At 34.4% G+C, this 144179-nt stretch overlaps 1 protein-coding gene across 1 annotated transcript; it reads right to left on the bottom strand.

The window, feature by feature from the left end:
- Positions 1 to 58477: 58477 nt before the first annotated feature.
- LOC107887712 (uncharacterized) lies at positions 58478 to 61902 on the bottom strand. Its single transcript, XM_041095501.1, has 8 exons — positions 61524 to 61902; positions 61234 to 61421; positions 60561 to 61169; positions 59908 to 60492; positions 59444 to 59781; positions 59053 to 59188; positions 58691 to 58881; positions 58478 to 58532 (listed from the first exon to the last, which is right to left on the bottom strand). The coding sequence occupies exons 1-8, from the start codon at positions 61900 to 61902 to the stop codon at positions 58478 to 58480; spliced, it is 2481 nt and encodes an 826-aa protein (XP_040951435.1).
- Between the last annotated feature and the right edge of the window lie 82277 nt (positions 61903 to 144179).

Genomic DNA, 144179 nt, shown 5'->3' with positions numbered 1-144179 from the left:
TAAGTGTTTTAAGTGATTAATATTAAAGGTTAATATTGTAAATGATAATTAAAATGATAATTAAAATAAAACAAAACAATTTCTTCTTCATTCATCTCTTCTAGCTGATTTTAACAAGAAGAAAAACATTCATGGATGCTATTTAGGGTTCTGTAATTGCATGACTAAATTGATAAGTGATTTTGACTTAGTTTTTTTTATGTTTTTTTTATTTCTATGTTTTTGTGATCGTTGCATCTAGTACTAGCTAGTCCAGGGACTATTTTGCAAAAATGTTAAAGATTTTGAAATTTTCCATTAATGAATATGATTGAGTCTTGCTGTTTGATGGTGGATTATGAATATTTATTATGAATTATGCAAGTTTAGTAAAGTGATTTTTAGTGAAAATGTAAAATAGGGATTAAATTGAGAAATGTACACAGTTAGTGGATAAAATGTGAAATAAATAAACATTATGGGCTGATAGGGGCATTATGGTAATTTGGCTAGCATGGGTATAATTGGAATTTTATTAATTTGTGATTTTATGAAATAAAGATTAAACTGTGAAAAATCTGAAATATGTGGGGCAAAAGTGTAAATGTGTTTTAAAGTATGTTTTGGACTAAATTGAATGAATAGATTATTGAATAAGTCAATTTTGAATATATTTAGATCAAGAAAGGAGAAATACGGATTTGGATCAGGGAAAAGATAAAGTTATCGACTAATCGACTCGATTCGCTGTTTTAATATCTGAGGTAAGTTCGTATGTAATAAGCATTGTTATAATTATACTTTAAATGCTTTGATATTGCATAAATTGTGTATACGAGACTACAGTTATATTTAATGACAATTCGGCTATGTATGGCACTTAGTGTGCGATTTGAGATAGCTTCGGCTATGTATTGCACTTAGTGTGCGACTCAAGATAGCTACGGCTATGTATGGCACTTAGTGTGCGATTTGAGATAGCTTCGGCTATGTATGGCACTTAGTGTGCAAGATTAAAATAGCTCCGGCTCTGTATTGGCACTTAGTGTGCGAGAATTCGAGTTTTGGCATTTGTCTGTTTGGGTATGAGTTTATTATGGATTGGTTCAGGTATGTATATGAATCATACGAGATTTAAATTGAAGAAGTTATGAAGTTTGCATATAAGTATATGATTAAACATGCGAAAGGTTTGTTAGTATTTATGAATTACGAATTAACAAGTTCAAATTGATGAATTGTGTATTTATGATTAGTTGAGTTTATTTTATATGAGCTTACTAAGCTATAAAACTTACTTTGTTTATTTTTTTCTCATGTTTTATAGTGATTTCAAAGCTAGCTCAGATTCGGGGATTGTCGGAGATACGTCACACTATCCAACCATCACTTTGGTACTTTTGAGCTTATGGTTTGGTCATATGGCATGTATAGGATTATGATCATTTTGATATGTATCTTGGTAGTGAGTTTTGCATTTGAGATGGATTATGAATGGTTATGTTATGGTTTGTTCATATAGCCATAAGACTTGGCTTAATTTGGCTAGTTTGGTTATGTATATATAAGTCTGCATATGGTTTATATTAAGTGATTGAAGTTAGTTTGAAATGTTATTGATAATTGGTATTATAGATGTCAAATGGTTGATAATTGAGAAGCTATGCGCTAGTGAATTGATGTATGATGATGCACGTTTGGAAAATGTTTTATTAGATGAATTGAATATGTAAAGTTGGTATGATTTGAATGAGTAAAACATGAGATAGTAAGCATGCTAGTTGTTGGAGTTGAAATGGTATGTTTTAGTTTTGATTTTGGTTAAATTGGATGACCATTTATGCTATGAGTGAGTACCATTTGAATTATGTAGGTATGCACAAAAATTGGGTGGCAAATTGGCTTGGTAAATAGCCTATTTTTGTCTACACAGGCGTGTGTCTCAGTCGTATGTGACACATGGTCTTGTTACACGGCCGTGTGTCTTAACCGTGTGTGACACACAGTCTTGTTACACGGCCGTGTGTCCCTTAGTGTTGAAATTTAAATCAAGTCAGTATGCTCCATACAGCTTCACACACGGGCGTGTGATTTGGCCGTGTGGCATAAGTCAGTATACCCTACAGGTTTGGCACGGCCTGGCGCACGGGCGTGTATGGCCATTCTTAGGGCACACGGGCTAGCCACACGGGCGTGTGTGTTGGCCGTGTGACCCAAGTTAGTAGGACACGAGCTGGGTCACGGCTATGTACTCCTATTTCGAATGTCCACACGGCCTGCGACACGAGCATATCTGGTGGCCATGTGAGACACACAGCCTGGCCACATGGGCGTGTGTCCCTTGTTTTGAGAAAAATTTTCTATGTGTTCCAAATGTTTTAAAAGTTATTAGTTTAGTCCCGAACCAATCCCAATGCATGTTTAAGGCCTTGTAGGCTCGTATTAGGGACAAATTGATTGAGTTTGAATGATGAATGTATGAAATGATATTATGTATATGAAAAGTTTATGTAATTGTGTTGTAAGTCCTGTAATGCTCCGTAACCCTATTCCGGCATTGAATATGGGTGAGTAGTGTTACAAAAAATGTCACAAATTGTACATTTTTAAACACTCTAACCGTATCAAATTGTACCTATATTGATGTGCCACGAAACTAACTAAAAATTTGACTAAGGCAAGTGCACTTATCGATTAATAGTATAGCTATGATGAGTAAATATATCGTTCCCACGAAGATTAAAAGTACTAGTAATTACCGTATTTTTATTATTTAACCTAATAAATCGAATGATTAGTTAAAAACTAAAATTTACTAAATTAATTAACTAAAGAACACGACAAAAAACAAATCATGTCCCCACCTATATTATGGTGTGCAAAAGAGTTACTGAAAATAAACATTGAGGATACAATGAAGCCTAATAATTGTCTACATTTTGCACTGACAAAAACAATCCATTGAGTACTGAGCGGAGCATAGAAAGTATATCAATTTCTATGAAGAATTTTAGGTTTAAGTTCAATTATATTTGAGTTTTTTTTCTAGATTTAATCTATGTTAAAAATTATTAATTTTATATAAAAGTTATAAAAGGACAAAAATATCTTCATAATAATATTTGTTATTTTGTAAAAAGAATCGATACAACTCAGACAAGGATTTAACAACAATACTAGATTATGTGACACTTATGCTGAAGGAAAAAATAAGTAATTTTTTTTATAAAAGATCTAGTTATAAATTGAATGATAGGTGGAGTGATAAATAACTTATATACAAAATTTCTCCAATATCGAGTTTAATCCTTATACATTTTATTTATTTCAAGTAGCGGTTTTAGTTATTGTATTAAAAATTTTATGTAAAAATATTAAAAGATAAAATTATCTTTATTGTTATAAATATTTTATTATTATAAAGTGAATGTTTATTAGGATAAGAAATTTGATATACTTTAGAATTCTAATGTTCATTAGGAGTAGAGTTTTATATAATTTATACTTCTTTTTTTGACAGAATATACTTCTTAATTTTATAAATATTGGCTTTAGAGAAGTATTCTAAATATTCTATTGTTATCCTATTTCTTCTTCTTTTACTTTCTTAATTCTTTATTTTATAACTTGTTGTCAACACGATACTTGATTTTTCTCACAATTCTCTTCTAGTTTCCTTCTTAAAAGAAATCTAGGCAAAATTGCAATGAAAAAATTTCAAGAAATTGTTCTCTCTAGAAGATACTCAAGTTTTTTTTTTCTTTCACATTAAAATCTGATTAAATTTGAATTTGAGTTATATCAGATGTCTAAACAATAGATAAAACGAAATTTAAAAAAAAAACCCGATGGCCTTATGTGACAAGAAACTTGCAAAGTAGTCGAGTAGTCGCGCTAGTGGTATACGCACACTCTTGGATTTGAGCCGACCATCTAGATATTGGAAAAATTCAGTTTGGAAAACAATTTTATAGCACATCAAAAAATTATTATTTTTTCTAAAATCGAGGCGGTTGTGTTATTTATAGTAATAAACTCTTTATGAAATTCATGCTTGTGTTTTGGAATAGGTGGAACAAGTCGTTTCTAGGCTTTTGACCAACATGATCTTCTCCACTATTCTTGAACATCGGCTTGCTTAGAGTGTGGACTCTAACTCACAAACCAATGATCACAATAAAAACTAAAGTGATATTCTAGTGGGGAAGATCAATATCTCTCTAGGCTAGATACCGAAAAGTAAATACTCTTAAATTTAGAATTTATTTGAAAAATAAATCTCACTTAATTTTGACTGAGTGTCGATGCTTAGTATGATATATTTTCAACCTAACCCATGATTTCTATTTATAGAGAAAAACACAAGTCTTAGTTGAATAAGAAAAAGTAAAATAATAATATTTTAATGAAAAATATAAATCCCACTAGGTATGATATGGGTGGGCGGTGGCACACTCCCTTTGGGAACCTTGTATCCAGCCCATTCTATCACATCAATTCAAATTCAAACTATTAAGGTTATACCGAGCTAGTAGAGGAACCAATTGAACATATATATTTAGGGCTCAAATAATTTGTAATTAACTTTCGACTCATCATCTATTAATTACAACATTATTTAGTCATGAAGTCATTCCACTAAAGTATCAAGAAAATGTTCGCCCAATAATTTTCTCATAAGTGTGTTATCCTCACAGGATATCATTTACCCTATATCAAGCTATGAATTCCAATATTGTAAGTGAAGATATATCATGCAGAAGTTGTATATCTAATGTACCATCTTTCAGCTCTATTATCAATTGAATTCAAGCTTTAAATATATTAAAGTATACGAGTCACACACACCTAGTCCGTCACTTATTCAATATTGAGGTAAGTCACACTATAAACATCACAAGTGAATAAATCTATAAATGAATATAAGATTCATTTTACTTGGGTATCTAGTGTATTGTTAGTCTAGACAATCACACCTATGTTTCTATTTTTTAAGAGTCATCCATTTCGACACCTATGATAATGTATAAATTAACATAATTTTTATTTCTTTTAAAAACATAATTTTTATTATTTTCAATTAAAATATATAAAATAAATCACATTTATTAGATGAAACATAGCATTTTTTAAGAATGTACGTTTTTCGAAAAATAGGTTATCCACATAGAATAATTTTTGTCTTGGCTAGAGCTTTTGATTTTAAATATTATATATATAAAAAAAGCTAACGATTTACTTTTGTTGTTGTATCTCTAGTGAGTTTGTTGTTATAACAAGAAATGCAACAATACTATTGAGGAAATAAGTAAGGAAACAAAGAATAAGAAGATATTATTAAGTTTGTTAACGTAATTTAGATTCAACAGTTTGATTTTTGTAAAGTTTAATTTAAAGAATGAATTCATTTAATAATTAACTTTGTACAACTATAAATTTAAACTTAATTTACCTTTACTCTAATGGACAAAATTGTCCCCAATTGTTATATTCATTTTCCCTAAAATCATTTCTTTACTTGTAGTATATCCCTCCAGGAAAATGCCTAAGCAAAACAAAAAGTGTTGTTTTACAAATGCACAGATTATGAAAGGCTCCAAAATAATTGAAGCTACTCGAAAATGAGATAAGTCAAATTCAAATTTCAACCAAGGCAGGTTGGATTGTCTCTAAATATTATCCCTATATTTTCAAAATAATTTGACTGTTTCAATAATTCTAATTAGCTTAAAGTTTTTAAAAATAAGATCCCAAACAATTTTAAACTCTCCCACTTCCTTAAAAATTGCCAACCAATTCCATTAAAATCTTGCTTTTGCTTCTTAACAACACATTTACTTAAAAAAAGTAATTATATATAAGTCAAAGTTGTTAATTCATCAAACTACTTTAACTGTTATAGAATATTGTGTTCGATGTAATAATAAGAAATTCAACAATGACATCAACAATCATAAATTCTAATAATCTCTCCTTTGACATTTTGACAAAAATGATAACACCCATAACTTAATACAAATTCAATAAATAAAGGAAATTAAATTAATACACCTATAAAGATGCATTATCAATTTTCTTAGATTAGCAAAAAAAAAAAAATTGCTTGGAACAAGAATATAACTCCCCTATCAAAGTCATTCATCAAATTCTATGCATGTTCATTAATTATGAACTAAGCATAGAAGGTATGCAACACGTATCTCAAACTATCGGTGTCGAAATCTTTTTTATTCTGAAAAACGGAGATCGACTTTAAAACAAAATATGGAGCCGCCATCAATCTTTTTTGTTTAGGTATGATTAGATCACATCATAAAATATTTTGTTTTATTAAAATATTAATTTTGGCCTACGATATTAAAACGGGTTCGGGAGTCGGTTACGTACGAGGAAGGATTAGCACCCTCGTCACGCTCAATGTTGGTACCAGTTTGATTAACTAATGTCCTAATGTCGAAAGTTTGAAAAATTTTAAAATACAATTCTTTTTAAAGAGTGTTTGAATAACTCAAGTTGAAATTTAAGACTCACTCGTTTCGAAGGAACAAAATACTACATCCAATACGTTAGGATACGGCATTTTAAGCCCTCAAAACTGAGACCATCTCATGATTTCCAAAGCGTGCAATTAAAAGGATATTTAGTTATTTGGTCAAATGAAAAATCGAAGCCCAACACTTTAGGGCACGATTTCTCGAATTTCCAAACACGGAATATTGCCTTTACTTGAAAAATCATTTTTTATGAGTTTGGGTAAAAAAAAATTTAAAAGATAAAATCAATGTAACATTTAAAATAGAAAATCAGTTAAAACACGAAAATGGTCATACTTGGCGAATAATGATAATACAAATACCATAATAATAACGAATAACATAAACTTGCAGGTATATAAAGACATAAATAAATAAATGAATAGGTTCATAATAGGATAAGATAATAATAATGGGGACAAGAATAAAATAAAAATGAAATAAATAAAATAATTAATGAAATAATAAAGGAAATTCTAGCGAGAATTTAATTTAAATTGAAAGTGAACAAATAAACATATGAATTAGCAAAATATTGGGTGAAATGGTTTTAAAAAAAATAATGATAATAAAAACAATAGTAATAACAATACTAACAATACTATAATAATAATAATAATAGTGGTAATAATAATAATAACAATACTAATAAAATTAGTAGTAACAGTAATAACATAAATAATAATACTAAAAAAATAAATAAATATAATAATAATGAATATAAAACTCAAATTAATTAATTTAACAATAAAATAGTCAAAATAGTCAAAAAGGAACTAAATTGAATTGAAAATAGAAGTTTTGGGGCCAAAGAGAGGAGAACAACCGAAGTAAAACACGCGTAAAACAGGGAGAGACCAAAAAACAAATATCCCTTCTCCCAAAATGCACTGTTGGCAGGGGGACCAAATTGAAACCGCAGTAGAACCGTGGAGTAAATTTAAAAAATAAAAATAAATTTAATTGTAAAATCATAAAAAGCGGAGGGGCTAAAAGCAATCGGAAGAATTTAGAAAAAAACAAAGGAATTGAAATGAAATGGACAAAATTCCCACGTCAAATTGAAAGAGAAGAAAAAAAAATTCAATTCCAGTGGAAGTAGGAAAAGAGAAAATAATCTAATTCCAAATTGAAGTAGGAATACAAGAGTAATTGACCCTTTTCAAATAACAAAATACCCCTACTTATATACATGGGGTTTACTCAAAATAGTCTAACTAATTTAATAAAATAAAATAAAATAAATAAAAATAAAATAATATCTTCCTATTTTTGGCTTTACAAAGTCAACAAAATTTAATAACTCCTTGGCTTTCTCCATCTTTTTGATTTGTCCCCAATTTAATGATTGTCTTTCAATTTCGCCTTTTTTGGCTTGTTTTTGACCGATTGTATCATTTGACTTTATTTATTCGATTGTTATTTTTTTCGGGCCTAAGCCAAAATTGGCCTATTACAGCTGCTCGTATTTTCTCATTGTTGTGTAACGAGAATGGAGCAAAGACTATAAAAGGGCTAATTTTGCCTAGAGTTGCTGAGTTTCGGTGCTTCTTTTCTTCCTTTTCAAATAACCTTGTTCCAATCCACTGTATCTTTAGAGGCATAGGAATTGGTGCTTCGATCTGCTCCAATGCAATATCAGGGAAAAGAGATTTGTAGCTTCGATCTACTCTGCTGGAACTTTAAGGAGGTAAGAGTTGATAATTTCAACTTGCTCTATTGCAACTTCAGGGAGATAAGGTTTGTGGTCTTCAGTTTGCTCCACTGTAACTTCAGGGAGATAAGACTTGCTACTTCAACCTGCTCTACTACAACTTCAAAGAGATAAGGTTTGCTATCTTCGATCTATTCCGCTGCAACTTTAGGGAGATAAAATCTTCTATTTTCAGTCTACCACTATAACTTCAAGGAGATAAGACCTGCTATCTTCAGTCTGCTCCGCTGCAACTTTAAGAAAATAAGACTGGTGACTTAAATCTGTTCCATTGCCGCTACATCGAGACAAGATTCACCATCTTCAATCTGCTCCACTGCTACTTCAAGGAGATATGATATACAATCTTCAACCTACTCCTTTGCTACCTCAAGGAGATAAGGCTTGTGGCTTAAATCTACTCCCCTGCTACCTCGGGAAGATAAGATTTATCGTCTTTGATATGCTCCACTGCTATCTCAGGGAGATAAGATCTACAATCTTTAGCCTACTCCTTTGCTACCTCAAGGAGATAAGGCTGGTGACTTAAATCTGCTCCCCTGCTACTTTGGGAAGATAAGATTTGTCGTCTTTGATCTGCTCCACTTCTATCTCAGGGAGATAAAATCTACAATATTCAGTTTGTTTCCTTGCTACCTTAGGAAGCTAAGAATACAATCTTCGGCCTGCTCCCTTGCTACCTCAAGGAGATAAGGCTAGTGGCTAAAATTTTCTCCCCTGTTACCTCAGGGAGATAAGATTCTTCATCTTCGATCTGCTCCACTACTATCTCAGAGAGATAAGATCTGTGAATTCACTGATGTTGTTACATCGTCCTTTAAGGACATGATCTGTATAATCGGTTTCATGTACTTATGCTTATGCCAAATGATTAGGATGCTATGATCGAAATGAATCAAATGCTCCTAATTAGATGTGTTATGAATGATATATGAATGCAGAAATGAGAATGATCCTTTTTAAATGCTTAAGGTATTATCGCTTGTTGTCCATCAGGGCATTATCATTGATGTATTATGCTGCCATCTTGTTTGGCTGGTATTCTTGACAGAAAACCAAAAGAAACAATCACATTCTCGGAGTTTGTACCTCCCACTGCAACTTCAGAGGAATAACATTTGGTTTCTTCTATCCATCCTGCTGCAACTCAGAGGTATAGGATTTGTATCATCTTCAATCAATTTGATCTGTTACACCATTCCCTAGGTGTAATGACCAGATGTATATGTTTGATATTTACATGAATACATAGTATCATTTTTCTTTTTCCCGAGAATGATCCCTTTTTACTCTTAGGTTGACATTGCTCGTTATTTGTCGAGGTTGTATCACCGACGAAATGTCTTGTCTTTTTGTTCAACCAATAAAAAGTCCAAAGAGAAAATCATCTTTCTCCAATATTTCCAACCCTTAGGCTTGGTGAGTTCTAAACAATAGTCCTGTTTCAGGTTCTTGTATTATTTAGAAACTTCTAGAGTAATATGCGAAACTTCTTTTATGAAAGTATTATTAGTCCACTAATCATTATTTCAATGCAAAATGCTTGAAAAAGATCATAACAATGGACAAGAAGGAAATTAATGGAGAGCATAGCTCGAAAAAAATAAGTTAATTAAGGATAGAAAATGCAATTAAAAAAGAAATTTATTGGAAGCGTATTTTGAAACGAATAAAGTAGTCAAAGGATAGCAAAATCAAAATGGGTAAGATGAAAACTAGGTGCCCTAGATATAGCATCCTGAGCTTCTCTGTACAAACTTCTTGAGGACCATTTTAAGCTCAATATGTGTTTAGAGGATCCAAAGTACTTCGTCGATGCCCCAAGATGTAGCATACTTTCTCTTCATTAATTCAAGTATAGCAAGACTACCACATGCCTCATCTTTGACTGAAGTTTGAATTGCCTTTCCGAGTTTTCAATTCAAAACCCTTTGGTCTTAAGGTGCCCTTTGCGGGTTTTCACCTCGGCCTCTCCCCCCTTTTTTTGTACCTTTTGCGGGTTTTCATCTTAACCTCTTCTTTTAAGTGAAGTAACTTTTAACTAAATCCGAATTTACTGGATTAGGCAGGCTCTTACCATCTATCTTAGTTAATATCAACGCTCCTCCAGAAAAAGCCTTCTTTACCACATAAGGTCCTTCCCAGTTTGGCATCCATTTTCTTCTGAAATCTTTTTGCATAGGGGGATATTTTTCAATACTAAGTCCCCCTCATGGAGTACTCTAAGGTGAACCATTTTGTTGTAAGCTCGCATCATTCGCTTCTGGTACATTTGACCATAACGGATAGCTTTTAACCTCTTTTCTTTAGCCAAGTTTAGCTGATCATACTGGGATTGGATCCATTCTGCTTCGTCCAGCTTCAAATCTGATAAAACCTGGAGAGAAGGAATTTCGACTTCAATGAGCAAAACCGCCTCCATCCCATAAACCAATGAGTAAGGTATTGCCCCGGTAGAAGTTTTGACAGATGTTCGATAGGCATAGAGAGCAAATGGTAACTTTTCATGCCAATCCTTGTAGGTGTCAGACATTTTCTTTACGATCTTCTTGATATTTTTATTAGCCACCTCAACTGCATCATTCATTTTCAGACGATATGATGATGAGTTGTGGTGCTTAATTTTGAACTGACTGTAGACCTCCACTATCACGCTATTATTCAAATTTAACGCGTTGTCAGATATGATCCTTTCTCACATGCCATATTGACATATGATCTCTTTTTTCAAGAACTTGCTGACCGCTGACTTTGTGACATTGGCGTATGAAGTAGCCTCTACCCACTTGGTGAAGTAATCGATGACCACAAAGATGAATCAATGTCCATTGAAAGCTTTCGACGAAATCGATCCAATGACGTCCATGCCCCACATTGAGAAAGGCCATGGAGAAGTCATAACATGAAGAGGTGAATGAGGCACATGGATCTTGTCTCTATAAATACGGCATAAGTGATACAATCCCCTTCCATAGTGGATCAACAGTACCCGAACCTTATGATTAGCATGGCTACCGTGAAACCATTAATATGTGTCCTTCTGACACCCGTATAGACATTTTTTAATGTCCACAGGTCTTAGTATCCCAGGTATATCTTGACATGATTATGTGAAAACATCTTTAAATTCTTGGAATAACTCAATGATGATTCATTTTGTCTTTGTGGTAATGCAGGTTCCGATCTTTGCCTCTTGCTCACAATGTCCACTGGCCCTTTGTAGGGTAGGATCTACCATTCTTAACAAATCAGGAGATAAATTAAAATCTCTGTCATTTTCAAAGTCCTAAGTTCCCCCTAAACATATCTCACCCAAAAGAAGACTCTGAGCCAGTGACAGCGTCGCTCACGTCATTGATATCCGAGGACCTGTTGTAGGTATGAAGGCAGATTCTAAAGAATAAATGATTCTAAGGATGATTATTTGTATGGTATGATCATGAATGAAGAATAAAAGCATATTTAAAAGAGAGTCTAAAGAACAAAAGAATATATAAAGAATAAAAGAATATTTTCTCAAAAAGATGCATTTTATTAAAATAAAGATTTTGAACACAAGCCTATTTCACAAAAGGATTCTTATTGCCTCTAGGTTTAAAACAACAAGTGTGTTCTAAAAATTACTCATAAATTAGCTCTAAAAATACAGGGATCTCTTCCACAGTCCCATTGTTCAAAACACTCCCAAGTATGTAAGGGCAGAAGCTTGGAAAAGGCTATTCCCCGGTTTCCTCTTTGGATATGTCGTTAATGTTTAGATTCCCCAATATTCCCAACGGGCCTTCGATATCTCCATAAAATTTGATTTTTTATTGTCCATCCTGTCTTGCACCAGAGCCCCAAATGCGATGCATTCTTGGATTTCATGCCCCTCTTCATTGTGGAACTCTTGCTTCATTGGGCGCGAATGAGTCGTCAAACTTCACAATCCCTATTTTAATAAATCTTTCAATTAGATTTTTGAACATGGTGCAATTTTCAATTGAATGCCCAATGATTCCAGCATGGTATTTGCACTGAGCATTTGCGTCATACCATTTGGGAAAATGAGGTTACATCGGTTCTAGGTAGAAAGGGGACACCATGTGTGCATCAAATAGCTTTTGATACAACTCTCCATATGTCATGGGTATAGGTGTGAACTGTAATTTTTCTACTTGTCTCGGAGGGGCCTGATAATTGGTGGTTACTATCTTCGGCTAGCCTACAGTGATTGATTTGGAATACCCTTTGCTCATATTATTCACTTCATTTTCATTTCTCTTTTAGGTTGACCCCTTGGCACTTTTTTTCGCGTCTACCTTCCCACTCCTTATTGTTTTTTCAATCATTTCGCCGGTCATCACTATATCTGAGAAGCTTTTAGTGGCACTCCCCAACATATGAGTGATGAACGGAGCCTTTAAGGTATTGATGAATAGCGTGGTGGTCTCTTTTTCTAGGAAAGGTATTGTCAGAAACTCTCATTCGTTTTCTTTTTCATGTATTGTAAAGTGATCCTATCAGGAGTCATATACGTCACGTGACTATACTACTTCATGTAAGCTTATGCTAGATCATTCCATGAATTGATCTGGGTACGGCTCAATTGGTTGTACCATTTGGATATTGCCCAACTAGACTTTCTTGGATACAGTGAATCAATAATTGGTCATTATTGACATAGCCTACCATTCGTCTGTAGAACATGGTGATGTGAGCTTCGGGACAGCTAGTCCCATTGTACTTCTCAAACTCTGGAGTTTTGAATTTGGGTGGAAGCACTAAGTCCGGAACTAAGCTCAAATCCTTAGCATCGATTCCACAGTGATAGTCAACACTTTCTATTGATTTGAACTTTTCCTCTAACCACTTGCATCAATATTCCAATTGTTTCGAGAGCGCCACCCTTGTCTTTTCTGTTTATTCATCAAGATTAGGGAAAACAAGATTAATTGAGTTATTCCTCAGATTAGAACCTAAGCTGGCTTGGTAATTCATAGGCACTGAATCACCGGCCTAAAACTATTGGGGCCTGATTGTAACAGATTGCCTTCGTGTGTACACCTTGGGTTGTGTCTGAACATTTGTTGGGGTAAAACCCGAGGGGTAGAGAGGATCTTCATTATCATTCCCAGTATTGACCATAGAGCTTTTTCCTTTTTCTTGCCCCCGAGTCAACAACAGTGTCAATTGGTTCATCATGCTATTTTGGGATTCTAATATTTAGTCCCTCATATCCTGTTGGATCTTAGCCAGTTGTTCTTGCATTTGTGCTTGCATCTGTTCTTGTATTTCCTTTTGCATCTGTTTCGACCTTTCCAGTCTTTCATCCATCATTTTAGTTTTTCTTCGTGTACCGTAAGGATGCGTACTTGGTAGGTTTTTACCGGTTTCTAAATTAACTGAAATAGTTTTTAACTAATTATGGCCCTTTTGTGACATTCAATGCATATGATGAAATGCAATGTAGATGCATGAAATGAATGCAAAAGGAGACGTTGATTCTAGTTCAATTCTGCTAGAACAACTTTTCTAAATAACAAATCTCTTTACATAAAGCAGAAACATGTACGGCCTTGCCCGTATACTCCAGGCGAAGACATCAATCTTTTTCTTCATATTCGGACGCTAAAATCAAATATTACGAACTCTTAAAAAGATGTCTCTATTATCTCCTTTTTGCTTGATCTGGGCTGCGACTCTTTGCTCGCTTTTCCTTGTGATGCTCGTCAGCTTCTTTAAGTAAGTCAGAACGTTGACGGCTCCAGAATAATCTTTGTTGGTTTGAATCTTGAAACCAAGTCATGTGCTCCTCTACGAACTCTCATCCTTCTCTCGTGTTTACTCGGACCATATTCGGACGACCGTATTGTATTCCACTTTATCAAGAAATTCATTTTCCATGACAAGCTCTCTATTTAGCAATTGAACGTGAATCAACACCTCTTTTCTATGATGAAAATGCAATGCAATCGTAACCAAAACAAAAGAAAACACGTCAGTACAAATACATAAATAGCAAATAGAGCACCTACTTGGGTAACCACTAGGGTTTGGAGTGGCTCTACCTAGGGTGGGCTCTTAAGGCTCGCTATGTGCGGTTTGGTTCTAAAGACAGGGTACCTGAACCAGCAGATTCCTTAATCCTCACCCATTATAGGCTCATGTGGATCGAGTCCAGTTCAGGGGAATACATTTCTCTATGGCTATGCAGAGGTGAAAACCTCATGAAGACATAGGTACGGATGTATCCGGAAGCAGTTCACTAGCCCATGCAGAGGTGAAAACCTCACGAAGGCATAGTTTCTCACTCCCACTTAAAAGGTGTGACCACAACGGTCATGCAATATGATGTAGGAATATCCTACGAAACTCAAATCACAACAAACATATGACATGACACAAACAAATGAGACAAAAGAACCATGATTTTTCAAATCAAATTTTCAATTTTCAACAAAAGGACAGAAAATAATCAGTTTTACGGTCTGACTCTCTTATTCGTCCCCAACAGAGTCGCCAAGCTGTCGAAATTTTTTTTATTCAGAAAAACGGGGATCGACTTTAAAACAAAATATGGAGTCGCCACCAATCTTTTTGTTTAGGTGTGATTGGATCACCTCATAAAACATTTTGTTTTATTAAAATATTAATTTTGGCTTATGATATTAAAACGGGTTCGGGACTCAATTACGTACGAGGAAGGATTAACACTCTCGTCACGCCCAAGGTTGGTACCAGATTGATTAACTAATGTTCTAATGTCGAAAGTTTGAAAATTTTTAAAATACAATCCTTTTTAAAGAGTATTTGAATAACTCGAGATGGAATTTAAGACTCACTCGTTTCGAAGGAATAAAATACTACATCCAATACGTTAGGATATGGCATTTTAAGCCCTCAAAACTGAGACCATCTCATGATTTCCAAAGTGTGCAATTAAAATGATATTTAGTTATTTGGTCAAACGAAAAACCGAAGCCCAGCACGTTATGACACGATTTCTCGAATTTTCAAACACGGAATATTGCCTTTATGTGAAAAATCCTTTTTTATGAGTTTGGGTAAAAAATAAAAAATTAAAAGATAATCAATGTAACATTTAAAATAGAAAATCAGTTAAAACGCGAAAATGGTCATACTTGACGAATAATGATAATACAAATACCATAATAATAACGAATAATATAAAATTGCAAGTATATAAAGACATAAATAAATAAATGAATAGGTACATAATAGGATAATATATAATAAGATAATAATAATGAAGACAAGAATAAAATAAAAATGAAATAAATAAAATAATTAATGAAATAATAAAGGAAATTCTAGCGAGAATTTAATTTAAATTGAAAGTGAAAAAATAAACATATGAATTAGCGATATATTGGGTGAAATGGTTTTAAAAAAAAATAATGATAATAAAAATAGTAGTAATAATAATACTAATAATACTAATAATACTAGAATAATAATGACAGTAGTGATAAAATAATAATAGTGGTAATAATAATAATAAGAACAATACTAATAAAAATAGTAGTAACAGTAATAACAGAAATAATAATGCTAAAAAAAATAAATATAATAATAATGAATATTAAACTCAAATTAATTAATTTAACAATAAAATAGCCAAAATAGTCGAAAAGGAACTAAATTGAATTGAAAATAGAAGTTTTGGGGCCAAAGAGAGGAGAACAACTGAATTAAAACACGCACAAAACAGGGAGGGACCAAAAAACAAATATCCCTTCTCCCAAAATGTGCCGTTGCTAGGGGGACCAAATTGAAACCGCAGTAGAACTGTGGGGCAAATTTAGAAATAAAAATAACTTTAATTGTAAAATCATAAAAAGTGGAGGGGCTAAAAGCAATCAGGCGAATTTAGAAAAAACAAAGGAATTGAAATGAAATGGACAAAATTCCCACGTCAAATTGAAAGAGAAGAAAAAAAAATTCAATTCCAATGGAAGTAGGAAAAGAGAGAATAATCCAATTCCAAATTGAAGTAGGAATACAAGAGTAATTGACCCTTTTCAAAGAACAAAATACCTCTATTTATATACATGGGGTTTACTAAAAATAGCCTAACTAATTTAATAAAATAAAATAAATAAAAAATAAATAAAAACAAAAATAAAATAAAATAATATCTTCTAAAAGAGAGAATAATCCAATTCCAAATTGAAGTAGGAAAAGAGAGAATAATCCAATTCCAAATTGAAGTAGGAATACAAGAGTAATTGACCCTTTTCAAAGAACAAAATACCTCTATTTATATACATGGGGTTTACTAAAAATAGCCTAACTAACTTAATAAAATAAAATAAATAATAAATAAATAAAAACAAAAATAAAATAAAATAATATCTTCTTATTTTTGGCTTTTTACAAAGTCAACAAAATTTGATAACTCCTTGGCTTTCTCCATCTTTTTGATTTGGCCCCAATTTAATGATTGTCTTTCAATTTGGCCTTTTTTGGCTTGTTTCCGACCGATTGCATCATTTGGCTGTATTTATTTGATTATTATTTTTTTTGGGCCAAGGCCAAAATTGGCCTATTACAATCGACATTAAAAAAAATCATCCATGGTAGTACCAAGTTTGAAAGAAAACCATGCAAGATCAACACCATATTCGATTAAGTAGCTACAAAGTTTAAAATAAGATGCAAATAAAAATAAATGAATGGAAACTCATCAGCCATCATTATTCAACTCAACGACCATCATCAATCAACAACTCACTATGACCAAAACTCATTTGTTGTGTAACGCCCAGAATTTTGGGCCTAGAAGTTCTAGGTTTTGAGTGTAGGGATAGTGGGAAGGTTGCACACATGTGTGTGGATGTGCAGTTTAGTGTCAGAATGGGTCTGCTGGTCTGGTGGGTTGGTGGGTGTTTTAGTGAACCTTTAGGTTCTGGGTTCGAGTCGCTGTGTTTAAACTTAAGGAGCCTTTTTATTTTTGCTCAGTTTAAGTGAGTAATTATTTTGTTATTGGTTATATTTATTTTTTTATTGTTATTTTATTTCATTCTGGGTTTTTTTTTCACGTTCTCTTATTTATCTGGCTCTTCCGTTCTTCCTTCTGCTTCTTTTTTCTTTTGCTAATAACACTCAAGTTTCAGTTTGACTTGTTGGCTTCGGGAATTCTGCTCCTCTGTCGTCTTCTCCGATTGCAAACAGGTGTGGGATTCGAATTTTGACTACTTTTCTATTTTTTTAAATAATTGTTTTGGCTTTTCTTGGCTTTATGTTAAGCTGTTGATTTTGAGTTGCTTGTTGATGGAAGTGGTGAAAAATCACCACTTCCTGATGTATTGTTGATAGGGAAAGGATTAGGGTGGCTCCGGTGGCTTAGATAGTGGTTTCGGGCTATTTTGGAAGTGGTTTCGTGACCTCCCGTGTGGATTTGGGAAATTAGGGTTTTGGCTAATTTTAGTGCGACACGGCCGTGTGCTGTTTTGGGGATTTTTGTCAAAAATCACATGACCGTGTCTCTCGGTCCACACGAGTGTGTGAGTTTAGGAATTAGGGATTGAAATTTGGGGTCACACAGCCTGGCCACACGACCGTGTGACTGATTTAGGAATTAGGGATTCCACACGGGCGTGTGAGACCCTCACACAGCCGTGTCTACTCGACAGTTGAATTTAGTGATATTGGACAGTGTCTTACATGGCCTGATCACACGGCTGTGCCTCAGCACCACACAGGCGTATGCCTATGTCACTTGGCCGTGTGCTACCCTTCACATAGGCGTATGGACCCCCACACGACCTGCCTTGCTCCAAACGACCAGGACACACGGACGTGTGGCCCTATCTTGCCAAGTTTTGAATTTAGTCAATTTGAGTGTAATCATGACCTTTGTATGAATCAACCCTTGTCTAAGCTTTAGTAAGGGTAACTGTGACTCTGATCTGGCTTAGGTTTATATGTGTTATTTGCAAATGAATGTGTGACTTGGTTGATACTGAATTCGAACTATGAGTGTGCACATGTCTGATTCTGTACTGTCTGACTGAATGTGAATGGGTGTTTTTGATTGAATGATTGGAACTGGTTTTTTGAGTTGATGCATCCGCATATATACATTTTCATACATTCATTTGCATACAAAGCTTTTGGGTGGAATGTTGAAGAGAAGGGAGATTTACGATTTGGCAGTTTATTTGCATTCTGAAAGCCCTTAATAATACCCAAAGGGTCATGGGCAGTCTCAATACCCTGAGGATCGTGGAAATTACTGATAACGGTATAGCGGGTTACTGTCTTGCACTGTACCGCATATATGTTAGCTACGCTACGTACCATCATCTGATCTGGCAGTTATACTGCACGTCTGTACCGCGGTTTACCACATTGCACAATACAGCTAATACGCTAGCTTTGCTGCGTAATATATCTGATCTGGCAGTTTATACTGCATACTTGTACCACAGTCTTCCGCATGGCACTGTACAGCTTTTTGATAGCCCCTAATACCCAGAGGGTCATGGGTGGTCCCAATTCTCTGAGGGTCGAGGACAATATTGATGATCATCGTTGCTGGGCAACCCGGGATGATGTTCTGTAGAGTATAAGGTTGGATGGGATTTTCGAGGTCCTGTTCGGAGTGCAGGCATGGATGGGTTGATTAAATCCCCACAGGATGTGTCGGGTTGGACGGAGATGGTGTGTTGGTTGGATGGGTGGGTTATTTTATAATTCATTTGCACTCATATGCATCTGTGTGATTCTGCAACTGCAGTATATGTTTGACTGTTTGACTAAAATATTTAACTGTCTGATTGACTGAGAAGTCGGATTGTACTATTTGACTGAAAGGCACTCATGTCTAAGGGAACCATGTGTGAAGGGCTAAGGCCCAATCGATTCTGATTCTGGGAAAGGGCTTAGGCCAGTTTGTGACTACTGGAAATTTTCGATATTGTGTCTAACAGAGCTATATGACTGTAAAGTTACATATAGTCTGTTTTGTTATAGTCACTCTGTAAGTATGTTCCACTGCTGAACTATTTTCAGGTTTACTGTATCTGTTTCTGCTTCGGTAGCTAGATAGGTTGATCTCATACTAAGCTCGTGTAGCTTACCCCCTCTTCTGTTTCCCCTTTCAGGTACATTTCGGGATTTTGGATGCTGGACTTGGTATGCGGAGGAATCAGGAAGTTTTGAGGCAAAAAAATTATTAGCTTATGATTTTAGACTTTTATTTGTTATTTAGTTTCGAATGTAAGGTTTGTAAACACTGTGGTATGATGTTATTTTGCGATTTAATCGTTTTATTATTATGATTTTAAATACGTGATATTAATGCTTTTGAAAATTGAATAAAAGATGATTTTATAATATTTTCTAGAGGTCATTTCGGTGATCAATGTAGCATTCTGAGTTCGGTCTAAACTTCTAGGCCGGGTTTGGGGTGTTACATGTTGCTACCAATCTTTTTCCTTTTCTAACAACAATGCCAAAGACCTCCCTTCACCCCCCCAAAAAAACCATGCTGACTTCTCCAAATCACAAATCAACTCAGTAAACCTTGCTTTCCCCACCAATTTCTGAATCTTAACATTGATAAAGTTAAATTCAGCCCTTAAGAGATCCAATACCTGAGCCATCTAGGTAGCTACAATAGGTTGTAACGAAACTATTGCATTTTCAATTATAACAATAGGGGGAATATTGATGAGTGCTCATCATTACTATATTTTAAGTCTCTTTTTATTTAGTTTTAGTTTGTTTCATCAATGAAATTTCATGCAAGTAGAGTATTTTAGTGTGATTTGTAACTGATGCATACATTTTACATTATTTGCATTTTTATTAGTTTTTCTCTATATTCTATATGTTTTTAGGTATTTAGAATTGAATTATTGTTTTATGACTTTTGCTTTAAGTTAAACTGAGTTCTAAACGAAGATTTGAGAGTGCATAAAGGTGAAATGAGGAAGAAAGTGAATGAAAATCATACTGTGGAGCATAACGTGAGCGCTGCAACGCTCGGCTTGGCAAGACGGTGGATTTCAACCCCATTTCACTTCTTTTCGACTTAGGCTCCATTTATTTGCCAGTAAAATATTTTTCAGAAACTGATTTACGTTTCTGGAAAAAAGTTAATATTTCTGGTGTTTGGATGAATATGTGGAAAATATTTTATATTGTTTGACAGATTTCCTGAAAATGTTTCATAAAGACTGTTTTAAATTAAGCAAACATACATTTGAGAATTTATTATCTTTTTATTGTTTAATTGAGTTTATTTTGTATCTATTAATAAATTTATATTTTATATTATTTTTACATATATTGCAATGAGTTATTTATAAATAAATAAATCAAGTTAAATATATAATAATACTCTATTATTAAGCTAGAATATTAACAATCATAAATTGAAAATAACCAAAGCGAATAGATGATTCCTAATTGTGTTATAAAAAAAATAAAAAAAAAGATTGAATAATAATAAATTAACTTTCAAACCACAATTAATACTACAAATTAATAATATTATCCAAGTGCATAATTAGTAGTACACTACATGATAACTACAGCATTGTCCAAGTGCATAACTAATATTACACCACATTAAAGCATCAATATCTTTAACCTTGAGAAAATTTTTGAAGCCAAAATTTTCTATGCTTTGTACTTTAGCTATGAAAGCTTTGGCCTCGGATTCATAACCCACAAGATAATCAAACACACTACAAAGGAAGTTATCATCAAATCCTTCTACCTCCATCGACATCACTTCTTCTTAAAGATGTGGTGTCTTACTCGCAATAAATTGTTCCAATGCATTAGCAATCTTACCAAATTATTCACCCATAAATTTAATTTGCTCATCAATAACACTTTCTTGAGCATTTTTTCTTTTACGTTTAGATGTGCCAAATGAAAATACTTTTATTTTTACCTCCTCAACCTCCTCATTGTCGCAGTCTATAAACACTGGATCTTGGTTACCATCATCCAAGCCTATGTCAGCAAATGTTCTGGCAAAACTCCCTGTTGCCATATCTTTACCAACAACCAAAGCCATTTCATCATAATGATCAATGTTTTTATTCAAAAATGGTTCATACTTCTTGTGTGCCTGTTGGATATTATACACAATTAGAATAACAAGTAAAAAATATTTGAAATATACTTAACATATATGTACATATATTACCATCACTGCTACATCATATCCCATCCAAAATTACTTTCAACCCGAATTGTGCATATAATTTACCATTGGTTTTTTACAGTCCTCATATGATTTTTCACATGCTTATCATCACATTGAACTTGCAATCTTTCAGAAATAGCTATGGCAACCTGATTAATAGAAACTACTTTGAAAGTGTTAGAAGGCTTATTTCCTTTATGGGCTTCCTTTGCTAGAATTTTGAGAAAAAGATGTTCCATTGGTTTTGTCCACCTGAATTGCTTGGTTGTCCCTTTTTTGTTTCCCTTACCTATTCTACATTAATAATTGCCATTATCAATCATTTCAATATCCAACAAGCTTAAAACATAATAAATTCAATATCTAACAACTTTAAAACATAATAATTTTAAAATCTAACAAACTAATTTCAATATCAATATCTAACCAACATTAAAAAAAATAACAATTTTAATACTAAAACATACATAACATAGAAGCATTAACACTAAGCCCTACACCTAACTAATATTTCTAGCCATATAATCAATCCACATGGTTTGTGCAATTTCTTCTCTCTTAGCAAACCATTCTCTTGCTTCTTCTCTTTCTTCTCCCTCTGTAAGAGTTGGTATTATCAAATCAGACTCAGACTCCTCATATAATCCTTGGTTAATTAAATCACTCAAATCAACTCCAATTATATAATTATGAATGATACAATAAGCCAAAACTATATCTACTTGAGTTTGAAATTTCTAAAATGGTTCAGCATCTAACACACAAATCTATTTCTTCAAAATCCCAAAAACACGTTCAATAGAAATTCGCAATGATGAATGACAAAGACTAAATATTTCCTTTGCATTTTTCAGCCCTTGATCACTAAACTCTTTTAAATGATATCAGACACCACAATATGGAGTAATATGTCTATTTCAGATGACATATCCAATATCAGCAAGATAATATTTACCTACAATTTTACAAGACATAATTATTACTAATAAATTATGAGCTTACTTGAACTATTTGTTACTTAATGTTAATTTTTACCTTCCAGAATTCGTAGTCCTCTTAGGCATGAAAGTGCATCACTTAAAATACGAGAATCATGTGCACTACCTTCCCAACTAGCTAGAATATAGGAATATTTCAAATCAAATGCAATGACATCTAATACATCTTGTGTCGTTTCCCCTTTACAACTATACAATTTTCCTTGAATGCTGAGTGGAATGGAATCACGAACATGAGTTCCATCTAATGTTCCAATACAATCTTTAAAATAAGTATAAAACCTTGGATTGTTTTTGATTTCACTAGGAGTTGACTCATTAGGTAATCTAATAACTAGTTTATACAATTTCAAAATAGCTCTCAATACAACCCTAAAGAAACGGTGAATTGTCTCAATTGATCTATAATATCTAGATCCAATCACTCGAAACTTTACATTATGACCAATTATATATAAAAATATAACTACTTGCTCTCCAATATTCACCGATTTAGTTGATTGTAACAAATTGTTCCTACTAAGAATGTCATACAAATTAAATAAAGACAATTGGTCTCATCCTTATCACATCAATACAATGCTGGTCACATTTATATAAAATACTATTAATAGAATTTTCTCTTTCATAATCTCGATTCACAAGAGGGTGAGAAGCGATTTCCTTCCTAGTTTTAATTTTTTAATCTAAAGAGTCCCAAAAGCTAAAACTGAAGCCACGGCCCTAATAATTGCATTATGATCTTGATTACATTCCATCTACACAAAATAATGCCACAAATATTTGATCACTACAAAAAAAAAATGTAAGCTTGCCATAAGATTTACAAATCAATATGCAATTATTATAGCATTGCACTAAACATGTAATACTATAGGTATACTTATGCCAATAAACCAATGTTTAGAACTTTTGTATTAAGCCATAAAAGCTAATATGTGCTTCACTTAATAGGTATGGAATAGGATTAATTGAAACGCAAAACACTTTTAGATCATATATGCATACATACACATATATATTGTTTATCTTAATTCAAATAATATAAATTTCTAAAAATTATTATACAAAGAATTCATTTTCATAAATTTAATGATAAAAAAATCAAATAATTATTGATAAAGAATTATAAACTCATGAAACTTAATATAAATATTTAAAAATTAAATAAAATTAATAACATTTTACTTTTACAAGACAAAAATTTTAAAATTCCAAAATATCATTTAACAGTTAACATTAGACACATAGAAGTTTAAGGGCTTATTTGAGTACCAATTAAAAGTTTAAAGGCTTATTTGGGTGTAACAAAAGTACAAGCTCATCTAAATAAAGTGACAAAGTTCAAGGGTTTATTTAGTACATTAACCTTACAAATATTTGTCATGTTTCAATTGATTAAGGTAAGCAAACATATTTTTAAGTTTGTAAGTTTTCAAATAAAGCAAAAAGCAAATTTAACAAAATGTTTCCAATTGTCAAAAAATTAAAAATAAATGAAAAGGAAATATCTGAAACAGAAAACAAACCCATAGCTGCCTTATACCAACATCGAAGTCAAACAAAAGCATCACTAGTATACTTGATAATTCCACTTTTGGAAATCATTACTTGATAATTCCAACTTTGATTTTACATTAGATATAGTTTTGTTTTACTGTTTGGATTTCTATTTAATATCTCTACAGCAATGCATCGAAGTGATATCAGAGTGAACTTATGTTGCGAGATGACCGTTCATGCAAAGCTGGCGAACACTTCAACTTTGGTGAACTAAAAATATGAATAGGATTTAAAGAGATTGCTTGCAAGTCAAGTTAAACAAAATATATTTTTTTTCTAGAAAATTTAGTATTTATTAGTATAATACATTTAGCATTTATTAGCATAAAATCTTAATTATTTCTTTCCATATTAAGCAGGTTTGTCTTGTTATAAATACCCTTGTTAGATTGTTCACAATAGATAAGTCAAAAATATTAAAACCCTTAGTAGACAATTTTGTTATTAAATTTCTCGTTTCTTCTCTACAATTCTTTTTTTCTTAGTATCAAAATTTCAACAACTTATACTAATGTTGAAATAGTTGTTTTGATTATAAACATTAACTACTTGCAATAGAGGGCGTGGAAGAGGACACCAACCCAGCAAACAAAATTAGCTGAGTCAAGGACTATGAGCAGAGCAAACTTTACAATGACATGTGTAATAGCCCAAATTTAACCGGGCCTCAAAACCAAATGAAATAAATAAATAAATAAATGATTGTTTATTTAACAGTCCATATAAAGTCCAGTTTACAAGAACCCAAACACAGGCCCAAATACCTCAGACCTGTTATACCCAAACAGACCGGCTACATCCCAATAGCCTAGACTACCCGTGTACCCAAATATACCCGTAGCCCAACTTAAACTAGATAGACCCAGGACTAAAGTGGCCCAACTGGCCCAAACCATTACACCAAGGCAGGAAACCCTAGGGTTTCTGCCTTCTTTCTCCTCGAGTCGTCACCGCTTCTTTCTCCTCCAGCTCCCAAATCGAGGCCACCGTTCAAGGCGCTGTCTCAGGGTCTGTCAGCGTCCCATCAGTGCCTCACCGTCTCCACGAATCCTCATCACCAGACTTTATGCCTCCATCAACGCCAGCAGCCCTTGAATCACCGAGATCTTCGTGGTCACCTACAAGAAAAGGAAAGAAATCAAAGCAAAACTACAACAAGTAGATTAGAACAGGGTAAGGAAAGAAATCGAAAGATTTCTTTCCAAAATAGGCAGTAGATCAAGGCTATAAAGCCTTTTCTCAAATCTGTAAGAAGAGGCTAACACATAGACATAGGAGCACAGAAGAATCAAAAAATACACACAGAGATAGAAAAAACAGACCACGAAAGCATTGTACACCAAACATTTGCAATAATATTTCAGAAGGTGATTATTTTTCATACTTTGTTTTCCTTTCTCTTTTACGAACATATGAATCGTTTTTTTAAAAAAAACAACAGTAACGTTTTAAAGAGAGGGAGTCACCTGTGGAAGGACGAGGGTTTTTTAACCCTCAGACCACCGTGTACGACGGCGCGTGTGGCGCGTGTGGCGCGTGTGCAGGTACTGCACCATAGTCGGAGACCAAAGGCCGGACTCTCCCTTTTCTCTCCTTTTCAGAGAGTTTTCAACTTTTTTAAAAAAAAAAAACCGAGTGTAAAATGAATGTTAGGCTTAAGTCTTGGCTTATATAGCCTAAAAGGAACGGTGCCATTTTGGTTTAAGTTAATAAGCCTAAAAACGACATCGTTTTAAGGCCCCAGGATCCGCGCGTTGACCGGATTACCCGGGAAGGATCCGCGTGTTTTTTAAGATTGGGTTAATTACCCAATTAGTCCTTCCACTTTTTTTTGTATTTACAATTATATTTTGTTTTATTTATGATTTAGCCCTAATATTTTGTTGCAGTTTTGATTTAGTCCCTACAATAGCTATTTTAAGTCCAGAATTAAAACACTGCCGTTTTGGGAATAGGACGTTTTGCCCAATGAGTCCCTTTCGTTTTACGCGTGTTTTAATTAGGACCTTAATTCAGCTTTATTTTTTTTAAATTCACCCCTATAATTTTATTGAACTTCAAATCTAACCCTATATATTTATTTATATTATTATTATATATATAAATTTTTTTATTTGTTATTTGTTTTATTTTTAACCTTATTTTTATATTATATATTATATAATTACTTTATATATTATTTATGTTATTATTATTTATTATATATTATTTTTCACAAATTATTATTATTTTACATCATTATTTATATATTATTATTATATTTTTACTTGTATTATATATTTATTAATTATTTATATATATTATGTATTATTTTTACATATATATTTTCATATTATATATTATAATTATTTTATATTATTATGTCATTTTTTATACTATTATATTTTTTATCTATATATTATTATCATTTAAGTTTTAACTTGTATTATATACTTATTTTTATTTATATGTTAATAATTACTTTGCTTATATTCTATTATTACACATTTTGAAGATATTATAATATTATAACTTGTATAATACGTATATTTCATCATTAATTACTTGTTTCATATTATTCTAAACTTATATTTATATGTATATTATATAATTATTTTATTATAAATATGAATTCTTTTACATACTTGATATTTTATACATTATTTTTCTAAACCAATATATTTTATATAATTATTATTCTTATAAATATATTTTTATTATATATTATATTTTAAATCTATTATTAAATATCACATTCTTATATATGCTCATTATATTTATCAATTTTTTATATTATACATATATTTTAAAAAAACTTATGTTTTTATTACACAATATTTGCTTTTAATTTAGAATTAATGTATTATCGCTATGTTATGTATTTTATATGTTATGTAATATCTTAGACTTTTATAATTTATTTTCAAATGCATATTTTTCATATATATATATGTGTCAAAATTGTATATCATGCATCATTTATATGTTTAAATATATGTTGAATTACATGTTTATGGTTTTTACCTATTCTTCTTAAATATATATTGCATTGTATGTATATTTTTCTTATTTAAAATTTGTCATGTTTTATTTCTTATAAATGTTAGTTAATATATGACATTTTTTCTATTGTGTTTTTATTTACCTATTATTATAACATGTTATCTCGTATGTTATGTTAATATGCTCCTTCATGCATCGATTCTAAAAACAAGACTCTAAAGTTTTCAAAAATAAAGGTAATGCTTGATGTTGGGAAATTTCGAGAGAAGTAGTGCCCTAACTTATTGGGTTGCAATTTTTCTCGTTGAGTTCGAATAGTCAAGCACCCTTCTAAGTTTTTTTAGGTTTTCATAGTGCAAGCGACTGTCTCGGAATTTCAAGGCGATGTGTCCTAACTTACTGGATATGGCGTTTTGTTGTTCCGAGATGGGGATTTCCAAAAAAGGCTAACTTAGTGTCAATATTTTGATACAAGTGAACCCCAATTTTCAAAATCAAAATATTTTAAAGAGGAATGCATCTTAAAAATTTTAAATTTCCGACCTTAAAGACATTTGATAATTAATTAGGTACCAATTTTTGGGCGTTACGAGGGTGCTAATCCTTCTTCGTACGTAACCGACTCCCGACCCCGTTCTTTTATTTCGTAGACCAAAACCAATGATTTATTGGTGATCCAATCACACCTAAAAAAGATTGGTGGCGACTCCCATTTTCGTTTTTTAAAGTCGATTCCCATTTTCAAAAACTCGATTTAAAAATGGCTTCGACAACATAAATGAATGAGAATGGTAAAAACTCCAAAATGCAACCATGATATTTGGAATAACCAAAAAGTGGTCTTTTGATGATGATACCAGATATGGATTGCAAGCAAATAAATCTTTTCAAGATGCTAGACCAACAAATCCTGCTGTCCATGTGAACTGGAATAAAGTTATTTATTCTGGGTAATAACTTCTAGGAAAATATGCATGTAAGGGAATGTAACAACTTGCCAAGAGAACAATCCACAAGTTCCTTAGAGTACTGCACTAAACATGTAATACTACAGGTATGCTTATGCCATTGAACGAATATTCAAAAATTTTGTACTAAGCCATATAAGCTAATATGTGTTTTACTGTAAGTGTAGAATAAACTTCCATTCAACAATCCAATTAATGACTTTCATCATGCCATAGTTCAAGCAAACCTTAAAACTTCATGAGCAAAAATAAGAAAGAAAGGTTTATTGGATTAATGACAATTAGGAAAATTTTCAATCAAGCTTTATCACTCTGGAAGTGGTGTAACAATGTCGACATTGCCATTGCTAAAGCCCTCAATAGTGATGTGAACAATATAACAACTGATTTTGGTTGCAAATAACAATATAACACAAAATAATAGCGATACCATTCCACTATTTTCACTAAACCAATGCCTTTTATGATATGAAACATTGTAACAAATAGAAAGACAAAAAATGAAAAATCAAATACAACAGAGTAATGCAGAGGTAGGAAGTAGACAACTTAAACTGAACCATGACTAAAAAATCTCATTACTTAATACTCAAGTAGAAACTTAAAAATTTAAGACCAAAAATAAGAAAGAAAAATGCATCATGTTAATGACAACTAGGAAAATTTTCAATCACTATAGAACCAAGACTAAAAATCCAGTCAATGTGAAGGAAACCTTTGTCATCTGCTTAAATATCCCGATCAATCCTCTTTGACCAAAAAAATAAATGGATTAATTTTTATTATTTTTCTAAAATTCAGTAAATTCACTTAAAAATTAAACAGACCCATTTCAGATGAAGCAACCTTGATAAAAAGAAGATAGTGATATACCTTGATAGGATTGGAAAGACAAAATTTTAGGGTTTCTTCAAAATGCAGACTTGGTAAGGACGACGGTCGACTGATAAAGATGACGAGGTAAGGCCAACGAATAGAGATGAGGAGGAGAGGCGGAGGCTGACGGACAGAAAGGAAGGGAGAATGACTATGATAAGAGTGAAGAGAAGGGAAAATGTCTTACAGGAATAAAATCGATAAGACATTTTCCATAAGAAAGCATTTGGTTTACCTGTGTTTTGGAGAATGGTTTCCTATAGGAATTCATTTACCACCAAACAAACACTATAAAATAAGGAAAATGTTTTATGAAAGATATTTTACTGATAAACAAATGGAGCCCTAGTTTGGCCCTTCAACACTTAATTTGATTTGTAATCCTAAAAAGTTTGTAATCCTAAGAAGCCATGTAAGCACACATAAATGGCACATATTAAGTTTTAAGTTGGGTTAAAGAGAGAACGACACACATAAATGACAAATATTAAGTTAGGTTAAAGAGAGAAAGAGAGTGCCATTAAGCTTTTAGAATAGTTTTTGTCGTTCTAGACATTTGTTTGAGTTTTTATCTCACTTTTCTTAAGAGTGGTAGGTTGGACATTGCTTGTGGATTTCAAATAACTCTTTGAAGAGATTTTTGCTTTAGTCTAATAATATATATTTTTTTAGATTTTTCTTTAATATTTTCCTTTATGATTATGTTTTTTTTTACGTGATATGTTGATTTGAATTTCACTGTAAGCTAATCTTTCGAACTGTAGAGAAATGGTCGGTTAATAGATTAATAGTTAAAATAGATTAAAGATGGATTTAGATCGTAATCAAATTAATTGTCCAATTCGTTGTTGTTAGTTAACTTAATTGATAGAAAAGTTATTGAAAATACTAGGGAAAATCACAACGAAATGTTGGCTCAATTTTTACAAACTAATTGGATACTTACTCGACTTATAAAGATATTACCTATAAACTATGTAACATTAGAAAGCCACGTTATTATACTTTAACAAAACCAAATTTTTGGGATTAACGTGAAAAAAATAAAATTGAAGTGAATAAAATTAGTAAATTTAAAGAATAAATGTTGCTTTATTTAAAAAAAATATTAAGAATTAAAAAAAGTAAGAAAATATATATGTAAAGTCGTACAACAGCTTTAAACATTCTCTCTCAATTGTAATTTGCTTGAACTAACACAGGCTATAGGGTTAGGGGTATAGGCATCTGCTTCCGCTGCCCTCATTTGCTCTGTGTTGGCTTCGTCTCTTATATTTCAATATTGACAGGTAGATGAAACTTTTTTAGTGTAGTTTCAGCTCTATACATTCAAACGCTTACAGTCCCGCCAACATTTGTTGTGTCATATGCAAATTTCAGCTCTTCTAAATAAGAAACAAAATAGGAGTTTAGAATTTTTTCTTTTTCTGATTTGGACTCCGACTTAATTTTAGTATGGTTATCAAATAACAAAGATTTTTCGGCTGTTAAACATAAAAAAGAAGAAGAAAAGCTTACAGTTCCTTAAAAAAAGGGAAAAGCCTACAGTCTCATAAATCCATGTTATTGCCCATCTCTCTCTCTCTCTCTCTGGTGCAATCCCGAGATATATTCGAGAAAAGTACGGAGTGAAGGGTTTGAAGCAGATCCCCTGCATGCGGGGCTCTCAGAGAGGTAGAACAGGACCTAAAAAGTCCTTTCTTTTGGATTAGTATTTGAGTTTCTTTGGTTCACCACTAAGGATACAACTTCTTGGAGAATGAGCCAAAACAATGATTCCTAGAGAAATATAAATATATTTTTGTTATCTAAAATATCCTTTAGGTTTGTTTAGGGTTTTTTACCCATATATTAAAAAAATAAAAATTTTCGAAAATAGTATCCCACCACTATTAATTACGAAAATGGTACGTTAATGGCGATGGAGGGTGATGAAGAGGCGATATCATCACCCTTGTTTGACAACTTTCAGTAACTAATTAAACAAAAAAAAATTATTTTTTTTATGATGGAGGTTGGCTGATAGGCAGCTTCGAAATTAAATAAGGGTTTAAATATTGACTTGAATTCAACCCGAATACAAAAAAATTAGGGAAAACCGAAAAAGGCATCTGATGGTAAAGCTTGCCTAACAAGCGGCACCATTAGTGAAGCCTTCCTGACAGGCAACACTAGTGTCAACCTTGACTCCACTGCTGCTAGGTGATGGTCCCCTAATGTGAAAAAAAAAATAGATTACAGAAGAGAAGAGAAGAGAAGGATAAAGTAAAAAAGAAAAAAGATTAGTAAAGAAGATAGAAGAGAAAGAAAGAAGGAAAATAGAACGAAAAAAAAATAGTGGGTTAGAGAACAGAAATGAAAAGTTGAAAAAAAAATAGAGGTTGTGTTAGGGATTTGGGGTCTGAACAAAATCAAAAGAGGATTTTGTTTAGGGTTTGAATAAAAAAGGTATTAAAAGGTTTGTTTAGGGTTTAAACAAAAAAAAGATTAGATGACTTTGTTTAAGGTTTAAATAAAAAAGAAGGTTAAAAAAGATTTGTAACGCCCCAAAAAAATTTTGATAATTATTTTCGTATGTTTGTGTTACACAAATGAGTGTTTATTTTAGTGGTTAGGTGTTTTGGGGAGTGTCTGAGAAGTCTTGGGTTCAAGCCTTGGCTTATGCAAAAGTTTTTGTTTTTATGAATAAACCTTGTCTCTAGTCAGTAGGCTTTTAAATTAATGTGGGTATTTTATGTCAACAAAGGGCTTGCTAGCCTGGGGTATAAGTGGCGTATTGTGGTTGCCTGTGGTTTGAGGTTCAAGTATTGGTAGGCAGATTGAGGTGTTTTATTTTGCTGTTAGTAAGTGGGAGTGTTCTAGCTTGGCCGAAACTCTAAAGAGTTTGAGGGGTTCAAATTGGATGGTTGAGAGATTGGGGGAGAGTTTTGAGGAGTAGATCAAGGGATTGGGGGAGTAATGGTGGCGGAATTGGACTCTTTCTCAAAAATTCAGCTTGACTTTTGTTTCCCTGAACATTCGGTCATCTATTTTTCCATTTTGCCGAATTCTCCTGCTGTCTTCTCCAATTTTTTTCCCTTCTTCTCCTATTTTCTTTTCCTCAAGCCCTCTATTTTTTTTCGATTGTGCTACTAGTTTGGTTTCTGTCCCCTAGCTGTATATTAGTTGCTTCCTTCTCTTCTTGGTCTATTTTACTGTTGCCATTATCATCAAGTTGCAGTCCCATTACTGTTTTTCGTTCCCTGCTCTTATTGCCGTATATTAAGCCTTTGCTATTATCCTAATTGTTGTTTCCTGACTTCGCCTCCTCGGTGAGTTTCCATAGATTTCTTCTCCGTTTCACTGCTGATTTTGTTGTTTCTCTCATTGGCCGAACACTCATTTTATTTTCGTTTCCCCTTTATTTCTTTTTGCCGAATCTGTTCTTTCTCTTGCGCACAACCCCTAATTTTTGTTTAGTTCGGTAAGTATTTTGGTAGGAGGCGAGAGTGTTTGCTTCATTTATTTGGGGATGGTTTCTATTGTTAAATTGCGATAAGTTTCTGACTCTCTGTTGTGTCAAACTTTGTTTGGCAGTATCAAATCGCAACGAACTTGGTCTATCGATAGATTTGTAGGCTTCATCTATTAGGAGCAGTGGGAGTAAGCAACATTAATGTTTTCGTTTGGTGTTGTTTTTGTATTTCTAGTTCCAATCATAAACTAATGTTGATCTTGGGTTGTTGATCTTTTAAGTGTGTGGTCACTTGGGAGAGTTGTGTACCAAGAATCGTAACTAGGTGTGAAAACACTACTCTAGAAAACTAAAATCGGCAAAAAGCCGAAAAGTGAGACTGTCGATACCACACGGGCGTATGTTTGATGTGGCCGACCATGTTCGAATTCATAGGTTGGGTGTGCCCCACGAGCATGTGGGCCCCACATGGATAAACCACACGGACGTGTGAAATTATTGGGCCAGGCTGTGTGATACACACAGCCAAGGCCATTATGGGCCATGTTGGCCACACGGGCGCGTGGGCACACATGGGCAGTGGGCCCATTTTCACTATTTGACTGTTAATGTTTCATAGGTCATCCGAGACGACTGTGGACCTACTGTTGGGTTGGTAAGTTTACCTAGACCCCCAATTGATAAAATGACTGTTATACCCCTATGTGATAAAATGACTGTTATGCCCCTATGTGATGTATGATTGTGTTTATCATGTCATTTTTAGACGTATTGAGTACATGTATGATATTATAACATGACATGACATGACATGATGCATGATATGTTTCATAGGGTTGGGTTTTATTATGATTGGAGGAAGTGTATTGTATTGGTAGCTCTATTGCAAATACTGTTTAGTGCTGCAACCGATACTTTTTTTAGTGTAGGGATGGTGGGTCGATTATATCCCCACATCGAGTGCAGGGTTAGACGAAGATGGAGTGTAGAGGCTGGCTGGGTAGGATCTCTTGATTGCATATCTATACTGTTACTGTCACTGAGATGGGCACAAGCCTAAACTGATACTGATACTGTAATGGGCTAAAGCCCTAACTGAGACTGAACCATATGGAATTGGGCTTAGGCCCAGACTGTATATGCTCACCAAATGGGATTACACACTGATTTTTCATAACTCACCCATCTGTTTATCTGTACAGGTAATCCCCAATCTTAGGCGGATCGGTGCTGCGAGGGACTCAAAAGTGGCCACACAACTGCACATACTTTCTTATTTGAATTTTAAATTATAAGTAATTTTATTTTGGGTATTTTATTGTAATAAGGCCTCTTTGGATTTTATTTTGGGATTTTTATTTACTTTGATTTATAACTATTAGCTGTAGGAAAAGACGCGGGTTTTCAAAAGGATAAATGTTTTTCAAAAATACCATGAATACACAACCTGTTTTAAGAGCTTCTGCAAGAAATTGCGTTTTGGAAATTAATGACGATTTAATATGATTATCTTCTAGACAAATGACTTATATTTTGAAAATGAATGAGACATCCTAAAATCATCTTTAAGATCGCGAAGAGGTTAAATATAAAACGAGTTTTTCAATGATATTCACTTTACAAAAACACCTAATACGACTTGATATCTGCTTTGGTCGAGCGGTGGCTGTCGGAGACCTACACATTTCATTTTTCATGTAGGGAGTGCACCATCACTCTGGAGGATGTTGCACTGTAACTCGGGCTCCCAATCGATGGGAGTGCAGTTTCGGGCATAAGTATGATCTTTAAGTCTGTTGCCCTTTGCTATGACTTATTGGAGTCTCGCCTAGTGATGCTAAGTCAAAATTTACGGGTTTAAGGTTTTCATAGCTGAAGGCCAATTTCAAGCATTTACCAGGTACTGCCATTGAGCGGGACGTGATGTGCGCCATTCGAGCATACATTATGCACATTAAAAAAGGTGTACTCATGCCGGAGGCAAACAAAAACAAGGTCCAGTTGATGTACTTGCCCTTATTAATTGATTTACATAACATCTGTTCGTATAGTTGGGTTCAAGAGTACTAGTTATGTTGTATTTCGAGCTTTATCAGGCGACAAAGTCTTATGCCGTGGACATAGGCGGCTACCTCATACTGCTACAAACTTGGGCGCTTTATCGGATGCCTTTTTTGGCATCAGTTAGTCACAAAGCATATGTACTTCCACTCATGAATAGGTGATAAAATTTAAGCATTATAACAATTATTTGACATTTTTTTTAAAAAAAATTTGTTCTAATAAGTTTTTTTTTTCATAGATGGAGCACTTATCCGAGTATCTGGAGATCATACACAGTTCCAATATACCTTCAGATGATTGAGACACATGCCAGGAAGGGGGTAAGTTATTCGTGCCATGCAATTACTTTATTTATCTTGTTTGACCCGTGTTTTATAACCATGTTGTAACAGTTCTTTTTTTCAATGGCGTCGAAAATAGTGGTTTTGAGACCATAAATCCGATGAGTAAGTTGTGTAATTGGTATTTAAATTATATGAGTTAATAGTAATTTTTATATTTAATTTTGATTCGATGATTTTAAACAATTGAAGTAAAAGTTAGTGTAAGTGATTTGGTTTAAAAGTCAAGTGGTTATTGAAAACAAGGTATTAGGACCTCGTTTCTATAATATAAAGCCATAAATATTTTTATTAAATATTTACAAAGTCGTATTATATGTGAATTGAAGTTAGGTCTGGTAATTTTGATGATTTATTGCTTAATTAAAGTAAAAGGATTAAATTGCAAAAAAGGTAAAAGTTAATTACTAAAGATTTAAAATAGTAAAAGGACCAAAATGGTAATTAAACCATGGTAAAAAAGTCCAAGTGGTGGCATGATTAAATCTAGTAACTTTTGGGATATTTTCTCATTTAGTCTTAATTAGTTTAAGATTAAATTGAAAATAAGCTTGTTTAGTTAAATTTTAAAATAATTGAAGGACCAATTCTGCAATTAAACCCTTTTTAATTTGGAAATTATACCGTTTGAGTAGATAATGGACGGTTTTGGGTTTTTAATTGATGAATTTTAAATGAATTAATAAAGGATAAAATTGTAATTAGATAAATAATAGTCTTTAACTAAAATTAAGTAAGAAAACATGAGAAAAGTCTTCATCTTTTTCATTTTCTAAACTAAAAATACTAGAAGCCCTAGGAGAAGCTACGGTTTGCTTTGAGTTTTGATTTGGTAAGTGAAATCTTGCCCGTTTTTAGTAAGTTTTTATGTTTTGAGCTCGTATTAGCTTAGTCTAGCTAACTTGGGGATTAATTCGTAAAACTGTCAAATGTTTTGGATTATACCGTTGATGAAATTGAGTTATTCTTGAAGTTTTACGGTAGAATGTTAAGTTTGGTTGCTAGATAGGACTATTTTGTAAAGTAAATTTTGGTAATATTAATGTTTGAGGACTAAATCGTTAAAGTGATAAAATTACAAGGAATTTTTGCGTAATAAAAAAATTATGGGTTGTAGAGAGGCCTTATACAGTTCGGCTAAACTTTATTTTATTTGAAATTCGTTAAATTGCATGTTTTGGGCTTTGGGACTAAATTATATGAAAGTAAAATATTGGGTGCAATTTTGTAAAAATGTCAAAAAGGACTTAAGCACATAAAATGAATTAATTTTTCTATTAGAATCAGTGAATTGAATGAAATTATTATTTTAGATCCTATACGAGTGGGAAACCGAGGAAAAGAGGAAATTACCACATAGCCCTGTACTTTGTTGTTGTTGTAGTTTAGTCCAGTAAGTTCGTACAGTTTAATTTTAGTACATTTTTAAATAGATTATAGGAACCTAATTGCATAATATTAGATTATATTGATGTGTGTAACGCCCCAATTTTCGAGAATTCTGTGAATGTTGGCAAAATTTCATGCTTTAATTTTGTCATTTGTGAGTGAAATTATGAAATATGACCTATGTGAAAATGTTTGAAAATGCTATAGGCTAAATTGAAGTGGCCAAATAAATAGGAGTGCAAAATAGGAGGATTTGCATGACAAACCTCCCATTTTACATGAAGTGGCCAGCCATCATGTTGTTGTAGACAAAATGTGCACTTGATATCCATAATTTATGGTACAAATTGATACAAATTGATAATAGGTTAGGTAAATGTTCCATGATAATGGGTTAGGTAAATGTTTCATGATAAGAATTTCATGTCTTTTGTATTAAAGAATTAAATGGATGAAATATGAAGTTTTATTAAAAGAAAAAGGGGTGAAAAGAACAAAGTTTTGTCCATCTTTGTTCATCATAGCTGAAAGTTAGAGAAGAGAAAGGAGAGGAGAAAGCTCTTGAGTATTCGATCATTAGGAGGAGGAAAATTGAAGGTAAGTTCTTGGTACCTTGCTTCTATTTTGAGGTTCATGAGTTCTTCTTGATTCTACCTTAACTCTTGAAGCATATTTTGGTTTTTAGTTGTGTTGTGAGCATTTAGTCATGAATTAAAATGAAGGAAATGGTTGTTGTTTCATGTTCTTTTGATGAAAAAAATGGAAGATAGGTGAAGTTGGGTCAAACAAATGAGCATGCATGTGCCTTAGATGTTAAAGGGAAAAATCAGCTAAACTGTTGTGCTTTAAAATGATGAAATGGAGATTATACTTAAGTAAAATCATAGATATGTGATGATTGATTGGTGATATACATGTTTAAATAACAAGCATGCAAGATAGGTGTATGAAAGAGTGATTTGGTAATAAATCTGCTTGGGACAGCAGCAGTAACGTGATTTTGGAAAATCACCATAAATTGTGGGAGATGAATTAGAAGCTGAATAAATTATGTAATTAAATCTTATTGATTCTAGTTTCTAATGAAATAAACGAGAACATATTTTGAATTCTGTACAATGAGAAATTTGATTTGTAATGAAGAGTGGTTAGATTAGTCAAACAGTGAAACATGGGAAACTTTTAGAAAAATCTGGTCTTGATTGGCTACACCAAAAATTCTGAAAATTTTATGGATACAAGATATATGAGTTTATTTTCAGGGAAAATTAACGGAACTTGATTTGGAGTTTCGTAGCTCCAGTTATAAATAATTTAGTGACTATTGCTCAGGAAGACAGCTTGCAGTGAAATTATGATTATGTGGTAAACATTGACAAAAATTTGTTAATGAGTTGCTTATTGATTTCTTATAAGCTTACTATGATCTGTAGGTGTGGTTGGCCGGATATTGTAAGGGGTTAATACGTAGTTTGTATTTGAATAGTTAGATTAACGTGTTAGTAATCCAATTGTAGGCGGTTCATGTGTGGATCTCGTCAGCATATCGTCACAAACAGGTGTGTAACTAACACCCTCTTTCTTAGTCTAGATCGGCAAAAGCCGAAAAGCCGAAATGCTGAAAACCGGTATTTTGTAGATTTACGAGTGTGCGAATGCTCGTGAGGTAAATCGATTAATGTTTTTGGTAAGCTGCAATGTTTGGACTGCAAAGTGCATGATTTCTGTGCCCTCGATATTTTTGGGCTTAATGGGCCAAAATTGGAATGATGGGCCAACGGGCCCAATTCGTTAATAACCCTCGGTACGTGATTCTATTAGTACGTGAAAGGTAGGAATATGCATGAAAAACCCTAAAATAGATAAATTACTGAAATACCTTTAAAAGTGGAAAATTTACAGTTTTACCCCTAGGAGATAAATTACCGAAATACCCCTAGGGTTAAATTGACCTAAATGCATGTTTGACTATTGTTATTTACTGCATGCCATGTTGTTATTATCTGATGCATGGGACTGGGATATTGACGGAGGAAGTACTGAAAGTGGCTTGTCCACGTACTGGAGGCTTTGCCTCAATTTACTGTTAACTGAGCAGCAAGGCTGCAACTGTGGAGTGTTGGGCTGGGTGGGTTGAGCTATCCCCACATGGAGTGTATGGCTGGTACGGGTGGAGTGTAGTGGTTGGTGGGTTGAGTAGTCTCCCCAAATGGGCTTGCATATGTTTACTAATGTTGCATGTATTTTGAAATGGGCCTATGGGCCATACTGTTATCTGAATAAGGGGCTAAGGCCCAGTTTATTGTAATCTGAAAAGGGCTCTGGCCCAGTACCACTGTTACCTGAATGGGATTAGGCCCAATGAGCTTGAGCTGACTTGGGATTTGAATGGGTTTTCCTTACACACTGAGTTTCCCCAAACTCACCCCTTTTATTTTCATCCACGCAGGAAATCCCTAACCATAGTGGGCTTGGAGCTGAGAGGGAATTCGGAGTGGCCACCCGTTCTGAAAGTTTGGTTTTCTTCTAGTGAACTGGACATCCTATTATTTACGTTGAGGTTTGGGTTTTTAAATGTAATAAGGCCGCTTAATTATTTTTGATGGTTTTAATATGTATTACTAAGATATGTATTACTTATTTTAACTGTTGAAATTGGATAGCTTTAGGGCGCGTTTTCAAAAAAAAAAACAACAATTGATTTCAAAATAAGACGACAACAAGCAAAGCTTCCGCAATGAAAGTATTTTCTAAAATTAATCACTTTTCCTAAAAATGACTTAATCAAATCGGTTTCCTAGAAATATACATGACGTTAAGGTGTGGCAATGGCGGTGTGCATGTCTAGGATTCGATCCGAAGGGAGCTTGGTACTTAAGTAGTCCGATAGACTCACCTCCTTTTTTCCGATTTCCTACCTGGTGCACAGCTTCCATTCACTTTAACCTATAATGAAATTATCTTTTAAAACACTAAGTAGGTTTTTCTAGATCAACAATATAAAATGTTTTGAACGCTTCGATGTGGCATGTCGGATCCGGCCATAACGTCTGGGCCGGGTTTAGGGGTGCTACAATGTGTGTAATTGAAAATGGAAATAATGAATTGAAATGGCATTGATCACTGATTGAGATACTATGAGTCATTACTATAAATCAATCTTGTAAGTTCATGCATTTATTTATGCTTGTAATAATCCTTGAACTCTTTGTTAATATACTATTATTGAATTTTATATTATATACCGAATGAGATTAGCAAGCATTACCCACTGGTATACTGACTGGTGCTTAGACGAGCCAAACTTAGTGAATCTATTGAAACGTATGTGCTTTCGAGCCATACCTAGTGAATCTACTGAAACATATGCACTTTCAAGCCATACCTAGTGAATCTATTGAAACATATGCGCTTTCGAGCCATGCCTAATGAATCTACTAAAACGTATGCGCTTTCAAGCCAGACCTACTGAATCTATTGAAAGAATGCTCTATCGATTATACATTGTTTAAAACATTTTAAAAATAATTTTAAAAATTCAAGCCATTTTTAAAGTGGAATCTACTTGCTTTTTAGTCTTTATGATTTTTAAAACATTTATATGCCATTTAATCCATTTTAAGCTACTTGATACGTTGTATTTGATGCATCATCTACTGTGTATAATTTATAAGCTTAAATATGCCAGGTCCTTATACTCTTTTAAATATTAAAATTTAGTTATTATACTTTTAATTTTGAGACATTGAATCATTATACATTGTTTATTTAGAAATCTTGTCCCTCCATCTTTTTTTGTCGTTAAAGTGAATGCTGTCAAAGGTAAAATATCTTTTTAGCCATCAAAATTTACAATTTATTTTCAATTTAGTCTTCACCCTTTTAAAGTACATAAAAAGTTTTAATAAGTTTTAAAAATTAATTTTCATATTTCTGTAATGCCCCAAAACCCAACCTAGAAGTTTAGACCGAATTTTGGAAGTCACATTGATCACCAAAGTGATCGTAGGAAATTTTAGTTTAACAACCAGAGAAACATTACAGTATTTTAAAGTAGAACTTATAGTCCAAAATCGTTTACATAAAAATCAGATTTATAGAAAACACTTTATTAACCAGTTTTAAAATCGTGATGCTTCTAAGACCTCCGCATACCAAGTCCAGCATGAGAACATGTGAATTTACCTGACAGGGGAAAACGCTAGAGGGGGTGAGCTACACGAGCTTAGTGTGAGTTCGACACGTGACTAATAACAGAATTACATAACTTAATTTAATAACGAAACATACTTACAGATATACACAAAATCAGAAAGTAAGCTTGGAACCAACGTCCCAACAGAACGTAACAATTCAAACACACTATGTCACACGCAGACACTCAGTCACAAGTGTTATTCAGTCAGACAGAATACAGTCAGATAATCTTGCATCCAGAACACTCAAATAGATGCGTATGAATGCAATCAAGTGATAAAAAAAACCATTCATCCAGCCAAAACACCTCTCCGTCCCCCAATCACACCCCAAAAGAGCTATTTAAGCTCATCCAACGAAATACACCACTAGAGCCTTGGAAGGCCCATCCAACCCCACACACCATGTATGTGGACTAAGCCACTCAGATAATAATACGCAGCAAGGCTAGCGTATATGCAGTACAGTGCAATGTGGTAAACCACTGTACAAATATGTTGCAGTTTAAACTACCAGATCAAATAATAATACGCAGTAAACCTGACATATATGCGTTACAGTGTGGTAAACCACTATACAGATATGTCGCGGTTCAAACTGCCAGATTAGAATAGTCTTCCTTCTCTTCACAACGAAACCCCTAAAGTTTTATGCAAATGTATGTATGCAGACATGCATAAATAATCAAAATACAAAATTTCCAGACAATCATTCAGACACAGAAACTCACATCCAATCAATCAATTATAGAATTCCTGTGCAGTCACAGAATGGGCACCACACACCAACACTCAGAACCAGAAATGCATACATTCATTTACCCGAATTGAGAATCAATTACATAGTAACCTCAAGTAACAATCAAACAATCTTCTTAAATAAAAGTTATATCTATATATAAACACACCAGTCTAGGCTGAATCATAGTCTTGGTCACACTTGCTAAGACTTAGTAGGAGTTAGAACATTTAATCACAATCAAGCTTTAATTTGACATAGAACAAAATTTGGCGAGGTTAGGCCACACAGCCGTGTGCTTTGACCGTGTGGAAATGCCTAGGCCGTGTGGGGGGTCAACACTCCCATGCGCAAGGCCGCACGCCCGTGTCGAAGGAGGCACACGTCTGTGTGACCTAGGGATATGGCCGTGTGATTTGGCCATGTAACTATCTGTTCGTTTGAGCTAAAATAGAGTGCAAGGCAGATACGGCCGTGTGAGGGTCTCACATGCTCGATTGCCCACCAGACACGACCGTGTATCCAAAACACATGCCTGTGTAGGATCCATAAATCCCAAAATTAGCCACACAGCCGTGTGGCACCAAAACACTAAATCCTTAACTCCCAAACATACACGACAGTGTGCCCAGGGGACACGACCGTGTGAAAATCGACTAATTTCTCCAAATTAGCCATACAGCCATGTGGCCAGGTCATGTGGCACCCAGATTAGCTCAAAAACCCTAAATACCAAATGCACGCAGCCATGTGAACAACCCGTGTGGGGGCACACGTCCGTGTGGCCACCTGTGTGGTCACGAAACCACACCAAAATTGACTAAAAGTCTTGTTTTCTGATCACTAAAACGACCCTTAATCAAAGTATTTCAGAAACACACCACATTAAACTGAATTCATACTATTTAAAGCCAAAAACCTCAATTGCTCAACTACCAAATCAAACGAAAAGGGTTGCTAGAAACACGAAAATATACACACTTTTTCATACCCTTTTTAACTCAAATTCATATAGTTTCAGTAAAATTATTGTCAAAAAATATATAAATATTATAAAATAATTATTTTTTACTTAAAATATTAACATAATGAATTTTAATTAATTTTATAATAAATTTTGATTAATTTTGGTCATTTTCAACAGATTTGCACAAAGGGTGAAAATTGGCTCGACAGTCACTACTAGAAACACAAAACCAAGAAACGATTTTTGAAGCATCAAGACGAATGAATTTTCCAGTTAAAGACGGTCCAAATTATTTGTATTAATTCATAATATAATTAATTTTAAATTTAATCTAATTTAATTTGGGTTAACTAAATTATTATTAATTAATTATGAAATGTGGCCCAGTTGAGCTGAACCGAGAGAATCGAACCAACCAAGCTTTGGGCAGCCCAAAACTGTCCAGCATGCTGACCCAATTAGATTACTTGGTAGATTAATTGGCTTGCAAAAAGGCCTTTGAAGACTTCGTCAAACTGCAAATAAACCCCTCCTCTTTTAGTGCCTTTCTAGATTTGCCCCAGCCTTAATATAACAAGTTTGAAAGCTTCAAACTTGCCACATGTATGGCCGGCCATGGGAGGGCTCTTTGGCATATTATTTTAGCTATTTTTAGCAGCCCTCTAACCCTATAAACCCCCCCTTTTCTACTCATTTCAACACACGAAAACATTCTCATCCATTCTCTCCTCTCTCAACTTTCTCTCTTTATTTTCCCATCCATTTTCCTTTGTCCTCTTGCCAATTTCACCTTTTGAAAAAGATTCGTTCATCCATCATTTGGAGCATCATTCAAGTGTTCATAGAAACCTTGGTTAGACAGACCAAGTGAAGAAGGAATAGTGGAGCAACTCAGCCAAGCCACGGAGAAACACCGAATTTGCTTCTTGTTCCCTATGTTTTTAAATTCTGTTGTTGTTATGTTGAACATGTCTATGAATATTTTTGTTGATATGAGTTTTTTAATTAATATGACTTAAATTTAATTCGTGTTAGGTTGATTGCATTTTGTCTTCTTAATTTATTAAAATTGTGTTTGTGTTGTTATAGGCTACAGTAAGATGTTTGATTAAGTAAAACCATGACTAAGTTATTCTTGCGTTACAATTGTAAGGTAACTAATGAACTAATTATTTAAACAGGTTAAAATTGTAATTAATTGACATGATACTTAGTCAGTGCATGTTTAATCATCTAAGGTACTTGAGGGCTAAATTAGCAACAATATTGAGCAATACAATTGTGTTGCATAACTTGCAATATTATTGTGATTAAACTGTTTCAAGGTAGAAATAAATTGTCACCTCACGTAATCTTTTATGTGCTTATGTGATTAAATTGATTGTTTGAATTGACATAAGGATAAATACAAGAAATTATTTTAATTTCATAAGTATGTATGTGCAATAACACATTTGCCTATTAAAGTTCGTTTAATCGGTTGAATTGACATATGAATGGATTTTTGTAGGTGAGTATGTTCATAAGTTACCAAATTACCGAGTTTCCGTGAATTTATTTGTAACAACATAAACATGATTTTAGTACTTCTAAGTTAAGAAATGTAATTAATCTAACACAATTATGTTATCTTGATTAAAATCAGCTTCTGAAATCGTGCATAAGAACTTTATTTTATTTTATTTATTTTACTTTGTTTTATATTTTTTAATCACTAGTCAAATCAAAATATTTTCTCCACTAAAGTATTTTAAATTGCATTCATAAATAATTATTTTCACAGTCCCTATGGGTACGATAACTCGACATTTACTTGTCACTTTATTCCTTGTTGCGATTGTGTATACTTGCACATTTCTGTCGTTCTAGTTGCCGAATTTCAAAGCAATTTAGTACCGAGTTATACAGTTCAGAATACACTCATTATGTCGAATTACCTAGAACCAAATCAGTATTTCAATAACGGAAAAGAAGAGTTTAGAACCCATACCTTAATTCGCAATCAAAATGCCCAGAACGATCTATGCCTCAAAACCCGCAAATTTTGATTCACAACTGACGACTTAGTGAATAATTTCTCTAACAAAAACGCTTGGAGATTCGAAACAAAAGATCAAGGCACAAGAAAAGTAAACAACAGAACAAAATTGGGAAAAGAGAGAAAAAAATGAAAATAAAAAAACTGAAGAAGAAATAGAGAATTGTGGGAACGTGTAAAACAAATTAGGGTCCCCCTTTTTCTCTCTCCCACAACTAAAATAAAAATAAACTAGAAATAAAATAATAATAAAAATCTTCTATACTTAAAAGCAATACTCAAGCAAAATTGTTTCCCAAGAATGTACACAAAAGGACTCAAACTATGGACCTAGAGACAAACCAACACACAACCAACCACCAGACTAGTAGGCCCATTCTAAAATTAAAACGTGAAAACACACATAATTGGTCGAGCTATGTGCAGACCCTAATTACAAATCTCAAAACTTCCAACTCAAAAATCCGGGGCGTTACAATTTAAAATATTAAAAACATAATATTTTAAAAATAATATTTTAAGAAAATTATAAAATTAAACTCTTTAGAATTCAAAAAAAAAAGAAATGATTTTAAAAATATAAAAAATTTAAAATTTTGACATGACAAGCTATCGAGAATCTTATTTGGAATGTTGATTGTCGATTTAGGATTACGAGGATTCCATGTCTCTTTCATGCATAAACATTGCCTCGTAGTCACCCTAAGTCGTCAATTGCCATGTTGATTTGGGATTCCCATGCACGGTTCATATTATTTCGGTAAATATTTTTTTGTATTATTCCAAAAAAAAGCCATATGTTTGTTTTATAACAGTGGCAAATCCAAAAAAAAAATAGGGGTATGAATTGAATTATAATTTTTTTAAGAGGTATTATTTTTTACAAGAGCTATTACTTGTAACACCCTAACCCATTTCTATTGTCGGATTAAGGTTATAGGATATTACGACAGTAAACAAGACTGATGATACAGTGACAATTCAAGGATTAATTTAAACATCATAAATTAATAAACAATCATCATTCATAGCATACATTTGAAAACGAGACTTAAATTGAGCCTACTGAACCCTAAAATTAGTTTAGAAACAAGTATGGACTAATCTAAAATAAAATAGAAAGGTATGGTAAAAACTAAAAACAGGGATCACATGACCGTGTGACAGGGCCCAGACCGTGTGGCTCAAAGACATGGACATGTGGCCAAACCATGTAACAACCTGAGCCCGTGTAGCTTAAGGTTACACGGACGTGTCGCCAGGCTGTGTAACTCTTTGAGACCATCTAGACAAACTTACACCAAAAATCAAATAGGCCACATGGTCGTGTCATGCAACTGTGTGGGATAGATGGCCATGTCGCAGATCGTGTCACAGACCGTGTGTGTCAAAAATACCTTCAAACACAAGCCAATTCATCTACTATAACACCCCGAAATTGGGGCTAGAGATATTAAGGTTTGTTGGTTAGGTCAGTGCTTTGGAGGGGCTGTTAAGTTAGTTTTTGTGTTTTAGGAATAGAATGAGCCTATTGGTTCAATGGTTATGAGTCTGTTTTTCCTTAGGTCTCGTGTTTGAATCCTCGTGTACGTTAAGTGGAAACTATTTTATATTTGGTTGCAATTTTTTTAAAAAAAGCTCATAGGTTAATTTTTTTAAATTTTATCTTATTATTCTTATTTTTATTAATTTTTGAAAAAGAATAGAATAAAAAGTGCCACATTTTTTTCTCACATTTTTTCTTTTCTCTCTCCTTCACATCAGTTTCTTTCATTTTTCCAAATTTCAGATTTGTGCTATTCTTTGGCTACTGCATCCTTTTGCTATTATTTTGTTTCTTTCAATTCATTCTTATTCTTTAATTTTTCCTTTGTCCACTTTCAATATACTTCAATTTTACTATTTTTTGTCACCTCTTAATTTCCTTCTCAAGTGTTTATTAGTTTTCTTGTTCTTCGTTCAATCAAGTGTCAATCCAAATGGGTGTAAGTGTCGCTTCCTTTTTGTTTTATATAAGTTTCTTCAATTCTTTTATATATGGTTTCAATTAAACTTCTTATAGATTTAGCATGTTGCAAAATTGAGTTTTCAAATCGATTTAATTTAGGGGTGTCGGTTGATTGTTGTGCATTAGAATCGTCTTTTAGGTGTGTGTTCTTAAAAATTTGTAATTGAGGTCGATTTAATGCTAACATTCGTGTTCTGTTTCAGATTTGGTGTGGTTTTTGGTCCACACAGGCGTGCGCCGCACACTGGCGATCTACATTGCCATGTGCCGCTTTAGAAGTTAGGTTGATTTTCTTGTCATACGGCCTGCAGTGGGTCACATACGTTGGCCACACGACCGTGTAACCCTTGTTAGGAAAGTTTGTCTATCACACACGGGCATGTGCCTCAGTCACTTGGGTGTATCTTTCTGCCATATGGTCGTGTCTCCCCTACTTCCAGAATTGTGTAATTTTGTCACATGGGCACAGACAGTTCATGGTCTAGCCACACGGCTGTGTATCTCAGTCACACAGGCATGTCTCTCAGCCGCATATTCATGTACGCCTGTCACATGGTCTGGATCGTCCCACACGACAGTGTAGTTCTATTTTTGCATATTTTTCGCACTTTTTACAAATTGTTTCATTTTTGTTCCCGAGGGATCCCTTGCTCATTTAAGTTTCTGAAAGAATGTTTTGGACATGAATTTTGGTTGTTGGTTGACTGATGGATATGTTATACATTTGTATAAATATGAATAATTTTGATTATTTCTACAAATGGTTATTATGATCTGTTAAATTAGTTTGTGTTATAAGATTGATTGGATGTGTAAATTTGAAATTTTTCATATTGTAGATTCTGTTAACCTGTATTGATCATGAGTATCATAAACTAAAATATGAATGTGTCTGATTTGAATTATTTGTACAGTCCATGTAACTTGAATATGCATTATGTCTGGGATACGATTATGAAGAGAAGGAAGATTGATTTGGCAGTTTTAATTGCATTATTAAAATATGGCGATAAAATTGCAATCATATTAGCAGCTTGACTACTTAATAACTCAAGTGGCAAATGACCATAATAAGGTTTTTTCGGTTGGATGGGTCCACCATAACCCAAGCATTGGTGTGTAGAGGTTGGAAAAGGTTTAGTATACCCTATTTGGTTTGTGATGGATGGTTGAAGATGGTGTGTATATGCTAGATAGGTGGGGTTTTGAGTTATATTGCATATGATTAAAATTTGCATGTTTGTTACTTTTGGCGCTCTACTCTAACATGATATCTAATTAAGAAATGATCTCGGTTATTATGTGATTGAGCAGTTTCACATGCATACATTTTGCATGTTTGTTAAGTGATATAATAATTTAATGTGCCAATCTGATATGATCTCTGTTAATGATTTGATTAAGGTAATGCTAAATTTTAGTTAACTGGTCGACTTTATTTAACTACGATTTTTTAATACTCACATCGAACTTTCGTAGCTCACTTCCTTAGTTTTTTTCCCTTTTCAGGTAATTCACGAGGATAGGTGTCGGACTTAGCAAAATAGATGTCTCTGAAATTCTCATTTTAGTTTGGGTTTTTAAATAATATTCATGAAGTTTGGTAATGTGTTTTAGTTGGATTTGTAATAACTTTTATAAGGACTGTGGTATGAGTTTTTGGTTTTGGGCTCGTAAAGTTTTGGGTTCTGGTTTTGGAATATTTTATGATCTTGTGCATGGATATTTGTTTTCGAGTGGGTTTTGATTTTGATCTAAATTTGTGATTCCATGCATGGGTTTTTAATAACTATCTATGGTTTTCATTCAAGGTAAAAGTTCAATATTTTACATTGCAAAATTTCAATTGAAACTTCAATTATCAAAACTTCCAAATTTGTTTTGGTTACAAATTCAATTCATGAGTTGCTAATCAGGTTTTAAACTAGTATTTGGAAAATTGGAAGATAAGTTGTTATTGAATTATGTTAAACATGACCAACAATGGAATTGAAAAAGTTTTTGTAAAAATTAAATAGTTTTTGTGTTCTTAGCCATTGTGGTGACCAATGTGACCTCATGAATGCAGTCGAAACTTCTAGGTCAGGTTTTGGGGTTTACACCTACAATTTCTTAGGCATCAAGCTATACATTTACCATCACATTAACCTATTCAAAGTCACATTCAACCTATGTGCCTAATCAATATACCCTTATTGGCATCACATTTCGACATAAACAACAACCATGAAAAACAAGACATAATCAGCATATTAACCTTCTTCAATCATCCAATAATTTCAAACTAACATATGCTATAATCAACTATTTATGTAACACCCCTAACTCGTATCCGTCACCGAATAAGGTTACAAGGCATTACCGGACGAAACATAACTCAGCACGTTCATATAATACATTTACAAGTACAAAAATATATATCAGTTTATTTCCAAAAATTTTAAAACTCGAATAGCAATCATTAGTTCAATCATATAAATCAAAATTTTCACATATTAATTACGTAACCAACCAAAACTAGTCATGTTTCACTAGCCACTTCACATATAGGTAAATCATACTGCATAACACAACCTTTTCGAAATCAATAATCTAATCCCAAAATTTGAACCAATTAACATGCATTAAGTGAATATTATACATGCTTTATAATAACAACATTCGATCCATACATCACAAATTTATAACATTCATTCATGTGTACTACTTAACCAACTAACCAAAAATATTTTACTATTATAAAACATCATATCATAATACGCATACATTATATTTTCATTAGCCGAATCTTATGGCTATATAGTAAAGCATTTGGACACCTATTTAATCATCAATCATATGTCACTTTTATATACTCAATTTACAACAATACATCCATTAACATCCATTATAAAACTTACCCACCTGTGCATATTTAAACCACAACTAGCTCTATCAAATCATAAAATTAACTAATATCAATATATGTTATTTATGAGCTTTGTACATGCACATATTAGCTTAAGTTGAATTATACCCCACAAAAAAAATGGGAAAAAATTATACAAGTACATACAAATATTTCCAAAAGACTGAAACTTAATTGCAAATGTAACCAATTCAACCTACCTATTTCATATGCTAAATAACAAATTAAAATTTCACAAATATACAACAAAATCATTACTCATCCATACGGCTATCAAAATAACCTATGATTTTACCCATTCCTCCTTAGTAAACTTTATCATTAAATTACAAAAGACAAATCAAACTTACCTAATTTGCATGCAACCATCATATTTTAACATTACATAATTCAATATTCGGTGCAACACCCCAAACTCGGCCTAGATGTTATGGCCGAATCTGGCGTGTTGCATCAAAGCGTCGTTCAAGAATCGAGTTATCGATTAAAACCTTTTGTACGGGGTTAGCAAATCATCTCGTCACAAACATTTGCCAAACTATTTTCCTTTGGAATATTAATTCAACTTAAACGGCGGAAGCATTTTGAAAACCGTGAATGTTTTGAAAACTCAAGTTTTCCTGGACTAGCAGTTTAATATAAGAAATGAAAAGCCCAATTAAAAATTTAATCCCTCAATGGCCTTATTACAGAATTAAAACCTCAAAATATAAAATTTAAATAAAAAGTCTACAACAGAGCATCAGCGGTCGTGCGGCCACCTCCGAGTCCCTCGCGGCTCCAAATCGCCTAAGGTTGGGGATTACCTGTACAGTTAGACAGAAGGGTGAGTTTGCGAAAACTCTGTGTGTAATCCCTTATAATACAAACGTCAGATATACGGTATGCAGAAACAGACTGGGCCTGAGCTCATCACAGAAACAGTATCAGGTGGCCCTAAGCCCAACACAGAATTAGTATCAGATGCAGATATGCAGATAGATTTCCAGCCCAGTCCAACCAACACACCACCCGTACCAACCAACACACCATATGGGGATAAAATCGATCCACCCAGCCCACACACCAAGCTTAGCACCGGTTGCGGCATTAAGTCAACAGAACGGCTCAACGCCGTAGATAGAACAGCTAAAGGCCGTAAATATCACAGCAACGCTGCCAGTTAACAGAACGGCTATAAGCCATAAGTATCACAGAAAGGTTGAAAGCCTTGTACAGAACGGCTACACGCCGTACACTTCCTCCGTCCATAATAACCCAACCCCATGCAATATTTCATGTTATAAATATTACGTGCATGCAAAGTCATACTCAGTACAATAAAATATGTAATTATAGGCACATTAGTGATACGAAACATAAGGCATAATCGTCATTCTACCATACAGGGGCATTACCGTCATTTTACACTACAAGGATATTTCAGTGATTTTACAAACCGGGGTCTTAACAACCCAACAGAAGGTCCACCGTCGCCTCGAGTGACTTAAGTAACCTAAACAGACATAACCGTGCAAATGGGCCTAAGGCCTATTACTCGACCCAAGTGGGCCCACACCCTCGTGTGGCCTATTTAGACCAAATTTAGATACGACTATGTGACTTACATAGTCCAGTCCAATAATTATCACAAATTGCAGATTTAATCCGTATGGGGCCCACACGGCCCAGAACTACCTAAGTCGTGTGCGCGACATGACACCTTTGTGAGAACGCGTTGAAGTCCACGATCACCAACCTTGGTTAAGTAGGTATGAAATAATCCCTCCTAAAACTAGTGATCACTAACTCATCTTGTTCGCTCTATTTAAAGCCAGTTTCTCTCCAATTCTCATGTTAGCTTCCCTATGTAGGATTACTTTCAACCATTAGGAAAATTCCTTATTTTTTTATGACCACTTCAACCATAAAGTTCCATTCCAAATAGATACTCCATTGCGCATCCCAATACTTGAACCTTAAACCTCACAGTTACAGAACACGCCACCTTGTCACTCCACCACATGCTCTTTCTGTCACCATTTTAGCCTCAATTAATTACAAGGTCTATAGGCCAAAGTCCAGGTTCCTTTAAAAGAAAAACCAAAATAAATTGCAAGAGCCAAGAGTTGAACCCAGGCTCCCTTGCAACCTTAATGACACCACCACCACTAGACCACATGCTTCCTTATGTCATTTGTCGAAACCTCTTTTTAAAAAGGGAGGTTTTCTTTAAAAAACGAGAGTCACCACCAACCTTTTTAGGTGTGGTTGGATCACCTTTATAAAACATTTTAGTCTACGAAAAATGCGAGAAAACAGGTTCGGGAGTCGGTTACGCACGAAGAAGGATTAACACCCTCGCAACGCCCAATATTGGTACCAAATTGAATAGTTTTCTGTCTTAATGTCAAAAGTTTGAAAGAATTTAACAAAAGGATCATTTTAAAAAAAAAAACTGGAATAATTTGAGCTGAAAATCGAGATTCTTTCGTTTCAAAAGAGTGCAAACATCACATCCAGCATGATTGGACACGATATTCTTAAACTTTAGTAACTAAAATCATCTTGTGATTTACAAAATCTATTTAAAAGGATATTTTGACAAACGGGAAATCGCAACCCAGCATGTTAGGGCACTACTTGCCGAATTCCTAAATACAAAAGATATTGCCTTGTTTTTTAAAATTCCTTTGGATTAAATGAAATATAAAACTTTAAAAGCGATGATGCATTTAACCTATTAAAAAGATCAATATTAAACTAATTAAACTACATACATTAACATTTCATGCAAATATAATATAGAAAATGATAAATACGACATAAATTACAGAATATACATTAACATTTCATGCATATATAATAACATAAATATACACACATTATTATTTCATGCAAAATACAAAATAGCAAAATAATGAATATAACAACACAAATTACACATATATAATAGTATTTCATGCGAATATAATCTTAAAATAACGACATAAATAATCAATTTTCATACGAATATATAACAATAACAAAATAACATAAAGATAACAAATATCCCATGAGATAAAATTAACATATTAAAACAATACCAAATAAATACAAAAAGGATAAAAACAAACAAATTAAAAAAACAATTTGAAAAATAAATGAGGGAAAAAATATTTAAAGCAATATATAATTAATAAAAGAGTAATTTTAAAAAGTACAAATATATTTTATGATATAATAGCTTAATATATATTTATATAAATAATACTATATTAAATATGTGCAAAACTTTATAATAAATTTTAGAATTTTTCATAATATGCTAAATAATTAACAATGATATATATATTATTTAATAATAGTATGCAAATTTTTAAAATTATACATAATAATAAATATTGAAGTAATATAAAATATAATAAAAATAATATATATAGTAAAATGATATAATATATTATAAAATATATAAATAAAACTTAGATAAATAATAATAATAAACAGCGCATAAGTAAAAATAATATATATAATAAATCATTTATATATATACATAATATTTATAGTAAAATAAATAATATATAAATTATTTAAAATAAATTATATATGAAAAAAATAGAAAGGAAAAAAGTTAAATGGAAACAAAGCTCTAGGGTAAAATTTAAAAAAATAAAAAATCCTAAATGAAACACGCTATAAAGCTTAAGGGACTCACTGGGTAATTTGACCCTAATCCCAAAACGGTGTCGTTTCCCAAAATAAGTTTTATAATTGCAGCTAGGACCAAATTGCAACAAAAATAAAAGGTCAAGGCCAAATTAAAATAAAATAAAATGAAATTAAAAATGCGGAAGGATTAATTGGGCAATTTGCCCTTTAAACAAAAATGCGCAGATCCTAGCTTTGAAACGACGCCGTTTTGAATCTTATCGTTTCAAGCAAAACGACGACGTTTCTATGAGGCTATAAAAGTCAACTTTCAGCCTAAAAATCATTTTAAACCCGTCTTTAAAAAAAACCAAAAAAAAACTCTGAAAGAGGATTGAGGGCCAACCCTCTCAGAGCTTCGTCGAGCCTCCGTCCCTGGGCTCCCACGCGCCTACGCGCCGCCGTCAACTCCGCCACATACGGCGACTGGAAGCTGGAAAGCTTCATTTTTTGACGGGAATCCGGAAGTAAGTCTTTTTCGTTTTATTTTACGATATTTGTATATATTTATAACGAGAAAAAAAATGAAATAATCACATCTGTTTCTTTAATCCACTACTGGTCTTTTATTGTATATATGTGTATATAAAAAAACCGTAGTCTTACATCGTTCTTGATTCGGGCTTTTATAGCCACTGAAAAAATATATTTACAATCTTGATTTTGTTTCTTGCTATATTTGTTTCGTCTCTGCTGTTTCTTTCCTTTTTTGCAGGTAACAGCGAGAAATCCGATGGTGAATACGCTGGCGTCGATTCGTGCGCTGATTACGGTGTTATATGGAGCCGGAGTCATGGCATCGATGAAGCCCACTGGAATGGCGCGAGACGAAAGGGCGTGACGCTTGGGGTACTTGCGGTGTGAAGTTTTTGGAAACCCTAGGGTTTCCAGATTCGGTTTAGGCATTGGGCCTTGCTAGTTTGGGTCTGGTTTAGGTATTTGGGCTGTTGGGTTTTAGGTGTAACTGGGTATAGGGTTAATGGGTCCTTTGGGCTATGTAAATGGGCTAACAATTTTGGCTTTGTAAATGGATTGTAAAACTTTTATTAATTTATCTAATTTTTGTTTCTCCTTTTATTTATTTATTTTATGGGCCCAGGCAAATTTGGGCTATTACAGCTGCCCCCTCTTTGCTCATTACTGTGTAATAGGAATAGAGCAAAGATTATAAAAGGACCAAATTTGTCCGGCCTGGCCTAGTCTCGAAATCTTGATCCTTATCTTCCTCAAAGGTATTCTGATAGCTTCAAACTTGCTTCATCGTAACTCAGGAATGTCAAATCTGCCATCTTCAACCTGCTCCTTGCAAACTCAGGAACACCAAGATGAAATCTTTGATCTACTCCTTGCCTAATACGGAGAAGCCAAATCTGTCATCTTCGATCTGTCCTCTGTCAATACAGAGACACCAAATATGTTATCTTCGATCTGTTCTCTGTTAATACAGAGATGCCAAACCTGTCATCTTCAATCTGCCCTCTGTCAATATAGAAACGCTAAATCTGTTATCTTCGATCTGCTCTTTGTCAATACAGGACAACAAATATGTTATCTTCGATCTACTCTTTGTCAATACAGAGACGACAAATCTGTTATCTTCGATCTGCTTTTTGTCAATACAGAGACACCAAATCTGCTATCTTCGATCTGCTCTCTGCCAATACAGAGACGCCAAATCTGCTATCTTTGATCTGCTCTCTGTCAATACAGAAATGCCAAATCTGCTATCTTTGATCTGCTCTCTGACAATACAGAGACACCAAATCTGCTATCTTCGATCTGCTCTCTGCCAATACAGAAATGCCAAATCTGTTATCTTTGATCTGCTCTCTGACAATACAGAGACGCCAAATCTACTATCTTCGATCTGCTCTCTGACAATACAGAGATGTCAAATCGGCTATCTTTGATCTACTTTCTGAAATATAAAGACGCCAAATCTGTCATCTTCAATCTGCTCTCTATCAATACAGAGATGCCAAATCTGTCATCTTCGATCTGCTCTCTGTCAATATAGAGACACCAAATTTGTTATTTTCAATCTGCTCTCTATCAATATAGAGACGCCAAACCTGTTATCATCGATTTGCTCTCTGACAATACAGAGACGCCAAATCTGCTATCGGTTTGCTTTTTGTTAATATAGAGACGCCAAATTTGTTATTTTCGATCTGCTCTCTGCCAATACAGAGACGCCAAACCTATTATCTTCGATCTACTTTCTGATAATATAGAGACGCCAAATCTGCTATCGGTGATCTATATTTCCCTTTAAAGGGCGTAACCTGTAGAATGCATATGTGCTCATGCCCGATGATTAAGGTGACATGATCGAAATGAGTCAAATGCTCCTAGACATATTATGATGCAAAATGTTATGAAAATGATTCCTATTTCGGACGTCTTTACTCGTTCATCCATCAAAGTTCCACCTTTATTTTTCTCAAAGTATCAATCATACTCCGCTCATGTGTTTTGAATTAAATTGGTCCTATTGTACCATTCTCCGAACGTTACGACCTACTGAAGACGATCTTCTCCTACGATTGAATCGTTTGAATTGTCCAATTATCCTTTGAACTAAAGAAATTTTCTTGAATACCTCCGACCCTTATGGGAATTCTTCAAACAATTGTTCTGTTTTAGTTTCTTGTATTCTCTAGAAATTTCCAGAGTAATATGCAAAACTTCGTTTGTAAAAATATTTAGTTCATCAATCATTATTTCAATGCAACACACTTTATAATGGAAGACAAATAATTTAATCTTGAGAATAGTTAGATAAATCATCAAAATACAATAGGAAATTAATCTGAAAAAATATCTTTAAGAAGAAAAAGAATCCAAAGATAGTAAACAGGACAAAAATCAGACGTCCAACATATCACAGCTTGGGCTTCTATATACAAATTCCATGAAGACTGTTTTGAGTTTATCATCTGTTTAGAAGATCCAAAGTATTTTGTTGATGACCCGGTATGTAACATACTCCATTTCTTGTCAAATATGGTATAGCCAGGTCACTGCATGCTTTTCGAAATTTGAGCAGCCTTTTCGGGTTTTCAACTCAAAACCCCTTTGGTCTCAGGGCGCCCTTTACGGGTTTTCACCTTGGCCTCTCCATTTTTTTTAGAAGTTTTTAGAAGTATCAAAGTGCCCTTTGTGGGTTTTCACCTTGACTTCCCTTTTCTTTAGACAAAGTACTTCTTGACTCAGTCTGAATTCACTAGATTGGGTAAACTTTTCCCATCCATTTCTGTCAAAATCAGTGCACCACCAGAGAAAGCCTTATTCACAACATACAACCCTTCCCAATTTCGCACCTATTTTCCTATAAAGTCCTTCTGTATGGGAAGAATCTTCTTCAGTACAAAGTCCCCTTCTTGAAATTCTCTTGGACAAACTTTCTTGTCATAAGCTCGCATCATCCCCTTCTGATACATCTGACCATGACGAATAGCCCTTAACCTCTTTTCCTCAATCAAATTCAATTGATCATGCCGCAATTGAATCCATTCTATTTCATCCAGCTTTATCTCTGATAAAATACGAAGAGAATGTATTTCCACTTTAATAGGTAACATTGCCTCCATCCCATAAACCAACGAGAAAGGAGTTGCCCCAGTAGAGGTTCTGACAGATGTTCGATAGGCCAAAAGTGCAAATGGTAATTTCTCATACCAATCTCTATAGGTCTCGGTCATTTTCCCCCACTATCTTCTTGATGTTTTTGTTGGCAGCTTCCACTGCCCCATTCATTTTTGGGCGATATAGAGATGAATTATGATGTTTGATCTTGAATTGGCTGCAAACTTCCGCAATCATGCTGTTATTCAAGTTCAATTCATTATCTGATATAATCCTCTCAAGCATTCCATACCGACAAATAATCTCCTTTTTCGAGAATCGACTTACTGCCGACTTGGTAACATTAGCATATGAAGCTGCCTCTACCCATTTCATGAAGTAGTTGATGGCTACGAAAATGAAACGATGCCCATTTGAAGCTTTTGGTGATATTGGCCCAATGACATCCATCCTCTACATGGAAAAGGGCCATGGAGAAGTCATAACATGTAAGGGTGAAGGTGGCACATGAATCTTATCCCCATATATCTGACATTTATGACATTTCTTGGCATAGTTGATACAATCTCCTTCCTTAGTAGACCAATAGTATCCAAACCTCATGATTTGCCTTGCCATTGTAAAGCCATTAGCATGTGTCCTACAAACGCCTTCATGTACTTCTTCCAAGATTTGTCTAGCTTCCACAGCATTGACACATCTCAAAAGTACTTGATCTTTCCTTCTTTTATAAAGGATATCCCCATCTAGTACATATTCGCAGGCTAACCTCTTTAAAGTTCTTTTATCATTCTCAGTTTCCTGCTCAGGATATTCGCGATTTCTCACATATCGTAATATATCTTGATACTAAGGATGGTCATCCTTTTCCTCTTCTTCGATGTTACAGCAATGAGCTGGAACCTCAGAAATACTTACCTGAATTGGTCTAACATCCTCTTTTTTATTTGCTTTAATCATGGAAGCCAGTGTTGCTAAAGCATCTGCCATCTGATTTTCGTCTCGTGGGAGATAATTGAAGGTTATATTATCAAACTCCTCAAGTAACTCCAAAACTACCTTTCGATAATGAATCAAGTTGGGGTCCCTTGTCTTCCATTCACCCCAAAGCTGATAAATTACAAACGTAGAGTCTCCATATACTTCCAGGGTTCTAATTTCCACTCTTTGGCCGCTCGAATCCCCATGATGCATGCTTCATACTCGGCCATATTGTTCGTGCAGTCAAAATCCAATTTACATGTAAATGGATAATGATCACCATTTTGGGATACCAAGACTGCCCCAATTCCATTTCTTACCACGTTGGATGTGCCGTCAAAGTTCAGCTTCCATGGATGTTCTTCAATAGTTGCCACATACATCAACTCCTCATTAGGGAAATCAAAGCTTAATGGTTCATAATCTTCTAGAGCTCTGCTAGCCAGAAATTCTGCTGTCGCACTCCTTTTTTATAGCTTTTTGACTCACATAGACTATATCAAACTCTAAAAGCAGTACTTGCCACCTTGCCATTCTTCCATTTAGGGCTGCTGACTCCATCATGTACATTAATGGATCAAGCTTCGAAATTAGCCAAGTCGTGTGATATAGCATATATTGCCTCAACCTTCAAGTCGTCCAGATTAAAGCACAACACAACTTCTCAATTGGCGAATATCTCGCTCACACTCTGTGAATTTCTTACTGAGGTAATATATCGCCTTCTCTTTTCTTCCTGACTCTTCATATTGGCCAAGCACACATCCCATAGAATTACTAAACACTGATAAGTACAGAATTAATGGTCTATTTGGACTAGGCAGAGATAACACTGGAGCGTTTAACAAGTATTGCTTAACCTTATCAAAGGCATTCTGGCGTTCCTCATCCCAAGTACCTTGGTTGTGTTTTCTAAGGAGGCGAAATATAGGATCACGTTTCTCGGTTAATTGTGAAATAAACTGAGCGATATAATTCAATCTTCCAAGAAAACCCCGAACTTCTTTCTGAGTACGTGGTGGAGGCAACTCTCGTATATCTCTAACTTTGTCTGAGTCAACTTCTATTCCCTTTTCGCTAACCACAAAGCCCAATAACTTTCCCGACCTAGCTCCGAAGATGCACTTTGCCGGATTAAGCTTCAACTGAAACTTCCTCAATCTCAAGAACAACTTCCTCAAGACTTCAATATGCTCTGTCTCTATTCGAGATTTGGCAATCATGTCATCAACATACACCTCAATCTCCTTGTGCATCATATCGTGAAATAAGGTCACCATAGCCCTTTGGTATGTTACCCCTGCATTCTTTAGCCCGAAGGGCATTACCTTGTAACAAAAGGTGCCCCACAATGTTATAATGGTGGTTTTATCCTTGTCTCCGGGATGCATTTTTTATCTGGTTGTACCCTGAGAAGCCATCCATAAAAGAAAACAATGAATATCCCGTTGTATTGTCCACCAAAGTGTCGATGTACGGTAAAGGAAAGCTGTCTTTTGGGCTAGCTTTGTTCAAATCTCTGTAATCAACACACATTCGTACCTTCCCATCCTTCTTAGGGACAGACACAATGTTAGCCACCCATTCTGAATACTTAACCTCTTGTCGGAATCCAGCATCAAACTGCTTCTTGACTTCATCTTTTATTTTCAGCACAATATCAGGCCTTATCCTTTGCAATTTTTGTTGGACTGGCCTACAATCTTGTCTTATGGGAAGACTATGTACCACGATATCAGTATTCAAACTCGGCATATCCTCATATGACCATGCAAAGATATCTTTGAATTCAAGTACTAGCTCAACAAGACCTTGTCTCGTTTCCTTTGCAATATGTGTCCCTATTTTCACCTCTTTTCCTTCCTCCAAGACTACATTCTCTATTGCCTCTTTCTCACGGGGTAGGATTTGTTTCTCCTCTTGTTTCACCATTCTCAACAGATCTGGAGACACATCACAATTCCTGTCATCTTCAAAATCCTGAGGTTCTTCTACACACATGTCTTTCCCAAAAGAGAATTCAGGATTTGTAGTATCAGTGCTCATGTCATTGATATCTAGGGACCTGCGGGGTACGAAACAATGTACAAATAATGAATAAATTTTAAGAATGTTTATTTATGTGTTATGTATGGAATGAAAAATTTGAGAGAATTTAAAATGGTCAAAAGAATATTAATTGGTATAAAAGAATATTCACTTGGATTGATAACAAAAGTCATGTTTTATTGAAATACAAATATCTGAACATGAGCCTATTTTACAAACGAAACCTTATTACTCCTAGGTTCTAGAGCAACAAGAGTGTTCTAAAAATTACTCTGAAAGGTCTTCAAAAACTACAGTAAGTTCTTCTACAATCCAATTGTTTAAAGAGCTTCTTGGTTCGTAAGGGCGCATGCCCTCAAGGTTTTTTCGTCCAGACTCTTCATTATGTATAGCATTAATGTGATAACTTCCTTTTTCGAGCAACCCTCTCTCAGGGTAAATTATCCCTCTTGATATAAAGGTTTGGGATATATGAGGGAATGCCATTAGTTCCCACTCTACTTCTCTTCCACTTAAACGCGCCCTTATTCTTTCTTGACGCTTCTCTATTTCCTTCCTCCTTTGCTTATGATCTAGCCTGAAACCCAAACCAAAACGGTCTCTCTTCTCCTTTAGTTCTGGAACTTGAATCCCTCATTGGAGATATCTTCCCAATCTTTTTCCTGGCAAGGCTCCTTTTCCCACTGTCATCTATAAACCCATTCTTGTGGTTCTAGATATCCTGGGCACCAGTACCTCTTTCCCCTCTGAAATGAATGTTGCATTAACGAATTCTAATGAACGAAAAGAGCCCTCAAGAGCCTCCTTGTTTGATTCTACATAGGGTGTGTCACTGGTAACTGTCGATATAATGTCTTCCTCCGCATTTATGGTGACCAGCCGTCCATCTACTACTAACTTCAATTTCTGGTGCAAAGATGAGGGCACCGCTCTTGCGGAATGTATCCAAGGCCTCCCCAACAAGCAATTATAAGATGGCTTGATGTCTATCACTAAAAAGTCCACCTTATAAGAGTTTGGCCCAATCATCAAAGGAATATCAATTCTTCCCATGACCTTTCTCTCCGTACCAACGAATGCTCTCACTACATTATGGCATGTTTTCATGTGAGAATTGTCTATGGGTAATCTGTTCAATGTGGATAATGGTAAGACATTTAAGGCTGATCCATTATCAATAAGCACACTCGGCAATGTATAGCCCTTACAGCGAGTGGTGATGTGTAAATCTTTAGCTGATCCCATGCCACCAGGTGGGATTTCATCATCATTGAAATAGATGAAATTGTCAGCACTTATGTTACTAACCAAATGATCCAACTTATTGACGGATATATCATTAGTAACGTAAGTCTCGTTGAGCACTTCATTAATGCTTCCCGATGTACCTCTGAACTCAGAAGCAAAGCCAACACTGATATGCAAGTGGGTTGTTTGCGCAATTGTTCAACCACGCTGTACTCACTATGTTTTAAGAATTTTAGAAATTCTTTGGCTTCTTCTTCCTTCACTGGCTCATTAACCGGTGTTTCAGTCTCTTTTCCTTTGTTAAAGGCTTTTGCTTTCGCGGGCTCAACTCTGACGCCTTCTACATCATAACACTTCCCACTACGTGTGTAAGAACCCTCATCTTGAACCTCTTTAGAAGCACTAGCTATATCCTCCTTCTCCGGTATTGTTACATTGCAGTCATAATTCCAGGGTGCCCTCTTGTTATCCTTATAAGGAAAGGAAACGGGTTTGTGAATAATGACTTTTGGTACTGTTTGTGTTTCAACTTCATTATTCCTTGGTAGAGAAATAATGATCCTTGGTCGGTTGACTCTTTGATTCTTTGGTCCACCCTCTAATCTGTATATATGTCCCTCATCTGAGCCAGCTTCATAGAATTCCAGCTCCTTATTATCCATAAGGCTTTGTATCAAAGCCTTAAACTCCTCACATTCCTGGATCTCGTGTCCCTTTTCTGCATGGAACTCACAGTAGTTTATTTCCCTCTTCAAAGATTATCATTTCTCTTTTCACCATTTCTTCCCATATTACTTTCATTGGCATTCTTACCTCAGCCACGTCCTCTTTAATCCTCTTCATGCCAGTATCACCAATTGCGTTTACCCCTTGATCGCCATGATTTGGCAACGGGTTCTCATCACTAGGGGTATCGTCAAATTTTACAACCCCCATCTTGATAAGTCTTTCCACTACTTTTTTAAAGCCAGTGTAATTTTTGATCAAATGCCCCGATATCCCTGCATGGTATTCACATTTGGCTTTTGCATCATACCATTTGGGATATAGAGGTTGTAGTGGTTTCAAATGAAAAGGAGCTATTGCATACGCATTAAATAAACTTTGATAAAGATCCCGATACGTCACCGGGATAGGCGTAAATGAGACCTTCTCGAAATTTTGTCTCAAACCAGATCCCTGCTTATGAGAATCCTGTTGCCCAACTGTAGTTTCTCTGGGCTGACTAGCCGTAATCGTTTTTGAATTATAACTATTCGTATTGTTCACCTCATTATCTTTCCTTCTTGTGGCTGATATTTTAGCCGTTTCCCCCTCTATTTTGCCACCCTTTATGGCGTTTTCAATCATTTCTCCTGCCATAACTATATCAGCAAAGCTTTTGGTGGTACTTTCGATCATATGAGTAATGAATGGGGCCTTCAAGGTGTTAATGAACAGCATGGTAGTCTCTTTCTCCAAAAGCGGTGGTTGAACTTGCATGGCAACCTCCCTCCATCTTTGTGCATATTGCCTAAAGCTCTCATTAGGCTTCTTTTCTATGTTCTGCAAGGTGATTCTATCAGGAGTCATGTAGGTCACATAATTATATTGTTGCATAAAGGCTTGTGCTAAATCTCTCCAGGAACTGATCTTTACACGACTCAATTGATTGTACCACCTAGTCACTGCCCCAACCAAACTGTCTTGAAAACAATGGATCAATAATTGATCATTGTTTACATAGCCAGTCACCCGCCTACAGAGTATGGTGATATGGGCCTCAGGGCAAGTAGTTCCATTGTACTTCTCAAATTCTGGCATCTTGAATTTATGAGGGAGCACCAAATCTGGGACCAAACTCAAGTCCTTAGCATCAATGCCTTGACGATTATCAGCATTTTCTAATGTCTTAAATTTCTCCTCTAACCATCTGCAACGTTCCTCTAATTGTCTTGATAATTCGAGTCTCATATCTTCCTTCTCAGCTACATTTAAATCAGGGATGACTGGATTGGTAGGATTATCTCCTTGGTTAAATCCTGAGTTAGTTTGAAAATTCATGGGTATTCCAGCATCGACTTGCCCATGTTGGGACCTTATTGTGATGGACGGCCTTCGAGGATATGCCTCAGGTTGAGTTTGCATATGAGGTCAAGTAAAACCCGGAGGATGATCCTTGTTATCCTCTTCAGTGATAGTCATAGGGGCCTTTCCTTTATCCGTTGCCCCTTTCAGCAACTGAGCCATTTTAGCCATCATATTCCTTTGGGCCTCCAACATTTGATCCTTCATTTCTTGTTGGATTTTTTCCAATTGTTCCTGCAATTGTTCTTGTATTTCTTTCTGGATCTGCTCAAGTCTTTGATCCATATTCTTTGTCTTAGCGCGTGTACCGTAAGGATGTGTTGCTTCCAAATTTTTCTTCTCTTACTCTCTCTTTCTCCCTAATAATTTAACTAATCAGGGTCTTTCTATAAATTTGAATACATATGATGCGATGATATGCAAATGCATGAATGCAAAAAGATATTGATTCTGATTCAGTTTCTCTTAGAAAACGTTATTTAAGAAACAAAAATCTTTACACAAAACGGATTACAAATACTCCTTTGCTCTCAGGCCCAGAGTTTTAACCCTATCCAATAACAAAGCTGACTTTAGACCTCTATCTGACATTAACTCATACTTTGTACTTAATACATTAGCTTGTGCTGCCAGGTCTTGTAAATGATCAGCAACCTCTCAAATCTGTACTATAGCTTCTCCCATGAAGTAGTCCCTATCTCTGACTTGATCCTGAAATGGTGAAGCTCTCCCTTCCAATGTTCTTCTCTTGCCTTGAGCTGCTCAATCCGTAGCTCACAGTTCTGCAATGTTGCTTCCAACCCTCCAATATTGTGCTCCATTTCCTCGATCTTATCCAGGCTTGCCTTTAACTCGACCGCAGAGTTACGACTTCGGTGATGATGAAGAGATCGTCCAAGCTCAGTCACCTTAGTTTTTAATCCTTGATTCTCCTTCTCTAGGGCTTAATTACGTGCCTACATCTCTTGGAACTTCTTCTCCCAATACTCGGCTTTGGCTCTTTCTTCTTGAACCTCTTGTTGCCACTACTCTGAAGACTTCCCCAATCCAACTCTTTTCATTGATAACTGTATCCTCTTATATTGCGTCTTCAAGTCATCTCGGTCTTCCTCAATCTTCCTATTTTCTTTCCTCTCTTTTTCGACCTCAATTTTATGAACGCCGACGTCTAAGCTCAGGCACATCTTCTCCTCCTCAAGCTTCTCTATTTTTCTCCCGAGCTCTAAATTCTTCCTTTCAAACTCTTGCTTTATAACTTCTAATTCTGATGGAATCACTCGTAAACTCTCCTCCATCGATCGGGCAGCCCCCAAACTCGGTCTAGGGATGTTATCATTGATCCTCTTACTAAACCACTCTTTGTACTCAAGGGTTGTCATCGGACCTTCAGTCAGAATCTTCACACAGTAAATTTTCTTCCCAGCCTCAGAAATCTCTCGCATCTTCTTCTTATAATGATCCCCCTTATATGAGAAATCACTCTGCGCTAACCCTTGTATTGCCGGTATAAACTACCCCGCTTTGTATTACCTTAGGACGAGTAATGGTGCATAACCAACAACTCCCTAAATTCCAGGAAGAGGTACCCAGTCAAAATTTCCACAACGATAAAGGACTTCATTAGGAGCCATCCAAGGGGCTTTCCACATTACATCTTCCTCTCAGAGATTTTGAAGTATTTCTATCCACCTTTCCTCTGTAATGTCGTCCCTCCTCGGTGTAACTGTTGCTTCCCTTAAGGGAGAATAATCCTCAAAGAACACTCGGCATGGAACCTTATCAACTTTCCAAAAGTGACTGTGGAACCATACTAACAACAACTGTGCACATCCAATGGATCTATCTTCACTAGCTCTCCGACATGTGCTCAAGGATCTAAATGTCTCGGTTAGGATTGCAGGTTCAGGTGTATTCTGTTTACTAAGTCGATCGAATAAATCTGCAACTGCCTCATCTATGTGCCCCATGGCTTTTGGGAAAATCACCAAACCATACATACTTAAGGCCAAGACATCAACCCTCTTCTTCACATCTGGGTGTGCCAATATCAAATCCCTCAAACTTGCCCACGGAATGCATTTACTATCACCCTTTTGTTGGATTCGAGCTGCAGCCCACTGTTCACTCACGCCTATAATCATCATTAATTTCTTCACAAAAGTTGGGAGATTAGCAGCCCTAACATAAGCTTTGTTACCTTGAATTTTTGGACAGCGAAGCAGGGTCGTATACTTCTCCAAAGTAGGTACTAAGTCTACCTCTCCAAATGTAAAACAACTATAAGCAGGGTTCCAAAACTGTACCATAGCTCGAAACAAATGCTTATCCACCTTGATGTCTAGCAAATAAGGAATATCTCCATAATTCTGGTAGAACAGCTGCTTAGCCTCATCATCCCATTGGGCCCAAATGTCTTTCAACTCCTGAATCTCATTCTGTGTTGAACTGATACGAGTGAAGTCCCACAACTCTGACGTATACCCCTCAGTGACACTATCTCCTTTCTCTAACTGGGTTTTCTCTGACCATGCACAAACATAAGCATAATCCTCTACTTTATCAAGATATTCATTCCTCATTACAAAACTTTCTAATCTAGAAATCGAACCGCGAATCGACACCTTTAAATGTTCAGTGACATACAATGATAGCAAAATAAAGTAAGTCAGTATCATATAAAAGTATAACAAACAAGCACTTATAAGGGTAGCTTACTAAAGGCTATCACTATACTCCCTAGGGTAAGTACTTAAAGTTCAATATATGTGTTTCAGTATTTGAACCAGCAGATTCCTCGGTCCTCACCCATTATAGGCTCATATGGACCAAGTTTGGTTCAGGGGAACACATTTCCTTATGGCCATACGGAGATGAAAATCTCACGAAGACATAGGTATAGATGTATCCCGGAAGCAATCCACTAACCCATATAGAGGTGAAAATCTCACGAAAGTGTAGCTTCTCACTCCCACTTAAGGGTGTGACCACAGCGGTCATGCAAATGCAATGTGTGTGAAATCAAAACAACAAACATATCACTACAAGAAAATGGATATTTAGCGGCGCTTTTAGCGGCGTTTTAACAAAAAACGCCACTAAAAAAGAGCATTAGCGGCGCTTCAACAACAACGCCACTAAAAAACGAGCATTATCGGCCCTTATAAGGAAACGCCGCTATATGTTGAGAATTAGCGGCGCTTATATGAGAAACGCCACTATAGCTTGACTATTAGCGGCGCATTGGGGAAAACGCTGCAAAAAAATACACACAACGTCATCGTTTTTTGTAACGATTTAATGGCTTTAGCGGCGCTTGATAAAAACGCCACTAATAGTGACTTTTAGCGGCATTTTTCAAAAAATCGCTGCAAAAGATCGATCTATAGCGGCGCTTTTTTTAAAAACGCCGCTAAAAGTCACTATTAGTGGCTTTTTTATCAAGCGCCGCTAAGAGTATAATTTATTTTTGATTGTGTATTTAAATTCTTAAAATAAAATAATGACACGTAGAATAATTTTAAAAGTAAAAACATAGGCAAATATTTAGTAAAAATGAAATAAATTAAAATATTATTATTTAAAATAATTTAAAAGTTTTTTGGTATATGACTAATTGTTTTTATATTTATATATTACATTTTTTCTTATATAATTGTAAAATAGATAGTATTAATTTTAAAATATTGAATTAATTATCATTATAGTTTAGGGTTTATGTTTAGGGTATATAGTTTAGGGTTTAAGGTGTAGGAATTACTAATTTAAGGGTTACAATTATGTAGTACTTTAAGGTATTGATTTAGGGGTTTAATAGTTAGAGTTTAAGATTTAAGTGTTAAGGGTTAATGAGTAGGGTCGGGTTAGGGGTTTAGGGTTTATGAGTTTAGGGTTAGAGTTTAATTAGATATGTGTGTATTGTGCTATTTAGGGTATCAATTAGTTTAGGGTTTAGGGTTTTAAGGCCAGATAGGGGGTTACAGGTTTAGGCCGGTTTTGATTAATTATCATTTTTTAATTTATATATTAAACGATTTCTTATATAATTGTATATATAATATTTATCTTAATATATTAAAATTATATATCATTATAGTTTAAATTATTAAAATTATAAACTTTATATATATATATATATTAAAAGGTTTAGGATTTAAGCTGGTTTACTTGAAATTTGTTAAATTAATGATGAAATTTTATACAATCAATTGATGCTTTTTAAAACATATATATGGATATAGGTACTATATCTACTTAATAACATTATAAACACATAGAAACATAGAAATTAAAATATAAGGATTAAATATTAAGCATATTTAAAAGATAAAAACTGAAAATTATCTACTTCCATAAAATGTAAAAAAAAAAGAAAAAAAATTAGTATGTACGTACCATATATCAGGAAGAGATATAAATCTTTTAAACTTCTATTCATAATATTAGGATTAAATTATAACTAATTATCATCATATTAACATTTATCATCATTAGTATTAATAATTAAAATCATTAATTAATCTAAACAGTTAATTAAACGAAGAATTCAATTCAAATTAATTCCTCTAAACTTAATTTATATAAGTGAAATTTAAACTTAAAATTTCAAAGTTATCATACAATATAGATATATTATTAACTATTGACTATCATAAGTAAATTATTATGGCTACCAAATTATAACAAATAAAAAAGAAGAATAAAAATTAAGAGATTAGTGGCGTTTTTTAAAAAAACACCGCAAAAAATAGTATAGTTGAAAGAAAACGGCGTCGTTTTAGATTGATTAGAGTACTAGTGGCGTTTTTAAAAATGCCGCAACAGAAGTAAAGTGTACTGGAAGCGTCGTCGTTTTAGTTCAATATATAGGGGATTTGCGGCGTTTTTATAGAAAACGCCACAAAATACAGATTAGTTTAACGAAAACGGCGCCGTTTTAGTATATACGAGTATTAGTGGCGCTTTCAAAAATGCCGCAAAATAATTCAAGTTTATAGTACACGTCGTCGTTTTAGTTGAGTATATAGGGATTAGCGGCGTTTTTTAAATAAATGCCTCAAAAGAATTAGTGCTTAACAGGGACAGCGTCGTTTTCTTCAAAGATTAGTGGCGCTCACCTGGAAACGCCGCAAAAGATTGTTTTTAGCGGCGCTTTTAATAAGCGCCACAAACGGTGAATTTTTTTTTCAAAACAGCGTCGTTTTCATTTCAGATGTTATGTCCTTCTTTCATGCCCGATAGTCTCAGCCTTCTCCCTCAAAACACCAAAATAGATTTCCCCCTAATCCCTTAATTTCCCCCAAATCCCTAGGCATCTCAGTCGATCGAGCACCTACTCATCGTCGTTCGCCGTCGTCTCTTTTGCGTCTCTTCACCGTCGTCTCTTCTGCGTCCCTTCACCGTCGCTCTCCGCTTCCGCAATTAGTCGGTAAATTTCAGTACCCATTAGCTGCAAATCTAGCGTCTCATTTTCGTAGACAAGTTATACTTTTTAACTTAGTTTGTTTTTCCTGCTCTTCAACTATACGGATAAGAATTGAATTCGGTAAATTAGTGACCAAAATGTTAGCTATATAGTTTACCCTTATTTCAATACAACTGTTTTCCATTTGTATTCCCTTTTTCTTTAGCCAATTCGACCTTCTTTACTTCGATGGGAGCATGATCTTATATTGCTAGTAGAGCCTGGTTGATTTCTTGCATGGAGGCTCTATGGTTGAAGCCAAGCTTTCACCAGGATGTGAAATGGTTATTTATTAATTGGTCCTTTTGGATCTGAAGAAGTTGTTCTAGTTGCCTTTGTGTTCTGTCTAGAGACTTATATTGTGCTTTGAATGCATTAGACAAGAACTGAAACTGTGACGTGCAATGGGAATGAGGATCGGGCTGCTGTGAACCCAAGGCCCAAGGGTGTAGCACTAGTCGTTGAAGACTACAAAAATATCCACCGTAGGCTGTTGATGTCTAGCGATCTGGATGTGACTAATAGAGTGCTCAATCTGGGGATCACATGATTTGTTGTAGCTTAAGAAGGTCGTTTAACATTAGTTTGTGCATTAGTCATGATTGGCGAATGGATTTGGTGATGAGGATTGGCAGTTATGGTGCTATATTCGTTGCTAGGTCATATCTAACTAGTGAAGAAGATTGTCGAAATTCTGGAGCAGACGTATGTGGCGAGGGATGTGTGGCTGAGGTCATTCTAGCATTTCCAATAATTATTATCTTGGGAGGAGGATTGGTAGTCAAGATAATCACGAGTGATTGAAAAACAACTGAAAAAAATTGTCTGAAGTGATTACCTCAACTCAAGTTTTTTTTTTGTATTGGTGTTGGTTTGGCTTAGTTGTTTAGCAAGAGAATCAATGGCTTCTGTTCAGGTTCCTACAATACCAATTGTTTGTCAATTTTTGAGGACTAGGGTGAGATGATGGTTAGTAAGCTATGGTAATAAGCAAAAAGGAGAACAAGTTAAATGGGTATCGGAGTTTTATCTCTAAAGGATTTTCCAATACTTAAGTTATCATGGTTATAAGTAATAGAGAGTGTGCTTTATTGAGAAACAAAATAATGTAACTTACTGTCTTTTAATGGTATTGAGCTTCGTCCTATTTCTCCTTACAATGGTCTTCATTAGGGTGACTGTTACTTACTGTCTTTCCCTAGAATTTTAACTCTGATTTTTAGTGGAAAATCCAGCAACTTCGGTTATTCCAACAAAACCAGCCCTTTGTCCCCTTATTTGTCTCTCCTTTATATTTTTCTCTCTTTTTTTACTTAATTCGGTTTTTTAATTTTCATTCTCATGATACCATTGTTGACGTCGCTTTTATTTTTAGTAATTCTTGTAGCTTCTATTTTTTTTATCAGTTTATTTGTTTATTCCTACCTGTTATTAGCAAATATAATTAATATTATACCAATCATTAAATGTTGTTTATTTTTAGAACTCATTTGATTGTTTTGTCAACCAAAAACAGAATTCTGTTCTTCAAATGCAATGAGTAGGGAAGTCTCTCGACATTATTAGAGATCAATCCCAAGCATCTCCAAATAAACCCTGAAGAAAACATTTCCAATTCAATCAAGGTAAACATTGTCTTCCCTAACATTTATGTTTCTTTCAACATGTTTTTCCTTTTATGTTTTTAATGTTTATGATGAAAGATTCAACATCTCTAGAAACTGAATCATGCATTTTTGCTTCTAGGATTAGCAATCTAGTATGAATAAGTATTGGTAAATGCATTAAATAAACTACGATTATTATACTGTGGTAAATGCATGGATCCATCGAAGGGCCTACGATTTAATACATTTCCAATTTAAAGTGTATGGTGGTTATTTGTTCAAGTGATTATATTATATTTTTCGCAATTTCATTATTGCTTTTGTCTCCAGAATGGACCTCTTTGGCCCAATAAACTCCTGTGATTTCAAAAATGATCACATAGGGCCTACCTTGTGAAATCCGAAATTACTAGTTTACCATTTATGAAATGGTTTAATTTTATCTTGTCCCTGTATTCTTTCAAGTTTAGTCCTTCAAATCTTTTTTTTTACAGAAATTAAACCCTTTTACTTATTCAATTTTTTTTTTTACTTATTATATATATATAAAATAAAATATAAAGGTTGAATAAAAAGTAGATTTTATGTGAAAGGTTGTCTCATTGGTCAAGAATCGCATAATTAGTTATATATATATAAGAGAAAAGTATTATTCATGTAATGCCTATGTAATGCCTTCTTATGTTTGCTCAGACATTTCATTTTTCATGAAGTACCAATGTGTGGCACTTGTGTTTAACATGTATCCAGACAGTGCTCTGGGGATGATGATCGTCCAAATATATGGAAAAACTTAGAACAAATTTTACATACTTGTGTCAGACATATATCCATATTGTCACACCTGAGTCCAAGTAAAATAGATGCATTCTGATTTTATTATTTGCATTTCAGGTACATCAGCTGGTGTAGGATTTGCTATCCCGTCGTCCACTGTGCTCAAGATTGTACCTAAGCTGATCAAATTTGGCAAAGTAAGTTTCATTAAGTAAATTCTTGGTCTCTTCTTTTTTCTGATCTGTGCTAATCCCGTTTCAGCTCACCTCAATAAAATCTTTTTTGAAAATGTGTTAATTATATGAATAAGTGAATATTTTAATATTTATAGGAATAAATATTAAATTTATACATAAATATTGATCAAACTTATAATTTGATACATAAATTTTCATTTGGTGTTATTATATAAATGAAACTTAAATTGCGGTTCATATGTATGTATAAAACTTTGATTTATTTCAATTGTACATGTTTAAAAGAAATAAATACATACATTTTTTGTTATATTGAATTAATATAATTGTGTGAATGTAATATAATTGAATAATTATATAATGTGTTAAGTTTGAGCATTGTATAAGTTAGTAATGTTTTAATTATGTAATTGAATAATTCATCTCGTTATGTGCACAAGTATTTAAATGTTCATGATAGCAGCTGGTTTTTTTTTTTGAAAGAGAAATTATAGCTCTAATTAATTTATATGGAGGACAAATTTGGAAATATCTGCTAAGGTAGGTCTCTCTCCATACTTGGTATGATTTATACTATTGTTTGTTTTGTGTTATAATTTGCGGAGCATTGAATAATTATATAATTGATGGTAATCATTGTGGAGCCTTAGTCTATAAAATATTACTTTATTATAGTAACTGCATTTATAAGCAATTAAAACAATAGCTGACCTTCTCTCCAACATTATTTTAAATATTTTAAAGATTCAAAGTATATAGGCTGGAAACCTGACGGGTTGCCTTATATCGAGCTGTAAGATATAATGGATCCTCCCTAGGTGTAACAACACCACGTATGATGAATCTTAAAAAATTACTATATTCAAATTACTATTTTTTTATATTAATAATGTTTGATTTTAATATTTAATAATTTTAAATGTCTTTAAAAGTTATAACTAATTTTTATCAAAATAGTATTAATATTGATCATTACTTCAATAAATTACATAACTTACATAACTCATATAACTTACATAATTTACATAACAACTTACATAATTTACATAACTTACATAATTTACATAGCTCACATAATGTACATAACAACTTACATAACTTAACTAATACATGTAGTGTAATCTAATAATTTCTTTAAAAGCATATAGTTTAAAGTTCATATTTCATAACTTACATAATCTACATCACTTACATAAAACATAAAAATATATCATATCAAGACTTACATAATAAACAACTTACCTGTGTAATTTATTGTCAACTTTAGAATTCAAGAACTACGAAATGGATAGGAGTTGGATGAAATTGTCAAGGGTAAGCAACGCCTATCGAAATGGAGTACAAACTTTTCTGAATTTTGCATTTCAAAATGCAAGCCAAGAGAATATGATTCTTTGCCCGTGTAAGAAGTGTGGCAACATCAATTGGCATACTCGTGAAGTTGTCTACGAACATCTCATTGTTGATGGCTTTATTCGGGGGTATAAAAAATGGATTTTCCATGGAGAGTGTACATCTAGTGGAACTTCTTCAACGATTAATCCGACTTATCCTAATACTGATTACCATCAGTATGTTAGACACGATGACATGGAAGGTATGTTGCGGGATGCATTTAATATGCACAGGCATGGTGAGCAATCGTTTCCACCTGACTTTATTGCATCCGATGATTGTAATATTGGTGGAATTGTTTTTGGCGAAACGGGAACAAGTGCACCTTATGAGGAGCCAAATGAAGAAGCGGCGAAGTTCTACAATTTACTTAATGAAATGAATGAAGAACTTTACGAGGGATCAAAATATTCAAAATTGTCCTTCTGCATTCGTTTATTTCACTTAAAATGTTTGGGAGGGTGGACTGGAAATTCTTTTACAATGCTGCTAGAGTTTCTGAGAGAGATGTTTCCTTTTGCAAAAATCCCCCAATCTTGTCAAGATATGAAGAAACTAATAAAAGATTTGGGACTTGGGTACGATAAAATTCATAGTTGCCCAAATGACTGCATGTTGTACTGGGGTGATCAAAAGAACCAACAGTGTTGTAATGTTTGAGGCAAGTCTCGTTGGATGAATGGGAATATAGAAGATGTGAATGCAGATGAAGGTGGGGCACAGTTAAGAAAGAAGCCAGTCAAGGTTTTGCAATACTTTCCCCTAATACCAAGACTTCAAAGGCTTTTCATGTTGTCAAAGACGGCCGAATCTATGAGGTGGCATAATGATCAACGGACCGATGATGGATTGTTAAGACATCCTGCGGATTCTTTAGCTTGGAAATCATTTGACATGAAATTTTCAAGCTTTGCAAGTGATCCTCGAAATGTGAGGCTTGGGCTAGCAGCTGACGGCTTTAATCCATTTAAAATCATGAGTACTTCGTATAGTACTTGGCCTGTGGTGTTTGTTCCTTACAATTTGCCTCCATGGATTTGTATGAAGCAATCTTCGTTTATTTTATCAATGATTATTCCTAGAGAGAAAGGTCCCGAAAATGATATTGACATCTATTTGCAGCCACTTATTGATGAGTTAAAACAATTATGGTCGAGTGTTGACACATATGATGTATTAAGAAAAGAGAACTTTTATTTACGTACAGCTTTATTGTGGACAATTAATGATTTCCCGGCTTATGCTAATTTATCGGGTTGGAGTACTAAAGGACGTTATGCTTGTCCTTGTTGTGCTGCGCAAACTTGTTCGAAGTGGTTGTACAATAGGAAGAAGTTCTCTTACATGGGCCATCGTCGGTGGTTAGATGGAAATCATAAATTTAGATTTCAGAGGACTCTATTTGACGGTACTGAAGAGTACAGAGGAGCTCCTCAGCAGACCGTTGAATCTGAAATCTTGTTTATGTTAAAAGATATCAACTTCAGTTATGGGAAGATGAATCAACCACCTAACACGCAATCAAAGAGAAGATCGTGGGATGAATCCGATGATGAATCTGACGAAGAGGATGATCCTAATGAGGCAGACTTGTGGAAAAAAAGAAGTATTTTTTTAGTTGCCTTATTGGGAGCATAATATTTTACGCCACAATCTTGATGTCATGCATATTGAGAAGAATGTCTGCGAGAACATAATTGAGACAATTTTGAATGTTGATGGAAAATCAAAAGACAATCTTCAGAGTCGACTTGATTTACTTGACATGAGAATTCGGCGTGATCTTCATCCTCAAGTACTTTCGAATGGGAAATATCGGCTGCCGCCTTCTATTTTTTCAATGTCAAAGGAAGAGAAAGAGGTGTTTTGTGTGGTGTTGAAGGATATAAAGGTCCCAGATGCGTATGCGTCAAATATATCTCGATGTGTGAGTCTTAAAGATCGAAGATTATATTCATTAAAATCACATGGTTACCACATCTTGATGCAAGATTTACTCCCAGTTGCTTTACGGTGCTGTATGTCAAAAAATGTGACGTCCTGTATAATTGAACTATCCAATATAATGAAAGCTATTTGTGGCAAAGTTTTGGATGTTGAAGAACTTAAGAAAGTACAGGATCGAGTTGCTTTGACTTTATGCAATTTGGAGGAGATCTTTCCACCTTCTTTCTTCACTATTATGGTGCACTTGGTAATCCATCTCCCTCACGAAGCAATACTTGGTGGACCAGTTTTTTATCGATGGATGTATCCAATAGAAAGGTGCTAATTTATTTGTCAAGTATTTATTTATTCGCGTCTATACATTTAGTTACAACTTTTGATAAATATTGTATATCGTGTTTAGGTTCCTAAGCAAATTGAAATCTTATTGTCGCAATAAGCGTTATCCAGAAGGATCAATTGCTGAAGGCTACTTGGCAGAGGAGTGCATGACATTCTGTTCTAGATATTTAGAAGATGTTGAAACACGATTGAATAGACCAAATAGAAATGTTGGGCTCAATGATCATAACTTGGCCGAAACTTATTTATTCCAAAGTTATGGAGAACCAATCGGCAAAGTTGAAATTGCAGAATTAGATGATATATCGTGGATACAAGCACATCGATATGTACTTTTTCACCACGATTTAGTTGAACTGTTATGCAAGTAAGTTCTAAAATTTCCTCACATATTCGTCGTTTTGATTTGTTTATCTTCTAACCAATTACACTTGTTTTTAACATAGTGAGTACAAACAAATTTTGAGATCTCGTGCACGCTCTCGAAGATTGCAACATCGAGAGATTAATAAGTTATTCACAGAATCTTTTCATGAATAGTTAAGTCAAACAGTATGTAACTAAAGTTAATAAGTTACATATAATCCCGAAATTTAGTTAATTATTCAATTTACTTTTGATTCAATAGGTTTGGAGTGGAAAGGATGTCAATGACGAAGTTAAATGGCTTTCCCAAGGTTCGAACAGAATAATAAAAAGATATAGTGCCTTCCTCATCAATGGATACAGATTTCATACAAAGTATCGTGAGAGAATGAGGAGAACTCAAAATTGTGGAGTTATTGTTAATTCTTCAATTACAAGTTATGCTAGTACTAGGAACAGTAATCCGGTTGAAGGTAATGTGGAGTATTACGGACTTCTTACCGACATTATTGAGTTGGATTACTATGGCAAATGGAAAGTTGTATTATTTCGGTGTGATTGGGCTGATGTTAATACTGCTCGAGGAATTAAAGAAGATCAATTTGGTTTTACAATGTTGAATTTCTCTCACTTGATTCACACTGGACAACAATTGATGGACGAGCCATATGTATTTTCCTCCCAAGTGAAACAAGTTTTTTATTCGAAAGATCCAACTGATGAGGGTTGGTATGTTGTACTCCAGAACACCCCTAGAGACTTGTTTGACATGGGTAATGGAAGTAGAGATGACATCGTCGAAAGATCAGAAACATTACCTTTTCCAGAACAAAACTTAGATGAAAATATCCATAGTACTAATACACAACATCAATGGGTTCGACATGATGTGGATGAAGATATTTACGAATAATGATGTAGTAAGATTTTACAATTTTTTAATTATATGTAATATTATAATTTTAATCTTTGTCATGTTATATAACTTAACTATTTTATATGTACTACTATTGTTGTAATTTGTTACTAAAACTTTAACTATTTTATGTGTATTGCAGGAAAAATGCGTAGAAGAAGATTACGAGATTTAAGAATTGTCCAGAATACTCCAAATTCGGAAGAAGGAAATAGTGAACAGCAGACAGTTGTTGGATCGTCGAATGTGCCGGAGACACTTGATGAGCCTGAAGAATTTCAAAGTAATGTTATGTTCATTTTACATGTGTCGACTTTTATTATTGAATTATTTGTCAATTTTAATATAATAATAGTATATCATTTTTTAGCTGAAAGTGGTGGGACGCGCAGAGTTTGAGGACGTACGCTGCTTAGAGATTTATACGACTTAGATCCTGTCGAGCGTGTTAAAGTAAGTAGAAATAATCATGGTCAGCCTGTTGGATCTGAAGCTCGACTTTTAGCAGGGTATTTGGGCATTTTAGCATGAAATGCAAATATGTTGCCCATCAACTACGAATCATGGCATCACATGCCTGATAGTAACAAAAATCAGGCTCTCACTAATATTAAGGTAACAAAATGTGAATACAATTTATAATACTTTGGTTTAAGTTTCATTCATATTTACATTCTAAACTTATGTTTTTTTAGGAGAGATTTGCTTTAGAAGTCTCTGATGATTATATCAAGAAGGCATTAGGTAAAAGATGGAGAGACAATAAAAGCACTTTAAAGAAACAATATTTTAAGAAAGACATAAGCCTTGAGGAAAAATTGAGAAATGTTCCGCCGGGAATGCTGAGGTATCAATGGGAAGATGCGGTTAGATTTTGGAATTCAAAGAAATGAGAGGTATTGCGTATTTCCAAACTATTATATATAGTGTTTACTATATACATAATAATAATTTTATTATGTAGGACCATGAGCGAGTTGGAACAAGCAGCAGGCAAAAACAAAAATTCACGCACACGGCAGGTTCGAGAAGTTTTGCTTCTGTAGCTGAGGCCGAGGTATTATGAATTTATTAATTCTTTCAAATATTAATAACTTTCTATTATTAAATAATATTCTTACTACTATATTGTAGGAAGTCAAATCCAGACAAAAAGTTGGACGCCTTCAGCTTTTTGAGATTACGCATAGGAAGAAAGATGGATCTCCTATGACATCCGAAGCTGGAGAAATTATGGTATATTTACTTAATAATATTTGATTTATTCTAAATATTTATAATCTCTAATTATAATTGTTTAATTCAATTCATCATTAGTAGTTTTAAATAATGTTAAGTTATGTTGCATTCCTTTTTATTATATATTTTGTTTCTAACTTTTTAATTGATTTTTTAGGAGAAATTAAAGGAGAAGAAGGCGGAATATGAAGCGATTGCTTCGAGTGATAGTTCTGTTAATCTTGAGAACATTGATAAAAGAATTATCACTGAAGTTTTGGGTCCTGAAAGGTACGGTCGGGTTCGATTTCAAGGATCTGGTGTTACCCCGACCCAATATTTTGGATCCGGCTCCCAGCAATACATGCCTTCGGGAAGTCAAGCTTAAGCTGAAGTTCAAAGGTTAAGAGACCAGATAGCTCAGATGCAAGCGAACACGGTTGAGCAAATTGCAGAGGTTCAACGAAAATATGAAGAACTCCAGCAACAACTTAGAACGGAGGCAGCAGAGAGGGAGGCAGCGGCTGCAGCGAGAGAGGCAGAGGCACGAGCGATGGTAGCAGAGCAGAGCAAAAAGTACGATGACCTCCAGCTACAGCTTCAGCAGATGATGCATATGTTTCAACAATCGCAAAAGCCGCCATCTTAGACATTAGTTTTCTTATTGTAAGAATGGTTTTAAGTTTTGTCACATTTAACATTATTGTACAAATATTTTAAATTATACTTTATTTATTAATTATATCATATATCTTTAGTTAAAATTGAAGTATCATTTAGAATTAATGTTTTTGGTTGTATTTTTTATGCTAAATTTGTTGTTTTTGGCTGCATTTTATAATATATTTGTTGTATTTGGTTGGATTTTAATGCAGGAAGGGCTGGATATTGGTGAAAAAAAAATTGCAAATCTGCCAAAATTAGCGGTGTTTGTAGAAAAAAACGCCGCTAAAATCGTGACTTTTAGCGGCGTTTCTCCCACAACCGCCGCTAAAAATCGTGACTTTTCGCGGCGTTTTTTTCAATAAACGCCACAAATTTTTGTGGCGTTACCTATAGCGGCAAACGCCGCTAAAAGTTTTAGTGGCGCTTATAAGCGCCGCTAAAGGCTAAAAAAGCGCCGCTAAAAGTCTATTTTCTTGTAGTGTATGCAGCAAACACATGTAAAAAGATTGATATTTTAAAAATTTTCCAAACTTTTGATATTAAGACAAAAAAAATCAATTTCTTGGCTTGACTCTCTTATAAAGTCCCCAGCGGAGTTGCCAAGCTGTCGAAACCTCTTTTTAAAAGGGAGGTTTTCTTTAAAAAACGAGAGTCACCACCAACCTTTTTAGGTGTGGTTAGATCACCTTTATAAAACATTTTGGTCTACGAAAAATGCGAGAAAATAGGTTCAGGAGTCGGTTACGCACGAAAAGGATTAACACCCTCGCAACACCCAATATTGGTACCAAATTGAATAGTTTTCTGTCTTAATATCAATAGTTTGAAAGAATTTAACAAAAGGATCATTTTTTAAAAAAAAACTAGAATAATTTAAGCTGAAAATTGAGATTCTTTCGTTTCAAAAGAGTGCAAACATCACATCTAGCATGATTGGACACAATATTCTTAAACTTTAGTAACTAAAATCATCTCGTGATTTACAAAATCTATTTAAGATGATACTTTAGACATTTAGACAAACGAGAAATCGCAACCCAGCATGTTAGGGTATTACTTCCTGAATTCCTAAATACAAAAGATATTGCCTCGTTTTTTAAAACTCCTTTGGATTAAATGAAATATAAAACTTTAAAAGCGATAATGCGTTTAACCTATTAAAAAGATCAATATTAAACTAATTAAACTACATACTTTAACATTTCATGCAAATATAATATAGAAAATGATAAATACGACATAAATTACACAATATACATTAACATTTCATGCATATATAATAACATAAATATACACACATTATTATTTCATGCAAAATACAAAATAGCAAAATAATGAATATAACAATACAAATTACACATATATAATAGTATTTCATGCCAATATAATCTTAAAATAACGACATAAATAATTAATTTTCATACGAATATATAACAATAACAAAATAACATAAAAATAACAAATATCCCATGAGATAAAATTAACATATTAAAACAATACCAAATAAATACAAAAAGGATAAAAACAAACAAATTAAAAAAACAATTTGAAAAATAAATGAGGGAAAAAAATATTTAAAGCAATATATAATTAATAAAAAAGTAATTTTAAAAAATACAAATATATTATATTATAAAATAGCTTAATATATATTTATATAAATAATACTATATTAAATATGTGAAAAAAGTTTATAATAAATTTTAGAATTTTTCATAATATGCTAAATAATTAACAATGATATATATATTATTTAATAATAGTATGTAAATTTTTAAATTTATACATAATAATAAATACTGAAGTAATATAAAATATAATAAAAATAATATAATGAATAATATATATAGTAAAATGATATAATATATTATAAAATATATAAATAAAACTTAGATAATACATAATAATAAACAGCGCATAAGTAAAATTAATATATATAATAAATCATTTATATATATACATAATATTTATAGTAAAATAAATAATATATAAATTATTTAAAATAAATTATATATGAAAAAAATAGAAAGGACAAAAATTAAATGGAAACAAAGCTCTAGGGTAAAATTTAAAAAAATAAAAAATCCTAATTGAAACACGCTATAAAGCTTAAGGGACTCACTAGGTAATTTGACCCTAATCCCAAAATGGTGTCGTTTCCCAAAATAAGTTTTATAATTGCAGCTAGGACCAAATTGCAACAAAAATAAAAGGTCAAGGCCAAATTAAAATAAAATAAAATGAAATTAAAAATGCGAAAGGATTAATTGGGCAATTTGCCCTTTAAACAAAAATACGTGGATCCTGGCTTTGAAATGACGCCGTTTTGAATCTTATCATTTTAAGCAAAACGACGTCATTTCTATGAGGCTATAAAAGCCAACTTTCAGCCTAAAAATCATTTTAAACCCGTATTTAAAAAAAACCAAAAAAAAACCTCTGAAAGAGGATTGAGGGCCAACCCTCTCGGAGCTCCGTCGAGCCTCCGTCCCTGGGCTCCCACGCGCCTACGTGCCGCAGTCAACTCCACCACATACGGCGACTGGAAGCTGGAAAGCTTCATTTTTTGATGTGAATCCGGCAGTAAGTCTTTTTCGTTTTATTTTACAATATTTGTATATATTTATAAAGAGAAAAAAAATGAAATAATCACCTCTGTTTCTTTAATCCACTGCTAGTCTTTTATTGTATATATGTGTATATAAAAAAAAACCGTAGTCTTACATCGTTCTTGATTCGGGCTTTTATAGCCACTGAAAAAATATATTTACAATCTTGATTTTATTTCTTGCTATATTTGTTTCGTCTCTGCTGTTTCTTTCCCTTTTTGCAGGTAACAGCGAGAAATCCGGCGGTGAATGCGCTGGCGTCGATTCATGTGCCGATTACGGCGTGATATGGAGACGGAGTCACGGCGCCGATGAAGCCCACTGGAACGGCGCGAGACGAAAGGGCGTGACGCTTGGGGTACTTGCGGCATGAAGTTTCTAGAAACCCTAGGGTTTCCAGATTCGGTTTAGGCATTGGGCCTCGCTAGTTTGGGTCTGGTTTGGGTATTTGGGCTGTTGGGTTTTAGGTGTAACCGGGTATAGGGTTAATGGTTCCTTTGGGCTATGTAAATGGGCTAACAATTTTGGGTTTTGTAAATGGATTGTAAAACTTTTATTAATTTATTTAATTTTTGTTTCTGCTTTTATTTATTTATTTTATGGGCCCAGGCAAATTTGGGCTATTACATCATTTTTCTACCACAATAATTTAAAAGGCCTTCATCCAAGCACCCAGGGATCTATTCACTTAAAACCAAAATTTTTGCTAAAGCCCAAGTTTGAACCCAAGATTTCTCCAACACTTCTCAGGGCCATTAACCACCAAAGCAGATACACAGTTGTGTCATTTCCTAGCACAATTAAATACTTATATACAACCTCCTTACGGACCCATACTCAAGGCCCAATACGTTTAGACCCAAATTCGGGGCGTTACAATTCGAATAATCATATTCAAGTACATTAACCGAATACAAATATACCAATTTCTTATGCAATGTATCATGTTAAAATTCATATGCTCATCCATATCATTCAACTCTATAATCGGTCATCTATTTAGCCTCCAAATATTTATACCACATCCGTCCTGAACCATACATAAAACTTACTAATCATTTCACTTCAAACCTAGCCAAGTTATAAAAATCATATTTAGCATTTCTCATTGCCGAAACATATGATCAAACACCACAAACATATGTGCCATGTATTAAGCTTATCAACGTGAACTAATTTATAATTCATTCATATCATTACTCAACTAAGACATATAACCAAAACTCCATTCATACATGTCATGGAACATAGTTACTAAAATGTACTTATCCCATGCCAAAATTACACAACCATCAACTAACTTATTAATCAAGCTGAACCATATAACCAAATACCACACATATATACACCATGAAATATACTTTCATAATAAGTTTATGCCATAACCAAATGCATATAAGCATTAATATCAAGATTAAGCCATTTTCGCATGGCTAAATATATACACATTTCAAGACCAAACATATCAAGATAGACAATACATATACATGCCATATGTTCATAATTCAAGCTTTTAAAATACCGAAATAGCAATCGATAGTGTAACGAAGTTCCTTGATGATCCCTGAGCTCGTAACTAGCTTTCAAAATCTATAAAACAATGAACGAACACAAATAGTAAGCTTAAATAGCTTAGTAATTCATAAGCAAATAAATTATCAAATGAACATTAGCATTATAATTTCAACTTGGCCGAATATGAACAATCTCATGTACATATAAATCACTCTTTTAACATGCATAATTTATATCATCATCTCAAGAACTATACTTACCTTAGGGTCTGTTTGATTGGCTGTAAAATGTTTTCATAAAATGATTTCTGGAAAATGTTTTACTTTTCTGTAAAATGACTTACTGGAAAATATTTTCTGGTGTTTGATTGAATCTGTGTAAAATATTTTCTGCTGTTTGACAGATTTCCTGAAAATATTTTCCGGAAAAGTTGTTTTTTACATATATTAATATATATTAATAAATTTTTATATTTTAAATTGTTTTTACATATATTGCAATGATTATTTATAATAATACTCAATAATAAGCTACAATATTGATCGTTATAAATTAAAAAAATATTATCCACACTGAATACTAGTAAGAATATTGAATAATTATAAATTGCTTCGAAACCATAATGAGTACTAGAAATAATATTATCCAAATACATAATTAGTAGTACACCACATAGTAACAACATTGTCCAAGTGCATAATATTACAACACATAAAAGTATCAATATCTTCAACCCTGAGAAAATTTTTGAAGCCAAATTTTTCTATGCTTCTTACTTTTAACTAAAAACATTTTGGCCTCTGATTCATGACTCCCTAGATAATTAAAAACATTTTGAAGCCAAATTTTTCTATGCTACCCTCCTACTGTACAGAATATAGTGATTTTGAACATCAATTATTTGAACATCACAGCTTTGAAGATGCTTTGTGAGGGAATCTAGTGATTTTGAGTCACCTAAAACTCCTCAATAATATCACATAAATTTTCTGTAAGGTACTTTTCTCTTCTAGACTGTAAGATGCATTAGTAAGGACATTTTGTTCTCTGAAGTAAAGATTCTGGGAGTTGAATAATTCTGTTTCATTTTTTGGCAGGAGAAAATTCTGGGATAAGAATTGGTTTATACACCCCCTATCATTCCATATTTAAAGGCATCACCCCCAGTGGGAATTCTGTTTATGGATCTTGCTAACATGTCATATTGTTCTTCTGGGTTGGCATAAATAATGGTTTTTGTCTTGGATTTTGTAGTTGGTTTGAGGTGGCAAAAATAACAGCATTATTTGACCGATAAACAGAGCCATTGGGATCAACAGAAAAATGTGACAACTAGGTCTCTCAAACACTGGCAGCAACCTCTACCATCCTTCAGAAGCATGCTAGGTTGGGTGCTTAAGTAGGCATTATTATAAAGAATTTTATCACTTTAGAGAGTGGGATTTGAGTAGTCATTTTTAGTTATTTTTTTCCCCTTTAAATCACCATTTCACATGTCTTTTAAGTTGAAGTTGCAGAATATTTTCTGAGTACTCATTTGCTATAATTTTAAAGTTTCTAATATAGTTCGCTCAGATGGTAGTCCTCATCGAAATAGGAGTGTTGGCTCTTATCAGATTAGGAGCTTTATAGAATCTATTATAAAACAATTTCTACTGCTCTCCACATAGTATGATCCAATCAATTCTAACAATGAAACTCACTCCTACATGAAACACTAATTACCTAACCGAACCTTTAGCAATCCCATTGTTGCTCCTTTTTTATTGATTTTCCAAAACAAGAAACCCAAAAAGAAAACCGAACCTCCAAAATGAAATTTAGAACACGAACAATCAGTTAGACCCAAAATACTAATCTTCTGGCCTTATTCGATCCAATCTGAATCACATCCATGCAAACCCAAAAGATAAAAAGAAAATCCTACCCAAAATCAATAATAATGCCAAGAAAAGCAATCATTTCTTTTTCTTTTTAATAACAAACTCAAAATGAATTAAACAAAGCCGAATAGAACCGAAGCATCATCAAAGACGTGAAATCAAACCCAGAAATCTAAAATAAGTTACCATAATCAAATGCAATAATGAATCAAATAAATCACTGATAAATCAAACATTTAGCAAAGAAGCTAAACCAGCTAAACAAGCAAGTGATGCTAAACAGACAAATTATGAACATCAACGAGTAAACAAAGAGTTTACCTTAAATACGAATTTGTTGGCGATTCGGGAATAAACAAACCCTTGATTTTCTAGAACTGGAACTGGGTGGAGGACCGGAGGTAGACCAGAGGTGGATCGATGGAGGACGGAGGTAGCTTGATGCCTTGATTTTGGATTTGGGAATAAAAATGGAGGAGGGGAGATAGGGTTAGGGAAGACTGTCAGCAGTAAAACAAAACAATAATGTTGTGGATACAGTAAAATTAGCAACAATAGCAGAGGAGATGAGGCAGAGATGATGAGGAGCTATGGAAATGGTTTCAACGGTGAGAAGATGAGCTGTGGAGAATGTCTTACCGATTTCTAAGGGGTAAGACATTTTCCGGAAATATAGGGTTGATTTTCCCGTGTTTTGGAATTGATTTTCCAAAAGGAAATCATTTTCCTCCAATCAAACACCGGAAAATGGGGAAAACCATTTCCGGAAAATCATTTCCCCCTATCAAACAGACCCTTATTTTCATGAACATTTAACTTGGCACATACCTGAACCATTTAGCTCGATTTCACATTCGATCTTAACTAAACATTTCTCGTTGAACCATTCGGAATCAATAAGGATACTCGTATAGCTCGAAAAGCTCGTACAATGCCAACATCCCAGACGAGGTCTTACTGTAATCAAATATCAATGCCACTATCCCAGACAAGGTCTTACACGAAATCATATATGATGCCAATGTCCGAGACATGGTCTTACGCGTAAATATCAAATTGATGCCAACGTCCCAGACGTGGTCTTACACGAAATCACGTACTGAAATTTTATGTCATGACATATGTATCCTCACTATTCCTATGGTTCGTATGGGGCTTTCGGATGCCGTAATTCCATTGATTCATGCTCGTAACAAATCATTCCATGCTAAATTCAATTCGGTTATGTACAAAATAAATACATTCAATTTAACATCATTTAGTCACTTGCGAACTTACCTCGTACGAAGACGAACGCACCGGAACAACTATTCGACAACTTTTGATTTCCCCCGATCCAAATCCAATTTCCTCTTTTCTTGATCTAAATTAATAAAATTTAACTTGTTTATTCATATATTCATTCAAATTCATCCTAAAACACATAAATGGGAAAATTGTACTTTAGCCCCTAAAATTTCACATTTTTCACAATTTAGTCCCTATTTCACAAAACACAAAATATTCAAAATTTCACCACACCCAAGCATAGCCGAATTTCACTAAGGTCCCTAGTAGCCCATTTCTTTCATTTATTTCACATTTTGACGCTTCAATTTACAAATTTCTCAATTTAATCCTTAATACACATTTTTACCAAAAATCACTTAATTAAACTTAATAATCTAACAACAAAAATTTATTTTTCATCATCAAACAAAAAAAAAACAACAAGTTGTCATCAATGGAAAATCACAAAATCCACAACCAATTCAAAAATTCAAGAATGGGCTAGCTAGTATTCGAAGCAACGATATCAAAAACGTAAAAATTATCAAAAATCGAGCAAAGAACATACCTAATTTAAAGCTTCAAAGTGCCGAAATGTTTATACAACCATGGCTTCTTTTTCTATCAATATTTGGCCATGAATAAGATGAACATGCATGGTTTTAATTTTATGTTTTATCATATTATCATTTATTTTCATAATTACCAAATTAGCCTTTTTAAATTCATTTAAAATCCACTAACCTTAGGTTTTTATGTACATCCATAATTTCAATGGAATATTATCAACATAAGGACCCCACATTAGAAGAACACATCAATTCAGCACATAATCAATTAAACCATAACTTTTACATTTTAGGCAATTAAGTCTTTTATTTAATCGAGCACACAAACGATAAAATTTTCACATGAAACTTTCACACATATCAATTCACATAATATAAACACCAAAAATATTTTTAAAATATTTTTCTGACTCTGATTTGTGCTCCCGAAATCACTATTCCAATTAGGGTCTAAACCGGGCTGTTACAACTTATACCAAGCCTTTTAATTCCAATTTATCATTAATTGAATTTCACCAAGTAACCTATCATGTATGTACCAATTCAACAAACCAAGAATTTATTAAGTTTCAAGCACACCTATGCCATCAAATACCAAACCAATCAAAATACCATAAAGGATTTAGATCAATATACATATTTCATAATTCAAATAGCACAAAACATGAAAAAGTGATCACTAACATGCATAAACCAAAGCCCTATTTAGATGCCACTTATAACCTGCAAAAATAAACATATAACTACTGAAAGAGCTGACGGATAGTGTGATCTTTAAAAGTAATCAAATCGACAACTTGCATCTGATGATCTACAAAGAAGAAAAATAAAATAGAGTAAGCTTAAGTAAAGCTTAGTAAGTTCATATTAAACTTTAACATTAACTTACCATAACTCTTGTAACTAAAATATTTCACAATTAATTTTATAAACAAGGTTAAATGTTCATTTATTTCCTGTACACACCACAAATATCACAAGGATAGTGAGTTCACATATACGAAACATCTAACTTTATCATGTCATAAACATTATAAGTAAACACATTTAAAACTCAATACAACCATCACATATTCATTTAAAAACTCAAAATTCACTTCAAATATCTACATCCAATGTTTTATTTCATATATCTATTTCCATATAATCGGTTATCATATATCTGTTTATATATAACTAATTCATATAACCATTTCATATATCATTTTTCATATAATTGATTCATGTAACCATTATATATATCATTTTTCATATAACCATTTCATATATCTATTTTCATATAACCAATTCATATAATCATTTCATATATTTATTTCCATATAGATATTTATCACCCAATGAACCAAATGAAATAATGTCGAATATGCGGGAACGATGCTCACACAAGTTGTAACTGTATATGCTCACACAAGTTGTAAAATGGACCTACTTACATGAGATGTGGGTCGAGATGTTAAACTACATGATGCTACTCAAACTAGTTGTGGAGAATCAGCAACAAATGCATGACCTCAGGTAGGATATCTAATATCAGTACCTGAAACGGTAAATAATGCTAATGACATGTCATTTGTATCCTAAGCATTCACGAGGTTCATACGGGTTGTGATTCACATTCATATCATATAATTACATAAGCATTTCTTTCTCATATGAATTCAACTATATGATTTCTCCATTTTCAATAATGAGCTTTAACTTAATTAACATTTCAACTTAATCCATTTCATTGCTTAGCATTTATTAACAAAATGAACTTAACCACAACATACATAAATAGGTATTAAAACACAAAAAATACAATTAAATTAGGTTAATTTAATTTACAAACTTACTTAGTCAAAAACAACTATGAACGTGACACCGAGGTTTATTCAGCTAACTTTCCTTTTTCCACAATTATTAACTAGTTGATTCGTTTCTTGATCTAAATAATAATTTTAATTCAATTAACCATTTAAAACAATTTAAACAATTTAACTTATGCATATAAGCCCTTTTATTATCATTTTACACTTTCATCTTAAAATTATCTTTTATTCAATCTAGCCTCTTAACCCAAAACTTTCAAATCTATCACAATCTAACCAAATCAATGCTAGCCAATTTCTATATATTCCCTATAAAGCCCACATTTACCAATTTTTCACAAGAATTTTATATAATTTTACTATTTTAACAACTTAGCTCCTAGACTTAAAATTAACCAAAATCACTTTACAAAATAATCCTATTTAACAACCAAACTTATAAATCTATTATTAAACTTCAAAAACATAAAAAAAAATTCATCAATGGCACAAATTAGAACATTTAATATTTTTACGAACTAGTCCCTAGGTTGGCTAGATTAAGCTACAACGACCTCAAAAACATAAAATTTATGAAAAACCAGCTAGATTTGGACTTACATGCAAAGAGTCAAACGTTAAAGATATTTGAAGCTTTCTAACTCTCCTTCTATAATGCCCTAATTTTCTTATTTCTGATTCTGTATAATTTTGACACAACAGTGTATCTGCTACAGTGGTTAAGTATTCTGGGTATTTGTGAGAGGTCCCAACTTCAAGCTTTACCTTTGGCAAATTTTTGTTATTTTTAAATCCAAGCCTTATCCCTGTTCAGTGGGCTTTTATTTAATTGCCTATGAATTCATATCAGGATGAGCCTACTAGTTCGAGTGGTAAGGGAATCAATGTGTTAGAGGTTCTGTCAAATCCCTGCGTTAGCAAAGGTGTTAATTTTTGCTCGAATATCTATTAAAGAGTTTCAGTGGAGTTGGATTTCTGAGGGAGTTATGAGTTAGTGGGAGTAAAATTAAGGATTTAGGGATATTTTTATTTTTATCCATTGTTTTTCAAAAAAATTACCTCTTCCTAGAAAAGAAAATTCTTACATTAGTTTCACTCTGTTTTCCCCAAAGCTGTCGTTTTCTTTTTCTTTTGATTCTTCCTTCTATTTTGTTTTGATCTGTCAGCAATTTCGTTGGTTGCTTATTCATTTTCCTTAGGTATTTCGTAAGTGGGATTCTAGTAAGTGTTGAAAGTATTTGTTTTCCAAATTGTCAGTTGGAACCTTATTTTCTGTTTTGGAAGCAAGAAATCGAGTCGAACGGGACTCCCTTCATGTGAAATCATAGTTCAAAAATCGTTCGAGGTGTTCGGGTAAGCAATGAACACTTGTTTTAATTGTGTCAGCTTCGTAGTTACGGTTTAATCGTGGATTAAGTCTAATTTTGAGCATTGGTATGTCAATTTCTAGGTTCTAAGGGGTTCGTATTGGCTATGGCATCGAATCGATTTCAGGTGTGTACTCGAAATGCAGAAAACAAGACTTTTGCAAAAGTTGAAAAATGAATATGTCGACGCCACACGGGCGTGTGGTCACCCATGTGGAAGGCCATGTGCTAGACACAGTCGTGTGGTGGCTCGAGTGTGGTCGTGTGGGCCACACGGTCTAGGCCAAGTTGGGCTTGTGGGTCATATGAGTGTGTGGGCCCACACGAGCATGTCACACGGGTGTGTGGATTTTGGGCCAGGCTGTGTGGGCCACATGGGCATGTGCGCCCACAAGGACATGTGGGCCCAAAATTCTAAGATTTTCCCTAGGGTCGCACGGGTTTTTACGATCGTATTTGGGCCTACTGTAGGGTCGGTAAGGGCTAACTAAACCCTAATTTGTATGCAAGGATATTCTAATAGACTGATCTGTCTAGGATACTAAATTTGTATGCTTGTATGCTTAATTCTGTGAGTTACACACTTAGTTTACATAAACTCACATCTGTTGTCTGTTCTGTTCAGGTAATCCACAGACTTAAGCGGATCGGTGCGGTAGAGACTCGATGATGACCACACGACCGTAATCTAGTTAAAGTTTTAATTTATGTTTTAATTATGATTTTGGTTTTATTCTTAGAGTTGTAATTTTTCTAGGACTCTCTGGACTTTTTGGGTTTTATAACTGTTGGATTCAATTTTATATGTTGTTAAACTACATGCTTAAACAAAACGTTTTGCTCTAAAAATGACAATCTATACGCAAACAAAGGTTTTTCTAAAACACGATTGCATTGTCAAATTATAATTGTTTAAGGCTTCTGCTGTAATAAGTTTTAACAAATGGGCTAATTAAACGGTGTTTTCAATTAAAAATGTGAATGTTCTGATGAGACAACTCCATTTTCAAAACCCCTACCTTGTGACATTTCCAGATTCGGTCATAATGTCTAGGCTGGGTTTAGTGTGTTACATCTTCAATGGTGGATATTCAGTGATAGCAAGAAAATAAAGAAGATGATGGTGCTTTATGGTTTGTCTCAGTTCTCTTTCGACAAAATGGTTTCTAAAACGTAGGGGGATTTTTTTTGTCGAGGTGTGTCTTTGTAGCTGGTATTTGAAATAGTAGGATGAAGGGTTACACACCATGTTTGGTTGTTACTTTGCATGGACCATTTCCAATGGGGGGTATCATTTGGGTTATGCCTTCGTCCCCTAAAGATTTTTTGATTCAATTTTTTGCAGCTCCATTTATGAGTGTAACTTTAAAGAGATGGCTCTCGATTTGTGTAGCAACTCTTTGGAACTTATGGTTAATATCGAATGAATCTATCTTCTTTTGTATACTTGGTTCATTATATTGAAACAATGCCTTAAAAGGTTCCAATGCCATCAAGGAATCATGTTAGTGGGTTGTGCTTAGATGCTGTGATTTGGTTGTACAAGTGCCTCGTCCGAGTAATAATGTGAGTTGGACCAGACTGGTGGGCAACATGGTTAGATTTAATTTGGATGGCTCTACACGAGACAAACACAGACCAACAGGATGTGGTGATGTCTTAAAAGATGAGGAAGGTAAGATTAGAGGAATGTTCTCAAGTTTTCTTGGTTTGTTGGATTCAAATTTGGCTGAGTTACTTGCAATTAAAACTACTCTGCACCTATTCTCTTTTATTTGTTTGGGCCAATATTGTGGAGTTAGTTGGTGAATCAAATTCCCTAGTTGTTAATACATGGGTTTGCAGTGCTGAATCTTGCCCATGGAAGCTATGGAAGACCTTTAATGAGATTGATAGGCTAATTTGTTCTATAAATAATGTTTCGGTTAACCATATACTGAGAGAAGCAAATGGTTTGTCTAACTCACTTGCTAAACTGGGTGTTTCCTAGCATGATATGTTTTTTGTATTGCTATAATTTCTAAATTGGTTGTAATTGCTTGATGTTCTCACTGTCGTTTATCGAATAAAAGTCCTTGATTAGAAAAAGGAAAAAAAGTCAAGTAATTTAGTATATTAAAATCCTAAAATAATTAATATATATTTTGATACACACTTATATAGCTTACAATAAACTTAAATTCACTTAACCCAACTATTTAAATTCTCTAGAAATATCATGAATGAACTGAATCAATTCACTTAAAAAAACTATTTAAATTCTTTAGATTCAGGAATGGAAATTGCAAATTAAATTTTAACACGCCCCTTAATTTGTAATTTTCACTGAGTCTTTAAACTTATCGAGCTTCTCCAACGACACAGGCTTCATAAAAACATCCATAGGCTATTCTTTGGTCTCAACAAACTTCAAGCAAATTTCTCCCTTGTTTGCCAAATCTCGAATGAAATGATGAGGAAGCTCAATGTTCTTAATTAGGGCATGAAAAACTGAATTCCTTATCATCACAATTGTTGACATATTATCACATAATATGGTAGTTGCAACCTCTTCTTTTTGCTGCAGATCAGCCAAAATTCTCCTAAGCCAAAACGCTTCACAAGTTGCACTTGTTGTTGTAGAATATTTGTTACACCTCGAACCCGGCCTAGACGTTATGGTCGAATCTGGTAATGTCACAAGGAATGGGTTTTGAAAATATAGCCATCACAATAAAACCATTTCAGTTTATTAGCTCTTATTTGTTTTTAACAAATTGAAAAACGTTAACTCAACTCTTAAGTTTCTGTATTTACTATCAAAACATCAATCCATTTGCCTAAAAATCATTTAGAGCGTAAGCTTATAAAAAATCATTGTAACAGCCTGATTTTAACTAAATCGGAATAGTGGTTTTAGAACCACAAATTTGAGATTAAAAAATATTTTAATATTATTCTTAGTGTTTACAACATGTGCTTAGATATGTGTGAAAGTTTCGCGTTTTAATTTTATCGATTGGATGGTTAATTTGATAAAAGGACTAAATCGCGTAAAATGCAAAAGTTACATTCTAAGTGTTTAAGTGCTTATTTGCTATGACTAATTAAATTTGAAGTCCTTATGTTGTGAATAGACCTATGATAGTGGAAATTGACATGAATAGCCATACATTTAGTGTTTTTAAAGGATATTAAATAAGGTTATTTTGGTAATTAGCTAAATAAATCATAATTTACTAAAACCAAAGCTAAAATCTATGTTCATCTTCACCATTTTCAACCGAAAATAAAGAAGAAAAAGCCATTAACAAGCTTGCTAGGGTTTGTCCATGTTGATGCTCAATTGAAGGTTTGTTTTTGTTCCATTTTCAAGGATTTCTACGTTTTTTGTGATCGTTGCTTTGAGTACTGGCTTGCCTGTACCCTAATTTCTAAATTTTTTGATGAATTTATGAGTTTCCATTGATGAATGCTTGAGCTTTTGAATGTTTTATGATGAAATATTAAAGCTTGATGATAGATTTTAATATTTTGTAAAGTAATTTGTGACATGTCAAAATAGGGATTTAATTGTGAAAATGTGAAATTGTATGAAATAGCATGCTTTCATTGCCTTTGATGAAATTGTTGTTTTTTAAGTATGCTTGAAGTTGGTGAGAAAAGTGGCTTAAACCAAGCCTAATTTTCCCCATACGGTTGAGCACACGGGCGTGTGACTTGACCGTGTGTCTGCTGTAACCTTGTTAAAACAAATCAGAGAGTTACACAGCTTAGACACACGGACGTGTCTATTAGCCGTGTGTGGCACATGGGCCGGTACATAGGCATATGGTCGGTCGTGAGACCAAAGTCTGTATACCCTCCAGATTTCACTCGGTTATGGCACACGGGCGTCTCTCCGGCCGTGTGATACAAGTCAGTATGTATGCCTTGTTTCCACACGGCTTATGACATGGGCGTGTCTGGTGACCGTGTGAGGCACATGGCCTGTTCACACGGGCGTGTGAACCCTGTATGCATGAAAATTTTCTAAGTTTCCCAAAGTTTTCAAATGTTATCGGTTAGTCCTGAACCTTTTCCAAGCATGTTTTAAGGTCTCGTAGAGCCTTATAAGGGACAATATGATTATGTTTGATTAATGTTTATTTGATAATGGATTCATGTATAAGAAATGTATGTTGTATGCTGTAATTGATCGATAATGCCTCGTAGCTCTATTTTGGAGATGGATACGGGTTAGGGGTGTTATAATCGTGATGTTTAAGCAATACATTTTGTGATTTAGAAAACCTTGTTTTAATAAATCATCATTTTAAAAGAAACTTTTTGAAAAAGCATCCATAAAACGAGCAACAAAACCAAAACCACAGTTAAAAGTCCATATAGTCCCAGAAAATACAAACTCTCAAATCTTAACGCCAACTTCAATAAAGCTGTAAATAAAATGAAACAGTTTATAGTGAGTGGTCACCGTCGAGTCCTCTGCTGCACCGATCTACCTAAGACTGTGGATTACCTGTATAGAATAGATAGAAAAAATTGAGTTTACGTAAACTCAGTGTGTAACCCCACAGAATTAAGCATGCACACAACCAAAAATCAGAATAAGACGGTTACAAATTTGGGCTTAAGCCCATTACAGATATAGATGCAGATGTACAAACCAGAATCAGAATTAGATATCCTACCCCCATCCTTTACACACCATCTCTGACCATCCCTTACACACCATCTCCGACCATCCCTACACTTCATGTGGGGTTTAAAACACCTATCTAGCCCTACACACCATGTTGTACCGATGCGGCACATACAGATATAATGCAGCCATGCTGCCAGATAATAGGCACAAAATGCCTTATAGAACAGTTCCTCCAATATACATCATCCCATCCCCAATATCAGTTTACATAACATACATACAGAATTAACAAGTAAATCATACTTAACATGCTTTTATAAACATATAACAAATATAAAAACATAGGCATGCTCATAACCATATTTCAGTCTAACCTATCACTTGGTTTTAAGGATAGATAGCGTTTACCACTCCTACGGTAGGCCCACAGTCGATTAGGATGACCTATGCAACCCTACAGAAAATCTCAGTATAATAGGTCCACATACCCGTGTAGGCTTACATGCCCGTGTGGCCCACAAGCCTAAATTTTCCTTGCTCATGTGGATCACACGGCCTGGCCCAAGAATCCACACGCCTGTGTGGGCCCACACACCTGTGTGGCCCACACGCCCAATTTGGTTTAATTCGTGTGGCCCACACGGCCACACTCCGGCGACCACACGACCGGTACTGAACGTGTAACAGCCCGATTTTGACTCTAATTGGACATAGTGGTTTCGGGACCACAAATCCGAGTCTGAAAAATATTTTAATATTATTTTGTGTGTTTATGATGTGTGAATTTAAATGTGTGAAAGTTTCGTGAATTAATTTTGTTGTTTATGTGTTTAATTGACAAAAGTATCAAATTGCATAAAATGTGAAGTTTGATTATTAAGGTGTAAAGTGCTTATTTGATGGTGGCTTTTAAATATGAGGTTCTTAAAGGGAAATTAGCCCATTTTAAAAGATAGTGGACGGCAATGATAGTTAATATATACTTTTTATATATTAAATATAAAAGTTATAATAGTAATAGTATAATATTATATTATTATATCATTAAAACATAAAAGAAATAAGTTTTTTTTTCTTTCTTCATTGTTTGTATCACCGAAACAAAAAGAAAGAAACTTTGTTCTTCAAGCTTTAGCATTCGGCCATCTTAGGGATTTCAATTCAAGGTTAGTTTGATTTTAGTTTTTGATAATTTTTACGTTTTTGAGATCGTTGCTTTGAATACTTCAAAACCCATGTCTTAATTTTGTGAATTGATGAATATTTTGAATTATGCCATTGATGAATATTTGTGTTTTGGGATGTTTGATGATGAATAATGGAAGATATGTCTTAGATTAACATGTTTTCTATTGGTATTTTTGATGAATTTGAGTATTTAGGGCTAAACTGTGAAAATAAATTTTTGAGGGACTAAAATGTGAAATAAATGCAATGTGTGGACTTGTATGAGAACCATGAATATTCGGCCCTTGTGTGTTATGGGCAAATTTTGTGTATTTTGTGTTTTGTGCAAAAAGGACTAAATTGCAAAAAGTGCAAAATGTTAGGGGCAAAATGGTAATTTTCCCATTTATGTATTGTTGGACTCAAATGAATGTTTTGATGAATAAAAAGGTTAAATTTGACTATGTTTAGATCAAGGAACGAAGAAAACGAATTTGGATCGGGGGAAGTCGAAGATAATCGAATAGTCGATCGTGTTTGCTGATATCCGAGGTAAGTCTATTAGCTATTTAATGTCATAAAATCAGTATATAAATAAGTATATGAGCTGTTTTTGGATGAATTATAATTAAAATATGATAGTTGAAATAATTAAAAGTATGAGTGAATTATATATATATTATGCAAATCTACATCTATATGTTCTCGTATTGAACTTAGGTATGCCATTTATACAAGTTTATAAGGGGTTCGACTATGCAACTATGCATGTATATGTTCTTGTGATAAATTTAAGTATGAAACTTATATATGAAAAAGGGAGATTCGATTAGGTATGTATGTTCTTGTAAAGGTTCTTGAACGGGGTTGAAGAGATGAAATTATTAGCTTGGATTATCTTAATGTGTTCGAAAGTACGATATTAATAGTATGCTTCAATGTGTTAAGTTATATATATATATATATATTCGGATGTATAATTTAGATATTGAGTTGAATTTGATGACTGAACTTTTTATACCGATGTGGGTTAAGGATATAGTTTATAAATTATTGAGCTGAATTTTTATGTGAATTCTATATACCATTATGATATACAACTCCTATGAATTGAGATTCTTTTGTTAAAGCTCAGTATCATTCGGTTTATCGTTAGTGACATAATTCAGACTATAAGTCTAGCAGGCTTAATGCCGGTGACACATTTCAGACTATAAGTCTAGCAGGCTTAATGCTGGTGACACATTTCAGACTATAAGTCTAGCAGGCTTAATGCCGGTGACACATTTCGGACTATAAGTCTAGCAGGCTAAGAGCCGGTGTATTGAATCAGGTTTTAAAACCTAGCAGGCTAAATGCCGGTGAATCCGTTTAAAGCATGTGATAATATACAATTGATACCTCTATGATTTTGATTATATGAAATCGATGTATACATAAATGTTCAATCACATGATTTTAGTCATATTAACTTGATGAGCATATATATATACATATATTTGGTCTAAGCAATTGATAGATATGTATATATATATATGTTGCATTCGGCATAGGTGGATATATTTATGTGTATGCATTCGGCATAGGTGAAAATAAGTGTATGTATCTATGCATTCGGCATAGATGGGTATAGGTGCATATGTGCATTCGGCATTTATGGATGATAAGCATAAAAATTTGGCTTTTGATATATGTAGTTGAATAGTTGTATTTAAATGGATTCGATGAAGTGCGAACAATAAGTACTCTAGAAATCAGTATATGCTGTTAAGGATTATGCTAGTAACTTGATTATATGCATATAATGTATATACATTTGTCCGTTTATGTGTATTAGATAAATATACATCCTTTTAGACTTAAACAAAATGACTCAATAAAGTAGTGTTTGATTAGTAATCATATTTGATGATTGTAATTTCAATAAATTTACTTAAAGAATTATATGATTCTTTTATATGTATTATAGATATGCTGTAGACTTACTAAGCTATAAAACCTTACTTTGTTTGCTTTCGTTCATTCGTTTTTATAGATTTTTTTTTGGAGACGCGTTACGAGCTTGGGGATCATCAGCACCGCCCATCACACTATCGACTTCTTTTGGTATTTTGTTAAATATTTGAACTCGATCTTATGGCATGTATAGGCTTGATAATGTTTTGGAAAATTTTGAATCCTATTGTGTAAATAGCAATGCGAAAAGAGTTTAACTTCCATGCTTGAATTTGATTATATATGTTCATGAATTGGACTTGCATTTGGAATTAGATATTAAAGTTATGTTTATGTGAGCTTGGTTTCGTAATGCCTCGTAACCCTGATTCGGCGATGGAGACGGGTTAGGGGTGTTACATTTTATTGGTACCAGAGCTACGGTTTAGTCGATTCTCGGAACTAGCGTAGCGTGTATGAGTCTAGCTATACATGCCATATTTTTATATCGAGATAGTGTGATGACTGCTGACGTCTAAAAATGTGTTTTCGTATAGTAATGGATCCCGAACGAGCCGTAGCTGATGATGTTGAGAGTATAGCGCCTGCTCCCGCGCAAGGGACAGAGCCAGTAGATTCTCGACCAATCTCGAGTAACCAGGAGGGAGAGGCTAAACAAGCCTTCTACCAAATGATGAATGACTGGTTTACTCATTATGTCTGAACTAATCCGGTTACACAACAACCTCCACCCCCGACTAGTCCATCTTCGATTCCTGTTATACCCCAAGTAAGTGATCCGATGAGATTACTTAAGCCTCCGGTTGACAAAATTCGAAAACACGGGGCCAAAGAGTTCAGAGCTACTGATGATGATGATGCTGAGCGAGCTGAATTCTGGCTTGATAATACTATTCGAGTGTTTGATGAGTTGTCTTGCACCCCTGATGAGTGCTTGAAATGTGCCATATCCTTGCTACGGGACACTGCATATCACTGGTGGAATACACTAGTATCGGTGGTTCCGAAAGAGCGAGTGACATGGGAATTCTTTCAGACTGAGTTTCGTAAGAAATACATCAGCCAGAGATTTATTGATCATAAACGTAAGGAATTTCTTGAACTGAAACAGGGTCGTATGACAGTGACAGAATATGAACGGAAATTTGTGAGACTTAGTAGATATGCTCGAGAGTGTGTTTCAACTGAAGCTATCATGTGTAGAAGATTTGAAAATGGGCTGAATGAAGATATTAAACTGTTAGTTGGTATACTTGAGATAAAAGAGTTCGTAGTACTTGTTGAACGAGCTTGTAAAGCTGAGGAGCTCGGGAAAGAGTAGAGGAAAGCTGACTATGAAGCTCGAGATTCTCGTAAAAGATCATTCAGTAAATCATTTCAGTCGACCTCAAGGAAATTCAGAGCGGATCATAGCCAATCTAAAGCTACTGCAGGGTTTCCTAAGTATGATCGAGATCGACCCCCTGTGAGTTCACGAGCTACTTCAGTTGCTAGCGTTGGTAGTGTTCGACAAAATAGATCAGAGTGCAAGCATTGTGGGAAATGGCATCCTGGGGATTGCAGATTCCATGATCGGTCTTGCTTCAAGTGTGGTTCAAAAGATCATTTCATTCGAGAGTGTCTGATGGTAGCTGAGCAAAACACTGTGCAGGATACCAGACCGAGTAATGTGCCAGTCCGAGGTAGACCGCCGAGACAATTGAGTAATGTAAGTGGTAGTCAGAGAGGAACCAGGGACACAGCAATTCGATCTGAGGCCCGTGCACCAGCCAGAGCTTATGCCATCCGTGCTCGAGAGGAGGCTTCTTCTCCAGATGTTATTACTGGTACTTTCACTCTTTATGATACTAATGTTATTGCATTGATTGATCCTGGTTCGACTCATTCTTATGTGTGTGAGACTTTAGTATTCAGTAAGACTTTTCCTGTTGAGTCTACTGAGTTTGTAATTAAAGTATCGAACCCCCTGGGCCGGTGTGTTTTGGTTGACAAAGTGTGCAAGAATTGTCCGTTGATGATTCGAGATTTATGTTTTCCAGCTGATTTGATGTTGTTACCATTCGACGAGTTCGATATAATTCTGGGTATGGATTGGTTAACTCTGCATGATGCTATTGTAAACTGCAAACGGAAAACTATTGATCTACGGTGTTAGAATGATGAGATTATTCGGATCGAATCTAATGATCTGAATGGTTTATCAGCAATAATATCCTCGATGTCGGCTCAGAAGTATGTGAGAAGGGGTTGTGAAGCTTACCTTGCATTTGTTCTTGATAGTAAAGTGACCGAAAAGAAGATTGAATTTGTACCAGTAGTGTGTGAGTATTCAGACGTGTTTCCCGAAGAATTACCGGGTTTACCACCTATTCGAGAGGTAGAGTTTGGTATTGAGTTAGTACCAGGGACGACTCCCATATCGATAGCTCCGTACCGTATGGCACCGACCGAATTAAAAGAATTGAAAGTACAGTTGCAAGAGCTGACTGATAAAGGTTTTGCACGATCGAGTTTCTCTCCTTGGGGTGCACCAGTTCTATTTGTGAAAAAAAAAGATGGAACGATGAGAATGTGCATTGATTACCGGCAACTCAATAAAGTGACTATAAAGAATAAGTATCCGTTACCACGGATTGATGATTTGTTCGATCAGTTGAAAGGGGCTACTATGTTTTCAAAGATAGATCTGAGATCAGGCTACTATCAGTTGCGAGTTAAAGACTCTGATGTGCCAAAGACTGCCTTCCGAACGAGGTACGGACATTATGAGTTTCTTGTCATGCCTTTCGGACTTACTAATGCACCTGCTATTTTCATGGATTTGATGAATCGGATCTTTAGGAAGTATCTGGATCGGTTTGTGGTAGTATTTATTGATGACATTTTGATCTACTCTCGAGACGAAAATGAGCATGCTGAACATCTGAGACTTGTGTTACAAACTTTGCGAGATAAGCAGTTGTATGCAAAGTTTAGTAAATGTGAGTTCTGGTTACGTGAAGTCAGTTTTCTGGGCCATGTTGTATCAGCATCGGGTATTTGGGTTGATCCGAGTAAAATTTCAGCTATACTTGATTGGAAACCTCCGAGGAATGTTTCGGAAGTTCGAAGCTTTCTGGGGCTCGCTGGCTATTATAAACGTTTTGTGAAAGGGTTCTCTATGATTGCGACCCCGATGACAAGGCTACTACAAAAAGACGTTAAGTTTGAGTGGTCAGAAAAGTGCCAGAAAAGTTTCGATCAGTTGAAAGCTCTTTTAACCAAAGCTCCAGTCCTAGTTCAACCCGAATCGGGTAAAGAGTTTGTTATCTATAGTGATGCATCTTTAAATGGTTTGGGCTGTGTATTGATGCAGGAAGGCAAAGTTGTAGCCTATGCCTCGAGACAGTTAAAGCCGCATGAAAAGAACTATCCGACGCATGATCTGGAATTGGCCGCTATTGTATTTGCGTTAAAAATATGGCGTCACTATCTGTTTGGCGAAAGATGTCATGTTTATTCCGATCATAAAAGCTTGAAATATTTGATGACTCAGAAAGATCTGAATTTGAGACAGCGTCGATGGTTAGAATTGTTGAAAGATTACGAGCTCGTGATTGACTATCATCCGGGAAAGACTAATGTTGTTGCTGATGCCCTAAGTCGAAAATCACTGTTTGCTTTGCGTGCAATGAATACACATATGGTTATGTCTGATGATGGTGCGATAGTAGCTGAGTTGAAAGCAAAACCATTATTTGTTCAACAGATTTGTGAAGCTCAAAAAGCCGATGATGATTTAATTGCAAAACGAACTCAGTGTGACTTAAATGTTGATTCAGAGTTTCTAGTTGATACTGAGGATTGTTTGAGATTCAGAAACCGATTATGTGTTCCGAAAAATCCAGAGTTAATTCAGATGATTTTGAATGAAGCCCATAATAGTCGATTTTCTGTTCATCCGGGTAGCACGAAAATGTATAATGATCTGAAACAACACTATTGGTGGCATGGAATGAAACGAGACATTTCTGACTTTGTTTCGAAATGTTTAATATGTCAGCAAGTAAAAGCCGAGCATCAGGTACCTTCTGGATTGCTGCAGCCGATCATGATACCTGAATGGAAATGGGACAGAGTTACGATGGATTTTGTATCCGGTTTACCGTTAACACCCAGCAAGAAAGATGCAATTTGGGTTGTTGTTGATAGATTGACAAAATCGGCTCACTTTATTCCGGTTCGTATTGATTATTTGCTTGATAAACTTGCTGAATTGTACATTTCTCAGATTGTAAAATTGCACGGAGTGCCTATTTCTATTATTTCGGACAGAGACCCGAGATTTACATCGCGGTTTTGGAAGAAATTACAAGATGCTTTAGGTACGAAACTACATTTTAGCACAGCTTTCCATCCGCAAACAGATGGTCAATCGGAGCGAATTATACAGATACTTGAGGACATGTTGAGATGTTGCATTCTCGAGTTTGAAGGTACGTGGGAACGATATTTACCTTTGATTGAATTTGCTTATAATAACAGCTTTCAATCTAGTATTAAAATGGCACCTTATGAGGCTTTGTACGGTCGTAAATGTCGTACACCACTGTATTGGACCGAGCTCAGTGAAAATAGGATACACGGGGTTGATTTGATTAAAGAGACCGAACAGAAAGTGAAAGTGATTCGGGACAGCCTGAAATCAGCATCAGATCGTCAGAAATCTTATGCGGATTTGAGAAGAAAAGATATAGAATTTCAGATCGGCGGTAAAGTGTTTTTGAAAGTCTCACCGTGGAAGAAAGTACTCAGATTCGGTCGTAAAGGCAAATTGAGTCCAAGATTCATTGGACCGTATGAGATTATAGAACGTGTCGGACCGGTTGCTTATAGATTGATGTTACCACCTGAGTTAGAAAAGATTCACAATGTATTTCATGTTTCGATGCTCCGTAGATACCGATCTGATCCTTCACATGTGATTTGTCCGACGGAGATTGAAATTAACCCTGATATGTCATATGAAGAAGAACCGATTAGCATTCTGGCTCGTGAGATCAAGGAATTACGAAATAAGAAAATTTCGTTAGTTAAAGTATTGTGGCATAAACACGGAGTTGAAGAAGCAACTTGGGAGTCAGAGGATACAATGAAGGAGCGTTATCCAAACCTATTCACCGGTAAGATTTTCGGGGACGAAAATCCCTAAAGGGGGGAGAGTTGTAACAGCCCGATTTTGACTCTAATTGGACATAGTGGTTTCGGGACCACAAATCCGAGTCTGAAAAATATTTTAATATTATTTTGTGTGTTTATGATGTGTGAATTTAAATGTGTGAAAGTTTCGCGAATTAATTTTGTTGTTTATGTGTTTAATTGACAAAAGTATCAAATTGCATAAAATGTGAAGTTTGATTATTAAGGTGTAAAGTGCTTATTTGATGGTGGCTTTTAAATATGAGGTTCTTAAAGGGCAATTAGCCCATTTTAAAAGATAGTGGACGGCAATGATAGTTAATATATACTTTTTATATATTAAATATAAAAGTTATAATAGTAATAGTATAATATTATATTATTATATCATTAAAACATAAAAGAAATAAGTTTTTTTTCTTTCTTCATTGTTTGTATCACCGAAACAAAAAGAAAGAAACTTTGTTCTTCAAGCTTTAGCATTCGGCCATCTTAGGGATTTCAATTCAAGGTTAGTTTGATTTTAGTTTTTGATAATTTTTACGTTTTTGAGATCGTTGCTTTGAATACTTCAAAACCCATGTCTTAATTTTGTGAATTGATGAATATTTTGAATTATGCCATTGATGAATATTTGTGTTTTGGGATGTTTGATGATGAATAATGGAAGATATGTCTTAGATTAACATGTTTTGTATTGGTATTTTTGATGAATTTGAGTATTTAGGGCTAAATTGTGAAAATAAATTTTTGAGGGACTAAAATGTGAAATAAATGCAATGTGTGGACTTGTATGAGAACCATGAATATTCGGCCCTTGTGTGTTATGGGCAAATTTTGTGTATTTTGTGTTTTGTGCAAAAAGGACTAAATTGCAAAAAGTGCAAAATGTTAGGGGCAAAATGGTAATTTTCCCATTTATGTATTGTTGGACTCAAATGAATGTTTTGATGAATAAAAAGGTTAAATTTGACTATGTTTAGATCAAGGAACGAAGAAAACGAATTTGGATCGGGGGAAGTCGAAGATAATCGAATAGTCGATCGTGTTTGCTGATATCCGAGGTAAGTCTATTAGCTATTTAATGTCATAAAATCAGTATATAAATAAGTATATGAGCTGTTTTTGGATGAATTATAATTAAAAATATGATAGTTGAAATAATTAAAAGTATGAGTGAATTATATATATATTATGCAAATCTACATCTATATGTTCTCGTATTGAACTTAGGTATACCATTTATACAAGTTTATAAGGGGTTCGACTATGCAACTATGCATGTATATGTTCTTGTGATAAATTTAAGTATGAAACTTATATATGAAAAAGGGAGATTCGATTAGGTATGTATGTTCTTGTAAAGGTTCTTGAACGGGGTTGAAGAGATGAAATTATTAGCTTGGATTATCTTAATGTGTTCGAAAGTACGATATTAATAGTATGCTTCAATGTGTTAAGTTATATATATATATATATATTCGGATGTATAATTTAGATATTGAGTTGAATTTGATGACTGAACTTTTTATACCGATGTGGGTTAAGGATATAGTTTATAAATTATTGAGCTGAATTTTTATGTGAATTCTATATACCATTATGATATACAACTCCTATGAATTGAGATTCTTTTGTTAAAGCTCAGTATCATTCGGTTTATCGTTAGTGACATAATTCAGACTATAAGTCTAGCAGGCTTAATGCCGGTGACACATTTCAGACTATAAGTCTAGCAGGCTTAATGCCGGTGACACATTTCAGACTATAAGTCTAGCAGACTTAATGCCGGTGACACATTTCGGACTATAAGTCTAGCAGGCTAAGAGCCGGTGTATTGAATCAGGTTTTAAAACCTAGCAGGCTAAATGCCGGTGAATCCGTTTAAAGCATGTGATAATATACAATTGATACCTCTATGATTTTGATTATATGAAATCGATGTATACATAAATGTTCAATCACATGATTTTAGTCATATTAACTTGATGAGCATATATATATACATATATTTGGTCTAAGCAATTGATAGATATGTATATATATATATATGTTGCATTCGGCATAGGTGGATATATTTATGTGTATGCATTCGGCATAGGTGAAAATAAGTGTATGTATCTATGCATTCGGCATAGATGGGTATAGGTGCATATGTGCATTCAGCATTTATGGATGATAAGCATAAAAATTTGGCTTTTGATATATGTAGTTGAATAGTTGTATTTAAATGGATTCGATGAAGTGCGAACAATAAGTACTCTAGAAATCAGTATATGCTGTTAAGGATTATGCTAGTAACTTGATTATATGCATATAATGTATATACATTTGTCCGTTTATGTGTATTAGATAAATATACATCCTTTTAGACTTAAACAAAATGACTCAATAAAGTAGTGTTTGATTAGTAATCATATTTGATGATTGTAATTTCAATAAATTTACTTAAAGAATTATATGATTCTTTTATATGTATTATAGATATGCTGTAGACTTACTAAGCTATAAAAGCTTACTTTGTTTGCTTTCGTTCATTCGTTTTTATAGATTTTTTTTTGGAGACGCGTTACGAGCTCGGGGATCATCAGCACCGCCCATCACACTATCGACTTCTTTTGGTATTTTGTTAAATATTTGAACTCGATCTTATGGCATGTATAGGCTTGATAATGTTTTGGAAAATTTTGAATCCTATTGTGTAAATAGCAATGCAAAAAGAGTTTAACTTCCATGCTTGAATTTGATTATATATGTTCATGAATTGGACTTGCATTTGGAATTAGATATTAAAGTTATGTTTATGTGAGCTTGGTTTCGTAATGCCTCGTAACCCTGATTCGGTGACGGAGACGGGTTAGGGGTGTTACAGAACGCGACCATGTCTTCATCGACCACACGGCCATGTCCTCCCACACGGCCTACCACAAAGGTGACCACACGCCAGTTTGGCATTGATAGTAGCCTTTTTTGGCTTTTTTCGAAACTTCGTTTTCTGCATTTTGGGTACACACCTGGTATTGTTTTGATGCGAAAATACACCCGAGCCTTTTAGAACCTATAATCGACATCTTCAAAGTCTGAATTTAAAAACACTAACAAAAACCCAATCGAACAAAACAATTCACAACTCCACCGAATAACATCGGTTAACGTACGCAAAAACTTACCTTTAGCAACAGAAACCCCATACACCTAATTTATTGCAAGAGCCCCAGCTAAACCTTGTCCTTCGTCTAAACCGAGAGCAACAAACAACCCTCTTATCAAACATTTAACCAAAAGAATAAAGATTAAACAAAACAGGACTTACCGAAAAGAACATAGTCGGGAGTTGCACACAACAACACAAACTGAATAGCTGAAAAGGAGAGGAAGAAAAAAAAGGAATGAATAAGGAAGATGGAGAAAAAAAACGTCAAAAGGGAGAAGAATTTTCGGAAGCCCAAAATAAAATAAAATCCAATTTGATAACCCCCAAGTCCCTACTAACAGCTCAATCTCAACTACTATAGAGTTTAAATTCTACTAAAACTCCTAATACCACACCGAGCAAAAATAGTACCCACGCTTGTGCAGGGATTCAAACTTAGGACCTCTAACACACTAATTTCCTTACGACTCGAACCAGTAGGCTTATTCTGATATGGACTTACAGACAATTAAATATAAGCCCATTGAACAGAGATAGGGCTTAATTCCAAAAAGAAATAAAATTTGCTAAACCTAAGGTTTGAACTTAAGACCTCACACACACACCCAGAACAACTTAACCACTGAAGCAGACAGATATTTTTGTCAAACAATTGCAAAAACTTTCATAAAAATTTTGGGGCGTTACAATATTCAACTTCTACAGATGATAAACCCACTATGTTTTGCTTACTTGCGCTCAGGAAATCACTTTCAATCCCAAGAAAAAAAAAGACATCCTGAAGTACTCCTCATATCTTCGACGGAACCTGCCCAACCGTTATCCGTAAAATCAAACAGATTGTTGCTCGATTCTTTCACATATCTCAACCCCTAGTTTTTCGTTCATTGCAAGTACATGAATACCCTATTTGCAAGAGCATAACGAATCTTGCTCGGCTTGCTCATGAACCTCGAAAGAACACTTGCGAGTTGAACAATATCGGGCCTTATATTAGTGCAATAAATTAAAAATCCCACTAAGGTTCGGTAAAGTTTCTCATCAGTCATCTCACTGTCATCTTCTTGTTTCAACTTCTTATTAAGTGCCATTGGCATCGGCACTGATTTACAAGTCAACATCTAAAACTTCTTCAACAGGTTCTCCACATACATTTCTTGCGAAATAAAACAGCATTTTGGTCTACGAATTCCAAAAGAACAAGTTCGGGAGTCGGTTACGTGCGAGGAAGGATTAGTGCCCCCGACACGCCCAAAAATTGGTACCGAATTGATTAGTTAGTGTCTTAATGTCGAAAATCAAAAATCGGGAATGAATTTGAAATATGATCTTTTCTATCAATATCGATTTTAAAATTTTTGAATTAGCTCAAAACAATTTGTTTAAAGATTTCCTTATCTCGAGATATCGGAGCATCACATCCCGTAAGTTAGGACACAATACCATGAATTCTCGAGCATAGGCGTATCTTTAATTTTAATTAGAATTTCGCGTATTTTAAAACTCAAAAGGATACTTTGCCATTTAGAACCAATGAGAAAATCGAAACCCCGTAAGTTAGGGCACAATTCCTCGATGTTCTAAAACACGAAACATTGCCTTATTTTGAAATTTTTGTTTTTAAGTAGTAGCGAATATGGCATTTGAACGACGTACATTATTTGTTTGGAATAAAAAAAATCAAGCGATCCAAGTCGGGCAAGTATGTTGGGTTAATGTATGATATGATTTAAACTAGATAAAACAAAAAATATAACATAGAGTACGTAATAACAACACAAATACAATATTATACAAGCAAATGGAAATAACGAAAATACGAATAAACTAATTATACCATACACAATGGCAATAATCACATAACATATGTAACTTGAATACTAATCATTAATAATCAAAGAAAAGTGAATTAAAAATATTATAACGCAAATTAAAATGACTAAAATGTAAAACAAATTTTAAAATAATAAGAAATGAATTTAAAATAAATAATGAGAAAAAAATTTAATCAACAATGTACAAAACAATTTAAAAATAGAATATATGTACACATATATATAGTAGGTAAGGAATATAAAATAAATAATACATATAAAATAGACCAATATAAAATATATGCATAAAGCAAGTTAAAATAAATAATAAGAATTTAAACAAACAATACATTAAAATAAGTTGGAATAGATGTAAAATAAATAACATATAAAATATTTTAAATAACACATAGGTGAAATATTATTTTTTTTTAAAAGTTAATAAATGGATTAAATAGATTTAGGACATGGTTGAAAACGAGTTAAAATTTGGGGTACAAAATTATAAATACTGGAAAGTTAATCAGGGACCTAATCAAAAACCAAACGAAATCTGAGGGTTAGAATTAAAGAAAACAAAAGAAAATTGGAAATGGGGGCCGATTGAATGGAGTTGCGAATGAAAAGGACTAATCGCATAAATATCCCTTTTAGGGAGAATTTACAACCCCCCACTACACTCACGGTACTTTTTCAAATGATTTTAAAAAAGGTTTCCTACTTTTCTATTCTGTTGGTTCCTTTTTTTTCAAGAAAAAAAAAAACCAAAAACTCTTTCCTTCCCCCTTTTCATTTTCATTTCTCTGAAACAAACCTCTCTCTCACCAAGTTCAAGTAAGAAAGCTCCTATTTCGCCCTCCGAATACTCGTCCCCCCTTTCTTTTTCATGGCCTAAACGAGAAACCTGAGGGGTTTCGTGGCTCTTTTGGATCGAGGAATCTCCGATGGTGGCGGGATGTAAAGAATAGGTAAGTTTTCAGCCCCTCTTTCGTTTTTTATTTTTATTTTTAAAAAAGATTTAACACAGAAAAATAAAATAAAAAAATCTAAAGAAAGAAAAAACCAAGAAAAGAAAATATGAAAACAACCTTTTTAGTTCTCTTTTTTATTAATAATCTGTATAATACAATCCCCTTTTTGGTATTTGAAAACAAAACCCCTTTTTGTTTATTGATTTGCAGTAAATTTGAAAGGAAACTAAGAAGAAGTTAAAACGAAATGAAAACAAATAAAATGAAATCGAAGATCCACCTTTCTGTGTTTTTCTCTTGATTGCTACTCTCCTGGTATTACATTTTTACCAGGCTATATAGCCGAATACAAAAATATTTCTACTATTTTTTCATTTTTTGCTCTTGTGGCCTCTCTATCTTCGCGTGCTTGTCTAGTTTTTGCAGGTGAAATGGGTGACCAGACGCGTGCATGGAGGCATGTGACGTGCGCGGGGAGTGGTGGTGGTAGTGCACAAGGTGGAAGACAACATTGGAGAGTGGGGATGGTGCTGGTGGCAGGCAGCATGGGAGAGTGGGGAGAGGCAAGTGGGGGTCTAGGGTTTCGGGATTGGGCTTGGATGTTGGGCTAGGTTAATTTTAGGTTTTGGGTTTGAGGATGGGTTAAATGGTTTAATGTGCCCGGGTATTTTGTAAACGGGCCAAAATTGGCCTACAACAGTTGCCCCTCTTTGCTCATTGTCGTATAATGGGAATAAAGCAAAGACACAAAGAAAGGCCAATTTTGTCTGGTCTTGCCAAGTGTTGACTTCTTTGGTGCTCTTCTTTTTTTAGGTAGTCTTTTACTAGTCCACCGCATCTTGTAGCTTTGGTTCACTCCACGGCGTCTTCTGACATATGCCTTGTAGCTTCAATCTACTCCAATGTAATTTCAAGGATATGAAATTTGGCTTCGATCTGCTTCACTGTAACTTCAGAAAGATAAGATCTACAACTTCAATGTGTTCTTCTATCCCTTTAGCGGGATAAGGTTTGTGGTGTTTTCTTCTGCAACTTTAAAAAGGTAAGATCTGATATCTTCGATCAGCTCCAATATTTATCTTTTACTCGGCATGTGATCCTGAGCTCAACTCATTTTTCGCAATATGAATTTTTTTTAAAAAACAGACATTAAGACAGAAATAGCTCAGCACGTGAGCTAAGGCTCAACTCACCTCTCGCAATATGAGTTGGTTTTTTTGAAACTTAATTTGAAAATTAGATTTTGAAAATACCTCAACATGTGACCCGAGGCTCGACTCACCTCTCGTAATATGAGTTGATTTTTGAAAAACACATTAATTAAAAATACCTCAGCATGCCCTGAGGCTCAACTCACCTCTCGCAATATGAGTTGATTTTTGAAAAATAGAAATTGAAATTACCTCAGCGTGTCTTGAGGCTCAACTCACCTCTCGCAACGTGAGTTGATCTTTTTGAAAAAACAGAAATTGAAAATACCTCGGCGTGTGACCCGAGGCTCAACTTACCTCTCGCAACGTGAGTTGATCTTTTTGAAAAAACAGAAATTGAAAATACCTCGGCGTGTCCTGAGGCTCAACTCACCTCTCGCAATATGAGTTGATTTTGACAAACAGAAATTGAAATTACCTCAGCGTGTCCTGAGGCTCAACTCACCTCTCGCAATATGAGTTGATTTTTGAAACATACAAAAAATTGACAATACCTCAGCATGTCTTGAGGCTCAACTCACCTCTCGCAATATGAGTTGATTTTGACAAACAGAAATTGAAATTACCTCAGTGTGTCCTAGGCTCAACTCACCTCTCGCAATATGAGTTGATTTTTTTGACAAACAATAATTGAAAATACCTCAGCGTGCTCCAAGGCTCAACTCACCTCCCGCAATATGAGTTGATTTTTTTTACAAACAATAATTAAAAATACCTCAGTGTGCCCTGAGGCTCAACTCACCTCTCGCAATATGAGTTGATTTTTTTGACAAACAGTAATTGAAAATACCTTAGCGTGCCCCGAGGCTCAACTCACCTCTCGCAATTATGAGTTGATTTTTTTGAAAACAGAAATGAAACATCCACATACCAAAAGATGTCATCTGGTGGAGCTCAGGTGTCTGTCCCTTGATTCAATATAACTATCATTGCATCCTCTTGCTCCGCTGGAGTACCTGTATATGTCATTCATGATGTTATCATGATATGCACAAGTTTGTCTTAAATGCCTTTATGCCTACATGATTTTGCTATGAGCTTTAGGCATGTTTGTCATATATCCCTTTTTCGTCACAATTTCTGATGATCCGCGTTCATTGCTTCGACTCTTGACTTTCTCTTCAGTACCCGCACCCGTCCTCAAGCTTCACGAATAATCTGTGTTTCTCAGATATCACTCTTTTGCCCCTAGTTGAGCTTTTTCCTTGTGTTGAGGCTCTTGTACTTATCAAATTCTTACCCGAGTAATGCTTAACATTTCTTTTGTTTAGAGTATGTCATTTCACTATTTATCATGTAAATGAACCACATAATGAGATGCATGAAAATGGTCAGGTAGGGACAAAAGGATACCTCACATTTATTCATTTCAAATGTAGCAAACAAAGAAAGTTAACTAATGATAGTAAAAAAGTGTCATAAAGAGAAAAGGGATTGCATTCAACGAATACAAATGCTCTAGATATTCAATGCATGAACTCTTCCACGTTCCTCAATCAAGAATCTTTTCGAGCATGGCTTCTTGCTTAGAAGATTTCGAGCTTTTAGAAATGCTTTAAATACTGTAGTCTCACTATTTGACCCACCGTTCAAAACGCCTTACTTTTTAAGCCAGTGCTTGCTTTATTAGAACGCCCTTTCGGGTTTTCCTCCTAATCTTTTGTGTTAATCAAGACGCCCTTTTCGGGTTTTCGCCTTGATCACCCTTTTTGTTTTTTTGCTTTTTTTTAGGCATAATATTTTTTCACAGTATCTGAGTTCACTGGATTCGGTGACTCTTTCCCATCCATCTCAGTGAGAACCAAAGCTCCACCCGAGAATGACTTCTTTACGACGTATGGTCCTTCCCAATTCGGTGCCCATTTTCCTCACAGGTCTCTTTGTATTGGGAGAATCTTTCTCAGCACGAGTTCTCCTTCGTGGAATTCTCTTGGCCGTACCTTCTTATCATGAGCCGCGATCATTCTCTTTTGGCACATCTGTCCATGACAAATTGCCTTTAGACGTTTTTCTTCGATGAGGTTTAACTGGTCATATCGAGCTCGAACCCATTCTACTTCCTCTAATTTCAACTCCATTAAGACTCGTAGAGAGGGGATCTCAACTTCGATAGGTAGCACAGCTTCTATTCCATAGACCAGAGAGAAAGGAGTTGCCCTCGTAGATGTCCGTACAGATGTGTGATATGCATACAAAGCAAATGGTAGCTTCTCGTGCCAGTCTTTATATGTCTCGGTCATTTTCCCAATAATCTTCTTAATATTCTTGTTGGCCGCTTCAACAGCTCCATTCATCTTTGGGAGATAGGGCGAGGAGTTATGATGCTTTATTTGGAATTGCTCACACACTTCTTTCACCATCTTGTTGTTCAAATTCAAGGCGTTATCTGAAATGATTCTTTCAGGCAAACCATATCGACAAATGATTTCCTTTTTCAAAAACCTGCAAACCGCAGTCTTCATCACATTGGCAAACGATGCGGCTTCTATCCATTTTGTGAAGTAATCAATAACCACAAAAATGAATCGGCAGTTGATGCAGTCGCTTTCCATCGTCAGCCAATAATATCCGAGTCTCATAATCTTCCTGGCCGTAGTGAAACCATTGGCATGTGTCCCGCAAATTCCCTCATGGACATCTTTAAGTATTTTTCTGGCTTCAATAGCATCTACGCATCTCAAGAGCATCTGATCTTTTCCTCTTTTGTACAGGATTTCCCCATCAAGAACGAATCCCGCTGCCATTCTTCTGATTGTTCTTTTGTCGTTCTCGTTTGCTTCTTCCGGATACTTTTGATTCTTGATATATTCTAAGACATCATGGAACCATGACCGTCCATCTGGCTCTTTTTCAATGCTGAAACAATGTGCAGGGACTTCATATATGCTCATTTGAAGAGGCATTATTTCTGTTTCTCTGTTTGCTTTGAACATTGAAGCCAAAGTAGCCAGGGCATCAGCCAATTGGTTTTCTTCTTGTGGGAGGTAATTAAAAGTTATTTCTTCTAATTCTTTAATCAACTCTGCCACTAGATCTCTGTATTTAACCAGTTTTGAGTCTCTCACTTCCCAATCTCCACGAATTTGGTAAATCACCAGGGCTGAGTCTCCGTATACCTCTAAAGTTTTGACGTTTCGTTCAATAGCTGCACGAAGTCCCATGATACATGCCTCATATTCCGCTATGTTATTAGTACAGAAGAAGTTCAACCTGGCAGTGAGTGGGTAATGGTTCCCTTCTGGCGATACTAAGACTGCTCCAACCCCATGCCCCAATGCGTTCGATGCACCATCAAAGCTCATCTTCCATGACTTCTGTTTTGGTGACTCGCATTCTTTTTCTGTAATACACATCAAGTTTTTATCTGTGAAAACAAATCTCAATGGCTCGTAATCCTCCGTTGTTCGAGTTGCTAAGAAGTCAACTATTGCACTTCGTTTTATCGACTTTTGGCTCACATAGACGATGTCATACTCTAACAGTAAAATCTGCCATCGTGCCATTCTTCCTGAGAGTGCAGGTGATTCCATCACGTACTTTATTGGGTCCAGCTTTGAAATTAACCATGTTGTATGATACAACATATATTGCTTAAGTCTCTGAGCTACCCAAACCAGAGCGCAACAGTATTTTTCAATAGACGAATACTTTACCTCGTATTCAGTGAACTTTTTGCTGAGGTAGTAGATCGCCTTTTCTTTCTTTCCTGACACGTCATGCTGCCCCAGTACGCAACCCATTGAATTTTCGAACACTGTCAGATACAAAATTAATGGTTTTCCCAGAGTTGGTGGTACTAGCATTGGAGGACTAGACAAATATTGTTTTATCTTATCAAAGGCCACCTGGCATTCCTCATTCTATTCTCCCGGGTTATGTTTTCGAAGAAGCCGAAAGATTGGGTCGCATTGGTTGGTAAGTTGAGCGATGAATCGGGCGATGTAGTTTAAACTCCCTAAAAATCCTCTGACTTCCTTTTGCGTGCGCGGAGGTGGTAACTCTTGAATGTCTTTTATTTTATCTGGATCAACCTCGATACCTCTTTCACTAACAATGAAGCCCAGCAATTTTCTCGAGGTAGCCCCAAACGTACATTTGGCCGGATTGAGCTTTAGCTGGAACTTTCTTAGTCTGTCGAACAATTTCTTCAGGTTCACTACATGCTCTTCTTCCCCTCAGGATTTAGCAATCATATCGTCGACGTAGACCTCTATTTCTTTATGCATCATGTCATGGAATAACGTCACCATAGCGCTCTGATATGTTGCCCCAGTATTCTTTAACCCAAATGGCATCACCTTGTAGTAGAATGTTCCCCACATTGTTACGAAGGTAGTTTTCTCCATATCCTCAGGGGCCATCTTGATCTGATTATACCCCAAGAATCCGTCCATGAAAGAATACAATGAATGTTTTGTTGTGTTATCCACCAACGTATCAATGTGTGGTAAGGGAAAATTATCTTTAGGACTTGTTCGATTCAGGTCACGATAATCCATGCACATTCGTACTTTACCATCTTTCTTTGGTACCGGGACTATGTTAGCCACCCATTCTAGGTATTTGGAAGCTTGTAAGAAACCCGCATCGAATTGCTTTTTGACCTCTTCTTTTATCTTTAACAGCATCTCAGGTCTCATCCGTCTTAGCTTTTGCTGAATAGGTTTGCATTCCGGTTTTAATGGGAGTTTATGGACCACTATCTCTTCATCCAATCCAGGCATGTCCTGGTATGACCATGCGAATACATCTTTGTACTCGTGGAGCAAAGCAATCAAATTATACCTGGTGCCCCCTGAAATAGAAGTCCCAATCTTCACTTCTTGCTTCCTTTCTTCAGTTCCCAGATTTATTGTTTCAACAGATTCTTGATGAGGCAAAATCTGTTTATCCTCTTGTTCCCCCATTCTTAGCAAGTTATGAGACGAGACATAGTCTTCAGCATTTTCTTCGGCTTCGAATTCTCCTAAACAAACAACCTTCTCAAAACCGATTTCAGGACTCGTAACAGGTTTGTTTATGCTGTTGACATCTGGACACCTGAAAGTTGAATGGAAAAGGAAACTATAGAAGGGCATCCAAGTATTGAAACCAACAAATGAAATGTTATGGCATGGCATGAGGCAAATGTAAGGATTGGCTATCAAATGAGAAAATGATTATGAAATTAGTGATAATGCGAAAGATCGTGACAAAATGCATCTTCATTAATATTCATTTAAATGATAAAGGGCGAATGCAAGCTCTTACAAAAGAATTCTATTATATCCTAGACACAATAGAGGGTTAATGTTTGAGCATTACCCTAAAGACTTAAAAACTACAAGAATGTCCTCGACAGTCCAATTGTTCAACTTGAAACCCAGGGGACAAGGGCGTATCCTTGAGACGTCTTTACTTACGTTAGCTCCTTTGTCAATGACGTTTATACTAATATTCTGAAAACCCTTTTTGATTATTAACATTGCGCCTTGTGCATTATCCCGCCCTGGGTATATCATTCCCGCAGACGTAAATATTCTTGACAAAAGAGGGAATTCCATAGGCTCCCATTCTAGTTCTCGGCCTAAGGTTCTCGCGATCCTTCTTTTCTGATCTTTCTTCCACTACCTTCTTCTTTGACGCATGTCCAGCTGGAAACTTCAACCGCATCGGGCCTTGTGGTGTACTGGCCTTAGAGCCCTAACTATTCCTTGCAGATATCTCCCTAAACCTCTTCTCGCTCGAGCTCCCCTTCCTATAGTCAACTTGATACCCATCCTAGTATTTCTCAACAGTTTTGGCTCAGGAATTTTGTTACCCTCAACGATGAATGTGGCATTAACAAATTCAAGGGATCGGAAGGAACATTCTACTGCGTCTTTGCTTACTTCAAGGTATGGCGCATCAGCAGAGATAGATGCGATAATGTCTTCTTCTCCCTCGACAATGACCAAACAACCATCCATGATAAATTTCACCTTTTGATGGAGGGATGATGGGACCACTCCGGCGGAATAGATCCAAGGTCTTCCCAAAAGGCAGTTATATGATGGTGTAATGTTCATGACTTGAAATTCAATATCGTATATGTAGAGACCCACTTCTAAAGGGATCTCGATTTTTCCCATGACTTCTTGTCTTGTTCTATCGAATGCCCTTACTGTAGAATGGCAAGGCCTTAGGTAGAACAAATCCATCGGAATCCTGGAAAGTGTGGCTAAAGGCATTACGTTGAGTGCCGATCCAATGTCGATGAGCACATTCGGTATTATATAGCCCTTACAACAGGTTGTGATATGCAATGCTTTCACTGAACCTCTACCATTGGGCGGTATTTCATCATCACTAAAAAAAATGAAATTATCCGCGTTTAGGTTATTCACCCATCTGTCAAGCTTCTCAACGGATATATTGTTTGCCACGTAAGCTTGATTCAACACCTTTAACAAGGCGTTCTGGTGCAGTTCTGAATTTAACAGTAGAGATAATACCGAAATTCGTGCTGGCTGCTTACTCAAATGTTCCACCACGTTGTACTCACTGTGCTTGATAAATTTTAAGAATTCCTGTGCTTCCTCCTCATCCACCGGCTCTTTAGTTTTTTGTTGCTCGGGTGGAGTTTCATTCTTAGCTTCAGCCTCATACATTGGTGCCTTTCCTTTTGTTTCAAATCACTATTCTTCTTTACTGGTTCGACCTCTTTCGAATAACATCTCCCACTGCGAGTGAAATGACCTAAGTCTCTAACACTTCCAGTCATGGCTTTGGGTTTTTCATCTTCAGGTGTGACGATATTGACGTCGTATTTCCATGGTACGGCTTTGTCGTCCTTGTACGGGAAAGGAGATGGTACTTCAATTACCATTTTTGGTTTCACCGATTCCTTCCTTGCATCATAATAAATTATGAATGGTCGATTGGCACTGTACGTGAAACCTGACGATTGATTGTCAAAAACACATACTTCTCTCTCATTGGTCTCTCCTTCATTAATGATCTCCATCTCTTTATTATCCATCCGGTCTTGCAGTAACCTTTTAAATTACTCACATGATTGAATGTTGTGCCCTACAATTCCATGAAAATCACAAAAAAACTGACATTCTTTTCTGAGATTATAGTCGGGGCGACAGAGCAATCCCTTCTTAACCAGTGCCTCCCAGATTTTCTACAGAGACGTCCTTATTTCTGAAACACATCTTCTGACTTGCCATTCAACATTTCCTTCGGTATGGTTAGGGAATGGGTTCCCTGTTGTATCGCCAGTACCATCAAATCACAGAATACCCGCATCGATGAGTCCTTGAACTCTCCTTTTGAAGGCAAGGCAATTTTCCGTAGAGTGTCCCTGGTTCCCGACATGGTACACGCAACTAGCGTTTGGGTCGTACCATTTCGGGTATGGGGGCCTCAAGGGTGCCATATAATGCAGGGATATCAATTGCTTCTCCAAAAGTTTTGGGTACAGTTCCCCATATGACACAGGAATAGGGGTAAATTGTGGTCTCTCGGAATTGGGTTTTGCTGGCCTCTGCTCGTTTTTGGGTTGACCTTGGGCGGGTATTGTATTTTGTGAGAATGTGGAGGTTGGTCTCGGGTTACTTGTGACATAAACGGGGTAAGAAGAGTAAGGAGGCGGTGTTTGGTAGTAAGGGGTTTGAGGAGGATAATAGAAATTCAGAGGTGGATAATTTTGAGGTCGGGGTTGGTTTGGATACAGATTAGGGGTATAACGGCTTCCCATTCCCACCATGTGGGTTTCTGGTTCTTTCTTCTTCATGGGCGCTACCCTTCTTGAACTTTCTTGACCTTCCATTCTACCGCTCTTGACGGCATTTTCTATAAGCTCACCGGATATTACAATATCCGCAAACTCTTTCGTGGCACTTCCCATTAGTTTGTCATAAAACGGCGCCTTTAAGGTATTGATAAAGAGGACGGTTATCTCCATTTTTGTTAGTGAGGGTTCCGCTTGGGCTGAGACGTCCCTCCATCTCTGCGCATACTGTCTAAAATTTTCTGACTTCTTTTTCTCCATCATTTGTAAAGTCATCCGATCAGGTACCATATCTTATACATGCTTGTACTACTCACAGAATGCCGACGCCAAGTCTATCCAGGATCGGATCCTTTCCTTACTGAGCTGGTTGTACCACCAAAGAGCCGATCTTACTAGACTGTCTTGAAAACAATGTACGAGTAGCTTATCTTCGTTCAAGTAACCGGTCATTTTTCAGAAAACATGACAAGATGTGCTTTTCGACATCTTGTCCCATCGTACTTTTCGAAGTCAGGCACCTTGAACTTCGGAGGCAGGATTAGGTCAGGTACCAAACTGAGTTCTTTAGCATCTAGTGCAGAGAAGACTTCAGTGCCTTCTATTGCATTAAGTCTTTCCTCCAAGCCCATATACCTCTCTTGAGCCTCGTGATCATCTATTTTCAACTTGGCTATTTCAGCCGGATCAACTAAATCTGGAACTACACGATAGGTAGGGGTTGCTTCGGGATTTGACATAAATGTTCCTTGCCCTAGATGAGCAAATGGCATAGGTCGTTGTTCCAAGCCTGTGGATTCCCCTTAAGTGTACCCCCTTTGTGTTATATGGGCATGTGGTGGAGTGAATCCTAGGGGATAGGGTGGATCCTGGTTATGATTAATTCTTGATTAAGGTTCCATAATGTCGGGGTTCTGCATGGGTCCTTTTCCTTTGACCAAAACTGACATCATCTCCATCATTCTAGCCATTTGATCCTTCTGTTCAAGTGATTCCTCTCGAGATCTTACTATCAAATCCCTCGTTTCTTGCTGTGACTTAGCCAATTGTTCTTCTAAATTCCCTCTAGATTCTTTACATCCTTTCGATTCTTTCATTGAACTCAGCCTCCATTGCTAGATTTGAAGTGTTGCAACTGCGAATTATATGATTCTAACCTTAGCGAATGATTATGGGATATGTATATGCAATGAATGAATAAATGTACAATGAATGCCAATCATGAAATAAATGCAAGAAATTGGTGTTGATTTCAAGATAGTCCCTATTTAGGCATTTCATTAATCAAAAGAGTCTATTACAAAGCGTTTTGGTCATTTGTGTAATTGACTCATTCATCAGAAACCCGTTTCTGGCAACCAATCTCTAATCGACATTTTCCTAACAAGATGCCTAGTCGTTTGACTTTTGTCGGTTCTTATGTTAATTGAAATAATTTTACCTAATTAGGGTTATTTTTGTGAAAATCTAATGCATGTGATGAAATGCAATGCAAATGCAAGGGATGAATGCAAAAAGAAAGAGAGGCGTTGATTATGAATTCAATTTCATTAGAACAACTTTTCTAGAAAGCAAATTTCTTTACATAAAACGGATTACATAAGCGGCCTTGCCCTCATATTCCAAACGAAGACACCGATCTTTTTCTTCATATCTGGATATTATGGTCAAATCTTACGAATTTTTCAAAAGATGTTTCTATTATCTTCTTTCTGCTCGATCTGGATTGTGACCCGTTACTCATTTATCCCTACGATACTCATTAGCTTCTTTAAGACATGACGGCTTGAATCCTCAGGCGATGAATCAAAGTCGTGTATTTCTTCATGAACTATCAGACTTTTCTTGTTGTTTACTCGGACCATATTCAAACAACCGCGTTATAATCCACTTTATCAAGAAGTTCGTTTTCTTATGACAAACTGTTCTATTTAGTAATCAAATATGAATCAACACCTCCTTTCTATGATGATGTAATGCAATGCAGTCATAACAAAACAAAACTCGTTAGTACAGAAGAAATAAATAACAGAGAAAGTACCTATTCGGGTGACCACTAAATTTGGGCGTGGGTCTACCTAAGGGTGAGCTCTTAGGGTTTTCTATATGTGGTTCGATTCTAGAGAAAGGGTACCTGAACCAGCAGATTCCTCAACCCTCACCCATTATAGGCTCATATGGATCAAGTTCGGCTCAGGGGAATACATTTCCCTATGCCCATGCGAAGGTGAAAACCTCACGAAGACATAAGTATGGATGTATTCCGGAAGCGATCCCCTAGCCCATGCGGAGCTGAAAACCTCAGGAAGGCATAGTCTCTCACTCCCACTTAAAAGGTGTGACCCCAACGGTCGTGCGATATGTAATGCGAGGGGACATAAAAACATAGAACTCAGAAAAAATATGAATAACATGATGAAAACCATAAAACCCACGAGATGCAATAAAAGCATCGTATGTTAAAAACCAAATTTTAAATTTTCAACAAAAAGACAGAAAATGATCAATTTTGCGGCTTGACTCTCTTTGGTCCCCAGCGGAGTCGCCAAGCTGTCGAAACCATTTTTTGAAGGATAGGGTCGACTTTGGTTTTGAAAGTGAAAATTAAAACGGGAGTCGCCACCGATCTTTATTTGGTGTGATCGGATCACCTTTGTTTTAATAAAACAATTTTAGTTTACTAAAGCGTCATTTTGGTCTACGAATTCCAAGAGAACAAGTTCGGGAGTCGGTTACGTGCGAGGAAGGATTAACGCCCCCGACACGCCCAAAAATTGGTACCGAATTGATTAGTTAGTGTCTTAATGTCGAAAATAAAAAATCGGGAATGAATTTGAAATATGATCTTTTCTATCAATATCGATTTTATAATTTTTGAATTAGCTCAAAACAATTTGTTTAAAGATTTCCTTATCTCGAGATATCGGAGCATCACATCCCGTAAGTTAGGACATAATACCATGAATTCTCGAGCATAGGTGTATCTTTAATTTTAATTAGAATTTCGCGTATTTTAAAACTCAAAAGGATACTTTGCCATTTAGAACCAATGAGAAAATCGAAACCCCGTAAGTTAGGGCACAATTTCTCGATGTTCTAAAACGCGAAACATTGCCTTATTTTGAAATTTTTGTTTTTAAGTAGTAGCGAATATGGCATTTGAACGACGTACATTATTTGTTTGGAATAAAAAAAATCAAGCGATCTAAGTCGGGCAAGTATGTTGGGTTAATGTATGATATGATTTAAACTAGATAAAACAAAAAATATAACATAGAGTACGTAATAACAACACAAATACAATATTATACAAGCAAATGGCAATAACGAAAATACGAATAAACTAATTATACCATACACAATGGCAATAATCACATAACATATGTAACTTGAATACTAATCATTAATAATCAAAGACAAGTGAATTAAAAATATTATAACACAAATTAAAATGACTAAAATGTAAAACAAATTTTAAAATAATAAGAAATGAATTTAAAATAAATAATGAGAAAAAAAATTTAATCAACAATGTACAAAACAATTTAAAAATAGAATATATGTACACATATATATAGTAGGTAAGGAATATAAAATAAATAAGACATATAAAATAGACCAATATAAAATATATACATAAAGCAAGTTAAAATAAATAATAAGAATTTAAACAAACAATATATTAAAATAAGTTGGAATAGATGTAAAGTAAATAACATATAAAATATTTTAAATAACACATAGGTGAAATATTATTTTTTTTAAAAAGTTAATAAATGGATTAAATAGATTTAGGACATGGTTAAAAATGAGTTAAATTTTGGGGTACAAAATTATAAATACTGGAAAGTTAATCAGGGACCTAATCAAAAACCAAACGAAATCTGAGGGTTAGAATTAAAAAAATAAAAGAAAATTGGAAATGGGGGCCGATTGAATGGAGTTGCGAATGAAAAGGACTAATCGCATAAATATCCCTTTTAGGGAGAATTTACAACCCCCCACTACACTCACGGTACCTTTTCAAATGATTTTAAAAAGGGTTTCCTACTTTTCTATTCTGTTGGTTCCTTTTTTTTCAAGAAAAAAAAACCAAAAACTCTTTCCTTCCCCCTTTCATTTTCATTTTTCTGAAACAAACCTCTCTCTCACCAAGTTCAAGTGAGAAAGCTCCTATTTCGCCCTCCGAAGACTCGTCCCCCTTTCTTTTCCATGGCTAAACGAGAAACCTGAGGGGTTTCGTGGCTCTTTTGGATCGGGGAATCTCCGATGGTGGCGGGACGCGAAGAATAGGTAAGTTTTCAGCCCCTCTTTCGTTTTTTATTTTTATTTTTAAAAAAAATTTAACACAGAAAATAAAATAAAAAAAATCTAAAGAAAGAAAAAACCAAGAAAAGAAAATATGAAAACAACCTTTTTAGTTCTCTTTTTGATTAATAATCTGTGTAATACAATCCCCTTTTTTATATTTGAAAACAAAACCCCCTTTTGTTTATTGATTTGCAGTAAATTTGAAAGGAAGCTAAGAAGAAGTTAAAAGGAAATGAAATAAAATGAAATAAAATCGAAGATCCACCTTTCTGTGTTTTTCTCTTGATTGCTAGTCTCCTGGTATTACATTTTTACCAGGCTATATAGCCGAATACAAAAATATTTCTACTGTTTTTTCGTTTTTTGCTCTTGTGGCCTCTCTATCTTCACGTGCTTATCTCATTTTTGCAGGTGAAATGGGTGACCAGACGCGTGCATGGAGACATGTGACGTGCGTGGGGAGTGGTGGTGGTAGTGCGCAAGGTGGAAGTCAGCATGGAAGAGTGGGGATGGTGCTGGTGGCAGACAACATGGGAGAGTGGGGAGAGGCAAGTGGGGGTCTAGGGTTTCGCGATTGGGCTTGGATGTTGGGCTAGGTTAATTTTAGGTTTTGGGTTTGAGGATAGGTTAAATGGTTTAATGGGCCCGGGTATTTTGTAAACGGGCCAAAATTGGCCTACAACACACATCAATAGTGGATCGTCATTTCATATGTTATATATGGAATTTTCAATGCCGGATTAACGCATTCGGTTGTCAAAATCTCTTTTTTCTTGAGAGGCCAGAACAGTTGAAAATGTCGATAGTCCAACCACTTTATTACAAAGTTCGCATTATGATATCCTGGAATCATTAATGGGAAGACACTCGCATTATGATATCTAGGTTTTGGTGGTATAAAAGAATACAGAAACCCTGTACGACACTCAGTTAGTGGGTGGGACCTGAACCTTGGTGGGTTGATGTTTAACATTGGGAATACTTACTGAGGAATAGTAGCAACTTCTAGCAATTGGCAATCGACATATGATTCTAGACGTTTCGACATGTATACAATAAGGGATGATGTACACCCTACGACGTCGACTGGTGAAGGGATATCTAACACGACAGATGTTGGTGAGACCAAGAATGAAGATGACAATGAATCCGGTGTAGATCCAATCTGGGAGCCTAATGCCGATGGTTTAAAAATTGTATTATTTTTGAACTAGAGCCTTTTCCAACTAAGTAGAAGATAGTGAAGGGGTTGAATATAAAGAAAAAGATCCACGATTCACTGTGTACTCACCTTTATCCAACATGCATAATGTTGATCTATCAACAGAAGATGGGTTGGTGTTTGCAGAACTACCACACAAGAGGTCGGGCAATGCAATTTTTTTGTTGGATTCGGGTGATTTGGAAGTGGGCAAAGAGTTTTCCACTAAAGATGGTTTTCTCGTTGCAATGAAGCAATATAGCATTAAGAACGAGGTTAACTTCCACGTGGTTAAATCTCGATCTAAGAAGTTTGAGGCATGTGAGACAGTAGATACGCATGGAAAATCATGACTTCTGTCAAGAAGAAGATGAGGTTGTGGACAATAAAGAAGTTTATCAATCCACATACATGTGTTTCCACTGGTACAGTATCAATATTATTATGTAAATGTGGCATAGCTAAATTACTTAATTTAACATACTCGTCAGATTGCAGATATTTCACGGGATCATCTAAAGTTGAATTCAGAGATAACCGCGAGCATAATACTAGCTATGGTGAAAGTGGATCCAATAACTATTGCGTCGATTTTAATTGCAAATATTCGTAGCCAATTCAATTAGACGCCTTCGTACCGCTAGGCGTGGATAAAGCAGAAAGCATTAGAGAAGATGCATAGTGGGTGGGAAGCGTTTTACAACAAGGTATGGTAGTGGTGTTGGGTGCTAAAGAGGATGTCCCAGGTTGCGTAACTAAACTTGAAACAAGGCCCGTATACCATAGCGATTGCTTGCTCAGTGGATGTCGAGTGTTCTACCATCTATTTTGGACCTTCATGTAATGCTCTCAAGCATTTCATTACTGCAAGTCATTGGTACAAATAGGTGGTGCCTTTATGTATGGTAGATATACCAATCAACTGTTGTTGGTTGTGGCATAAGATGGCAATCAGAGAGTCCTTCTAATTGCGTTTGTAATAACACTAGGTGAGTTAGCAGTGATTGTAATTTCTTTCTATCTAGGTTGAGGAGGCATGTCTACCCTCAACTTGATATATGTGTCATCTCAAATCGGGGAACTAGAATACTATCTACAATTGAACAACAGGAAAGCCTCTGGCACCGCACATACCATTGGTATTATCTAAGGCACATTGCGTCCAATTACTACCAAAAATATCGCTCTACCGCTGAGCGAGCACAAGTGACCAACATAGGTATGTAATCGCTATCAATATCGTGAAGGCTCATTTCCATGAGATGTTAGAAATCTTAAAGTCAACTAATGAGGCTAGGGCACGGTACCTCTCTAGCATACCCTTCGATCAATGGACTCAATCCTACGATGAGGGTCCATAATATGGCCATATGACCTCAAACCGAGTGGAATTCATGAATTCCATTTTAAAAGGAACGTGTATGGTGGGACTGTTCCAAAACCACAATTGTGAAAGAGACATACTTTCATTTGGCAGAACTGCTTCCAAAATGAGTGACGAGTTATGTTGGGCAATTGTAGGAAGGCCACGTATTGTGCCTAGATGTGATGAAACAAATTAAGAAGGCTAATACACGAATGAACTGCATGCACTCAGTATGTCACTTGTGCGAAGACATATCGTTTCGGGTAACAGATTTCAACAGACCGAACCTAGGAATTGCGATTGTAGAAGATTTGGCGTACTTCGTTTTCCATGTGCTCATAAAATTGTAGCTTGTAACAATGTATACTTAGATCCCATAAGCTTTGTGGATGAAGTGTACAAATTAGAAAACTTGTACAATGCGTGGAGACATGTATTCCCACCAGTCCCAGATGAACGTATGTGGTTGCCTGTATCGAGCGTTTCGTTTAAGTTGTTACTCAGTAGAAGATTGTCTCGTAAACTAAAAGGTCAACCGACGTTGACTCAAATACGCAACAACCTGGATATTCTGGACAGGTCAAACCAACCGAGGTTATATGGGTGGTGTAGGAACTCGAGCCATATAATACCATCATTTCCAAATCGAAAGGACAATGCGAACTAAAAAATAAATATCAATTCCATTATGATATGTAAATGTGAATGTTATATGAACATCAACTAGCATTTTGTTAAATGATAAAAATATTTCTCTAATAATATAATAATAATAATCAACGATACAATATAAACATTCAATATAAGGATAAAATTAATTAGTGCATATGCCTGTTAGAATCTATGCCAATTTGGGGTGGTTGACAGTTACACGCTAGATTCCTTCTTGGTTCATCCTCTAGACGGGGTTATGGTATAGGTGGTTGTTCTTCTTCACATTCAGTTGATTACGATCTTTGCATTCTTGGTTGCCATCGTGCATCTTTCGGTCTAAGGATAGGTGTTTGAAAAGATGACCCAGCTTGGTAGAACAAAGATCCTGGAGGTGTTTGTATCGCAAATGGCGGATGAGCATAACTATGTTGAGTCCCATACACTGATGGGATAAAAAGTGGACTCTTCGTCAGTGCCTAAAACATAGACAACCTATACATTGTCGTTGAAAAAGTAGATGGAGCAGGCATGTAATACATCGGGGATGGATATCCAAGAGTCCAACCTGACATAAGACTAAAAGCAGAAAAATAAGGTGCAACATATGCTTTTGTGAAGATAATAGGGTTAGAACACACATCAAAATAAGATGGTACATACTAAATGAGGGATGGTGTGGGCATCAGTGTTAAGGTCGCCAGTGCCGGTTCTTGCGCAAACGCTAATAATGGACCCGTCTAGCCAGCCCTTAGATTTTAAGGGGGTCGTCGTGGCCTACTCGTGTTGGAACACTGACGCCTCGCATCTTCCCCGTAAAAATATGGCTTGCTATAGATCCTAAACCATGGCAAGTACTTCGGATCATATGCTAACTCTGGAACTATAATAGGTTCACAAGTAGGTAAGAAATCATACTAATTATTCCACATATTGATATGTTGGAAGTAGACTACTAACAAATTCTCATTCGGCTACAGCAAGTTGATAAGATGCAGATCATCAAGGTCTTAAGGTGTCACGAGAATCGATTGTTGGAACTCAAACTACCATAACACTCTAACGGTCTCGTGCATCTCGATAGTAGTGTACATCACCAATGAGACATTCATATGCCAAGCATTAGGATTCACAAAGAATTCATCAGGGATGACTTCTCGAATTGTCGAATCCTCGTATGGTGTCCATTCAAACTATATTAACGTGCTAACAATATTAGTTATATATATACTACTAAACACGAAATTGACTACGTTATTTAGTTCAATTTTAAATAAATACATACCTCCGTTTTCGATCATTGGTACAATAAAAGCCGTATATATCGAAGCTCAGTAGGTAATCCCACGTGACTCAGCGCATGGTTCCACCTATTTAAATAATTTCTTAACATAATAATTTTAATTTAAATTAATTTTATCATGGTAATATTTACTGAATTTTAACTTGTTATGAGGGAGAATGTATACGAGTAGTTCACTCGATGACGTAAAAATAGAAACTGGTACCGAGCCCATGATTCCAGTAGTAAAAGGCAACCACCGATTTTGATTTTTCCTAGTTGTGTCGTCCAACACATCTCCTAGTATAATGTCGCCGACACGACGGACCCCTAATTGAGTTCGCTCGCTCCTCTAAAATTGATAACTTTTAGCTGCCAGCTTAGATGGACGAGATTTCCTGACTTATATAGCATCAGGACACCCTCGATGATCTGAAGGATGTACGCCTGAGAATATCGTTCTCTTTCGAACCCAGTCGAATCCTCATCTAGCCCGCGAAAGTTCTTCGTATACAAGCCATTTTGATTCGACCTAGGTAAATCATCTCCGGAATCGAACTCAAAAGTCCATCACACACAGCTCCTCAATCAGCATACTGAACAAACCAAGTGACTACCGACCCATCAACCGATAACCACAACTGTAAATGCACGTCTTATAGAGTGATAGTACACTCATCGCATGGAAGATGAAATGTGTGTGTATCGGGCCTTCACCTCCCCACCAACGCGCTTATGAGTTTTGGATCAAACATACACCCTTAGCCTATAAGGTCCACGTGCCAAAAACCTACTTTCCTCAAATATGGTTCAATCAACAGTGATGGAGGACCGGGTAGATTGCGAATATGGCATTGTAAAATTCGATCTTCCACCTATTTACGTAAAAAATATAAAAAATAATAAGTTAAAATATATTATGTCCATAAAACCAACTAAAAATTTGACAAAGGTAAATACACCTATCAATTAATAGTATATCTATAGTGAGCACAGATATTGTAACACCCCTAACCCGTATCTGTCACCAGAATAGAGATGCAGGGCATTATTGGACTTATTACATAAACAAACATACATTTTTCATACATTATTCATATCTAAATAAAAGTCATTCACAATCAATCATATTGTCCCTAAAACGCGCCCTCAAGGCCCAAATCAAGCATTAGAAGTAGTTCGGGACTAAACCTTGAACTCAGGAAATTTTTTGGGAAAACATAGAAAATTTTCAAAACACAGGGGACATTAATTCAATTCTTGCAACTAAGCTTTCAATTCTTTCAATTCTGTAGGATCTTCTATACGAAGCTTTCAATTTGGGTAGGTTCCCGATACTACTTCAATAGCAAACTAGACCTTTTTCTCGAATCTCTTACCTCAGAATCAGATTTTCTCTTTTCTTTGCGAAATTCCTCGGCTTTTGCAAGCTCTGTCGACCAAAACAACAATTTTTTTCAATTCTAGAATCCCGACTAGAAGCTTAATGTCTTCATTCAACCAATTTTCAAACCGCTTACACATAATCTCTTTAGAGGAAAAGTATTTCTCGAGTGTATTTACTTAGTCTCACAAATTCTCTTTCGTACTAGGTCACAGTCATACGACCCTATTTCAGTTCCAGAAATTCTTTTCGCTTTTAATTGATGAACCACTGGCTTATTTATTTTTTTTGAACTAAATCTGAAAGAATTCCCACGTGACTCGTTCTCTCGGCACCACAGATATCAAAGTGTTTCACCACTGATATGCAGTATCTCTCAGAAGTCATACAACATATTTAACACATTCAGTTGGCGTACAAGACAGTTCATCAAATACCCAGATTGTATTCTCAAGCCAAAACTCTGCTCTCTCAGGATCGTCATCAACTGTAGTTCTAAACACTTCAGCCCCGTACTTTCAAATTTTGTCCACAGGCAGCTTACTCAAATGTAAAGGTTCCAAACCTTGAGGAGCTACAAGAACCGGTTGGGGAATAGGTTGGGGTGGAAATTGCTAAGCAGCCGAGTTCATCCAGACAAACTCAGTGAACCATTCATTTATCATTTGGAAGAAGGCTTCTTTGGCCTCTCCTCCCTGACTCTCAGACACAGGTCTCGATTTAAACGGCGCTACTCCATGAATAGAGACTGGCACATTACTTTCTACATCATCAGCAACGCCCATATACACACAGCCAAAGACATGCCCATGTGGACATTCAAAATGGGATCACATGGCCGTGTCCCAGCCAGTGCCTGAACCCGTGTAACTCTCTGACTTAGGTCACACAGCCAACCACACGCCCGTGTGACTAGCCCGTGTACCCTTCAAAATGGTCTCACACGCCCGTGTGTCAGGTCGTGTGAAAACTGGAGGGTATACTAACTTTTTCCACACGGCCAAGTCATACGCCCGTGCGTTGGGCCGTGTAGAGCTACTGACTTGATTTCTAAATAAGTACCAAAGGACACACAGCCGTGTCATCTAACCGTGTGTCACACACAGCTGAGACAAACGTCTGTGTCTCTTCCCATGTGGACAAAAATAGGTTATTTTCCAAGCCATATTTTTCTCACCCAAAGAGGTTCCAACCTGCACACCTCAATATGCATATAATCATGGCATAAATAGGCCCTTAAAACCAACCAATATCAAGATTATATCATGTACTAATCACACATACAACATGATAACCACAAGCACATTTATTTGACCACTTTTAAACATACTAAAAATGCTTCCAAAGTATACTTAAATGGTCAATTCCCTATTTTAGACTTTGTGCCTAACTTAGCATACATGCTCATCTCAATTCTAACCAATTGCTTCACAAAATACCAATCCAACACAAGACATTCACAAAGCAATTATACACAACATATCAAAAGGCCATTTATACATATTTTCATAACCAAGTATACCAAAACAAGCCAAATCACATGGCTATACACATAACCAAAACATTCATCATTTACAAGCCAAATCAATAAGCTAAATACATTACCAACATATAGGCTATATTAACAAAAACTACTATACATGTCATATAACCAAGTACACAAGTTCAAAAGTACAAAATGACAGTTGGATAGTGCGATGAGATCTCCGACAACTCCCAATCCGAGCAAGCTTTGAAATCACTATAAAACACGGAAGAATAAACAGAGTAAGCTATAAAGCTTAGTAAGCTCATATGTTTAATAAGTAAAACTTAGCATTCAACTAAATTTTAAGTACTTAAACATCACATAATGCAACTCAATTTAAATTCAAAAGCCTAACACACATTCAATCCAAAGGTTAAACATGAATTTCATAAATTTTTTCGATTCAATAATTGTATAGTTCACGTACATACCTGTACTAATTCGTATCAATTTCATAATTTTCCAATCCATTGCTAAACCCATTGAACCATTTGGAATAATATCAGATACTTCAAAATTTTGCACCCTAAGTGCCATTACATGGTCGAAACCATCTCAATCTCATATCTCGTATGTAAATGCTCATATTAAGCTATCACCGAGTCTGCTCACACAAGCTGACGGTCAAGACGTAGCTACAAAAGCTCACACAAGCTCACACGGTGCTGCTTACAAAAGCTGACGAGAATCTGCAACAAATGTCGAAAAACTCAGCCATCGATAGAACGTATGGACCAGCACCCAAAACACAATAACCTCTAATGACATGTCATTTGTATCCTATATATTCCTAAGGTTCAACCAAGATTTCACATTGCCGAATCTTTGTCGAACAGTTTCGTAAGATTTTATTCATCAACAATACAATTATAAAGCATTTAAAACACAATTACATTAATGCTTATTAACATACGAACTTACCTTGGATTTATTCGGAGAGAATCGAGCTATCAATCCACTATTTTGTTTCTCCCCCGGTCTGATTCCAAACTTTATTTTTCTTGATCTATATATAATTAAGTTTAACTTATTCAAAATACATGCTATTCAATTCAATCAAAAAATCATGTTTTAGCTAAAACTACTTAAATTTTAAACTCTTTACAATTTAGTCCCTATTTCATAAAAATGCAAATTCATGCAATTAAGTCCACACCCATGCTAGCCGAATTTCACTTATACTCATAACAGCCCATATTTTTTATTATTTCATAATTTACCTCATAATTTTCACATTTCTTAAATTAATCCATAATTCATAATTTCAACCAAAATCACTTAACAAATGTTGTTTATCTAACAACAACCATCCATTTTCTATCATCAAATATCAAAACACATATATATTCATCAATAGTAAAACCCTAGAATTTTAACAGTTTTCAAATTAGTCCCTGCTAGCTAGACTAAGCTCCAACGACTCCAAAAACATAAAAATCACTAAAAAAATAGCAAAATACACTTACATGCACTATGGAGTGTTGGCCGAACCTTAGAAAGTCTTTAATGGCTTCCTTGTTTCTAATTTTTGTTAGAGGAACAAGAAAAAAAGATGATATCTTTCTTTTTCATATTTTAATTTTGTTTTATTTTACTAATTCCAAAATTAACCTTACTATTAACCTTTATAAATTTATAACCAAAGTTCATAATTGTCCACTAAATATGTTAATGGTCTAATTACCAATTAAGGCCACTCATAATTAAATTTCATAGCAATTTAACACCATTTTCTAAAAGAACACAAGTTTTGTACTTTACGTAATTTAGTCCTTTTATCAAATTAAACATGCAAAAGATAAAATTTCTTCACGAATTTTTTATACGACACTATTAGCATGTTGTATACTCTAAAATAATAATAAAATAATTATTTTGACCTCAAATTTGTGGTACCGAAATCACTGTTTCAATTTGACTAAAAACGGGTTGTTATAACTCTTCCTCCAAGGAATTTTTGTCCTCGAAAATCTTACCAAATAATAGGTTGGGGTATTATTTTCTCAAAGCTTCCTCGAGTTCCCACGTAGCCTCTTCAACAGCTTGACGTTGCCATAGAACCTTCACTAAAGCTATACTCTTATTTCTTAACTCTTTAATCTCTCGGGCCAAAATTCTGATCGGTTCTTCGGTATATGACATGTTAAGTTGAATTTCAATATTTTTCAGAGAAATGATATGTGATGGATCTGACCGGTACTGTCGTAACATAGATATATGAAATACATTATGGATCTTTTCTAATTTTAACGATAAAGCTAGTCAATAAACTACTGGCCCTATTCCCTCGATAACCTTGTATAGTTCAAAAAATGCGAACTCAATTTTCCTTTGCGATCAATAGAAAAATCTTTTTCCACGACGATACTTTCAAAAACTCTCTGTCGCTGGTTTGAAATTCAATGTCTTTACATTTCAAATCCACATATGATTTTTATTGATCTGAAGCTGGTTTCAAACTGTCGCGAATTACTTTCATTTTTTCTTCGGTCTCTCTGATCAAATCCACCCAGTGAATCTTTTTATCACTAATCTCAGTCCAGTACAATGGAGTTCGGCATTTACGACCATATAAAGCCTCATACGGTGCCATCTTTATACTCGATTAAAAACTATTGTTATATGCGAATTCAACCAATGGAAAATATTTTTCCCAGTTGCCCTTAAACTCTAAAACACAGCAATGAAGCATATCTTTGAGAATCTGAATAACTCTCTCAGACTGACCATCTATTTAATGATGAAAGGCAGTACTAAAATGCAACCGTGTACCCAAAGCTTCTTTCAATTTCTTCCAAAATCACAACGTAAACCTCGAATCTCTATCTGAAATAATAGAAAATGGCACCCCCGTGCAATCTAACAATCTCAAAACTGTACAATTCAGCTAATCTATCAAGTGAAAATTTTGTACATACCGGAATGAAATGTGTAGATTTCATCAATCAATCAACAACAACCCAAATAGCATATTTCTTTTCCAGATATAGGAGTAACCTTGATACGAAATCCATTGTAACTTCTACCCCATTTCCACTCTAGTATCATCACTAGCTATAGTAGTCCTGAAGGCACTTGATGTTCGGGTTTAACATGTTGACAAACCAAGCATCTCGACACAAATTCTGAAATGTCACATTTCATGCCTGTCCACTAATAAAACTATTTCAAATAATTGTATATCTTACTACTCCCCGGATGAACAGATAAACAACCACTGTGTGTTTCGTGTACAATTTTCTAAATAAGCTCAGGATTTCTCAGTACACAAATTCTACCTTTGAACAACACAAAATCATTGGATCTGATATGATACTCTAAATCAGTAGTTGACTCGCACTGTATTCTTTTAACTTGTAACTCATTATCACATTTTTGAGCTTCGCGAATTTGCTAAAGAAATATCGGTTTAGCTTTTAACTCAGCTAAAATTTAACCATCATTAGACAAAGTTAACTGTGTGTTCATTACCCGTAAAGCAAATAAAGATTTTCTATTCAAAGCATCCGTGACTATATTCGCTTTCCCCAGATGATAATCAATCACTAACTCATAGTCTTTCAACAACTCGAGCCATCTTTGTTGTCGCAAATTCAAATCTTTTTGAGACATTAGATACTTCAAGCTCTTGTGGTCGGTAAAACTATGACATTTTTCACCGAACAAATGATGTCGCCAAATTTTCAATACGAAAACAATAGCGGCTAACTCTAAGTCGTGTGTCAGATAATTCTTTTCATGCGATTTTAACTGTCTGGAAGCATAAGCTATCACTTTGTCTTTTTGCATCAAAACACATCCCAAACTGTTCAATGATGCATCACTGAAAATCAAAAACTTTTTACCCAACTCAGGCTGAACTAATACTGGTGCTTCAATTAACAGTGCTTTCAACTATTTAAAACTCTGTTGGAATTTCTCAGACCACTCAAACTTCAGATCTTTCTATAACAATCAAGTCATCGGTGTAGCAATCATCGAGAATCCTTTTATAAAATGCCGATAGTAGCCAGCTAATCTAAAAAAATTCTGACTTCAGATATGCTTCTTGGTGGTTTCTAATCAACAACCACTAAAATCTTACTCGGATCAACTTTGATGCCTTCCGCCGAAACAATATGTCTCAAAAATCCAACTTCTCAATGCCAAAACTTGTATTTACTGAATTTAGCAAGCAGTTGTTTATCTCGCAAAGTCTGCAATACAATTCTCAAATGCTCGGCATACTCAAATTCATCTCGGGAATAGATCAGAATGTCATGAATGAATACAACAACAAATCTGTCCAAATACGGTCTAAAGACTTGATTCATCAAATCCATAAATACTGCAGGAGTGTTAGTTAATCCAAATGGCATAACAAGAAATTCACAATGCCCGTACCTAGTTCTGAATGCAATTTTCGGCACATCTAAATCTTTAACCCACAACTGATAATAGCCAGATCGTAAATCAATCTTTGAAAATATCGTTGCTCCAATCAACTAATCAAACAAATCATCAATTCTTAGAAAAGGATACTTATTCTTAATTGTAACCTTGTTAAGTTAACGTTAATCAATACACAGTCTTATCGATCCATCTTTCTTCTTTACGAATAGAACTGGTGCACCCCAAGGCGAAAAACTAGGTCGTGCACAACCTCTATCTATTAACTATTGCAACTGAGCTTTCAATTCATTCAATTCTATAAGATCTATTCTATACGGAGCTATCGATATCGGTAAGGTTCCCGGTACTAATTCAATAGCAAACTCAACTTCTTTCTCGAATATCTTACCTCAGAATTAGCTTTTCTCTTTTCTTTGCTAAGTTCCTCGGCTTTGCAAGCTCTGTCGACCAACACAACAAATTTTTTTAATTCCAGAATCCTGAATAAAAACTTAATGTCTTCATTCAACCCATCTTCGAACCGCTTACACATAATCTCTTTAGTGGAAATGCATTCTCGAGCGTATTTACTTAGTCTCACAAATTCAATTTTGTACTCGGTCACAGTCATATGACCCTGTTTCAGTTCCAGAAATTCTTTGCGTTTTTGATCGATAAACCTCTGGCTTATGTATTTTTTTCTGAACTCGGTCTGAAAGAATTCCCACGTGACTCGTTCTCTTGGCACCACAAATACCAAAGTGTTCCACCACTGATATGCAGTATCTCTCAGAAGTGATAAAGCATATTTAACACATTTAGCTGGCATACATAACAATTCATCAAATACCAAGATTGTATTCTCAAGCCAAAACTCTACTCTTTCAAGATCATCATCAACTGTAGCTCTAAACTCTTCAGCCCCATACTTTCAAATTTTATCCATAGGCAGCTTACTCAAACGTAAATGTTCCAAACCTTGAGGAGTTATGGGAATCGGTTGAGAAATAGGTCGAGGTGGAGGTTACTGAGTAGTCGGGTTCGTTCAGACGAACTCAGTAAACTATTCGTTTATCATTTGGAAGAAGGCTTCCTTGGCCTCTCCTCCCTGACTCTCAGACACAGGTCTCGATTCAAACGGCACTGCTCCGTGAACAAAGGTTGGCACATCGCTTTCTACATCATCAACAACGCTCGTATGGCCCAGCTGTGTGTCTCACACCACCAAAGACATGTCTGTGTCACAGGCCGTGTGGACATTCGAAATGGGATCAAATGGTTGTGTCTCAGCCCGTGTCTGACCCTGTGTAACTTTCTGACTTAAGTCACACGGCCAACCACATGCCCATGTGACTAGCTCGTGTACCCTTCGAAATGGCCTCACACGGCCATGTGCCAGACCGTGTGCTAGGCCGTGTGAAAACTAAAGGGTATATTGACTTTTGCCACACGACTAAGTTACACGCCCGTGCGTTGGGCCATGTGTAGCTACTGACTTAATTTCTAAATAAGTACCAAAAGACAAACGGTCGTGTCATCTAACCGTATGTCACACATGGCTAAGACACATGCTAGTGTCTATGCCTGTGTGGACAAAAATAGGTTATTTTCTAAGCCATTTTTTTCTCGCCCAAAGAGGTTCCAACCTGCACATCTCAATATGCATATAATCATGACATAAATAGGCCCTCAAAACCAACCACTATCAAGATTAATCATGTACTAATCACACATACAACATGAAAACCATAAGCACATTTATTTGACCACTTTTAAACATACTAAAAATGTTTCCAAAGTATACCTAAATGGTCAATTCCCTATTTTAGACTTTGTGCGTAACTTAGCATACATGCTCATCTCAATTCTAACTATTTGCTTCACAAAATACCAATCCACAACAAGACATTCACAAAGCAATTATACACAACATATCAAAAGGCCATTTATACATATTTTCATAACCAAGTATACCAAAACAAGTCAAATTTCATGGCTATACACATAACCAAAACATTCATCATTTACAAGCCAAATCAATTGGCTAAATACATTACCAACATATAGGCTATATTAACCAAAACTACTATACATGCCATATAACCAAGTATACAAGTTCAAAAGTACCAAAATGACAGCTGGATAGTGTGATGAGATCTCTGACAACTTCCAATCCGAGAAAGTTTATAAATCACTATAAAACACGGAAGAATAAATATAGTAAGCTAAAAAGCTTAGTAAGCTCGTATGTTTAATAAGTAAAACTTATCATTCAACTACAATTTAAGTACTTAAACATCACATAATGCAACTCAATTTAAATTCAAAAGCCTAACACACATTCAATCCAAAGGTTAGACATGAATTTCATAAATTTCTTCGATTCAATGATTGTATAGTTCACGTACAAACATGTACTAATTCGTATCAATTTCATACTCTTCCAATTCATTGCTATACCCGTTGAACCATTTGGAATAATATTCGATACTCGGGAATTTTGCACCTTAAGTGTCACTACATGCTCTCAATCTCATATCTCGTATGTAAATGCTCATCTCGAGCTATCACCGAGTCTGCTTACACAAGCTGATGGTCAAGACGTAGCTACAAGGTGTTGCTCACAAAGCTAACGAGAATCTGAAACAAATGCCAGAAAACTAAGCCACCGGTAGAACGTACAAACCAGCAGCCAAAACACAATAACCCCTAATGGCATGTCATTTGTATCCTATCTATTCCTAAGGTTCAACCGGGATTTCACATTGCCGAATCTTCGTCAAACATTTTTGTAAGATCGTATTCATCAACAATACAATTATAAAGCATTTAAAACACAATTACATTAATGCTTATTAACATACGAACTTACCTCGGATTTATACAAAGTGAATCGAGCTATCAATCCACTATTTTGTTTTTCCCCCAATTTAATTCCGAACTTCATTTTTCTTGATCTATATATAATCAAGTTTAACTCATTCAAAATACATTCTATTCAATTCAATCCAAAAAATCATGTTTTAGCAAAAATTACACTTTTCCCCTTAAATTTTGAATTCTTTACAATTTAGTCCCTAACTCATAAAAATTCAAATTCATACAATTAAGCCCACAACCATGCTAGCCGAACTTCACCTATACTCATAACAGCCCATATTTTTCATTATTTCATACATTTAACACATAATTTTTACATTTCTCAATTTAATCCCTAATTGATAATTTCAACCAAAATCACTTAACAAATGTTGTTTATCTAACAACAACCATCCATTTTCTATCATCAAACATCAAAACACATACATATTCATTAATACTAAAACCCTATACTTTTAACAGTTTTGCAAATGGGCTAGCTAGATTAAGCTACAACGACTCCAAAAATATAGAAATCACTAAAAAAAAGAGCAAAATACACTTACATGCACTATGGAGTGTTGGCTGAACCTTAGAAAGTCTTTAATGGCTTCCTTGTTTCTAATTTTTGGTTAGAGGAAGAAGAAAGAAAGATGATATCTTTCTTTTTCATACTTTAATTTTGTTTTATTTTACTAATTACAAAATTAACCTTACTATTAACCTTTATAAATTTATAACCAAAGTCTATAATTGTCCACTAAATATGTTAATGGTATAATTACCAATTAAGGCCACTCATAATTAAATTTCATAAAAATTTAACACCATTTTCTAATAGAACACAGGTTTTGTACTTTATGCAATTTAGTTCTTTTTTATCAAATTAAGCATGCAAAAGATAAAATTTCTTCACAAAATTTTTATACGACACTATTAACATGCTGTAGACTTTAAAATAATAATAAAATAATTATTTCGACTTTGGATTTGTTGTCCCGAAACCACTGTTCTGATTTGACTAAAAAGGGCTATTACAGATATCATTCCCATGAAGACTAAAAGTACTAGTAATTACCGTCTTTCTATTATTCAACCGACAACTTGAAGTGATTGATTAAAAACTAAAATTAACTAATTAAAGTAACTAAAGAATATGACAAAAGAAAAAATCAGAAAAATAATTGAGAAAACAATCAAGAAGCGAAATAATACCCAATTGAGAATTCACCTAGACTTCATCTACCATTATCAATCTGAATTAAACAATTTCTTCACTTAGTATCTTGATCCGTAGAAATCCTTAAATTATACTAATATCTCTTTCGAGAGTAAGAGCAACTGACTCTAGATTGATTAATTGAAATTTCTTTCTAATTAAAAACCCCTATTGTCGCATTAACTCGATCTATGGATCCCTATTAGATTTTACTCTAATCCTGTAGTTTTATATCGTTTTATTTCTAGGATTGTATACAACTCCACTCAATTATGCTAGATCTACTCTTAAATAGAGACTTTTCCTCCTTTGTTCAAGCACATCAAACATGAATTAATAGTCTAAAAATATTAAACCAAGAATTAATCACACAAAATTGTGAACAATATCCAAATATTTATTGCGTAAAACATAAATTTAAAGACAGAATTCATCATAGGATTTATCTCCCCTAGGTATTTAGAAGATTAGTTCATAATCGCAAATAAAAACATCTCAAAGATAGTATAACCACAAAAAATAAGAAAACCCATAATAAACTTCAAAGAAATCAAAAAGAGATCTTCAATCTTGATGGAAATCTGCTTCAAAGTTGGCTTCAATGGTGTTTTTTCAAGTTGTCTTCTTGAGTCTTCTATGACAGCTCACTCTCATGTTCTTATATTTGGTATATATAGGTTTTAGAATGCTCGAAAAATCTAAAAATTACATTTTTCCGCGTTTCCGGAGTGCAGTTCGCAAAATCCACACAATCTAGCATATGATCGTGTGGCTCTTGAAACTTGCTCCAATTTTTCGATTTTCGCTCCTTTTTCTCCCAAATGCTCTCCTACGTATAGAAACATGAATTTAAATGATCAGGTGCATAAAATTCACCATTTTACATCGAATAATCATCCAAAAACGCATTAAGAACGAGATTAAAACATGTTACTTTTAGCAATTATCAATATAACAATGAAATAAAAAAATTAAACAAGATTGAAATTTATTAAAATTTATTCTTATCATTTATAATTAATTGAATGATGTGCTTGTCATCAAGACAGGTTAGAGACCCGGCCATTGCTAAATTATATAAAACACGAATTAATTTTTAATAAAAAATATTTCTTGAAAATATTAATAAAAAATATAATTTAGATAGAAATAGAATTTTAGTAAAAGTTTTAAGAGAGAATTTGAGATATTTTTAGAGTGGTTTGAGAGATTTTTGAGAGAATGTTATGAAAAATTAGTAGATGGGGGTTTTTTTTTTTTTACCGTTGGGGGGCAATGGCTATTTAAAATAACCGTTGAAAATGACTTTTTTGGGGGGGGGGGGCGGGGGAGAACGCATTGTGCTAGACACTTTTTCATTGACCCTAGTCACACACAAAAAGCACTTCCAACTATAAACATTTTTTTGAATTTTCCCTGAAAACATTTTTGTTGGGAAGCGTTTTATTAAAATCGATCATACTTTTGTAAATTTTCAAAAATTCAACCTATTCTAGTAATTTTTTAAAAAAAATGTTTTTTTATTTGGTAATTTAATCGAGATTTTTGTTATTTTGGGTCCATGACATGTTTATATGAGATCTAAGTATTGGGATTTAAAAGCTCTGGTTGTCATTGTAAGAGTTTTCTTTGTCGTGAAACAGCCAAAATGGTTTTCACTTTTCTTTGTATTAGATGCCAAACTCCTTCACACTTAACCCTAGAGAGTCCGGTTGTTTCTTTAATTTAATGTTTTGGTATTGGATAAAAAAAATCTTCTCTCGTCCTTGATGCTGCAGATGAAATGCAAAGGAGTGGTGGACAGGTTGCAGTCCAGCAGCCTAAGCTACTGCTGGAGGGCACACGTTAGGGCTATATCTAGGGTTATGCTCAGGCACCTTTCATCTTTGTTTCCAATTCCTCTGACTACCTGTTTTTGAGCCGATAAGAGTTTTTTTTATCAATAAACCATTTTCGGAATGTCATTACTGCCACTGATCAATTCAATCCAGCATCCCAAGCCTTCTTGCATTCTCAAACACCTGGAACTCAAGATTTCTTTAATATATTTATATATTTGTTCAAATAGATTTCTTTAATATATTCATGTTATGACTATTATGACCACAATATATTTGGCAAAAATGTTGACGCTGTCTTTCAAGGGACTGTCAGCATTGAAGTGTCTCAGTAGTTAATTTATTAGCTATGTATAATTTAGCTTGTAGTTCGGGTCGTAGGTTTTCTCCATCCAGCTTTAGAACTATGGCGTTAGTAATTAATAGTTGTTTTCAATGGAAACATACGAATTCCTAGTTTTTTGAAAGAGAAAACAAAGTAGTCCAAATGCTTTATTTTTTAATTCAGATTTTGCTGGTGTGTTCAGCGTCTTCTTTACTATACGTAATAATGTGTTTTTTTTTTTTGTTTTTAATTTGCTCAGTACATAATAATATGTAAATCTATAGCTGCGAAAAAGAGGTACTGGTGCGAACCTCCGTCCACCGAAACTGCACTAGAATGGATTTTGTCAAAACTTTCAAAACCCTAGCTGAGTGTGGATGCATTTTTACCACAAAAATGAGATTGAAGTGAGTGAAGATTTTGTCACTATATTTTTAAATATTTATAATGTTTAAATAGTTATAACTGAAAAATTATAAAATATTCAAATGTTATAATTTTTTATCGAAATCAAAAAATTATAATTATTTTATTATTAATTAAGAATTATTATTATTTATAATGATAAATTATGTTTCTTAAATACCAAAAGTTATATTACTTAATTAATAAAAAGAGTAATGCTTATCCAAGTATACATCCATTGAATAATTATATTTATTTTTAAAAGATGTGACTATTCATTTGGTTAGTTGTATTTAAGACAAGAGAGTTATTATAAATAGGACTCAAAATGCACTTGGATAGATATGTTGAGGTCTACTTTCTAGCATTGCTCAGCTTCATAACTCGTTATATTTGAAGTTGATAATTTTTGTAAATAAATATCTTTAGGTTGCGATCTTTACTAATTTATTGGGCGTGTACAAGCTATATCTAAAGACCAAACCTTTTACAAAAATATATCCTGAAAATTAGTTAGGACTGAATCGAGCAAATCCACTATCCCTATTTTAAGGAGAATGGATTCGATCAAGTAACTTAGTGATATATCCTGAATGTCTGAAGACTTATTTTGGACGTATTGAAGATATTCACTATGTTAATTATCTTCCTACTTTACTAGGAAGATTGATTATAATTGATCTAGAACATTGGAACCATTGTGAAAATCAAAAGTCATCATGGTTGAGAGTTTGAGAATGAAGACACACGACTCATTATGAGATGTGGAAAGGAAGGAAGCGAAATGTGAATTACTTTTCATGTTTTTAGGAGTACCTGTTAAATTCTCAGGGATAAAGGTCATTAAGGAAAGTTCGATGCTAATAGTGATAAAGGAGTTTTCTTGGGGTACTCGATACTAGCAAAGCATTTTATGTGTACAACAAAAGAACTCGGAAGGTTTTGGAGTCTATCAATGCTAATATCAATGATGAGTCAACATAGAAGTCTATGGGAGATAAGGATGAATGAATGACAAAATTAGTGCCTGATTTAGTGCCCACTGCTTTAGGCACTGAGCAAGTTATTGGGGAACTTGAGGAAGAAATTCATGAGAGTAAGGAAGTTGATGGGGAAGCTAATCAAATTCACAATGATAAACAGGTACAAGCTTCTTCTAGAGTTAGGAAGAACCATCCTATCAATGATGATGTGATTGGGCATTCACATATTGATTCATTGATATGTGAATAAATGTCATTAGCTTTTGTTTGTTTCTCTGCACAGGTTCTAACAGGTTTTGATAAATTAGAGGAGTGGTGAAGCATCTAAGATTCAATGACTCAGTTAGACCGTATTTTTGTTCTTTTGCTTGTAAAAGGTTAAAAGCACACCTAAGTTGAGTCACATGGTTAAATATCATGTTTGGATCTTTTGATATGTTTCGGTAATTGTTGAACATTTAAGTGTCCTAAAGTTGAACTTAGTTATCTCATTTGAATGATTTTCCTCATGTTACAATCTATTAAATTACTATTAAGAATCCTAAAAGAGTTGGAAGAATTAATCGAAGATTTTCCAATCAAACAAACGCCAATAAAAATGGAAAATTGCATAGCAACCAATTGCAAAAGTGAATTATAGTTGAAGTTGCATTTGGGTCATGAGATGGCACTAATATATTTCAATTTTAGCTCCCTTCATTAATAGTATTTTTGGCTTTCTCTCTGATTTTTAGTTTGTCTCAATAATATGAGTATATTTATAGTGACAACTATAACGAGAGCTTTTAAAATGAGAACATTGGGAATTAAAATGATTTTAGCTATTACGTCAAAATATATGGTTTCAAGTCTTAAATTTTGTATTTATTTCACCTTATTAAAATAAATCCAACAACATCCTATCTTTCCCTTCGTTTTTCTTTTCACTATGTAATTCAAGTTTTAGGGTGAAATTTTTTTGGATAATTTTTACTTTCAGATTTTTTTAAAGAAAAAATTGCAATGGAAAATAAGATATTAGAGTTACTAAGATTAATCAATCTGTGTATTAGGTATTTGTTATTCTGGATTGAAAAAATTGGGCGATCATTTCATTTTAAAAAATTGAGATTTTTTTCTTGGTTGATTTTATGTACTCACTTTTTACTCAATCGATGAGAAAATCTCAATTTTTTTTAGAATGAAATGGTTGACCAATTTTTTAATAAAGAAAAAAATACCTAATAAACAAATCGATTCATCTTAATAACCCTAATATCTTGCTTTCAATTCCAATTTTTTTCTCAAAAATTTAGAAATTAAATTTGAAAGTAAATATTATCCAAAAAAAAATTTCACCTTGATGCTTTAATCACAAGATGAAAAGGAAAAAAAAAGAAGAAAAAGATTGAGTGTTTTTGGTTTTATTTTAATAAGGTAAGATAAATATAAAATCTAACACTTAAAACCATTTATTTTAATTTAATAGTTAAAATCATTTTAATTCTTATAATTCTCATTTTAAAAATTTTCACTAATGCTTACATATTAAAAGAGTGTCCATCTCATTTGGCATGAGACACATGTACTTATTTTAAAAGTGTATGACCTTTTTTTCCTTCGCAATATAGAGTGATAACTTTTAATTTTAGTTCTTTTATAATGCCTAAATTTAAATTTAAATTTCTATATTTTAATTTTTAATTTTGTCATTATAATTTTCTAATGTTATTAGCAAGTCCAAATAGTTAATATTATTAACTTTTTAATTAAAACATTATATGGTTATATATAATTTAAATTCTTTAAAGGGTCTTAAAAATATACACAACTTTTTTATTTGTCTTACTCTTCTTTTTTTAACAGTGTAAGATAATGGTCAAACTTCAGCTTTAACCCTTATACTATGCTAAAACTTGGATATAATTCACATGCTTTAATCACTGACATATTTTAGTCCCCTATTTTTATAATGTCATTAGATACTCTAAATAATTGGTATTGTTATCTATTTTAATTATAATGTTGATGTTTTTTTTTCTTAAGAGCCACTGTTCTAATAAAAAAAATTATTTATCATAATAAATTCGAATGGGTGATTTTAAGAAGAAAAAAAGTCCACATCAACATTAAATCTTACATCACTATCAAATGAATGGTTTTTTTATTTTAAAATGCTACACCAATGAATTTAACAGAAGAGTTTTAATAGGGATAACATTTACAGTTGAATTTTTAAAATTAAAAAATAGATAAACTAAATTCCTCAAAATAAAAATAAAAAAATTAAATTTCAAATGTAAAAAATATAAATAAACTTAAAACATATATTAACTTTTAAATTTTTACTCTATAATTTAATTCAATCACTTCCTTCGTATTTAAAAGCAAAGGTTTTATAGGAGTGTGCTGTTTTGCTGCCGAGTTTGTTCCACTTTTTTTCTTAGAAGATGATATGTTTCTTTTGGGCCTTATCTTAAGAATTATTTTGGTTGTGTTCATAAACTTGTGTAGTCATGCTTTGAATCGAGTATATTATAACTTGAAAAACTTAAGTACATGAAGCATCGTGGAGAAATTCAATCAAGAAAGTGTTAGGTTTAATAATATTTTTAGTCCCTATACTTTACATATTTAAATTCCATCTCTTTACTTTTAATCTAAGAAACATAATCTATTTATATTTTTAATTTAATAATTGAAATCCAATTAACAACATCAAATTTTCTTTAAATTAAATTATAACTTGAACATAAAGTATGTAGGACAAATTCAGTGTCAAGTCTAATTCATATTCACATATTTAAATTTAATTCTTCTACTTTTAATCTTAAAAAACTAGTTTCTCTATCTTTTATATTTAATAATTGAAACATTGTTAAATTTCCTTTCGTTACATTAAATTATCTATATTTAAAAAAAAAAAGAGTGAGAATTGCTCACGTCACTAACAATGCACTTATGAATGCTAAATAAGCAAATAAAAAGTTGAAATATGTGGCTATAAGGTTTGGGCTCTAAATATATGGTTGTAAAGTTTTTCAACACTTTTATGGAAGCAAAGTGAAAATTAATTTTAGCGACTTTAAATTGACAGTGAGCTAATTCCTTAATGAATTTTATGAAATAAAAATAAAAATAATAAATGCATTAAGAGGCTATTTACAAGAAAGGGTTAGAGATAGGGGTAGACAGAGGGGGTCAGTAGAGCAGACTGAATAGTATTAATTTCACAGCATTTAATTAACTAATATTGCTTGCTGAGGAAGAGGGAAAAGGGAATCAGGCTTTTGTTGACAGAAGTGATTATTTTGTCGTCAGGAAACTCATAGCGAAAAAGTGTTTCACCCACTTTCTCTCCGGTCATTGCCCATATTGTGCAACCATGCTTTATCCCCCATTTTTGGTTGGTTCTACACTCAACACGTCCCGTTACATGATTTATTTATTTATACAATAGACATATGTAAATAATATATCCATTGAATACATAATAACAATGATATATGTAAATAATATGTTTTATCTACATATTTTAATAATTTTTACCCTTAAATATAAAATAAAAAAATTATGTATTAATATTATTTCCTCTTCATCGTTCTGAAAACAAAATATTATAATAATTTACGAGTAATTGTTGTTACCCATTATAAATTTCATGAAAGAAAATATAAGTAATTATATTTTAATCAACAATTTATTCTCATCAATAATTTTAAGTTATGAGTACAATACATAAGTTGTTTACAATCAACCAGCCAAATAAAAAGTTTAATATATTCAATACTTAACATTAAAAAGTTTTTATGTTAAAAGAGTAAAATAAAAGTTAACATATTACTCATATATATTTATTTTACTTACAATATATAAACCTTGTTTTACAAATTTAATATATTCTTATATATTGTTTAAATTATGCCATCTGATGAATTTATTTAGCAAATTATATTTTTAAATTGGAAGTATATTATATTACAAGGTTTTAGATTCCCAATTAACATAAATAACCTAATTTCTTACTGCATAGCAAATTTTTAATGATAGTGCTTATAAATTTTCATAAATATCAATTCTAACTTTTTAATATAATGTTTTACTAAAAATATTTTATTATCCGTTTATATATTTTTAAAACAATATTTTTAAAAAATGTCATAAATTATTAATATATAAAAAAGCTGAATCTAATTTAATAGTAAGATAGTTTTAATCATATTATGTTATCTATTCCTCTA

Source organism: Gossypium hirsutum, chromosome A03 (genome assembly GCF_007990345.1).
Source record: "Gossypium hirsutum isolate 1008001.06 chromosome A03, Gossypium_hirsutum_v2.1, whole genome shotgun sequence".
NCBI lineage: Eukaryota > Viridiplantae > Streptophyta > Magnoliopsida > Malvales > Malvaceae > Gossypium > Gossypium hirsutum.
Note: the sequence above shows the minus strand (reverse complement) of the source record. Positions and strands in the feature narration are given on the sequence as shown.

Coding starts and splice junctions, on each gene's coding strand:
- LOC107887712 (XM_041095501.1), bottom strand. CDS start 61,902: ATGCAAGTTCAACCACCGCTTTTGGAGAAAGAGACTACCATGCTGTTC. Junction 61,170..61,233: donor TTAAAGAGGACGTGGCTGAG/GTAAGAATGCCA, acceptor TAATCTTTGAAG/AGGGAAATAAACTACTGTGA. Junction 59,189..59,443: donor GTTTTTGAAGACCTTTCAGA/GTAATTTTTAGA, acceptor CGTACCCCGCAG/GTCCCTAGATATCAATGACA.